Source organism: Astatotilapia calliptera, chromosome 9 (assembly GCF_964374335.1).
Source record: "Astatotilapia calliptera chromosome 9, fAstCal68.1, whole genome shotgun sequence".
Classification (NCBI taxonomy): Eukaryota; Metazoa; Chordata; class Actinopteri; order Cichliformes; family Cichlidae; genus Astatotilapia; species Astatotilapia calliptera.
In genome coordinates this window covers 29,449,051-29,576,437 of record NC_137430.1, presented here as the reverse complement: position 1 = coordinate 29,576,437, position 127,387 = coordinate 29,449,051, and the positions used below count along the sequence as shown (strand labels likewise).

General features: G+C 39.4%; 10 protein-coding genes and 4 long non-coding RNA genes across 15 annotated transcripts; 2 read left to right on the top strand and 12 right to left on the bottom strand.

Annotated features, from left to right (window-relative positions):
* Nucleotides 1-17,785: 17,785 nt before the first annotated feature.
* On the bottom strand, nt 17,786-20,580 carry LOC113029421 (uncharacterized). The gene is made up of 4 exons (XR_013911489.1): nt 20,293-20,580; nt 18,264-18,396; nt 18,135-18,193; nt 17,786-18,043 (listed from the first exon to the last, which is right to left on the bottom strand). It is a non-coding gene; the product is annotated as an uncharacterized LOC113029421 (long non-coding RNA).
* A 1,399-nt stretch (nt 20,581-21,979) lies between these two features.
* On the bottom strand, nt 21,980-24,745 carry LOC145431155 (uncharacterized). Its single transcript, XR_013911490.1, has 4 exons — nt 24,567-24,745; nt 22,538-22,670; nt 22,409-22,467; nt 21,980-22,313 (listed from the first exon to the last, which is right to left on the bottom strand). It is a non-coding gene; the product is annotated as an uncharacterized LOC145431155 (long non-coding RNA).
* A 1,512-nt stretch (nt 24,746-26,257) lies between these two features.
* Nucleotides 26,258-29,026, bottom strand: LOC145430988 (uncharacterized). Its single transcript, XR_013911354.1, has 4 exons — nt 28,843-29,026; nt 26,814-26,946; nt 26,685-26,743; nt 26,258-26,589 (listed from the first exon to the last, which is right to left on the bottom strand). It is a non-coding gene; the product is annotated as an uncharacterized LOC145430988 (long non-coding RNA).
* Nucleotides 29,027-30,531: 1,505 nt separating this feature from the next.
* Nucleotides 30,532-32,922, bottom strand: LOC113029425 (C-C motif chemokine 4 homolog). Its single transcript, XM_026180287.2, has 4 exons — nt 32,673-32,922; nt 31,094-31,220; nt 30,965-31,023; nt 30,532-30,869 (listed from the first exon to the last, which is right to left on the bottom strand). The coding sequence occupies exons 1-4, from the start codon at nt 32,740-32,742 to the stop codon at nt 30,844-30,846; spliced, it is 282 nt and encodes a 93-aa protein (XP_026036072.2). The 5' UTR covers nt 32,743-32,922; the 3' UTR covers nt 30,532-30,843.
* A 3,741-nt stretch (nt 32,923-36,663) lies between these two features.
* Nucleotides 36,664-39,145, bottom strand: LOC113029420 (monocyte chemotactic protein 1B-like). Its single transcript, XM_026180283.2, has 4 exons — nt 38,607-39,145; nt 37,109-37,235; nt 36,974-37,032; nt 36,664-36,880 (listed from the first exon to the last, which is right to left on the bottom strand). The coding sequence occupies exons 1-4, from the start codon at nt 38,674-38,676 to the stop codon at nt 36,810-36,812; spliced, it is 327 nt and encodes a 108-aa protein (XP_026036068.2). The 5' UTR covers nt 38,677-39,145; the 3' UTR covers nt 36,664-36,809.
* A 6,028-nt stretch (nt 39,146-45,173) lies between these two features.
* LOC145431096 (uncharacterized) lies at nt 45,174-50,353 on the top strand. Its single transcript, XM_080306434.1, has 3 exons — nt 45,174-46,900; nt 47,247-47,343; nt 49,485-50,353. The coding sequence occupies exon 1, from the start codon at nt 45,174-45,176 to the stop codon at nt 46,152-46,154; it is 981 nt and encodes a 326-aa protein (XP_080162560.1). The 3' UTR covers nt 46,155-46,900; nt 47,247-47,343; nt 49,485-50,353.
* Nucleotides 50,354-58,925: 8,572 nt separating this feature from the next.
* Nucleotides 58,926-61,500, bottom strand: LOC113029423 (C-C motif chemokine 3-like). Its single transcript, XM_026180285.2, has 4 exons — nt 61,194-61,500; nt 59,473-59,599; nt 59,343-59,401; nt 58,926-59,251 (listed from the first exon to the last, which is right to left on the bottom strand). The coding sequence occupies exons 1-4, from the start codon at nt 61,261-61,263 to the stop codon at nt 59,223-59,225; spliced, it is 285 nt and encodes a 94-aa protein (XP_026036070.1). The 5' UTR covers nt 61,264-61,500; the 3' UTR covers nt 58,926-59,222.
* Nucleotides 61,501-67,171: 5,671 nt separating this feature from the next.
* Nucleotides 67,172-69,099, bottom strand: LOC113029424 (eotaxin-like). The gene is made up of 4 exons (XM_026180286.2): nt 68,430-69,099; nt 67,744-67,870; nt 67,616-67,677; nt 67,172-67,533 (listed from the first exon to the last, which is right to left on the bottom strand). The coding sequence occupies exons 1-4, from the start codon at nt 68,497-68,499 to the stop codon at nt 67,508-67,510; spliced, it is 285 nt and encodes a 94-aa protein (XP_026036071.1). The 5' UTR covers nt 68,500-69,099; the 3' UTR covers nt 67,172-67,507.
* A 6,990-nt stretch (nt 69,100-76,089) lies between these two features.
* LOC113029426 (C-C motif chemokine 3-like) lies at nt 76,090-78,935 on the bottom strand. Its single transcript, XM_026180289.2, has 4 exons — nt 78,726-78,935; nt 76,903-77,026; nt 76,770-76,828; nt 76,090-76,679 (listed from the first exon to the last, which is right to left on the bottom strand). Exons 1-4 carry the CDS (start codon nt 78,793-78,795, stop codon nt 76,654-76,656), a joined length of 279 nt encoding a protein of 92 aa, XP_026036074.1. The 5' UTR covers nt 78,796-78,935; the 3' UTR covers nt 76,090-76,653.
* A 5,176-nt stretch (nt 78,936-84,111) lies between these two features.
* LOC145431154 (uncharacterized) lies at nt 84,112-85,560 on the bottom strand. Of its 2 annotated transcripts, none has more exons than XR_013911487.1 (4): nt 85,385-85,560; nt 85,188-85,299; nt 84,728-84,802; nt 84,112-84,607 (listed from the first exon to the last, which is right to left on the bottom strand). It is a non-coding gene; the product is annotated as an uncharacterized LOC145431154 (long non-coding RNA). The 2 variants fall into 2 exon arrangements; XR_013911488.1 differs by having other exon boundaries at nt 85,188-85,296.
* Nucleotides 85,561-88,696: 3,136 nt separating this feature from the next.
* Nucleotides 88,697-90,280, bottom strand: LOC145431153 (uncharacterized). Its single transcript, XM_080306615.1, has 4 exons — nt 90,103-90,280; nt 89,902-90,007; nt 89,540-89,614; nt 88,697-89,417 (listed from the first exon to the last, which is right to left on the bottom strand). Exons 1-4 carry the CDS (start codon nt 90,173-90,175, stop codon nt 89,243-89,245), a joined length of 429 nt encoding a protein of 142 aa, XP_080162741.1. The 5' UTR covers nt 90,176-90,280; the 3' UTR covers nt 88,697-89,242.
* Nucleotides 90,281-92,278: 1,998 nt separating this feature from the next.
* LOC145431152 (uncharacterized) lies at nt 92,279-93,768 on the bottom strand. The gene is made up of 4 exons (XM_080306614.1): nt 93,594-93,768; nt 93,392-93,497; nt 93,078-93,152; nt 92,279-92,955 (listed from the first exon to the last, which is right to left on the bottom strand). Exons 1-4 carry the CDS (start codon nt 93,664-93,666, stop codon nt 92,781-92,783), a joined length of 429 nt encoding a protein of 142 aa, XP_080162740.1. The 5' UTR covers nt 93,667-93,768; the 3' UTR covers nt 92,279-92,780.
* An 8,543-nt stretch (nt 93,769-102,311) lies between these two features.
* Nucleotides 102,312-103,816, bottom strand: LOC145431151 (uncharacterized). Its single transcript, XM_080306613.1, has 4 exons — nt 103,657-103,816; nt 103,454-103,562; nt 103,102-103,176; nt 102,312-102,979 (listed from the first exon to the last, which is right to left on the bottom strand). Exons 1-4 carry the CDS (start codon nt 103,727-103,729, stop codon nt 102,805-102,807), a joined length of 432 nt encoding a protein of 143 aa, XP_080162739.1. The 5' UTR covers nt 103,730-103,816; the 3' UTR covers nt 102,312-102,804.
* A 20,505-nt stretch (nt 103,817-124,321) lies between these two features.
* LOC145431150 (uncharacterized) lies at nt 124,322-126,171 on the top strand. Its single transcript, XM_080306612.1, has 4 exons — nt 124,322-124,480; nt 124,974-125,106; nt 125,339-125,411; nt 125,901-126,171. Exons 1-4 carry the CDS (start codon nt 124,402-124,404, stop codon nt 125,934-125,936), a joined length of 321 nt encoding a protein of 106 aa, XP_080162738.1. The 5' UTR covers nt 124,322-124,401; the 3' UTR covers nt 125,937-126,171.
* Nucleotides 126,172-127,387: the final 1,216 nt, after the last annotated feature.

The window sequence follows — 127,387 nt, the reverse complement described above, 5'->3', positions numbered from 1 at the left end:
CCAAACACATTACTCTATTCCATTTTTCAGTAATGTAACATGTTTTTGTACTACATTCAGTAATAGTAAAATACAGACTAAGTGCCCATGTATAGATCATTTCCCCCTCATAGCTGTATTAGTTGTCCCATTAGGATGCTGTTATTTATTGGCTGCTTTGACTGACAGATATCCTCTCAGCAGATGTCTGATAGGCCTCATCTGCACTAACTAAACTTGTCCTCTCACCATGGTTGTTCTGTTGGTGCCTTTTTAGAGCATTTTGAATGTAAATCCCTGACAAGAACAGCAAACCCTCATCCCTGAACGATTATCGGCCAGTTGCACTGACCTCGGTAGTAATGAATGTATTTGAGAGGCTGCTGAAGAAAATCATCTCCTCCTCCATCCCAGACACCACAGATCCGCTCCAGTTTGCCTACCGATCCAACAGATCCACTGAGGATGCCATCGCCCACGTCCTACACACCACTCTCAGCCACGTGGACAAGAAACGGGGTAACTATGTGAGAATGCTGTTTGTTGATTACAGTTCAGCGTTTAACACAATAGTGCCCTGCAGACTGTTCACAAAGCTGAGGGATCTGGGACTTAACAGCCGTCTGTGTGCATTGGTGTTGGACTTCCCCACTGGCAGAACTCAGGTGGTGAGGGTGGGTAGATGCGTCTCTAACAGCACCTCAGGGATGTGTCCTCTCGCCACTGCTCTACTCCCTCTACACTTCAGACTGTGTGGCCACCCTTGGTTCCAAGACCATTGTGAAGTTTGCTGACGACACAGTGGTGTTGTGCGTCATCTCCAACAACGATGAGGCGGCCTACATGGATGAAGTGAAGAATCTGGCATCATGGTGCCAGGACAACCATCTCCAGCTGAATGTTGGCAAGACCAAGGAGCTGGTGGTGGACTTCAGAAGGAGTCAGCACAGAGACTACAAGCCCATTATCATCAATGGAGCTCCAGTGGAGAGGGTGTAGTCCTTCAAGTATCTCAGTGTCCACATCTCCTCAGCGCCTGTAACACCTACAACAACTGAGGAAGATCAGAGTCTCTCCAAAGATCCTCAGGATTTTCTATACAGGCGCTGTGGAGAGCATCCTCACACAGAACATCACATCGTGGTTTGGGAACAGCTGTGTGAAGGACCAAAAAGCTCTTCAGAGAGTGATCCGTACAGCAGAACGCTGCTGCAGGATTGCTCTCCCCCCGCTTCAGGACACCTACACCAGGAGATGCCAGACTAGAGCAGCGCAGATACTGAATGACCCGTCCCATCCTGGCAACAAACTGTTCCAACTTCTGCAATCTGGTAGAAGGTTCTGCATCATCCAGGCAAGGACAGAGAGACTCAAGAGGAGCTTCTATCCCCAAGCCATCTGGGACCTACCCCCCACCTGCATTACTAAACAGTGATTTTGTTTGTGAGAGTGTCTCATGACAATGACATAAGTGTGTGTGACATCAGTGGCAGCAACAGACGTGTGCAGATCAACAATGAATAATATGGAGTGCGGAAGAGGGTACGACTATGCAGCATTTAAAGTAGAAGTACTGACATTACTTTGAGCTTGATTCCATAAAAAGTGACAAAAACAATAGCGTCCCCTGTACACTCTTTCTACAGCAAAAAATTAAACTTCAAATCTGAGCAAGCACCTAGCACGCTTCCACAGGAATGTGAAATTCACAGAGAAACCCCCCGATCCTCCCACTGACATGACCACTGCAGCACCAGGCAAACCTCTGCTGGCTCCACTCCTGCTAAACAGGTGACAATAGATTTAAGAACAAAAGGATTTATTGCTGCTTAATCTTAGATTTTATTTATTTTCTGCTGCGTTTTACTTGCATCTATGAAAAACTCAGTGTAAACACAAAAAATTATTTTATATATGTTGGAATATGCAGAAAATAGGTTTAAATGTTAAACAAATTTCTTCAAGTCAGAGACTGCTGCATATAATTTAATTTTTGCTTGATGCAATTTGCATAAAGTTAAAACTAATAAAATCAATTTTAAAAAGAGACTTTTTCATTTGATTCAATTTTACATGATCCATTATGCATAAAAAATAGAAATGGGCTGTATGTATTTATTACATATTCAGGTTGTGTGTCATGTTTTTACAAAGTCAAAGTTATAAAGTAACACTTTACTTTCTTGGAGAAGTAATCAGTAATTAGTAACGAATTACTTTTTTCAAGTTAAAAAAAACCACTAAACCAAACCACACAGTATTTGTTGTAATTCAATTAATTGAAAAGTTTCTGTTTTTCAGTGTGGATTTGTTTTGCCTGGTACTAGTGAGCCTGTGGGCCACTAAAGTGCGTTTTAGTTCTTGCTTGTGTTTTCCCTCTCTTTAGATTTGTGTTGTGTTTTCTTTTTCTTTTGATATTGATCTAGCGATGTTGCTCTCTCTTTGTGTTAAGAATAAAGTTTACAATTTAACAATTTCTGCTTTATTCATTCTTCCTCCTCACACACTCCCCTACATTTCCATCTCATGGATGTAACAGGAATCATATAAGCAGAAAAAAAGGAATAAAAGATAATTCCTAGCTTAAAATAACATAAGAACTCAATGGGTCCATCTAAATTTCAGCGTTAAGCATCACTTTCAAATAAAGTCATACATGACTTAAATCCGACATCAAGAATTTCCTCTTCAGTAAGAAGAGGGTGATGTAACCTTAAAAATTTAAAGTGCAAATATTAAAAAATTCATAAGTATAAGTGACTATGAGCAGATCCTGATGTGGCAGAAGAGCTGCAATGTTTCAGCCTTTGTGGGAAACTCCCTGGTCATGTTGCCAATGACTTGAGAGGAAAGAGACACGAAGAGGAGTTTCAGTTCATCTCCACAAATATTTTTTTTATATGTGTGTGTATCTGTGTTTGAATAACTTACGGTCCTTGACCCACTGAGTGTCTGGATCAGCACAAAGTTGTTCATATTCTGTATTCAAACTGGAAATAAGAGACAGAAAATTATAGAGAGAACTGAAAAGGTCTGATTAGAAGGAAAATCAAAGTTAACTCCAAGTTTAAAATGTGATGAAACTCCTTACATCACAAAACAAAACAAATGTTACTTGAAACTATGTGACAGTGAGCGAGCCTTTTTCATGCTTCACTCTGTAAAATTTTACAGTTTGACAGATAATGAAAAAATGACTTTCAGTGATCAAAGTGCATGAAGCAATCAACAAGTAACAGTATGTTTGTTGTACTGTCTTCTACCCCTCAGCCCAATAGGTATTATTGTATCTTTAATTCACAAGTCAAAACATCTTTAGGTCACTTCTGCTGTGATTTGATGTTATATAAATAAAACTAGATTATATTGAAAGTTAACAATGTTTAATCATACAAGGCAGTGCTCTAGAGTGCGACCAGTTTGGTCCCAAATGCGACCTTATTTCTCAATAAAAAAAATCCTAGGTTGCACCGGTGAGACCAGCCATTCGAGTAAAAAAAAAAGTCGATAACAATAACACATTATGCCCATATTGTGATCTAAACCAATCAGAGATAGTCAAGGGCGGGACCTCTATGATGCCCTTGCCCAAGGTAACATGTTCAGATATTGAGATATTTTAAGTTTAAATTTCAGCTGAGGCACTTTAAGCACAAGAACTTTTTCATATTTTTCGTCGTGCGTCCACACTGAAACAGATGAAAACGCTTACGTTCCAGTCCTGCGCATGCGCAAAAGCGAGTGAGAATTAAAAAATTTGAAGAAAAGCTAGCTGGAGCATGTACAAACTGATATTCATCCTTTTTAGGGCTGTCAAAATTGAGAGCAATCAAAACGACCGCTGTATAATGCACTTTGCTATCTTTGTTTATTTGGTCACATGACTGCATCACATGACTAAAATATGTATTTGTTTTAGAAAGTCTGCGTTTTTGTGTGTCCACACTGCGACTGCACAGCTGCAGTTTGAAATGTATGCGTTTTCAAAAACGCTGCGTTTTCAAACGAACACCCATTAGTGTGGACCTAGCTTTAAATATAGTGTATAAAACAGTTTGTGTATTGTCACAAATGATGGATTTAAATCACACGTCGATTATTGTTTTTCCATTTTAACTAACTGTGACTGTTTATCTCTTGCAGTTGTGCATTAGGCCTCAAGTGCAAAACAATAGTGACTCATGATGTCTCTTAACGATCCTGATGCACATCTATTCACATTTGCATCATTTTTTGATGTTTGGCTGCTTATTTTTCATCCATAAATCCCCACATCTTAAACTTTCGCTTGTAATTTAAGCCATTAAACTCCCACTGAAAACTAAAGCAGTGAGACGCTCCCACCTTTATTTCATTTAGGTGCATTTTTGGCAGATGGTAACTTTCACACTCTGCTCTGGAGGAACTGTTTTATACAAATGTAATTGTGTTGACTGTTTAATCTTCCAATACACACATGCAAAGATCAACATTTCTAATGCAGACTAAAAGTGGTTTGGGTATGCACTTCTAATTTCTCAGTTGAGGTGTTTGTGCTCATATGCTGTAATTGGTTTTCACCAAATGTGGTGTTGTGTATTATCACCAAATATCCCTACTTTGGTATACAGCTTTTTGAGGAATACAGACATTGTGATTATTTTTATTTTTTATCACACAAAGCATATGCGTATGATGGAAAAAAGAGAAAAACTCAATGAAGTTGCTAACATAACTTGGGCTCTTTGCAAGCATCTGCACAGACAGCATGCTAACACAAAGCTAGCTAAGAAGTTGTGAGCATGCTAGCTGCTGATCTTCAACAGGTAAGAAAGGCAGTGATGAACAGTCAGTCGTGCAGCCTTAGGTTCTGCCTGTTCATACTCCTAGAAGTAACTTAACTTTATTTTGTGTTGTCAGCTTTGTGTTCATAAGTTAAAATAAACAAACAATAATATGTGAGTCCTCATCAGGGTAGGGATTGGTGCTGGTGTGTGGAACTGTAGGCTAAGTTAGGTTTATATTGTTAACTGGTTATTAAGTGAAACTTTGTGTTATTACCTCATCTATTACTACTTCATACAAATATTTGTGGCTTTTTATTCACTGGAATAATGAGAGGTTGTTTAAAGTCACATTTCCTGGGGTGCAGTTCCCCTGGTAGTGGTGTTGCTGTCTTTCCCATTTTCTCATTTTTCTTGCAGCAAGAGGAATGTTTAGTGCACATACCTGCCTTAAAAAGTCAATGAAAGTCTCTCAACATAATCAGACTAAATTTTTGTGAAACTTGCTTTTCTTCTTTCTTCGTATTTTACTTGTTCCCACAAAATTTTATTCAGTTTTTGCTAAGGTTGCATTCTTTATCTGATGAGTGACGAGTTTATATTACTTCCTGTTTAAATTACACTTCAAGAAATAGTCAAACCAAAGATAAGACAGCCACAAAAAATTATTTCCTGTTTATTTAGTAGGAAATGGGTTTGAGAGACATGTTTCTTAATTTGATGGTGTGAGTGTCTAACTCCCCAGGATGACTGCTAAATGACAGAATAATTGTAAATATTTCTATAAGTATATTTATGATTGTCATATTAATAAAAACATTTACTTGATTACTCCCAAGAGAAAGTAATCTGATAGACTACTTGTTACATTACTTTTACTCTGTAAAATGTCCTGAAATGCACATCATATAATTAGCATTTAACTATATAAACCTAAAGCTGGTCCCACATACCAACACAAATTTTATTAAAGACACACATATGATGTTTCTCTTAGCATTTAGGTATGAACACAAAGGAAATGGACTACTCACTGGTTCTCTACAAGAACGGGTTCTCGATTCCCATCCCTGTACCTCGGATACTGTACCTGTCTCCGCCCAACTGCACATTTCTTTGTGTTGACCATGAGCCCCCCCTACCTCAGGGACTCCAGCACTGTAGTCTGTTGCACATGCACTGTGGATGATGGGAAAATCCAGATATGTTGTGGTATATGCAGCATGCAAATGCACAACCCTATCCATGAGGTGCAAGAAAGTAGCTGGGGCCGCCAGTCCAAGTCACTCCATCTCAGGACCTGTCTGGAGCACACTTAACCCAAATAAATGTGCATAATACTGGATTATTGAGCTCAACTGAAAGCACCAAGGAAATCAGATTCTGGGAATGCATAAGGAGATTTTGTGTGAGTCTGGTGTATATTCAAGCAACAGCTAGAACAAGTAGCCCCTCCCTTCCTTCCCTCCCCATCCCCAACTGCCTCCCTTTACCCGTTCTACCACAACGACGCACTCGTGTAGGGCCGTGGGATGCAGGTGTGTCACCAGGGTGCAGGAGAGGCATCACCCCTCTGTCCCCTTCTGGCCTCAATTTTATTCCACAACCTAAACATCCACATTACTCACACTTTCATAACACATACATATAGGCAGTATTGGGACTAACGCGTTATTAAGTAATGGGTTACAGTAACTACGTTATTATTGTGGTAACGAGCACGGTAACTTGTTATGCCAAAATGAGGAACGCTGTCATGGTCCCCGTGCCTGCCTGGCTGGCCCTGTGTGGCTGCATGTGTGTTGCTTTTGTCTCTCTCCTCTCTCTCTCTACTTGCTGCCTGGGCGGAGCTCATTATGGGCTCCCGCCCCTGGCCTTCACCACCTGCAAGCAATCACCTGTGGCTCCTCACCTTGTTTGCTCTTGCTACTTAAGGCAGTGACTGAGAACACCTCGCCGCTGGACTATTGAGTAACGCTCGTCAGTGCTACTTTAGCCTAAGCCAGTTTTGAGCTCTCTTCGTGAAAGTTTTCCGTGTTAATTCCTGATCTCTGTATACAGATTCTTCGTGCTCGGTTTGGAAGTTTGGACACCGAAGCCTGTTCGTGAGAGTGGTGTGTGTGAGGAAAGGACCTTTCCAAGTGCATTGTTCTGTTCGTGTGGAGCGGAGCAAGACAGGACACTTCCAGATTCTTCCTTGTACCCCTGGGAACCTTGGCCCCCTTCACCTGTATATAGAGCACCGGGAGTGTGTAAATAAAATTCAGTTTTCTGTGTTTTCAGTCTGCGCCGAGTCCTCCCTGTTCCCTCGTGACAAACGCGTTAATCGTTACTGGTATTTAGATAGGCTCTTTATTCGTTACTTCGTGTGGTGGCTATCATGGAGCTTCCACAGATTCAGTAACATTAGCAAGTGGTGGAGGCCAGCAGGTGGATGAGGGAAAGGGGAGGCAGGAGGAAAAGAGACCCGAGGCGGCCGTTGGTTCGAGTGTGAACTGAACTTCAGGTAAGAAGTTATGACCTGCAGTCTACCTGGGTCAGATATAAACCAAGTTTAGGGGTAGTTTATTTTCGTTATGCTGACTTTTTCGTACTGGCTACTAGCTAGCATGACTGAGTTTGTATACAGCTGGGTGGGTGCTATGATGTTACTGATGTTGAACTTTATTTTGTTCATAACGTTAATTATTATTAATTCTTCTCTTTTGGCTCTCAGCGAAGGCAGTTGCACTTTTCTCCTCTCCTGCCCTTATCTTCCCTGCTTAGCTTCTTATGTCCTTGTCTTGTCTTGTCTTGTGTTTTTACTTAGGGCCACCTGGGTTGGCTGGAAGACTGTTTACTTAGCCTGGCGGGGCGGAGGACACTGTCTCAGCTGAACTCTGGACACACACACACACACACACACACACACACACACACACATACACACATACACTGATATGCACACACTGATACCCCCTCCCTTTCCAAATGCCTTCAATGCTTGTGCCCTAAGATGGCAGTCGACTGGACCAGCGCAGACATGCTGCAGGACCGGATGCGCTGTCTACACCGGCTCTCTCTTACCCTTTACCCGCCCCTGTTGCTTGTCTTGTGTTTCTATGGTGTATTGATAGTCATGTGCTTTTTGTGCTGAGGTGTTTTTTCTGTTATCAAACTGTTCTCCCACTAGGAGCTCAGTCTGAGTGGAGTTTTTTTTCTCCTCCTCTTACCTCATGTTATGTATTTTCGTTGTTTTGTTTTTTTCCCTATCAGCCTACCTTTCTGACATGTCTCCCCAATGTGATGTTTGTGTAAAGTTGGTCAGAAGGTTCCTTTGTAAGTGCACATGCGCCATGCTGCCTGCTGTAACCCTAATTTCCTTCGGGATTAATAAAGTATTCTGATTCTGATTCTGAAGCTGATTAGAATTGCCAGCCATCCCATAAAAAACGCAATCGTTCCGTATTCAGAGAAAATATTACGCGTTTCGTATTGAGGTGAAAAGGAACACAGTTTGTCCCGGACTTCAGCTAGAATGGAAAAAGACACAAAGCTGGATTTAGTCTGCGTCTTTATGCTGTCAGCTGTTTCTTCTTCTCTCATTCTCCCCCCTCCCTCTCCTTTTTCTACTTCAATCATGAAACTGATCAATGATCAGCTGATCGGCTTTTCTCTCTTGTTTGTTTATCGCCCACTTTGCGCCAGAAAGAGGAAACCAGCGGATGTCGCGCTAAACAACAGCAGCACGTTTAAGCTTGATCAGCTGTTGTTTAAATTTATTTTATGTTAATTTCTAGTATCAGCCGATGTTTGCTGGAGCCACAGCTGTAAAAGCTGCTGGTCGGTTTGGATATCTGGTGAGAGGGAAACATGAAGATGAAACCAGGAGATGTCCTTACTGAATCATCAGAGCTGAACAGGTGATGGAGAAACAGGTTTACCTTTGAGGTGACATGAATGAGTTGAGGGGAAGTTATGAACTGTTTCTGAGAGACAAATAACACCAGGATCCTTTTCTAAGTAGCTGACAGCTGGTAACTGTGCAGGGGCGGGTCTAGCAAAGTGTTGCCAGGGGGCCAGGTAGGGCATTAACAGGGAGAGGGGGGCACAAAGAAATACTTTTCTTTCTTATTCTCATTTAAAATATTTAGCTTTTAAAAAATAATTATCTGAATCTTACAACAAGCGACTGATAGATTTATATATGTATACCATCAAAACAGCCCTCTGGGCGACACCGCCGCTGCATTTCCTGCAGGACTGAGAGGAGGAGAGCCATATTTGTCCCCAAAGCCACTCTGCTTTTTAACTCCAGCCAATAAGACCATTTCCCACACCAGAAACATAAACTACTCTACACTCTTTTTATATACCGTAATTGTCGGGCTATAAGCCGCTACTTTTTGCACAAGCTTTGAACCCTGCGGCTTTTAGTCAGGTGCGGCTTTTCTAAGGATTGTCCTTGAGCGGATTTGTTTTGTTTGTTCCGCTGTTGTACGGCACTACGTTGCCTGGCGGAAGGATCGGGGTTCAAGAGTGGTATGTTGGTCACATGTCCATCCGCCAGGCAACGTAGTGCCGTACGAAGTAGCGCGAAAAGCAAACTTCAAAGTAGCGCTACGCGTTCAGCGGGAGGTGTGGATGACGAGCGGTGATAAACTTGCGAAAAGCAAGTTATGCTCAACTCCACCATTGGATTCTGACAGCGTGGAAAAGTGTGAAAACATCCACGATCACCAACGGATTTCGAAGGGCTGGACTGTTGCATGATGGAGAGGAGGACACCGCCACGGCCCTTCTGAGGGTGTTCGACTCTGACACTGACAAAGAGGATTTGTTTGGTTGGTTTTGAAAGTGACAACGAAGGAGAGAAGCGGAGAGTGGATGACGAAGCCATCCTGAGCCTGTTCGTTTCCGACACTGGAGAAGAGGACTTTGGTGGTTTTAGTGCGCAGGAAGATGGTGGTGAATGACTGACTTTTCTTCTTGTTAAAGCCGTGTCACTGCACCTGAGCCTAAAAGGTAGGCCGAATCTATTTTTCTGGTGTGCTGTAGGTTATTATGTACTACATTTGTTACTCATTTATGAAGCACAGTACATGTTTCGTACTTGTAATTACCGCTACTTTTACATATACCTAAAAAGTTATGCAAATATGTACCCATAACTTGTTTTTCAAAATATTAATAAAAGTGATGTCTCCAAACAGCCGTCTCTTTCCTGACAATTCTCTTTGTGCACATTCTCTTACATATGATGAGTCAACATTGAAACACCTGCGGCTTTTAGTCAGGTGCGGCTAAGGTATGTACAAAACAGGATTTTCCCCTGATTTTAGCTTGTGCGGCTAATATTCAGGTGCGCTCTGTAGTCCGGGAAATACGGTATTCACTTTTAGTCACTACAGTTATTTGTTCACTTATTCAGTCACTTTAATTTTAAAACGGTGTATATACTGTATAATTTAAGTATTTTTTATCTCTTATTACCTGTTTATGCCCTGACCTTATTTTTTATGTCATGCTGCTCTGTTGTATCTTAATTGCCCCTTGGGGATAAATAAAGTTTCTTTGATTCTGATTCTGATTAACATAAATAATGAATAAAAAAATACAAAGACTCTCAAGTCCTAACTAATAATTGCAATAACAAGAACTCTTCTTCAATACACTCGGCGCTTCACACACATGCCCGAAAAACTAACTGGCTATGGCTGTGGCTGCTCCATCTGGGGCAAGTGCACAGAAAGTTTTCCACACCCCACAAATGCTGCGGCTCTTCCGTCGTCCTTTATTGGTTACGTCCACATCGGGAGCCAGTTACACCAGGCCGATCCTTCCGTCCACCAAACCAGCTGAGCCCCTGCACAGGTGAATTGGGCTATATGGCGATATGAATAATATACAAATATCTTACTTGAAACCCACTCTCAGCATGATGTTGGTGGTTTGAAAATATTAAAGTCTCACTGATAAGGGGTGGATGCACACTGAACTACACAGACCTATAAAAAATAGCATTAGCCCTGCCTTCGGATGTTCCTGCACTTAGCAATAAATAACCACAAACCCCTCCAAATGCTAAATACTATCCAAGTAATAGCACCTGTTTTTACAGGAATCGGCAATGTCGGGACTGCATGGCTTAAGCTGGTACATCTATGATGTGACACAAGGCAGTAGCCTTCACCACAAGGACTGGTTTGTTAACCATACCACCAGAAGGGCTGACATGTGGTGGTTTTGCAGTGATTGAAAGCAAAGAGCTAAACTCTCCCCTGTATGGAAAAGAATCTGTGCTGTAGTTTACCTGATCATGCCTCTTAAGATGTTCACCCTCCCAAACTTCAAGCAACTAACAACTGCATGTTAGTTCTTTGATGGCCTTGCAGAGTAGAATGACTTCAGATATGTTACTGACAAAAAAGTTTTGTGTCATCTGTTATGACCTAGGTCATGTGTTGTTTGAGTTCCTCACACCTGAGGGTGGTGCTGTTCTTTCTCTGTGTTGTTTGCGCTTGTGTAAGCTGCAGGTGGAGGCTGAACATTGGTGGAAAACTAAATGAGGCTATAAATTGGGACCCGTCCAGACCAGCAGCCCGACCAACTTCCAGCTTCCAAGCAAGTTGGACATTTAGCCCTGTGTCTTATAGTGTGCTGTGTGAGCAAGTTTCTGTGATGAGGAGAGCTTGGTTGCCTGGTATATATCTTGCTGTCTGCTAAAATTCTAAAATTCGACTTCATTTTCTTATATGGAGATATCTCAGGGATAGAATATGCAGTTAAACAAAATGAAACTGATAGAAAGGTGAGTTTATAAGTAGCTCTGCTGTGGTTGGAGCAGTTGGGTTAGGAAGGCAGCCTGAGAAGGTCCAGCCATCTCCAGGAGGGGGCTGCGTAAGCTAATTATAACAAAAACGATTAACCAAAGGAAGGGGCCCAGCAGCTTTGGGCTGTAACACCCCTCAGTTTAAATGTTCGATCCCATGATCTTCAACATGAGTCCCAGAGGAAGAGTCTGCACAACAAAAATTCCAGGTCTTCTGTCACAGACCTGCCCATGGCCGTTCATGCTACATCAAAGTAGTTAAGAAGCAGACAAACGGGGGGGGTCACGTGACGTCAATGGCGGAGTAGCTGTGTTTCTCGCCCGCTCCCGCAGCTTGGCATTTGTTTAGGCCTTTATATGTCTTGTTTGGTTAAAGTCTCTGTTTATTTCGACTTTTAAACTTCGTACGATGCCAAGCACCCAGAAGAAGCTCAACCTTGGGTCGAAACCGGGCAAATCCGGAGAAAATCACCCTCCGCTCAGCGATCATGCTGTAGCGGTTATGGCGGAGGCCCAGTCGCCCCCACTTCTCGACCGAATGGACGTCGACAAATTGGTGGAGAGGATATCGGCGGAGGTGCTGAGGGCGGTGGAGGCCTCCTTTGAGAAGAAGATTGATCCAGTTCTGAAAAGACTGGAAACATGCGCAGCTAACATCTCTGCATTGGATGTTAAAATGAAGGAGGCAGAGGCACGTATATCAACGCAGGAAGATGTTACAGCGGGATATGGCGCCAAGATTTCTGAAGTGGAGCTTAAGCTGGAGGCCGCTTTGGATAAGATTGATGACTTGGAGAACAGGAGCCGACGGTGTAACATACGTGTTATTGGGCTACCCGAAGGCAGTGAAGGTACCAACCCTGTGTCTTTTTTCAAAACGTGGTTACCGGAGTTGGTGGCTGTGAGTTTCAAGGGCGGCGCTGTTAAAATCGATCGCTGCCACCGGGTGCTTGCACGCCTCCCTTCCAGTGCCCAGCGGCCCCGCGCGGTCATCATAAAGCTCCACAACTTCCAGGATAAAGCACGGATCATGCAAGCGGCTAGGAGGAAGCAGTCCTTATTTCATAATGGCATTCCTATTATGATATTCGAGGACTTCTCCGCCGCTGTTCTGAAGAAACGCCAGGGATTCTACCACGTCAAACAACGCCTTAGGGAGATGGGTGTCCCCTTCGCTATGATGTACCCGGCTGTCCTTAGGATCAAGATCGATGGCCAGGAGAAATCTTTTAGATCTCCAGAAGCAGTCTCAGCTTACCTGGATAACGTACCTCAAGGGTCGGGGCCGCGCTCATCCTCGGTGGCTCCAGTGGACTGTTGATCTGTGCTCCTGTCCCATACCTGAGGCATTCGCCAATCCCTCGTCTCCTCCTCCTCCTTTTTTTTTTTTTTTTTTTTTTTTTTTCCTGTTTATTATTATTGTTATTTTTTCTGTTTGGTTCCTTTTTTTTTCTTTTCGGGTCTGTGCGGAGATAATAACCCCATACACATAGACTATTTTATTTAGCCATTTATAATCCGAATTCTTGTTTTAGCTGCGGGCGGGCAACTGTTTCACGTTACTGATTAAGAAAAGACTCGTACTCTGGTCCAGCATCTTTCTATGTCCAAGTTGGAAAGTTTGCTTGCGCCCCCTGCTGGGCGTTGAAGACCTTTGTCTGACCTCCATACTCACTGGTTTCTTGACGGTTCTGTTTCTTATAAATAGTTTTCTGTTAATTGTTAGCAGAGCAGGACGTTTGTTTTTCTATGTGTATTTTACTTGCCACTGGTGTTGTAGAGCAGTGTTTGGGAGCCCTACATATCAGCTATGCTTTGGTCACCTGAGCGTGGTTCCATGCTTATTTAAAATGTTGTATGATAAGTGATAATTCAATGTTGAATGTTTGTTCCTGGAATGTAGGAGGTATACATAACCCTGTTAAACGGAAAAAAATATTGAGCTTTCTTAAGAGGGAGAATGTACATGTTGCCTTGTTGCAAGAAACTCACCTGTCTCCTCAGGAGCATCTAAAACTGAAACGTGATTGGGTCGGTCAAGTTTTTAGTTCCTCCTTTACGAGTAAGAGCCGCGGTGTAGCCGTTTTAATACATAAACACCTACCGCTGACAGTTGACCAAACAATTTGTGATAAGTCTGGTAGATATGTTTCCTTAAAAGGCACCCTAGGTGGTCAGGCGGTGTCGTTTCTGAATATTTACTTTCCGCCAGTACAGTCTAACGACTTTATTGCTCATACTTTCTCTTCCTTTTCTGATTGGGTTTGTGATAATTCTGTGATAGCCGGTGATTTTAACTGTTATTTTTCTACAACTAAGGACAGATCCCCTCCTAAACAAATTCAAATGTCTACAAGGGCCAAAGCACTTTTAGATACTTGTAACGAACTTGATCTGGTTGATACCTGGCGGACTCTTCATCCTAACGATAAAGAATTTACTTTTTTTTCCGGTGTTCATAGAACAAGTAGTAGGATCGATCTCGTTTTCACCCCCAAGCGATCACTGGGAAACATTTTGAGATGTACAATAGGCGATATTATTATTTCAGATCATGCGCCGGTTTTTGTTCAGCTAAGTGATCTAAATCCTGTCCCTCGGTCTCATACCTGGAGATTTAACAATTTTTTGATTCACGACCCAAAATTCGAAATATTTTTAAATGATCAGCTTGAACATTTTTTAAAGGTCAATGCAACCCCTGAAGTTTCTCCAGGCCTGCTTTGGGACACCTTGAAGGCTTACACCCGTGGACTGATTATATCATATTCAGCAGGCCTGAAGCGGAAAAATCAGATGGAACAACGGAAATTGGAACTGGAATTGCACGAACTGCAAGCTAAACATAATGAATCACCTTCAGAGCAATTAAGGAATGAAATTCAGGTGGTTAAAACAGCTTTGGAGGCACTATTGACAAGAAAGGCTGAGAAATCTCTTTTCTTCATGAGGCAGAGGTTATATGAGTTTGCTAATAAACCTAACCGCTATCTGGCCAATCTTCTTCATAATAAGGGTGCTGGTTGTAATATCCCATGTGTTAGAGACTCATCTGGTTTACCTAAATATGACAATTTAATTATTAATGATACTTTTAAAACTTTTTATAAGCAGTTATATACCTCCCAGTTTAAACCAACATTGGAACAAGGTATGCATCACTTCTTCTTAGGACTAAATTTACCTAAAGTTACTGAAATCCAAAGGGATGATTTATGTAAACCTATAACGCAAAGTGAAATTTTGAAAGTTATTCAGATGCTTCCAAATAACAAAGCCCCGGGTCCAGACGGGTTCACGGGGGAATTCTTTAAGAAATTTAGTAAGATTCTGACTTCCCCACTGTATAAGATGCTTCTGTCCTCTTTTGAGGCAGGCACTCTCCCCCCCTCCTTAATGGAGGCTAATATTTCGCTAATTCTGAAGAAGGGGAAACCTCCAGAAGAATGCGCCTCCTATAGGCCTATATCTGTTTTAAATCTTGATTTGAAGATACTTGCTAAGGTCCTGGCTGTACGTCTTGAGCCAATACTACCTTCGATCGTTGAGAATGATCAAACTGGTTTTATACGAGGGCGGTATTCCACACATAGCGTGAGGCGCCTACTTAACATTATTCAGCACTCATCTTTGTTTAACCCTGAGGCTCTAGTCATCTCACTTGACGCTGAAAAGGCCTTTGACCGTCTGGAATGGCCGTTTCTTCTTTTCACACTTCAAGAATTTGGTTTAGGTGACAACTTCGTTAAATGGATCCAGATCCTTTATACTTCCCCTCTTTCGGCAGTGATTACCAATGGTTATAGGTCAGACAATTTCAGTATTGAACGTGGCAGTCGACAGGGCTGTCCGCTGAGCCCTTTGTTATTCGCCCTGGCTATGGAACCCCTTGCCACAGCCATTAGGAAGGATGCTGCTATTGAAGGACTCGGTTTGAACAATTCTCAACATAAGATTTCACTTTATGCAGATGACGTCTTAATTTTTCTAAATTCTCCTGCTCACTCAATTCCTAGATTAGTTGCGTTAATTTCCCAATACGGCTCCTTCTCAGGCTACAAGATCAATTTTTCTAAAAGTGAGGCTATGCCCCTCTCTGTTCTAAATGAGGTTGATCCAAACATTTCTCAGCCTTTTCGTTGGTCTCCCTCCGGTTTCACTTATTTAGGGGTAAAGATTTCACCGAATCTAAAAGAAATGTATAGTCTGAACTACACCCCTTTAATTCAGACCATCAATCGCGATTTGGGTAGGTGGTGCAGCCTCCCTCTGTCTCTCTTAGGTCGTATTCATCTGGTCAAGATGAATATCCTCCCTCGCCTCTTGTATTTATTCCAGATGTTACCGCTTGCTCTGTCCAAAAAGGTTTTGTCAAAATTAAATGGTTCAATTATTTCTTTTATATGGCGTAAGAAAAGACCTAGGCTGAGATACAGTTTTCTGTGTTTGCCTGTTCAGAAAGGCGGTCTTGCCGCTCCCTCCTTCCCACAATACCTCTTGGCTGCACAGTTTAAATTTCTTACAGAATGGTTTATGGACGATCCGGATTCCATTTACCTCAGCGCTGAGTCCGCTTCTTTAAAGGGCATTCCATTGCGGAACCTGCTATATATTTCCTCAGGTAAAGCCACAGTTCTAACACAAGATAATATGGTGCTAAAGAATATGCTCGTTATTTGGCGCAAAGTCAGGCGCCTGGAAGGATATTATAATTGTTTCTCCCTTCTTACTCCTATTCATGAAAACCCTGACTTCTTACCTGGTCTTCAGGCTGGTTTTGCGGACTGGTCTCAAAAAGGGATTAATACAGTGGGTGATCTTGTTCATGAGAACTCTCTTCTTACTTTTAATCAACTGAAAAGCAAGTTTGGTCTGACCAATAAGGATTTTTTGAAGTACTTTCAGGTAAAGCACTATATTACTTCTAAATTGAAGGATTTGAATGGAGGGTTTGGTCTTTCTCCTATAGAATCACTCATGGTAAAAACTACCCAACTAAAATGTATCACTAAAAAGATTTATAACATTCTCTCTGATCTTAGAATGGATAACTCTAACAAAATCAAGGGCCAATGGGAATCAGACGTAGGCGCTATAGATGCTGAAGCTTGGGATGAGTTGTGTTGTCGTCCTTTTAAAGCCTTGGCATCTAATTCTATTTGGGAAAGGCAGTTTAAACTTATAAATAGGCTTTATATTACACCCGAGAAGAGACACATAATGTATCCAGCTTTGCCTAATCTCTGTAACAAATGTCAGTCTGCTGTTGGTTCCTTTTTTCATTGTCTGTGGAGCTGCCCTGTTATTCTACAGTTTTGGAGATCACTTATAGACAAGCTATGTACTATATTTAATTGCCGACTGCATCTGGGTCCAAGGACTTGCCTGTTAGGACTGAACGATGAGCTACCTGCCGGCTTTCGCAGCAAAGATCTCCTTCACATACTGCTGCACTACGCTCGAAAGTGCATTATGGTACTGTGGATTTCTGATAAGGCCCCATCTGTCAACCAGTGGCTACAGTCTGTGATATGTATCATGCCAATGGAAGCCTTCTCTACAGCACTTAAGGACAAACCTTTCCTTTTCTATCGCATATGGGACCCTTTTTTGGCCCACCTGAACACTCCTTCTGCTCAGAGGTTGAAATCGGGCTTACGGGATTTAGCCTGGCAACAAAGGGACGATTGTTAACCTTTTTCATTGTTTATTAATATTGCTGTTGGCTTTCTCTTTCTGCCTCCCACGTCCTGCTATACATGTAGATGCATCTTTGTCCTGTGTATGTATATGCTGGTGACTGCTGTTTTCCTGCTCTGCAATTAAAAGTTCAAAAAAAAAAAAAAAAAAAAAAAGAAGCAGACAAACATTTAAAGAAAAGACTACTATAGAAATTTCTTTTTCACAATGGGTCCAGAGGAACAAAAAAAGAGAAAAAAATAAGATATTTTCTGTGAAATAACAAAACTTTTCTGTCTGGAGAATTGTGCTGATACATTTTATTGATAAAGGAGTATTTCTTTAACATACTGGCAAACTGAGATGAAGTTTTTCATTGTGCTTTTTTCATATAATAAGATTTTTCACTGGGCCGACCCACTTATGTTCATCGTGGGCCGCATGAACTTGGGTAAAAGTTTTATAAAAAACCTGGACAGTGTTGCTCAGCGAGCATCCTCAGTTGAAACACAAGTGGAATGCAATAGGCGATTCAAACAACAGCAGGAAAATATTTGCTCAATAATACAAAAGTTTATTTTTGTATTGTTTTTCACAGCCACATTGTGCTTCACATAAACACATAATGCACAGAAAGAGATTCACAAATAAGAAAAAAAACCCACAAAAAACAAAAGACAAATAAAACCTGATCAATTAATGTTTTAAAACAGTCAGGCTGAGAAAGCGCTCTGGTTTGAATAAGCCTTCAAAGGTGATGAAAATACTGATGCAGCAGACAGACTTCACACCTTCCTCATTTTGGCAGTGACTAGAGAGGAAAAACAGACAAGCAGCAGCTTCAGTTTTTCTCTGTAAATACTTTGCATTTATTTCTGTGTGTTTCTTTTAGCACGACTTACGATCTTTGACCCACTGAGCTTTTGGATCAGCACAAAGTTGTCCCTTTTTTGTGTTAAAACTGGAAATAAAAGACAGAAAATTATAGAGATTGTATATGTTTGTATGTAGGACAACAAGTGCTGACTTACATTATAGCCTTCACACAGTGTCCTCTTGCAGCCTGCTCACGATATGTTTCTCCCACCACCTCAGCAGTCATATTGTCTTTGTCGACGCCAACGCAGCACGGGCGGATTCTTCCAGGTCCACGGACTCGAGTATCTGAGAGATAAAAGGTTAAAAACTGATTTGTCTTATATCACTAAACAGAAGATGACTTTTAATATGTGACCTGAAATTATGTTACAGTGCACAGGCATTTTTTTGTCCAAATCAATCAACAAGTAAGTGGAACAAATCAATGTTCTCATCACTTGGGGACCCTCAAGCACTTTTTAGGCAGTTTTGGCATTATGTTAATTAACTTTGATTTTTATAGTCGTTGGGATTCAAAGAAAAAATGAATGAAAACCAATCCAACTTTGGCCCAGAATTAAGTTTAGCTGTTGCAGGGCTCTTGCACAGATTTTAAAGAATGTTTCTGTCTTGAAATGTCTCTGATTAAAAAAGCATATTACATACTCCTATTTGTGCAGCATGTGGATATTTCTTAAAGAAACTCCGGCTAGCCTGCCCATGCTCCACAGCATACCTATGAAATAGCTGCATAGACATGAAATCAGTGATGGTTTGATCAGAACGCGTCTCCAAGCAGCCTGAAGCTGGACAGATAGTCTCGATATGATAGAGAAAGGTGGATTACGTTGAAATATCCACACGCCGTGACCAAAGGGGAGTCATACGTCTTACATATCGAATATGTAACTGAGTGGAGACAGTCTTGGTATGATAGAGAACATATTCTCAATGTTCTTATGTTAATAACAGACGGTACGTCACTGTTTGCTTTGTGCTGTTATCAGGATCACTCAGAAAGTTTCCATAAATATATTTTAACAGAGGCGAGACTTGATCCAACATTTGGAGATATCATCTGGAATCTGGTTCCTGGAATTTTGCAAGGATGAATTTTTACTTATATTTATTTTCTTAACCAAATTGAATCAAATAGAAATATGAACGGTTGGGAAACATTGTCTTTATGTTCTGAAGATGAAATCTGCTGTACCAAACAAATCCAAACTGATTCTGCCTTAAATTGCTTTTTTTGTTATTATTTGCAAACAAAGCATGTTGATTTCTTTTACAGGGGATGAGAATAGGAACCAACATTAAGCTCCATTTATTAACAATGATTAATATATCAAATGTTTAATCATAGATTTCAAAGTTCAGATGTGCTGATAACTGAATGGTGAAAAATACTGTCCCGTAGCTGCAAGATATTATCTTATACTCTCTCTGTGTCTCTCTCATTTTCTGCTTTCATGCCTTATGCAATGAGTCACAATGTATGCACCCCTCCAAAAACCCACTGAAATGATGACTTTGCTAAAAACTAAAATGAAGCAGTGAGATGTAGTTACAGAGTGAATTTGTTTGAAGGAAACCACTGCACCAACTGTGCTACACTAATAAGTTGGCAGTTATGATAGTTTAAGTGTCAACATATGCCTGGTATGCAACGCAGCGTGAGACATAACCCCATAAGTGACAGAAAACAAAAGTAGAAAACATAAATAGTACAAACATTGTTAATGGTAAGCAGTATAGCGGGAATGGATATGGTGTGGCTGTCAGTCAGTCCAGCAATCGAACACAAAAGTCAGGTGAATGTTGTACTTAAAAAAAAAGGAAATCTCCAAGACTTCTTCTAAATGTCGATGTAAAGGACGCCTTTTAAAATGCCATGACTGACTAATGAAACTTAGCCCAGAAAACAGCTTCCAGGAATGCTTGGTGGGTAGAAGTCGAGTGTGAATGCTGGATAAAAAATGTCACAATTATAGACTGAGCAGATACCAGAATATGACTGATGTAAAGGTTTGTGGTCTTTACACAGTGGTCCTGCCCAATAAAACACCAAAATGTCAGAAGTGAACCTTATTCACAAACAGGCAGCAGCCATTGTTGGAGATAGTCATTGCTGCGATCAAATGATCTATTTTATCTCTTTTTTCCCCTCATTTTTCTGTAGAAAAGTAAGAGCACAGTTACCTTCAGAGGAGTGGCAGCACACACACACCGAGAGCAGGAGGAGAGTGATGGAGAGGATCTTCACAGTCATTTTCACCAGTGGTCTGGCTCACTGATCAGAGTCAAAATCTACGAGTTGATTTGTGTTTGGTTATTTATTGGTAAGTGCAGGAACACATGCAGGCACAACTGATGAGGTGTGATTATAGGTCTGTGTATTTGTGTGCTGGGTGTGGCATATCACACCTCCCCCTCTTATCAGGAAGAATTCAGTATTTCAACCTATCAACACCTCACTGAGATCTTTCTGAGAAACAGCCTCATATACACGAAGTTCAAAGACACTCAAATATGGTGATGATTATGATAGAGCCTGATGATTGAGAACAACGGTTTGTGCATTGTAATGAGAGATGAATCTAAATCACCCACTGACTTCTGTTCTTCAGTGATTCATGGTTTCCCTAAACAGCCTATATGTACATCTATTAACATTTGCATGACTGGCTGACTTTTATGCTGCTTATTTTTTCTTATAAATTCCCACGACTTTTGCTCGTAATTTAAATTTAATTGTTTCTTGTTTGCATCAAGCTGTTTTACCCCTGAAAACACAAAAGAACTCACTTTTACTGTTTATTTTATTTATGTTAACTTTTGGCAGATGATCAGATAAGTTTCACACTCTGCTCTGCAGGAAATGTGTGACAGAAATGTGATCATGTCGACTGTCTTTATCTTCCAACACACACACACAGATCAACAGTTTCTAACACAGACTAAATACATCACATGTTAAATGGTTTGTGTATGCATTGCTAATTTCCCCCCTCATAGCTGCATTAGACGTTCTATTTCTTTTATTTAGGCTTAAATATGAGGGCATGGCTGTTTGGGGTACTTGGGTTCATTTCCCCGTTTATGACCCAACAGGCCAAGCATAAACTTTCTGACAGATGGCCTCACATTTGACCCTGAAATACTGTTCCTGTGGTTGCTGTGCTCTATTTGTGCTCACCTGCTGTGTTTAGTTTCAATAGATGTGATGCTGTGCATTATAGCTAAAAACTGTCTTCTCTGGTCTCATTGGTTCAAAGTTCCAGAAGTGTTTATTGCAGAAAGTCAAGGTACCTTTTCCTGCACCTCATGGATAGGGTTGTGCGTTCGCATGCTGCATATACCTCCACATATCTGGATTTTCAGTATGACTTAAAGCAGTTATGACATGGTCTGATTTTCTCACCCAATAAAGGGATATTTAATATATCAGTCTACTCTTCATTCTATCAGACACAGTTATCACAGCTCGTACATTTGCTTTTTACACATATATGTAAGCATTGAGCCAAATTTAGTAATGCCAACAAATTAAAGGAACAATATTTGTCTCTTATATATGATACATCTATATATACACTGTCAAAGATACTTGTCTTTGAGTGAAGATTTAAGGTGATAGGACATATAAATAACTGCAACTTGAATCTTTGACACAGAGTTCAAGCTCACTGCTGTAATATATCATCTGCTAAAATTCTGCTTCTTTCTTTCGTCAGCTGCATGAACTTTGGTAAAAGATAAAGGTTTATTAAAAACCTGGACAGTCTACTCAGTGAGCATCCTCAATTAAAGCACTAGTGGAATACATTCAGCGATGTGTGTGACATTTTGTGAGGGTCTGGTGGGCACTGAAACAACAGCAGGAAAATATTTGCTTAAAAGTTTATTTTTATATTATTTTTCACAGCCACATTGTTCTTCACATAAACACACAATGCAAAGAAAGAGATCCACAAATAAGCAAAAACAAAAAAAAAGACAAAGCAACCTGAACCCCAATTATCAATTAAAAAACAATGAAGTCAACAGCGTGAATAAAATACAGGTTTACTCCACAGTAAAAATTAATCTACAAAAAAAAATGTTTTGAAACAGTCAGGCTGAGAAAGCGCTCTGGTTTGAATAAGCCTTTAAAGGTGATGGAAATGCTGAAAATACTGATGTAGCAGACAGACTTCACTCCTTCCTCATTTTGGCAGTGACTAGAGAGGAAAAACAGACAAGCAGTAGTTTTAGTTTTTCTCTGTAAATACTTTATTATTTATTTCTGTGTGTGTTTATTTTTAGCACGACTTACGATCTTTGACCCACTGAGCTTTCGGATCAGCACAAAGTTGTCCATATTCTGTGTTGAAACTGGAAATAAAAGACAGAAAATTATAGAGATTGTATATGTTTGTATGTAGGACAACGTGTGCTGACTTACATTATAGCCTTCACACAGTGTCCTCTTGCAGCCTGCTCACGATATGTTTCTCCCACCACCTCAGCAGTCATATTGTCTTTGTCGACGCCAACGCAGCACGGGCGGATTCTTCCAGGTCCACGGACTTGAGTATCTGAGAGATAAAAGGTTAAAAACTGATTTGTCTTACATCACTAAACAGAAGATGACTTTTAATATGTGACCTGAAATTATGTTACAGTGCACAGGCATTTTTTGTCCAAATCAATCAACAAGTAAGTGGAACAAATCAATGTTCTCATCACTTGGGGACCCTCAAGCACTTTTTAGGCAGTTTTGGCATTATGTTAATTAACTTTGATTTTTATAGTCGTTGGGATTCAAAGAAAAAATGAATGAAAACCAATCCAACTTTGGCCCAGAATTAAGTTTAGCTGTTGCAGGGCTCTTGCACAGATTTTAAAGAATGTTTCTGTCTTGAAATGTCTCTGATTAAAAAAGCATATTACATACTCCTATTTGTGCAGCATGTGGATATTTCTTAAAGAAACTCCGGCTAGCCTGCCCATGCTCCACAGCATACCTATGAAATAGCTGCATAGACATGAAATCAGTGATGGTTTGATCAGAACGCGTCTCCAAGCAGCCTGAAGCTGGACAGATAGTCTCGATATGATAGAGAAAGGTGGATTACGTTGAAATATCCACACGCCGTGACCAAAGGGGAGTCATACGTCTTACATATCGAATATGTAACTGAGTGGAGACAGTCTTGGTATGATAGAGAACATATTCTCAATGTTCTTATGTTAATAACAGACGGTACGTCACTGTTTGCTTTGTGCTGTTATCAGGATCACTCAGAAAGTTTCCATAAATATATTTTAACAGAGGCGAGACTTGATCCAACATTTGGAGATATCATCTGGAATCTGGTTCCTGGAATTTTGCAAGGATGAATTTTTACTTATATTTATTTTCTTAACCAAATTGAATCAAATAGAAATATGAACGGTTGGGAAACATTGTCTTTATGTTCTGAAGATGAAATCTGCTGTACCAAACAAATCCAAACTGATTCTGCCTTAAATTGCTTTTTTTGTTATTATTTGCAAACAAAGCATGTTGATTTCTTTTACAGGGGATGAGAATAGGAACCAACATTAAGCTCCATTTATTAACAATGATTAATATATCAAATGTTTAATCATAGATTTCAAAGTTCAGATGTGCTGATAACTGAATGGTGAAAAATACTGTCCCGTAGCTGCAAGATATTATCTTATACTCTCTCTGTGTCTCTCTCATTTTCTGCTTTCATGCCTTATGCAATGAGTCACAATGTATGCACCCCTCCAAAAACCCACTGAAATGATGACTTTGCTAAAAACTAAAATGAAGCAGTGAGATGTAGTTACAGAGTGAATTTGTTTGAAGGAAACCACTGCACCAACTGTGCTACACTAATAAGTTGGCAGTTATGATAGTTTAAGTGTCAACATATGCCTGGCATGCAACGCAGCGTGAGACATAACCCCATAAGTGACAGAAAACAAAAGTAGAAAACATAAATAGTACAAACATTGTTAATGGTAAGCAGTATAGCGGGAATGGATATGGTGTGGCTGTCAGTCAGTCCAGCAATCGAACACAAAAGTCAGGTGAATGTTGTACTTAAAAAAAAAAGGAAATCTCCAAGACTTCTTCTAAATGTAGACGTAAAGGACGCCTTTTAAAATGCCATGACTGACTAACAAAACTTAGCCCAGAAAACAGCTTCCAGGAATGCTTGGTGGGTAGAAGTCGAGTGTGAATGCTGGATAAAAAATGTCACAATTATAGACTGAGCAGATACCAGAATATGACTGATGTAAAGGTTTGTGGTCTTTACACAGTGGTCCTGCCCAATAAACCACCAAAATGTCAGAAGTGAACCTTATTCACAAACAGGCAGCAGCCATTGTTGGAGATAGTCATTGCTGCGATCAAATGATCTATTTTATCTCTTTTTTCCCCTCATTTTTCTGTAGAAAAGTAAGAGCACAGTTACCTTCAGAGGAGTGGCAGCACACACACACCGAGAGCAGGAGGAGAGTGATGGAGAGGATCTTCACAGTCATTTTCACCGGTGGTCTGGCTCACTGATCAGAGTCAAAATCTACGAGTTGATTTGTGTTTGGCTATTTATTGGTAAGTGCAGGAACACATGCAGGCACAACTGATGAGGTGTGATTATAGGTCTGTGTATTTGTGTGCTGGGTGTGGCATATCACACCTCCCCCTCTTATCAGGAAGAATTCAGTATTTCAACCTATCAACACCTCACTGAGATCTTTCTGAGAAACAGCCTCATATACACGAAGTTCAAAGACACTCAAATATGGTGATGATTATGATAGAGCCTGATGATTGAGAACAACGGTTTGTGCATTGTAATGAGTGACGAATCTAAATCACCCACTGACTTCTGTTCTTCAGTGATTCATGGTTTCCCTAAACAGCCTATATGTACATCTATTAACATTTGCATGACTGGCTGACTTTTATGCTGCTTATTTTTTCTTATAAATTCCCACGACTTTTGCTCGTAATTTAAATTTAATTGTTTCTTGTTTGCATCAAGCTGTTTTACCCCTGAAAACACAAAAGAACTCACTTTTACTGTTTATTTTATTTAGGTTGACTTTTGGCAGATGATCAGATAAGTTTCACACTCTGCTCTGCAGGAAATGTGTGGCAGAAATGTGATCATGTCGACTGTCTTTATCTTCCAACACACACACACACAGATCAACAGTTTCTAACACAGACTAAATACATCACATGTTAAATGGTTTGTGTATGCATTGCTAATTTCCCCCCTCATAGCTGCATTAGACGTTCTATTTCTTTTATTTAGGCTTAAATATGAGGGCATGGCTGTTTGGGGTACTTGGGTTCATTTCCCCGTTTATGACCCAACAGGCCAAGCATAAACTTTCTGACAGATGGCCTCACATTTGACCCTGAAATACTGTTCCTGTGGTTGCTGTGCTCTATTTGTGCTCACCTGCTGTGTTTAGTTTCAATAGATGTGATGCTGTGCATTATAGCTAAAAACTGTCTTCTCTGGTCTCATTGGTTCAAAGTTCCAGAAGTGTTTATTGCAGAAAGTCAAGGTACCTTTTCCTGCACCTCATGGATAGGGTTGTGCGTTCGCATGCTGCATATACCTCCACATATCTGGATTTTCAGTATGACTTAAAGCAGTTATGACATGGTCTGATTTTCTCACCCAATAAAGGAATATTTAATATATCAGTCTACTCTTCATTCTATCAGACACAGTTATCACAGCTCGTACATTTGCTTTTTACACATATATGTAAGCATTGAGCCAAATTTAGTAATGCCAACAAATTAAAGGAACAATATTTGTCTCTTATATATGATACATCTATATATACACTGTCAAAGATACTTGTCTTTGAGTGAAGATTTAAGGTGATAGGACATATAAATAACTGCAACTTGAATCTTTGACACAGAGTTCAAGCTCACTGCTGTAATATATCATCTGCTAAAATTCTGCTTCTTTCTTTCGTCAGCTGCATGAACTTTGGTAAAAGATAAAGGTTTATTAAAAACCTGGACAGTCTACTCAGTGAGCATCCTCAATTAAAGCACTAGTGGAATACATTCAGCGATGTGTGTGACATTTTGTGAGGGTCTGGTGGGCACTGAAACAACAGCAGGAAAATATTTGCTTAAAAGTTTATTTTTATATTATTTTTCACAGCCACATTGTTCTTCACATAAACACACAATGCAAAGAAAGAGATCCACAAATAAGGAAAAACAAAAAAAAAGACAAAGCAACCTGAACCCCAATTATCAATTAAAAAACAATGAAGTCAACAGCGTGAATAAAATACAGGTTTACTCCACAGTAAAAATTAATCTACAAAAAAAAATGTTTTGAAACAGTCAGGCTGAGAAAGCGCTCTGGTTTGAATAAGCCTTTAAAGGTGATGGAAATGCTGAAAATACTGATGTAGCAGACAGACTTCACTCCTTCCTCATTTTGGCAGTGACTAGAGAGGAAAAACAGACAAGCAGTAGTTTTAGTTTTTCTCTGTAAATACTTTATTATTTATTTCTGTGTGTGTTTATTTTTAGCACGACTTACGATCTTTGACCCACTGAGCTTTCGGATCAGCACAAAGTTGTCCATATTCTGTGTTGAAACTGGAAATAAAAGACAGAAAATTATAGAGATTGTATATGTTTGTATGTAGGACAACGTGTGCTGACTTACATTATAGCCTTCACACAGTGTCCTCTTGCAGCCTGCTCACGATATGTTTCTCCCACCACCTCAGCAGTCATATTGTCTTTGTCGACGCCAACGCAGCACGGGCGGATTCTTCCAGGTCCACGGACTTGAGTATCTGAGAGATAAAAGGTTAAAAACTGATTTGTCTTACATCACTAAACAGAAGATGACTTTTAATATGTGACCTGAAATTATGTTACAGTGCACAGGCATTTTTTGTCCAAATCAATCAACAAGTAAGTGGAACAAATCAATGTTCTCATCACTTGGGGACCCTCAAGCACTTTTTAGGCAGTTTTGGCATTATGTTAATTAACTTTGATTTTTATAGTCGTTGGGATTCAAAGAAAAAATGAATGAAAACCAATCCAACTTTGGCCCAGAATTAAGTTTAGCTGTTGCAGGGCTCTTGCACAGATTTTAAAGAATGTTTCTGTCTTGAAATGTCTCTGATTAAAAAAGCATATTACATACTCCTATTTGTGCAGCATGTGGATATTTCTTAAAGAAACTCCGGCTAGCCTGCCCATGCTCCACAGCATACCTATGAAATAGCTGCATAGACATGAAATCAGTGATGGTTTGATCAGAACGCGTCTCCAAGCAGCCTGAAGCTGGACAGATAGTCTCGATATGATAGAGAAAGGTGGATTACGTTGAAATATCCACACGCCGTGACCAAAGGGGAGTCATACGTCTTACATATCGAATATGTAACTGAGTGGAGACAGTCTTGGTATGATAGAGAACATATTCTCAATGTTCTTATGTTAATAACAGACGGTACGTCACTGTTTGCTTTGTGCTGTTATCAGGATCACTCAGAAAGTTTCCATAAATATATTTTAACAGAGGCGAGACTTGATCCAACATTTGGAGATATCATCTGGAATCTGGTTCCTGGAATTTTGCAAGGATGAATTTTTACTTATATTTATTTTCTTAACCAAATTGAATCAAATAGAAATATGAACGGTTGGGAAACATTGTCTTTATGTTCTGAAGATGAAATCTGCTGTACCAAACAAATCCAAACTGATTCTGCCTTAAATTGCTTTTTTTGTTATTATTTACAAACAAAGCATGTTGATTTCTTTTACAGGGGATGAGAATAGGAACCAACATTAAGCTCCATTTATTAACAATGATTAATATATCAAATGTTTAATCATAGATTTCAAAGTTCAGATGTGCTGATAACTGAATGGTGAAAAATACTGTCCCGTAGCTGCAAGATATTATCTTATACTCTCTCTGTGTCTCTCTCATTTTCTGCTTTCATGCCTTATGCAATGAGTCACAATGTATGCACCCCTCCAAAAACCCACTGAAATGATGACTTTGCTAAAAACTAAAATGAAGCAGTGAGATGTAGTTACAGAGTGAATTTGTTTGAAGGAAACCACTGCACCAACTGTGCTACACTAATAAGTTGGCAGTTATGATAGTTTAAGTGTCAACATATGCCTGGCATGCAACGCAGCGTGAGACATAACCCCATAAGTGACAGAAAACAAAAGTAGAAAACATAAATAGTACAAACATTGTTAATGGTAAGCAGTATAGCGGGAATGGATATGGTGTGGCTGTCAGTCAGTCCAGCAATCGAACACAAAAGTCAGGTGAATGTTGTACTTAAAAAAAAAAGGAAATCTCCAAGACTTCTTCTAAATGTAGACGTAAAGGACGCCTTTTAAAATGCCATGACTGACTAACAAAACTTAGCCCAGAAAACAGCTTCCAGGAATGCTTGGTGGGTAGAAGTCGAGTGTGAATGCTGGATAAAAAATGTCACAATTATAGACTGAGCAGATACCAGAATATGACTGATGTAAAGGTTTGTGGTCTTTACACAGTGGTCCTGCCCAATAAACCACCAAAATGTCAGAAGTGAACCTTATTCACAAACAGGCAGCAGCCATTGTTGGAGATAGTCATTGCTGCGATCAAATGATCTATTTTATCTCTTTTTTTCCCTCATTTTTCTGTAGAAAAGTAAGAGCACAGTTACCTTCAGAGGAGTGGCAGCACACACACACCGAGAGCAGGAGGAGAGTGATGGAGAGGATCTTCACAGTCATTTTCACCGGTGGTCTGGCTCACTGATCAGAGTCAAAATCTACGAGTTGATTTGTGTTTGGTTATTTATTGGTAAGTGCAGGAACACATGCAGGCACAACTGATGAGGTGTGATTATAGGTCTGTGTATTTGTGTGCTGGGTGTGGCATATCACACCTCCCCCTCTTATCAGGAAGAATTCAGTATTTCAACCTATCAACACCTCACTGAGATCTTTCTGAGAAACAGCCTCATATACACGAAGTTCAAAGACACTCAAATATGGTGATGATTATGATAGAGCCTGATGATTGAGAACAACGGTTTGTGCATTGTAATGAGTGATGAATCTAAATCACCCACTGACTTCTGTTCTTCAGTGATTCATGGTTTCCCTAAACAGCCTATATGTACATCTATTAACATTTGCATGACTGGCTGACTTTTATGCTGCTTATTTTTTCTTATAAATTCCCACGACTTTTGCTCGTAATTTAAATTTAATTGTTTCTTGTTTGCATCAAGCTGTTTTACCCCTGAAAACACAAAAGAACTCACTTTTACTGTTTATTTTATTTAGGTTAACTTTTGGCAGATGATCAGATAAGTTTCACACTCTGCTCTGCAGGAAATGTGTGACAGAAATGTGATCATGTCGACTGTCTTTATCTTCCAACACACACACACAGATCAACAGTTTCTAACACAGACTAAATACATCACATGTTAAATGGTTTGTGTATGCATTGCTAATTTCCCCCCTCATAGCTGCATTAGACGTTCTATTTCTTTTATTTAGGCTTAAATATGAGGGCATGGCTGTTTGGGGTACTTGGGTTCATTTCCCCGTTTATGACCCAACAGGCCAAGCATAAACTTTCTGACAGATGGCCTCACATTTGACCCTGAAATACTGTTCCTGTGGTTGCTGTGCTCTATTTGTGCTCACCCGCTGTGTTTAGTTTCAATAGATGTGATGCTGTGCATTATAGCTAAAAACTGTCTTCTCTGGTCTCATTGGTTCAAAGTTCCAGAAGTGTTTATTGCAGAAAGTCAAGGTACCTTTTCCTGCACCTCATGGATAGGGTTGTGCGTTCGCATGCTGCATATACCTCCACATATCTGGATTTTCAGTATGACTTAAAGCAGTTATGACATGGTCTGATTTTCTCACCCAATAAAGGAATATTTAATATATCAGTCTACTCTTCATTCTATCAGACACAGTTATCACAGCTCGTACATTTGCTTTTTACACATATATGTAAGCATTGAGCCAAATTTAGTAATGCCAACAAATTAAAGGAACAATATTTGTCTCTTATATATGATACATCTATATATACACTGTCAAAGATACTTGTCTTTGAGTGAAGATTTAAGGTGATAGGACATATAAATAACTGCAACTTGAATCTTTGACACAGAGTTCAAGCTCACTGCTGTAATATATCATCTGCTAAAATTCTGCTTCTTTCTTTCGTCAGCTGCATGAACTTTGGTAAAAGATAAAGGTTTATTAAAAACCTGGACAGTCTACTCAGTGAGCATCCTCAATTAAAGCACTAGTGGAATACATTCGCCAATGTGTGTGACATTTTGTGAGGGTCTGGTGGGCACTGAAACAACAGCAGGAAAATATTTGCTTAAACGTTTATTTTTATATTATTTTTCACAGCCACATTGTTCTTCACATAAACACACAATGCAAAGAAAGAGATCCACAAATAAGCAAAAAAAAAAAAAAAAAAAAAGACAAAGCAACCTGAACCCCAATTATCAATTAAAAAACAATGAAGTCAACAGCGTGAATAAAATACAGGTTTACTCCACAGTAAAAATTAATCTACAAAAAAAAATGTTTTGAAACAGTCAGGCTGAGAAAGCGCTCTGGTTTGAATAAGCCTTTAAAGGTGATGGAAATGCTGAAAATACTGATGTAGCAGACAGACTTCACTCCTTCCTCATTTTGGCAGTGACTAGAGAGGAAAAACAGACAAGCAGTAGTTTTAGTTTTTCTCTGTAAATACTTTATTATTTATTTCTGTGTGTGTTTATTTTTAGCACGACTTACGATCTTTGACCCACTGAGCTTTCGGATCAGCACAAAGTTGTCCATATTCTGTGTTGAAACTGGAAATAAAAGACAGAAAATTATAGAGATTGTATATGTTTGTATGTAGGACAACGTGTGCTGACTTACATTATAGCCTTCACACAGTGTCCTCTTGCAGCCTGCTCACGATATGTTTCCCCCACCACCTCAGGGCTCATATTGATGTCGGTGACATCAACGCAGCACGGGCGTTTACTTCCAGGACCAGGTGGACCTGAGAGGTAGGAGGTTAAAAACTAATTTATCTGACCTGAGAAAGTCTGATTAGAAACTCAAAAGTTAACTCCAGGTTTAAAACGTGATGAAACTCCTTACATCGCAAAACAAGACAAATGTTACCTGAAATTATGTGAATGTAAGCATTTTTTTTTACACTTCGACAGAAAATGAAGGTCACAGAGAGGCAAAAAAGGATATGAAAACTAATAAACCATGTTTCTGTCTTCTAATGTCTCTGATAAAAACAGTGCATGAACATTGTTCTGAGGTTGTGAATCACATATTGTCAATACTCTCTCTTTATATACATTTCTATTATTTCTATAATGGAGGGTGTGTGATCGTTTCCTTTGTGTTTGTTTCCTGGATCACTGAGAAAGTTTCCATAAACACTTTTTAACAGAAGTCTCAGATTGCTCTGGCTTTTATTCTCCAGTACAGCACACCAAATTCCTTTCCAGAGGATCAAAATGAGAAAACACATTAAGCTTAATTTGCTAGCAACGGTTATTATATGAAAAACATGACTTTCCAGAGTCTAGGCTGTTAGTGGCTTCCCATGATGCACTCAGTGTTTCTTCAGAGTCTCACTTATTATGTGTTTAAACATCAATTTCTGTTTAATGACGCATTTTTAAATCTCTGGATCTCTTTCACAGTATGTTTGTAGTACTGTCTTCTACCCCTCAACCCTATAGGTCCCTACAGATGGTTGCCCCTCCCTGACCCTGGTTCTGCAGGAGGTTACTTCCTTACTGTTACTTCCTCATGGGGAGTCATATAATTTTATCTGTATTATTGTATCTTTACTTCACAATTTAAAGCACCTTGAGGTGACTGCTGCTGTGATGTCATATTATATGAATAAAACTGGATTATACTGAAAATTAATAATGTTTAATCATACAAGACAGAATTAAGAGGTGCAGGTAGCTGAACGCTGAACAGAATTATCCCATAGCTGCAACATATCATGTTATACTCTGTGTCTCTGTGTCACTATTTCCTGCTTGTAGATCACACCATCACACTTAACCAATGGGTCACAATGTATACACCCCTCACAGAAAAACCCCCATGAAAACAGCATCAAGATCTGGCTACAGATTTAGCTTGAAAGAAACCACTGCACACTGTGCCACCATAGTAAGGTTTGAGTTATGACAGTCAAAAGGGCGATGCAAATGATGCCGAGCATGCAACACCCCATAAAACATAATTCTCTAATGTCACTGGAAATAAAATATATATAGTTTAATTATTGTTAATTTTAACCAATCAACCAAGTCCTTACAGAGCGGTCATACCCAATAAAACCGCCAAAAAGTTAGACGTGTACCCCAGCATCACAAATAGCTTGAAGCCATTGTTGGAAAAAGTCATGCTGTGATCAGTTTTATGTATTTTATTCTTTTTGTTTTCCATTAGAAAGTGAGAGCATAGTTACCTGCAGAGTAGCTGAAGCACACACACATTGAGAGCAGGAGGAGAGTGATGGAGAGGATCTTCACAGACATTTTCACCGGTGGTCTGGCTCACTGATCAGGTTGAAACTATATCAGTTGATTCGTGTTTGGTTATTTATTGGTAAGTGCAGGAACACATGCAGGCACAACTGATGACGTGTTTTAACAAGTCCTTGTGGTGCATGGTGTGGCATCTCAGACCTCCGCCTCTTATCAGGGAGATCTGAGTGTTTCAAACCACCAACAGACTCGCAGCTTCCAAAGAAGCACACACAAAGTTTGCAGACACTTAAATATAGTGTACAAAATAATTGATACAAACAGTTTGTGTATTGTCACAAATGATGGATCTAAATCACACGTTGATTATTGTTTTTCCATTTTAACTAACTGTGAGTGTTTATCTCTTGCAGGCCTCAAGTGAAAAATAATCGTGCGTCATGATGCCTCTTAACGATCCTGATGCACATCTATTTACATTTGCATGATTTGTTAATGTTTGGCTGCTTATTTTTCATCTATAAATCCCCACAACTTAAACTTTTGTTTAAGCCATTAAAGTCTCACTGAAAACTAAAGGACCTCTGTCAGTGCACCCCAGGGCAGCTGTGGCTACAATGTAGCTGCCATCACCAGTGTGTGAATGTGTGTGTGAATGTGTGGAGGACTGAATGTAGTGTAAAGCGCTTTGGGGACCTTAGGGACTAAGTAAAGCGCTATACAAATACAGGCCATTTACCATTTACAAAGTAGTGAAACGCTCTCATTGCTTATTTCATTTAGGTGTACTTTTGGCAGATGATCAGGTAACTTTCACACTCTGCTCTGGAGGAAGTGTGTGACAGAAAAGTATTTGTGTCGACTGTGTTAATCTTCCAACACACACACATGCAAAGTCAAAATTTTTTGACACAGGATGTGCACTACTAATGTCCCACCTCGTGCATCAGCGCTCTTTTATTTCGGCCTAAATTTGTGGACATGGCTGTTTTTGGGTGTATGGGTTCATTTCCCTGTTGCATGATCAAATTTCAGGCAAACATTAACTGTCAAACAGATGGCCTCACATTTGACCGTATACAGAGGAGGTCATGGTTGATTCAATAAGTGCAAGGGATCCTGGTCCTGTGGCTACAAAGCGAGCTCAAGTCGCTCCTCCACTGTGATTGACAGTTGAGGAGTTTGTGCTTATATGCTGTATTTGTATCACTTTGTGGAGCATTGGACTGCCATTACCTCATAAGACTTTGTTGTTATACTATCTCTTACCGTATATTACTAAATCTCCATTTGCACTATTTGCCTATTTGCACTACTCTGCCTGGTTTACACTCAATGTCATTTACCCTTACCTGAATATTGTATATTGTATATTGCATAGCTTTCTTGTTAAATTGTATTGTATTTATTTAAATTTTTACTTTTTAATTTATTTTATTTGCATTTTTTAATCACTCTCTTATATTTAAATGTTCATTTGCTATTTCATCTAGGGTTTGAGAGTAACGAAATTTCTATTCTCTGTATGTCCTGTACATGTGGCAGAATTGACAAATAAAGTTGACTTTGACTTTGACTTTGATTTGGTTTTCACCAAATGTGGTGTTGAGTATTATCACCAATAATCCCCACTTTGGTCTCATCTGTCCAAATGACATTCTTTCTGGAATCTTTTAGTTGCTTATAAAATAACATGTTACACCGCATTACTGAATTGCATTTTTTCAATAATGCTGCAATGTAACCCGTTAATGGACTACATTCAGTAATTATTTTGCGGTTACAATTATATTGATTTATATGCAGCTATCGGCAAACAAAATGCTTTTTTCTTTCGGTTTACTTGTGCTGCAATCATCTGATTTCAGTTTGTGTTTGGGAGGAGGAACTTGGTGGTGCAGTACAGTGATACAGCTTTTGAGGAATACAGATATGGAGATTACTTTTATTTTTATTGCACAAAAGCACAAAAGTATGGAAAAGTGCAAACTGCATCCAGGACAGAAGAACTGCATTAAATTGCCAACGTAACTTGGGCTCTTTGCAAACATCTGCACAGACCACATGCTAACACAAAGCTAGCCAAGAAGTTGAGAGCATGCTAGCCGCTGATCTTCAGTAGGTAACAAAGGCAGTGATGAACAGGCAGTTGTGCAGCCTTAGGTTTTACCTGTTCATACTCCTAGAAGTAACTTAACTTTTTGTGTTCAGCTTTGTGTTCATAAGTTAAAATCCAAACAATACTATGTGAGTCCTCATCAGGGTAGGGATTGGTGCTGGTGTTCGGAACTGTAGGCTAAGTTAGGTTTATATTGTTAACTGGTAATTAAGTGAAACTTTGTGTTATTACCTCATCTATTACTACTTCATAACTGGAATAATTAGAGGTTGTTTAAAGTCGTGTTGCTGTCTTTCCCATTTTCTCATTTTTCTTGTAGCAAGAGGAAGGTTTAGTGTACATACCTGCCTTAAAAAGCCCGTCATGAAAGTCTTTCAACATAATCAGTTTAATGATTGTGAAACTTGCTTTGTGCCATTCCTCTTTCTTTTTATTTTGCTTGTTCCCACAAACGTTTATGCACTTTTTTCTTAGGTTGCGTTCTTTATCTGATATGGTAATACATATTTGAGTTTATGTTACTTCCTGTTTAAACTACACTTGTAGAAATAGTCAAACCAAAGATAAGACAACCACAAAAGCATATTTCCTGTTTATTTAGTAGGAAATAGGTTTGTAAGAGACATGTTCCTTAATTTGATGGTGTGAGTGTCTAACTCTCCAGTACGACTTCTAAATGAAGATTAAACTTAATAATTCAATAAGTATATTTATAAGTATCATATTAATAAAAACATTTACTTAAGTACTCGAAAGCTAAAGTAATTTGTTGCACTGCTTCTTACATTACTTTTACTCGCATATCATATAATTAGCATTTAACTTTATAAATATAAGTCTACAGTCCCACATACCAACCCAAATCGCTATCTTAATATCGATTTAACATATGATGTTTCTGAGGTTTCCTGACAAACAGGAGTTCAAATGGAGAAAATCCCATGAAAGCCAGGGTCACCTCCTGCACTGCAAATAACAGAGGTTCTAGCCAGCAACCCCAGTGGCATCGACCCTCTTGAATTAATGTATGAATCATGGACTTCAAGGTCTTTTTGAGCTCCACTAGCTCATCAATGTCAGCATAGTATATACTAGTCCAATTAGATTTAATGTGCCTCCTTTATTGGTCAGATGAATGGTCACTGAGTATCTCTACATTCTAATTGGTTCAGAGTATTGTGTATGATCTACTAAAACAAAACAATAGCCCTGTGCATGCCAGTAAATAGGCCCAATGAGGTCCATACCAATACACTCAAACAGGACACAAAGGCCCTTTGGAATGGTCATTTGGTTTACTAACTGCTATCCAGGCTGGATGCACACCTCTGACACCCATCTCCTGGAATGCCTGGCCAATACAATTGACCTTTAACTCGATCCAGAGTTTTCTCATATCCTCTGTGACCAAATATCAGGTTATAATGAGCTGCCTGGAAGATTAATTCCCAGTGGGCTTTAGGCTCCAAAAACTGGGTGTGTTTCTCTGCAGTGGGAGTGTAACGCCTCACTCTGTACAATCTATCCTTCATTACAAAATGGGAGTTGGCTATGCTACATTAGGGCTGGTGCTACTTCCCCAGTAGAAGTGTCGGATAGCCTGGCATTGCTGCTGAACACAGCACAGATACCATCCTAGCTATCGTAAGCATATCCCCAAGGATTGTCCCACCAGTTTGTTAAACCCGTGCCAATCCGTCTCAGGACCCCTAAGGGGCAAACGTAACTCAAATAAAAGTGCATAATACTAGATTATTGAGCTCAACTGAAAACACCAAGGGAATCTAATTCTGGGAATGTATCAGGATATTTTTATGAATTTGGTGTGCATTCAAAAAACAAGAACAAACTGGTGCTATAAAACAAAAGTTTATTTTCATGTAGTTTTTTAAAGCCAAAATGTACTTTGTGTAAACACATAAAAACACAACAAGAAATTCATATATGAGGAAGAAAAAAGACACAAAGCCAGAACTCCAATGAGTTCACCATCTTGCCTTTAAAGATGGTGAAAATACTGATGTAGCAGACAGGTGCTTCCCTGGTTCACCTTTATCATTTTGGCAATGACTGTAGAGAAAAGAAAGAGAAAGGAGAGCTTCAGATTTTCTCTGCAAATATTTTTTTTGTGTATTTCTGTGTGTCTGTATTTCTATGACTTACGATCCTTGACCCACTGAGCGTTTGGATCAGCACAAAGCTGTCCTTCCTTTGTGTTGAAACTGGAAATAAAAGAGAGAAGGTCATACAGATTGTATGTGTTTATGTTTTTCTGGAGGACAACATGTTTTGACTTACATTATAGCCTTCACACAGCGACCTGATGCAGCCTGCTCACGATACGTTTGTCCCATCACCATAGTGCTCAAATCGCGTTGGGTGACGCTAGTGCAGCATGGTCGCGGTACTGTAGGAAGACGATGAGCTGAGAGGAAGAAGGTTAAAAATTAATTTCTGGATTGAGAAAAGTCTTTATGAAAATCAAAGTGAATGCCAATGTGACCATTAAACAAATATTAGTCATGCAAGTTAATGGCCTTTTTTGTTCCCAACATTAGGTACTTTTTGCAGTGATCTCGCATAGAAAACTATGCCGCACGTATATAAAACAGGTCCGCAGCTCCGAACCGTAGTAAAGGGACCTCTGGCCAATACATCGGGTTCCGTGTCGGGCTCGTAGCCAAAAACTAGCTTTACTTTGTTGTCTGGGTCAACTTTGCTAGCGAGAGACAGAGAGAGGCGTTGAAAGGCTGCTCCAACGTAACTTATTGTTTCGGAGGAAAACACGAACACAGTGTACAGACGAGCCTTAACAGCTTACTGACAACTTGGCTCGTCAGGCACTCTTTTTGGCTGCAGTGGTTATCATTATACAGTGGGATACAAAAGTTTGGGTAACGTTGTTAATAGTCATTATTTTCCTGTATAAATCGTTGGTTGTTACAATAAAAAATGTCAGTTAAATATATCATATAGGAGACACACACAGTGATATCTGAGAAGTGAAATGAAGTTTATTGGATTTACAGAAAGTGTGCAATAATTGTTTGAGTTTGATGAAAAACAGCTTCATGAGTCCGATTTTCTGAAGTTGTGAATCACATATTCTCACTATTCTGGTAGTTACTTTTATAACTGAGGCTATGTCCCTGTTCACTCAGAAACAGCATCAACATCTGCCTACAGAGTGAATTAGCTTGAAAGAAACCACTGCACACTGTGCCAGCATAGTAAGTTATGGAAACATAATATCCATCCATCCATCTTCATCCGCTTTATCCGAGGCCGGGTCGCGGGGGCAGCAGCCTAAGCAAAGAGGCCCAGACCTCCCTCTCCCCAGCCACCTCCTCCAGCTTATCCGGGGGAATACCAAGGCGTTCCCAGGCCAGCCGAGAGATATAATCTCTCCAGCGTGTCCTGCCCCGGGGCCCACCTCCCGGTGGGACGTGCCTGGAACACCTCACCCAGGAGGCACCCAGGGGGCATCCTTGTCAGATGCCCGAACCACCTCAGCTGGCTCCTTTCGATGTGGAGCAGCAGCTGCTCTACTCTGAGCCCCTCCCGGATGGCCGAAATTCTCACCCTCATACATAATATGTATACTTTAAATATCATGATGATTAACCAACAAGAATGTGACTGATATAAAGATTAATGGTAAAAGAAACTATGAGAGTCCTTACAGAGTAGTCATTTCCAATAAAACCAAAGAAAGCTAGGCGCCTTAGTCAATGGTGTAATCAGTTTTACGTACTTTCTCTCTTTTTGTCCTTTAGGAAAGTAAGAGCACAGTTACCTTCAGAGGAGTGGCAGCACACACACATTGAGAGCAGGAGGAGAGTGATGGAGAGGATCTTCACAGACATTTTGACCGGTGGTCCGATTTGCTGATCAGGCTATAACAAAAAGTTCATCAGTGCTTGGATATTTATTGGTAAGGGTAGGAAGATTTGCAGGAAAAAGAAGTGACGGCGGGTTATTTTAATACGTGTTTATTTGTGTGTGTGGTTGTATCATAATCACACCTCCGCCTCTAAATAGAGAAACTTTAATATTTCAAACCGCCAACTGCTTGCTGAAAGCTTTCCGAGAAATAGCCTCACATTAGGAAATGCACAGACATGTCTTATGGTCTACAGCTTGATTGATGCCAACAGTGTGTGCATTGTGATTATTGACGAATCTAAACCACCCACTCATCTGAGTAGAGTCCTTTTTTTCTCCTCCTGTACCCGATGTTGTGTATTTTATTTTATTTTTTTAAATGTTACCTATTCCGACCTGTCTTCCCTATGTGATGTTTGATGTTTTGATGTTGGCTCAAAAAATCTCTAGACCCAGCAGTCTTAGCTAATTATAGGCCAATCTCCAACCTTCCTTTCATATCAAAAATCCTTGAAAGAGTAGTTGTCAAACAGCTAACTGCTCATCTGCAGAGGAATGGTTTATTTGAAGAGTTTCAGTCAGGTTTCAGAGCTCATCACAGCACAGAAACAGCTTTAGTGAAGGTTACAATAATCTTCTTATGGCCTCTGACAGTGGACTCATCTCTGTACTTGTCCAGCTAGATCAGGGGTCGGCAACCCTAGGCACGCGAAGGGTTAACTGATGGCACGACCATAGCTGGACTGATCATACTGGGCATTAACTCGGTGGGCCGATGGTGATTTTTCGTTTTTATGAGCCGATGTTTGTTTTTGGTTTTTTTTGTAACGTTATAAACAATGAAAGGTGGTGGATTGGCCAGATGCTGGCTGGTGTGTAAAACTAACTCAGTTGTTTGGTGGTGGCTATGGCGGTGCTTCCACAGACTCAGTAACATTAGCAAGTGGTGGAGGCCAGCAGGTGAGGGAAAGGTGAAGCAAGAGGAGGAGAGACCCGAGGCGGCCGCTGGTCCGAGTGTCAGGTGAACTGAACTTCAGGTAAGAAGTTATGACCTGCAGTCTATCTGAGTCAGATATAAACCAAGTTTAGGTGGAGTTTACTTTCGTTGTGCTGAGTTTTTACAGTCAGTTACAATAACTCTTACTGCGTACTAGCTAGCTGATCAGCTGATCGGCTTTTCTCTCATGTTTGTTTATCGCTCACTTTGCGCCAGAAAGCGTAAACCGGCGGATGTCACGCTAAACAACAGCAGCACTTTTAAGCTTGATCAGCTGTTGTTAGAATTTATTTAATATTAATTTCTAGTATCAGCTGATGTTTGCTGGAGCCACAGCTGTAAAAGCTGTTGGTAATTATGTTGGTTTGTATATCTGGTGAGAGGGAAACATGAAGATGAAACCAGGAGATGTCCTTACTGAATCATCAGAGCTGAACAGGTGATGGAGAAACAGGTTGTAGTGGGGCGGGGCCTACGGTGCTGTGCAGGGAAGGCGGACGCACCTGCACGGCATCTGCAATCACGCCCCGCCGACTTAAATTTTGTAATGGGTCTTGTGTTTGTTGTTGTTGTGATAATGTTAAGCGGGCAGCGGGAGAGCTCTGTGTGCATTGTGAACAGCAAGGAGACCAGAGATCAGATTAACATGTGTATCCCTGTATTAACAAACATGCCATATTGGCTTAGTTTATTTTTCTTATCATTGTTGTGAGGAGACCATAAATAGCATTTGCATTTTCTGTTGTACAGTTTGTTTGCTCTCATGGAGTTCTTGTTATGGATAAAAAGTGTCTCTTTTTGTTTTAAAATAGCTGATAACTATTCGCTGATAGCTGCCAACATCTGCAAACAAATATAATTCTATGAAGTTGTTCTATATAGTGTGAACTGTTAACCCTTTACAGCCGATCGGAGCGGGCACGCTCTGTTTTGCGTAACTATTTTTAAATCCCGGTAGCTCTGCAACCACTTAAGCTAGCACAATAATTTTTTTTGCATATGAAACTGGAGGAGTTGTACTTACATCTTATGCCATCAGCTTGTCCTAGGTCACAGTTTCCTTCCACATATAGCTTTGCAAAAACTGCATAAAAAGCACTTGCAGGAACAAAAACATGATATTCCAGAAACACGCTTCGCCGATCCATCAGCTGTTTGTAACACTTCCTACGTCCATCAGCGCGAACTATCACATGACCGCATGACCTGCCCGAAACCGGAAGTGACGTCATTTTGCGGAAATGTAGTTTTTTACGATCGGGTCCTTATGAGCTTGTGTTTTACTTGTTATGTGTTTTAAAAAGTTATGTTTGAGTTTATGACTTTCTGTGTCGTTTCTGGGATGCTTAGGACTCATATTGCACTGCTGGAAATAGTTTATTTTGATGCATATGCTGTTATTTTGCAAATTTGCACTATAATATTTATTTTCGTTTTTCCTGCAGTATATAAAAATTGGTGTATTTCAAAAATAAAACTATGAAGACACTCAAAATAAATTTCCTGTGGTGGGAAACTAGTTTGTGTAACTTTTTTGTATTTACAGTTTTGAGGGATAAGCCTCTTAAATTTCTCTAACTAGAAATATATGTTAAAAAAACAAAAACGATTTTCAATTTTTTTGTAGTTTATTGCACTTTTTTGCAATTTATGTAATTACTATGCACCTAATGCAGACATATTATTAAAGTTTGGGCTATAATGGTTGTATTGATGTATAGCAACTTGAAATGCTCCCAAAAATGGCTCCACAGCATGTAAAAATATAATATAAGCTCTGGCGAACTTGGTTCTATGGTAGGTCTTAAAGGGTTAATATAGAACATTATTACATTTATTGCTAATGCAATCATATCGTTAGCTTCATAGCATAAGTGCCTAAGTCATTGACTTAGGCAATTATGCTATGAAGCTAACGATATGGAACACTGACTTCTGAGGAAATTTTAAATGGCACTCGTCATCAAAAAGGTTGCCTACCCCTGTGCTAGACCTTAGTGCAGCGTTTGATACTGTTGACCATAATATCCTATTAGAGCGATTAGAACATGCTGTAGGTATTACAGGTACTGCACTGCAGTGGTTTGTATCATATCTATTTAATAGACTCCAATTTGTGCATGTAAATGGAGAGTCCTCTTCACACACTGAGGTTAATTATGGAGTTCCACAGGGTTCAGTGCTAGGGCCAATTCTGTTTACATTATACATGCTTCCCTTAGGCAGCGTCATTAGAAGACATAGCATAAATTTTCACTGCTATGCAGATGACACACAGCTCTATCTGACCATGAAGCCAGATAACACACACCAATTAGTTAAACTGCAGGAATGTCTTAAAGACATAAAGACCTGGATGGCCGCTAACTTTCTGCTTCTTAATTCAGATAAAACTGAGGTTATTGTACTCGGCCCTGAAAATCTTAGAAATATGGTATCTAACCAGATTCCTACTCTGGATGGCATTACCTTGGCCTCCAGTAACGCTGTGAGGAACCTTGGAGTCATTTTTGACCAGGATATGTCCTTCAACGCACATATTAAACAAATATGTAAGACTGCTTTCTTCCATTTGTGCAACATCTCTAAAGTTAGAAATATCCTGTCTCTTAGTGACGCTGAAAAACTAGTTCATGCATTTATTACTTCCAGGCTGGACGACTGTAATTCATTATTATCAGGATGTCCAAAAAACTCACTGAAAAGCCTTCAGCTAATCCAAAATGCTGCAGAAAGAGTAAAAGAGTAAAAGAAAGAGTAAAACATTGCTCTCACTATGACCTCAACACTAGAAACAAGCATAGAGGACACAACGTTGGTCTGCAGTGGAGTAATGTGTTGTTTGCGAACAAACTACTTCCTTGTGCCATCAGGGAGACGGAATCTTCAGCCAGTTCTGCTGAGAATCCATGCAGGCAGAGAATGTAGTTTGATGGGCGCACCATGTTGTCAGTCACATGCAGACAGACGTAAAAGAAGGAAGGGGGGAATGATGCTCCGAGGAAAGCGAATGTTGTGGTACAGGCGTGTTGATAAAAAGTGAATAAATGAGGAAAAAAAGAAAACGGTGCAGCATCTGATTTAAATGGTAAATGGTCTGTATTTGTATAGCGCTGTACTAGTCCCTAAGGACCCCAAAGCGCTTATACATATTCACACACACATTCACACACTGGTGATGGCAAGCTACATTGTAGCCACAGCCACCCTGGGGCCCACTGACAGAGGCGAGGCTGCCGGCAGCTGTGATGTATGAGACTGCAAAGCTGAGTCCAGAACTGTAAAATGAGGAGCTAGCTAAAAAAGTCCACACTTTCATTTTAACTGTTTTCCCGATGCAAAGGATAAAAGACTTTTATCCAGGCCTTAAATCCTCCCTAGTAGCACATGCATAAAAGGCTATAACTCTTCACTGTAGATAATCTCCCCACGTGGCCCACAGCTCAGCGAGAGGAAGGCTCAGTGTACCTGTCTACATAATATTAATAAATGTAAAACGTGTTTTGTCTCATTCCTCTTCCGTGAATACTTTATTTGGTTACTTTGTTTACTCCAGTTTAATATTTCTGCACCTTTTGTTAACTTTGCTTCCTTCATTTGACGTGGTAGTACGGAGGTACATTTATCTTACTTTCTGTCTTAACGAAACCTTGAGAGCTTCTAGGTAAAGCAAAGATAAGATAACAGGAATAGTTTCTTTTCAGTTTTTTTATTATTTGAGTGTAAGAAGTGGTTTTTTGTGAAGTATCTTTCTGAATTTGATGGTGTGATGGGGTGACTGCTTAATGAATGAGTGGTTGAAAAGTTCACATTTTGTATGCTTACAAATTTCCCCACCGTGGGATCAATGAACTCTAATCTTACATCTCATAATATATGAACGAAACCATTAATAATGGTTGAAAAAATATCAAGCAGGTTTCATAATAAATAATATGAGTGTGCAGAATCAAATTTCTTTCTCTGTATCATAAACCATGTGGTTCCTCAGCTCCTCTCAAAATACACTCTAAAAAGTAATTAATGGGATCTTTAGTCATTACTTACATATATATGTTGTTGTGAAATGAAAAATCAAGTTCATAAATACTGTTAGACTTCCTAATTAAAATTTTTATTTTATTGAGTTCGGGTGACACATAAATTATGCCTCTTTACTCAATATATAATCGTGATTTGTCTGAATTTAAAATCTTCTTTTAATCAAAAAACAATATAATTTTAAGTTCTGTCGATGTAAAATACAACTTGATGACGTGTAAACAGCTCACAGTTCCCTTCTTCTACACAAGCGGACATATTCAACAGCACGTGTTCAAGGTTTATCAAGAGCTGTGTTCATCGCGAACGGTGAGTAATTTTATGCGAAATTACACATATCTGCAGTCGCTCTGGATTTTGTTAGTTTACTTTAAAACAACGACGTAACATACATAACATACATCTTAGCTTGCCCCCGCGTTTGTGTGTTTTAATATACACACAGCAGCTAATTCCGCGATAGCATAAATTGTTGGGCTCTTTTTGGAAAATTTAACACTGACGTTACTCTAATGCAGACCACTGTAATTGTCTTATAATTTTTAAAAGATAGCGGACGTTGTTCGCCCCGGCGCAAACTACTATGCTAACGTAGCTAGCCAAGCTAAGTTGTGTTCACTGTGATTTTATTTTTGAAATGTGAAATTTATTTTTTGAAGGGAAGCATTTTATGTTAGTAATTGTTAAGAAACGCTTCTAAATTTTCGTAACGTTACGGGGTGAAGTTCAACCCCATTGGCTTCTGCGCAGGAAGTGCGGTCGCCATTAGTTCGGTGTGTCTGTTGACCGCTAAGAGCGGTTCTTCACCGGCTGCTCGGCCTATTTTCACAGGTAAAAGACCAGACTTAAGTGCACTGTGCCGCATATGGTAGGCTAGTTAGCTGTCCCTAATTTTTGGGTACTTTCCGTGTTTTGTAGAGACGTAGAGGCGACGTGCATTGGCACTGGCTGTAACATTGATATGCCTCAATAAAGGTTGAAAGTAAGAAAAAAATCAATAGCGGGCCGCCATCTTGGTTGGGTCCCCATTCGCCACCAGTGCATTTTTTCTACTGAGGAATGTATTCACCCATGGTAAATAAGGAAAATGTTTAAATATTTTTCCAAACAGATAAGGCAAGAAAGGTCAATAATCCCACATATGGTTTCAGTAGTATGCCAGTTTTTGCAACACTAGAGTGCACAAAAATGACCATAGCTGCTGACTCAGCATTGATTCCAATTTGGTTTTGGAGAATGAAATGAAAACAGATCAAGTGGGATTATTGACATTGTAGCTTGTGTATAAAAAAGTTTGGTTTTTTTTTCGTATTTACTGTCAGAAATGATTCTGTCCTGTCATGCCACACCTTATGTTTGCTTTTGTTGATAAAAAAAAACTATATATATATATATATATATATATATATATATATATATATATATATATAGCTCCTTACCATGCATGGAGGGTTTCACCCCAAGTCCAGCACCCTGAGGCTGTACGCTAAGCGGAAGGAAGGGGGCCAGGGACTGGTGAGTGTCAGCACCACAGTCCAGGATGAGACAACGAACATCCAAGAATACATTGGGAAGATGGCCCCAACTGACCGAGTGCTCAGTGAATACCTCAGGCAGCAGAAACCCAAGAAAGAGGAGGGAGACGAAGAACCATCATGGAAGGACAGGCCCCTGCACGGTATGTACCACCGGCAGATAGAGGAGGTGGCTGATATCCAGAAATCCTACCAGTGGCTGGACAAAGCTGGACTGAAAGACAGCACAGAGGCACTAATCATGGCAGCACAAGAACAAGCTCTGAGTACAAGATCCATAGAGGCTGGGGTCTATCACACCAGGCAAGACCCCAGGTGCAGGCTGTGTAAAGATGCCCCAGAGACAATCCAGCACATAACAGCAGGGTGCAAGATGCTAGCAGGCAAGGCATACATGGAACGCCATAACCAAGTGGCCGGCATAGTGTACAGGAACATCTGTGCCGAGTATAACCTGGAAGTCCCGAGGTCAAAATGGGAGATGCCCCCAAGGGTGGTGGAGAATGACCGAGCTAAGATCCTGTGGGACTTCCAGATACAGACGGACAAAATGGTGGTGGCGAACCAACCGGACATAGTGGTGGTAGACAAACAGAAGAAGACGGCCGTAGTGATCGATGTAGCGGTTCCGAATGACAGCAATATCAGGAAGAAGGAACACGAGAAGCTGGAGAAATACCAAGGGCTCAGAGAAGAGCTCGAGAGGATGTGGAGGGTGAAGGTAACGGTGGTCCCCGTGGTAATCGGAGCACTAGGTGCGGTGACTCCCAAGCTAGGCGAGTGGCTCCAGCAGATCCCGGGAACAACATCGGAGATCTCTGTCCAGAAGAGCGCAGTCCTGGGAACAGCTAAGATACTGCGCAGGACCCTCAAGCTCCTCTGGTAGAGGACCTGAGCTTGAAGGATAAACCGCCCGCAGGGGCGTGCTGGGTGTTTTTTATATATATATATATATACAGTGGGGCAAAAAAGTATTTAGTCAGCCACCGATTGTGCAAGTTCCCCCACTTAAAATGATGACAGAGGTCAGTAATTTGCACCAGAGGTACACTTCAACTGTGAGAGACAGAATGTGAAAAAAAAATCCATGAATCCACATGGTAGGATTTGTAAAGAATTTATTCGTATTTTTTTTAATTTATTTTTTTTTTGAGTTAACACATTCCTCAGTAGAAATACATGCACTGGGGGCGAGTGGAGACCCCTCCAAGATCGCGGTCGTTGGGGATACACGCTCCAACAGACTGGCCCAGTCCATGTCACCTCTATGTATATTTGATCTATGGAAAGCCACGTTAGGCCTTCCAGCACCCAGTGTATTCAGGTCTATGTAGTTTTGAATGTTTGGTTCTAGCTCACACAGCTTTGACAGGTGAAACTTATTCACTGTATTGAAGACTCACAGGTGAAGTTGAAAATACCATCTTTTGTATTTTTGTGCAGGCACAACTTTCTGGTGTTATACACTGTCCTGGCGTTGCAGATCTAGGGGTTCCAGTTAAGACGTGGTCAGCCTTCTAAAGAAAGTGGGAATCTCACCAAAATATTCAGTTACTTTGCTGTGTTTCTTGCCAGGACAAAGGCTCAAACCATCATCTTCTCCTGGTATCGAATACCAAGGGACCTTCTGAAGTAAGCTTTAACAAGTAAGCTTGAATTGAGTAATTCAGAATCATGAAGTATGGATTGGCCTTGCAAAATCTGTAAATTTGCAACCTCCACTAAGGAAGAGCTGATGAAACATTATAGGTTACGCCATATCCCCAGTGTACAGCCTCTGCCATGTCCTTACCTAGATTGTTTTTGTTCATTTAAGTCATGGGGTAGCCTAAAATCACACATATCAAGGAAACACTCAACTCACTCAACAATGAGAACCTCTGAAATACTCAGTTTCTGTTGTCAGTTCTGTAATGTGGGCACATTTTCCACTGAAAAAGAGTATTTTGAACACCTTCTATTTTTTTCTATCAATCAGGACAACACAGTTGAAAAGCGCAGAGAAATTGCTATTCGCTGCCTCATAGTCTATCTTGGAGAGAAGGAGGAGGATCTTTTCAAACAATACAGCGCAAGTACTTGAGTTGGTTTTTAATTTTTTGTTTAGTTTTGAATGCATGTCTCTGTTGGGTCTTTGTGTTTTGTTCATTGGATTTTCTGTTCAGGGTTGAGTATTTAAGTCATTCAGTGCCATAGACGTCTTTAGACGTCAAAATGAATCCGAACGCTCTACTGAGAACGAGTATTGTGGCGCGATTTTTGATCCAGCTCGTCATTTCGAGCTTGAGGTGTCTGCAGCCTGACGTCATGGTTTTTCTAGCGATTCCAGTGAACATGAACCGGATTTATCTGACCAGTATCTCCTGTTAGAAACTTCTGAAGGCAGCAGGGACCAGAATAATGAACGATTTGCTGCATAAAACGCACAGAAATTGTTGATAGACGAACCGATGGCCGGGTGGGGGGTGAACAGACTAAGTCGCGCACTCACTTGTGCACATGCGGGAGTAACACACACACACAGACTCTCTGAATCATAAATCAGTCGCTTTTTTCTTATATATTTTTCAAATGTTGAAATTGTCTATAAACAACTATTTTTATACAAAAAATAATCTGCCAAAAGTACATTTTTACAGGTGATTTTTTTACTTCATAGTAGTAAAACATAGTTGAGATGTTGCATGAATCATTGAAACACGAAATATTTACATCAAAGTCACTGATCTGCTAGAAAAACCTATTTACACAAAGCGCTTTTGATCCAGAAACAGGTGTTTTGTCATGAAAGTTTCTCTTTTCTACTGCAGATTTCTAAATAACAGAGGTAGAAACATTTTTTTTTGCTGCTGAAAGAAGAGAGACTCATTTTTGTCATGGTGGTTTCAGAATTCACATAGTCATAGAACAAAATATTCTGTGAGCCTTCAAAATCAGTGAAAAAGCTAAATATCTCTGGCACTGAGGGGAGTATGAAATCTGAGAGTGGCTGGCACTGAATGAGTTAAGGGACATTCCAACCCTAAGTGAAGATATGTCTATTGCCATGTATAAGTGAGAAAAAAGCATTTCAGAATTACAATCCGAAGATGTTTATTGCCATTGTCATTGAACATAATTTGCTGAATAGAAACCTGTTTACGTGATAAGGTGCAACATAAACACACAGGATAAAAAATTTTGTAGCCAGCGCAGTCATTTTCCTGATCTGGCAGCAGCTTTAGCAGAGCATAAACAATGGAAGTGAATGGCAGGTACTAGCATTTTGTGTGCAAAAGTGATTAAAATCACTCAATAATGATACCAAGTATTCCTGGGGAGCTCAACAATCATGCTGACTGCAAATGAAAAGTATGAATTGACATGAAGGATTTTCAGGAGCCGATTTAGACTCCACATGGTTATAACACAGCAGTTGAAGCCACTGCCGACCAGTGTCTATAAACCAACATGCTATTTGTGCAATATTTCTTCAACAAATCAAAGACCCATCCATTGTTACTGCAGCTTACCATGCTTGTATAGTAGTGGCTGTGTGTGTTTGTTTATGGAAGCTGGAGGCTTTTCCAACTGTTGCGTTATATCCATGCACCATGCAGTGGATGTTTACAGCGGTGTTTGTTGTAACTGCAATGTAGTCTCAAGTCTAAATCAGCTTCTGCAAATCTTCCGTGTTACTTTTGCACTTTTCATTTGCCGTGAACATGATTACTGAGCTCCCAAGAAATATTTGTTTTCATTACTGTTTTCATTTTTGTTAGTCATTTTAATCACTTTTGCACACAACATGCTAGCACCTGCTATTCACTTCCATTGTTTGTGCTCTGCTAAAGCAAATGGATTGCTTCCGGATCAGGAGAATTAGTGTGCTGTTTACAAAAGGCTTGTTTCTCACTTTCTAACTGTGGCAATATGGCAATAGATAAAATTTCACTTAGAAGTGGAATAACCCTTAAAAATGATTTATTAGATTTTCTTTTCAAAGTGGAAAAACAAAACTGTGAAAAACAAGACATTTTTTATTTTAAACGTTGGATTATGGTTTAATTTAGCTTTTAAAAATTACAGAATGACAAAGTAAAATCACTGAAAAACACAAAAGACAACCTGTTTTGGCTTATTTTCCTACCTGTAGTAGTTCATTCCCTTATGCACGTCATCCTGAAGTGCTTGAGCTATGTATTTTATACATCCTAACATTAATTTCTCCTACAAGGATGAGGAGGAGCTCAATGCAGACCTTGCAATGCAAATCATGAAGATTGCTATCATTGGTGATGGGCCTCCAACCATCATCGTTGAGGGATCCAAGATCCTGGAGAGGATTGATGTTGCCAGATCCTGTGCTTTGATGATGGGAGTAATCTACGCTCTGAACCTTACCTATCCCAAGCAGCTGAAATTTACCTTTGAGGTATTTCAAAAGCTATGCCTTGAGCTTGATGGACAAAAAGCCAGCTCTAAAGTAATGAATCTTAAGTTTGGTATTTTCTAGAGCAGACTTGATAGACCATTCGTGAGTGAGTTTCACAAAAACCTTATTCCTGCATTTCTGGCACTACTTCATTGTGTTTTACTAAATTTTAAAGCGCTGTTCTTAAGTCTTCTGAGTTAATGGTTTGCTGTGTCTTAAATGCTGTTATTTGCACATTTTTAAGGAATGCGTTTAATTTCTCCCATGACCTGTGTTCTGAGGGTATTGGTGTGTTTTAAAGTTTGTGTAATGCCCTCTTTAGCTGGCCTTAATCTTGAGGGTGAAAAGTCAAATATGGAAGAGAATCAAGAATACTTTGTAAGAGTGCTGACAAAGTTGAATGAAAGAAGCTTTGCTCATTTTATGTTTAAATTAGTGCATTTAATGTATAGCAGCCTGTCATCTTTTGTTTTGATTCACTGTCACATGTTAAAGTAAAAAAAAGAGGATTCAAGTAGTAGGTTTTATTACAATTTTAATACACAGTTCCTTAAGTTTCAGCGGGCAATTTGTGTTCTAGGAAACTGAAGCCCACAAATCTTGCACTTCGCACGCACGTTAAAGAATTGTGATGTTTGTTATTGTAATTAAATGGGTCTAACTCATTTGAATACATCTGTCTGAATTTCTATTCTTTCTGAGCACCAGGTACGAGTCCCTTAGCTGATGTCCAGGTATTTGGCATCACATCTGCCGCATTCAAACAAATACACACAACATCCATTTCTTTTTTCTGAAGGTCATGACACAAGCGCACACACAGCCCATGTTAAGGCTGACGTTCGTTTGGGGAAAAAAGTGATCGACAAGTTTCTAAGGTCTTAGAACCTTGACTTCTTTGTGGGCAGGCACCACCAAGCATGAGCCTGCCTACGCGGTAGTCATGGTTATAAGACACAGCCAAATGATCAAGGTTGTATTTTGGAGCGAATTAGCCTGCTGGGAAACAGGTAAATGGCCTTATAGAATCTCCTGTGGGACCAAAAAATGACTACACTGTAACCAAAATATCATATTTGACCAACATAAATACTATTTATGCCGACAGTTAAGTTCATTTTAATTATAAATGTGTTTTATTTTGATCAAAAAGTTACTTCACCATACATAAATATAATCTTGGATCAACTTAAATTCCTGTGTATTTGTTGACAATTATTAAGTTCATGTTACTCAGAATGTGGTTTTTTTTGTGGCCAAAAAGTAACTTCACTATACATAAAATTCACGTTGGATCAACTTAAATTTTTGTGTTCTAGTCGAAAATTATTAAGTTAATTTTACTTAAGAATGTTTTTAATTGTGGCCAAAAAAGCTACTTCACCATACTCAAAAATATTGCTTTGAATTAATGTTATTCTGCCAGAAGTTGGCTTAACTCAAAAATTCTAGTGGAAAACGTTAACATGTTTTTTTTATTTGAACCAATGTTTTACTTATTAGAGTGTAGGAAGGTGTAACTCTTTTCATCTATGTGCCAGGAAGTTTTCAGATATGACACCATTGGTAGATGTTTGTCAGTCTTTATGATCACACTTCCTTTCCAAATATGTTGTATGAGTCGGTTAGTGGTTTGTGGTTATCAAAACGGGTACATGCACAAAACGAGAATAAAAATCCAACTTAAATTACTAAAGATTCCACAAACAATAAAAATAAAGAAATTCAAAACCTACAAATATGTAGAAAGACAGAAAAGAGATACAAAATGACTTCACAGACAACCCTGCTAAGAGGTGCAAAGCTACGACAGACAGAAAACAACCATGGACATAGTCAAAAAAGACAAAGAACACGCACAATGTTGTGATGTGGTTTTTAATGTGTAAATAAAAATGGCCCAAAGCTTTTTAATACACCCTAAAATTGTTCTCCGAGAGCCAGAGCAGAGCTGTGCAGAGATGATTTTCAAAGTTAAAATTGGGCACATGGAACCAGACTGGATAACAGCAAACTGCATTCATCACGAATGTTATACTGAATCACATCGTGCTATATCTCCATCATCAGGCGGCGATGATTGGAAAGCAAACGTAGCCTATATTTTGCCTGATGGTTACAATGTTGCTGCTGGGGGGTTGCTGCTGCTGCTGAGAGTGCTGAAGGATCATTTTAGTGAAATATAAGTCCTCCAGAAAGGCAGGAAAAATCCCTGGAACTTACTTTAAAATGAAATATGTTCCCTAAAAAGTTGGACAGAACTACAGACCCATGACAGCCTTACCCAGTTAGCTAGCAGCTAATGACCGGCACTACTGTGTAGTTTATAAAAGGACAGACATTTTTTGTCGCACTTTTGCACACACAGCACGCTCATTTGTTTCAATTTGTTGTGAGGTTAGATACCATTGAGCGATCTTGGCATTGGCATCTTTGATTCGATGGTTGAACTGCAACAGAACGTGGTTCAGGAAGATGGTAAATGAGCATCTCGGGAAGTAAAGGATTTTTTTAACATAATCTTAATAAATGTAAATCCTCTTCCGTGAATACTTTATTTGGTTATTCCAGTTTAATTTTTCTCCAGTTTTTGTTAACTTTGCTTTCTTCATTTTACATTTGACATGGTAGTACAAAGGTACATTTATCTTACTTTCTGTCTTAATGAAACTTAGAAAGCTTCTAGGTAAAGCAAAGATAAGATAGAAGCAATAGTTTATTTCCTGTTCTTTTCACTATTTGAGTGTAAGAAGTGTTTTTTTTGTGAAGTATCTTTCTGAATTTGATGGTGTGATAGGGTGACTGCATAATGAATGAGTCGTTGGAAAAATTCTTTAAGCACATTTTGTATGATTATGAGACTTATATAATACAAGAAACAATACAAACACAGTGCTAGAGAGAGTGCTGGAGCTATACCAGTAATGTAAGAAGCCAGAGTGACAGTGTAATGGTGCAGCTACTGTGGAAGCACAACACATATAGTCTGACACACGCAGGCTTCTATTGTATCCCCCCCCCTGTACAGTGTCGGATAATCTTGGCTCACCATTGAGGACAGCACAGACACCACCTGTCATGATACTTCCCAAAACACTGTCCACACAATTTATTAAACCCAGATCAATCCATCCCAAGGGTTAAGGGATGCGTATTTCTCCACCCATTCTGCTTCATTCTGCTGCATACGCTGTGGGTCTGACATCCAAAGTGTAGGGGACACAGCTCATGCACCATGGACACAGCGTTTCTCATTTAATGCACGTTTCTTTATTAACACTGTTTACTGCTTTGTACAGTATTGCCCGGTCAGCTCTTGTAATTACACAGCTTGGTCCCAGCATGCGTCTGTCTGAAATAGGAGAGGCACAATATAATGATGACTCACAGCTGTGCCAGACACCTTTTTTATTTTTATTTTTTTAAATCACATAAACACAGAGTAAGCAGGGGAAAAAGCTGGAACTCCATTTAAAAATAAAGATCCCTTAAAAACAATTTGTTTCATGAAAGTCGACGCTAAGAATAAAATACAGGGTTACTCTACAGGTAAGAGTAAAAATCCTAATCTACTAATGTGAAAAAGGTTATAATAAAGTTACAATAAGAAAGTTCTCTGGTATGAATAAGACTTTAAAGGTGAGGCTAAAGAAAACACTGATGTAGCAGACAGGCAGCGATGCTTCACCACAGACTTTATGCTTCACACCTTCATCATTCTGGCAGTGACTGAAGAGGAGAGAGAGACAAAGGGGAGCTCTAGATTTTCTCTGCAAAAACTTTTCATGTATTTCTGTGTGTATTATTTGAGTGTGGGAAGTTGGTTTGCGAGAAATATCTTTCTGAATTTGATGGTCTGTGACTGCTTAATGAACGAGTGGTTGGAAAATTCCTTTAAGAACATTGTATACAATTATGATGCTTAAAAATCATAAAAATAAAAAGTGACAACGTTGGTTAGATCTTTGTCTGTCTTTAATGATCACGCTTCCTTTCCAAACATTTTGCACAAGTCTAAAAACGTTCCGAGCAATCAGATCTTGTGGTTTGTTCAGACGCAACTTTGCCAACCTGAGATGTACCAACATGTTTCTCTCTCTTTCTTTTTGTTTTTGTGTGACTTTAATATTGATATGTTAGCAAAATGGGAACATGTACAAAAAAAGAATAAAAACATACTACATACGAGACTACACGAAATAAACACAGACAGCACAATGACATAAAAAACAACTCCGACTGCATTTCAAAATGTACAAACATGTGGAAAGACAGCAAAGACACTGAATTTACAACACAATCAAACTGGTTACGAGGTGCAAAGCAACCATAGACAGAAACAACCATATACAAAATCGAGAACGGCAAAAAACACGCAAAATATTGTGTTTTGTTTTTGAAATGTTGAAATAAAAATATCATAAAAACCATTTTACACACCTTAAAATTGTTCTGCATCATTCTCTGACTGAACTCCAGGCTCTAACTAGGTGTTTATTTCCCTGCAGAAATATCAGCCAGCTATAACTGTAAGCATACTGGACATCGTTCAGATGCTAAATCATGTCTGGACTTTCTTAAGTTCATTTCAGTTTTCTGCAAACTTCAGGTGGGTTACATTTACACCTGACATAAACTATTTGTATGTTCTGTATCTCTGTGCTTTGCCTGTGTCATTTTTCTGTTGTGAAGATGGCAGACACTTGTTCAAGTGTACTTTTTCATTAATAAATGCTTCATAAGGCAAAAATAGGTCTCACCTTAGATGAGGTCAAAATAATTAACTAGGATCTAGTAACTCTCTGAATTAACCATGAATTACAATATGAAATAAATATTAATAAAACCTCTATCAACAGACACACACATTTACTAATACTTTACTAATGCTTGATGGTGTGACATTAATATAAAGTCTTGTGTTGACAGTTTTAATTTTCCAGTGTGCACATTATAAGATCAATGACTTCTCATTTCAGAAATACATTTCAGGTTTCTGACAGAAACTAAATATCCTCAGGAAAAATTGATTTGGATGTTCACAGCTAATTTCCTCCTTCATAGCAAAATTGGTATGGCCTGGATCTGACCCACACAATGTGCTTACACATGGCTCACGTACCACAAAGAATGATGGCCCTTTGGTGGCTCAGATCAACATGCTATATTCACCCAATCAGTTCCACTAAACTGAGTGCTTCCTAACTACATTCATACACAGTCACACTCTGCTGGATGCATCAAAGAGCGACTTTGGGTAGTATCTTGCCCGAGGATACTTGACATGCAGACTGGAGGAACCAGGGATCGAACCACTAACCTCCCAATCAATAGGGGACCTGCTCTACCTCCTGAGCTACAGCCACCCGGTGGTAAACATGAGTAAACCCTCACTAGTAGTGATGGGTCCAGCAACACTGACGCACCGACGCATGTATCAAGCTCACAGAGCGAAACCTGTATCGTGCGTGCGTCGCTTTAAGAAAAAGTCAGGTGATCGACACAGCTGCTGTATCGCTCATTGCCAACGCACCAAACTGTCTTTAAAGGGTACCGCATCTGCATCTGCCAACGGAATGAGTCGCCACCAAAAAACCCACAAAATTACTCTCACAAAGGTAAAATAAAATAAAAAATACACATCTCTCCATAACAAAATGGAGCCCGAAAGAAAAAGAAATGTTTCTGCTGTGTGGGATCATTTTGATCTTTTAACTGCAAATGTGGTAACTGTTTGTCTGTCTTTGTTTCAGTGTAACCTATCATAATAGGAAAAACAGCAATGAGACTTGAAGTGTAAATTATTTATTTCATTTTATGCAGGTTAAATGTCGCATCTGTTCTGCGGAGCTTTCTTACACAAACAAAAGCACCTCCTCAGTGTTTAAGCATTACAGAGCCAAACATGAAAATGAGGAGACAAACACACCGAGAATGAACACTGGTGGGCCTATATTGACACTGAACAGCTTTATCATCATTTTTTTTTTTATTAATATGTGTTTTATTATTTTGAAATCAGGCATCTAGGAATTCTGTTCTGGACCAGGCAGGCTGAATTTTATTATAAAGGACTGCCAACCCCTTAGTATTGTGAAGAGTGTCGGAGAGAAACATTCCAAGATCAGAGGATCGCTCTGTGAGCTTGATGCATGTGTTGGCGCATCAGTGTTGCTGGACCCATCACTACCAGCAGGTGTCAGTATGGAGCAACACAGCAACACTGTGTCGACACAGTATCGATACAGTTTGGGGAATGTGCTGAAACGCTTCACGAGGCCTCATCTACCCATCACTACTCACTATGTTTTGTGTACACTCACAAACCTGTCAAACCTGCATTTGAAACGTTGGCTACCAAGCAGTGTAGTATTGCAACACGGTATTTAGGTTTCTAACAAAAATAACAAAATAGGAACATAAATAGTGTCATCATTGCCAGACCTGGCCCACATCTAGTTGACATACACCCTGCCATAACACCAGTCAGTCAGAAGTGACAGCTTGATCCCGGATCTGGGCCAGACCTGGGCCACATAAACCAAACCACAATCAGGCCAGATATGGCATGCCATCAGACACACAGTGCCATCTATGCCAGGCCTGGCCCATATCTGGATAAAATACCACTTACCATGCCAGAAGTCAGCCAGCAGTGCCGACTTGACACCAGATACGGGCCAGACCTGTCTGCTATGTGGGATAGCTGTATTGGCTGTCCCATTATGACACTTTTATTTAGGCTTATATTTAAGGATATTTTGGTTGCTTATAGTTAAAAAGCAGCTTGATACTGACCTCATTACAGCTGATATGTATAGAATTTTTACAAACCATCCAAAAAGTTTCAATCAATGCAAAAAGCAGTGGAGTATCACATACCCCACACATACATGTCCGATTGAAAGCATTTATTTGTTTGTTTGATTGACTGTCATTGTTATCATGTTTTTGATAGAAGGGTTTAACACAATAAATAAAGGTTTTTTTCACATGCTGAAGAAACACATTTTTATTTTACTTCACTGGTTTCATACCATTGTGGAGGAAATTTCAGTTTAGAGTTCAGGTTGCAGTTGCAATAAAGAATTTTTTTTTAAACATTTTTTATTAAGTCTTAATAATTTGTCATAAATTTCATCAACAACCCTTTTTATGACAAGCACAAGGACAAAAATTATAATGAAATGCATGTCGGTGAAAACGTTTAGGTGAGACAAGATCCAATCAGAATTCAATAAGTTCTGTAGAGTGAGCCAATCCTTGTCCAGCAAGACGTGCACAATTTGATCCAATGAGCAAATTTTCTTGATCTGAAAATTCTTGGATGTTTAAGAAAAATTAAGGCAAATTAAAGAGTGTTGACATTTGTTTGTCGAGTTTGGAGGACATCATTCCCACAGCTCTTCCATCTAAGGAAAGTTTAAATATTTATATATTTGCCCTGAGAAAAATTCCATAGGAAGGAAACTTTCAGATGTCATAAAACTGCTTAATACTTACAAATAAACACTGACTTCTGAGCTGTTACCAGACTCCTAATTGCCCTCCTGTGTATACATTGTCCCTGCCTCCACTTGTCCTTTGTCACAGTGTGCTGCTCAGTTCACTGGTCTTAGTTCAGCTAAGTAAAGGGCTTGCCTTTTGTTACTTCCAGCTGCCTTCCTGTGTCCACATTTTAGTTGCTTTAGTGGAAAAATCATTTTGCACAATTGATGTAGAATTATCAAACTGATAATTAATCTCATAAATCATAACACACTGCTCTCCCCTATGCCTTTATAAGTTAAAAGCCTTGGCATCAGCAATGCTGGCGCTGCATTTGCTTGGTATTGGATCACTTTGAAATAATGTAAATAACTAACTATTACCAGTTTTTATCCACTTTTTAAAAAATGTAATTAATATAAATTTGTAACTGTACACACTTCTGTTATTACTGTTGCACACCTACAGTACCTTTACAGTCCACCAGAGGGCCCTTGTCAATACTTTGGATATCTCTGGTCCAAGTTATAACAAATCTGAATCCTTTCGTGGTAGCTGGTATACTTTTGAACCCAGGGTGAAATTCCCAGGGAGATGTTGTTGGGAATTCCGGTGTAATCTTAAACCTTTCAAGCTCTCAATCACCCTCTCACCATATTGTGTGTGTGTGTGTGTGTGTGTGTGTGTGTGTGTGTGTGTGTGTGTGTGTGTGTGTGTGTGTGTGTGTGTGTGTGTGTGCGCGCAGCATAACTGACACCTTAGAGAAGCATTGACTGGCATCAGTGTCGAGTGACAGAATATAGAAAACCTATTCCAGCCTCCTGATGTTTTATCACAGTTTATCACAGAGCACAAACGTCCTGCAGGGATTTAAAAATATCAGACATTGACTGGCCTTGCACTAGCTACGATCAAAAAAAGAGTTATGAAATCAGAGTTGCTTTAAATCAAAATCCATTTAAAACACCTTCTATGCGTAGCACTGCTGTGGGTGGAGCAGGGAACCAGGAGGAGCAGTCAGAATAGGAAGGTAGGTTTATGAACACGTGCAGGCACCTATCTGCAGCAGGGGCTACACACACGAATTGGCACAAACAGTAAAAAAAAAGGGAAGGGGGCCCAAAAACCCTGAGCTGTAACACCCCTCGCCTTAAAATACAACCTACAAGGGGTTTGCTTTTCTTTCACATGGAGCCATCAGGTATATCTCAGACACTTACTGTAATTATCTATGCTGAACAGCATATGAGGAAGTTATGTCTTTAGGAAGTGTGGGTTTCTTTTTAAGTGGTGGAATATTTGATGTTTATTGAACTCGGATGTGCTACTTCTTGAGCATCCTCCTGCATGAAAGCAGCGTCTGATTCTGTTGTGTTGACATCCACTTCTAGTTTAAATGTGCCAGATGTGGAGTGCAACAGAAGGATGATTTTGCACTCTGAGACACGCTCACACTACAGACTTTACTTAAAGTTCATCATTGGGCTAAGACATGGCTTAAATAGGTTGGACAAAAACATTCTAGTGTCCTACCATTCCTAAGACCCCGAGAAAAGAGCTCCTAGTGATCAAAGTGGGCTTCAGAAACTACTGCAGAACCTGCAGTAACTCTGATAACTTAAACAGTGTATCATATGGGGTTATACAGTTTGAGCTCAGTTGAAAACACCAGGGGATACCTGTTCTGGGAAATTATTGGGATATGTGTATGACATATTGTGAGAGTCTAATGGGTATTTAAATAGCAGGAAAATATTTGGACAATAATAAAGTTTATTTTTTTGGGTTTTTTTTCACATAAATACATAATAAACTGAAGTGCACATATAAGCAAGAAAAAGGTCAAAGAAAGACAGCGCTTAAATGCTAACTTTTAAAAAAATGGTTGGCACCATGAAAGACTGATGTCAAAACCAAGAATTAAATACAGGGTAACAGTAATATAATTAATCTGAAAGGTTTTTAGGAAGCATTCTCATTTGAATATATCTTTGAAAGTGAGGCCAAAGATGATACAGACAGGCAGCAATGCTTCACCAGAGAACTTGTGCTTCACTGCACCTTCTTCATTGTGGAAGTGACTGAGGAGGAAAGAGAGACAAAGGAGAGCTTTAGATTTTCTCTGTAAATACATTCAATGTGTTTGTGTGTCTGTGTGTTAGCACAACTTACGATTCTGGACCCACTGAGCGTCAGGATTGGCGCAAAGCTGACCATATTCTGTGTTGAAACTGTAAAAAAAGAATGTTTTAGAGATTGCATGTGTTTATGTTTGCGTGTAGGACAACATGTGCTGACTTACATTATAGCATTCACACAGGGATATGATGAAGCCTGCTCGCGATATGTCTCCCCCACCACCTCAGGGCTCATATCGAGGTTGGTAACATCAACGCAGCAAGGGCGTTTCTTCGTAGGACCACGGATACCTTAGAGGAAGGAGGTTAAAACGGATTTATCTTACCTGACAAAAGTCTGATTAGAAGGAAAACCAAAGTTAACTCCAGGTTTAAAATGTGATGAAACTCCTTACATCACTAAACACAACATAGCTGTTGAAATGTTACCTAAAATTACGTGACAGTAAGCAGGCTTTTTTGTGCATCACACATTTTACACTTTGATTATTCAAAGTAATTTTAACATTTTCATTCAAAGTGCATTGAAAATAGTAACTCATATGGACCTATGTTTTCGCAAAGTATGTTCTTCAACATCTTCATAAAACAGAAACAGTGGGCCAACAGAGTATTTGCAGTAGAAGGTCTCACCGCTTGGGGCTCATCTTAAGAATCTAGTAATTACGTTCATCATTGACAGTGTGTAACTGTTTTTGTTACCAGGACCATATTCCATAAATATAATTAAACAGAGGTGAGATTTGACTCCCGTTTTATATCTGAGACACTTACTGTAATTTTACATGTGGAACAGGAATGTGAGGATTTTATATCCCTACGAAGTGCGAAAGCTTCTTTTAAAGTGGTGGAATATTTGATGTTTATTGAACTTAGACGTTCCACTTCTTGAGCGGCGTCTGATTCTGTCGTGTTGACATCCACTTCCAGTTTAAATGGATGTGCCAGATGTGGATTTGATGAACAAAAGCTGGATGTTGTTCCAGAAATTACTTTTGCTTTCATTTTTTTTACTTTACCCAACTCCTACCCATCAAATTGAAATGTAAACAATTGGTAGACATGATCTTGCAAATGAATTTTCAGTCTTGAATTGTTCTTATTGTTATTAATTGTCAATAAAGAACATTGGCGAGAATATGAGGCAATAAGCTTCATTTATTAACATCATTCTTTTATCAAAGACAAAATTCAGATATGCAGCTAGCTGAATGGTGAACATCATTATCGCACATTTGCAACTTATCATGCTGTTCTGTCTCTGTGTCTTTCATTTCCTGTTTGTATTAAGACATTATCATAGTTATGCAATGAGTCACAATGTGCACCTCTCACAGCAGAAAGCTTGAAAACTAAACAGCATTAAGATTTGTTTACATAGTGCTCATATAGCTGAAATGGAACCCCTGCATCCACTGTGGTATTTTGTATGATAGTTGAATGGGTGGTGCGAGAGATGCTTAGCATCATGAGACAGAACCCATAAATCAAAGGAAGTACACATTTGCATGTAGATATGCATAAATGTATAATCACTATACATCAAATGAAAATATTTCCCAATCAAAAGAAAAGTCAGGAGAATGATGTAAAATCTCCTTCTCCTAAATTTCAATGTAAAGGACGCCTTTTAAAATGTCATGCCTGACTGCACGTTCAGGGATGTCTGGAGTTTGGTGGATAGAACGCAAGAGTGTAAATGCTGAAAAGACTGTTTAAAAGTACTGAATGAGCAGATACCAGAAGTAAAGGTTTGTGGTGAGAGAAACTAGCGGAGTCGTTGCCTAGTGAAACCCATGAGAGTCCACCCCCTTTCACCAAAAAGTAAGTAATTGCTGTAAAAGTAGCTACTTAATCAATTTTATATATCTTTAGATATAGTTACCTGCAGAGGAGCTGAAGCACACACACATTGAGAGCAGGAGGAGAGTGACGGAGAGAATCTTCACAGACATTTTCACCGGTGGTCTGGCTCACTGATCAGGTTGTAATTATGCGAGTTGATTCCTTAGCTATTTATTTATAAGCGCAGGAACATCTACAGGCGCGACTGATGACGTCTTTCTATAGGTTTGTATATTTGTGTGTGTGTCGTTGTGACATATCACACCTCCGCCTCCTGTCAGGAAGATTTTTCTATTTCAAACCACCAACATCTCACTCTGAGCTTTCCGAGAAACAGCCTCACATACACAAAGTTCACAGAAACTTGTGTACAGCCCAGTGACTGACTCACCTGCATTGTCATGAATGATGTCTATCTAGACCCCTGAAGATTTCAGTTTTTCGATTTTCACTGACAGTGACTGTTTATCTGTTGGAGTTCATAAGAAAAATAAACATGAATTGTTGTGATTGTTATGAATCAGGACTCAAATGGAAATAAAAGTAATGCATGATGACTCTGATGCACATTTCTCCACATTTGCATAACTGACTGACTTTTTGGGTCCTTATCGAGATACATTTAATCTTAAATCCTCACAACTTAAACCTTTTCTTGCAATCTAAACCATTAAATTAAATTCTTTTGATTTTCTTGTTTACATTAAGCTGTTAAGCTGACCCATTTGGATTCTTTTATTTAGGGTTGAATTTAGTGCTACAGGGGCTTGGGATCAATGTCCCTTTGAGTGAGACAAGCTTTAGTATTCAGACTGATGGCCTCTAATTTGACTGTAGAATACGTTGATGTACAGAGAACTTCATGGTCAATTCAATGACTGCACAGTGTCCACACTAGCGTTTTCAGTCGTTTTCACAGAGTTGTGCGTCCACATTGAAACAGATGAAAACGTTTATGTTCCAGTACTACGCATGCGGGATACGCAAGAAGATTTGACCTGCCTCATTTCTGTCTGCCTTTTTATTTACTTTCTGGCTCTTTGCAAAATGTCGAGCAAAAGCCCCGAGTTGGTGGAGACAATGAGGTGCAGTTGTTGGTGTGAGTAACACAAAACTACAAAGTTGCAAAAGCGAGTGAGAATTATAGAATTTAAGGAAAAGCTATCTGGAGCATGTACAGACTGATATTAATCTTTGATAGGGCTGTCAAAATTAAGAGCAAACAAAACAACTGCTGCATAATGCCCTCCGCTATCTTAGTTTAATTGGTCACATGACTGCATCATATGACCAACATGTGTCATCATTTTAGAAAGTCTGCGTTTTCACTGTCCACACTGTGACGCGAAAGCACCGTCTTCAAATGTATTCGTTTTCGAGTGCGTTTTCAGAACGCTGTGTTTTCGTCTCAGTGTGGACGGGAGGCCAAAACGGAGAGAAAACGATGCGTGTTCAAATGAAAATGCATTAGTGTGGACGTAGCCTTAGTGTAGACTGACTCCCCGTGTGGCCCACAGCTAGCACTAAATGTTGTAAGTTAAGTTGAGCTTTTTAATATAGTTTCTTTAGACCTTTGCAGAACTGTGTTCTAATAAAATCGATTAAAATCATTTATCTATCTAAGTTTCAGTTGTTTTTATCAGGTTTTCCCATTTTCAGCATCTCCAGCACTGTCTTTAAATATTAGATTTTTTACAATTTGTTTTTGTGAAATTGACTACTATAATCAGTCTATTACACTTCTACCTTCTAGTCCCTAAGGACACCAAAGCGCTTTATACATTCAGTCATCCACACACTGGTGATGGCAGCTACATTGTAGCCACAGCTGCCCTGGGGCGCACTGACAGAGGCGAGGCTACCGGACCCTGGGGCTACTAAGCCCTCTCTGACCACCAGTAGGCAACAGGTGAACTGTCTTGCCCAAGGACACAAAGACCAAGACTAAACCTTCCGTTTACAAGGCAAACTCCCAACTCTTGAGCCACGAGCGTGGATATGTATTTGGTGTTTCTGCAGAATACCAAATGTAACAAAAAATGTTCTGAGATGTTTCCAGCAAGTTCAGTAACCTTTAAAATTGAAGACTTGCTGAAGTTGATAACAGAGAATCTGAAATATTCATTTTCAATTCCACTTCTCTGCCTCTGGCCCATCATTACAATATACTACTACGTCTTTAATCATCAGCATATTACTATTCTTAAACTGTCGTTATGAGTTCCAGTGTAGTGCTCTGTCACTTAGTCACTTCTGTTTTATAATAAATGCTGACGAGTTTCCAGAATGAACATCTTTCCTCTGTATCATAAGTCATGTGGTTCCTTAGGCCCCCTCAAATCAGGAAGTGGTAAATCTTTTCACCTATGCACAAGTTTTCAAATATGATATTCGTGGCATTTTTGACAGTCTTTCTTTATATTGCTTCCTTTCCAAACATGTTGCATGAGTATAAAAACTTTGCAAACTTGTGCTTTGTTTCCACGTTCTTTCTTTTTTAAATACTAAAAAAATACAGGCATAAAGCAGAGGTACAAAATGACTACATTAAAACTGCTAAGGAGTGCAAAGTGACCACAGACAAAAAACATGCAGATGCAAAATCAAGAAATGCAGAAAACATGCAAAATATAAAGTTTGGGTTTGGAAATACAACAATAAAAATAGGTGCCATGTATCTTTAAATTAAACCACATCATTGTCTGACTGAAGTTTGATCTCTAACCACCTCAGCCATCTTTCACTCTCTATATATAGCATTCCTTCATTGACACAATGCTTCATATTATACACAAAAAGGACAGATATGGAGTCAAAAACTCTTGTGTGTAGTCCATGTCTGACTGTATGGTGGTGATGTCTCAGGCTAGGTTCACTACACCCCACAGCCACAGGATCTGTAGTTCTGAACCTGGAGGACAGAAAGCCTTGTTGGCAGTGGGATACAAGTTGATGAAATCACTGGTCATTGGACAGGATGAGTGCCATAAAATACTAGAAAGAAGCCTAAAACATGTAGTCTAACAAAGTTTACTGCAGTTCACAAAGAGGATTTTCTTCTTTTCCTTTGCTGCTTTACACACTCACCAAACATCGCTCTGACTGTTGCTTGTCACTATTATGCTCTAGCTTCGTGGCTGTCATCCAAGCACAACACACTATGGTCCCCGTGTGATACTGTGTGATAATGACATCATCCAAGTAGGCAGTGGCATATGCAGTGTGCGGACACAGCACCCTAGAAAGTACTGGGGCTCTGAAAAAGCCAAAAGTAAGGTTGACAAATTGGTATTAACTGTACAGAGTGCAGTTTATAAATAGTCTCTGTAGTCTCCGGAGATAAGGCAATCTACCAGCAGCCCTTGGTTAAAACCACTATCTTGAAAAAGCCAGCGGTTATTCACCAGTCCAGGTGATAGCTGACCAACTGAACTGTGAGACCTCATTATTCTTGCTGTAGATTGAACACACAGAACTGTATAGGCCTGTGTTTCTTTACTATAAGAACTGTGCTTTTGTGCATGACCCTCATGACTCTTGGTTGCAACTGGAATCTGTTGTGGAGTAAATTGTCTCGTAATCCCTGGATTAATGGGTCAATCACTGGTGCCGCCACATGATCCCAAACAGACCTTTATAGGTGCTTTTAAACTGAGAATGTTAAAACATGCAGGGTAATAAACATCTGAGTGATTTTCCTATGGTGCTCATATGTGTGCATTGCTTAGTCTTTCACATGCTCACAGCTAGGCATATTGTAGTATTTCTTAATATTCACCAGCTTTCATGCAAAATAAAGTTCGTTTTGTTTGTTTTCCTGAGACTGAATTGGTGACTTAAATGTCAGTAAAACTGAAACTCTGCACGGAAACTAGAAAGATTAAGATTAGCACTGTAGTACGCCAACACCATCCACCATCAGTCTGTGGTAACAACAAAGATGATGATGAAAGCAGGTCACTGCTTTCATAGCTGAGAAAAGAGAAATTCGAATCAAACGGCTGTTTTAACTGTCTCTGCACACCAGCCAAAATAGGAAACTGCACTCAGGCCACTGATTCACATCGAGTGCTGACTGAACATTTTATTTTGTGTTTATTTCTGTTCATTTAGAAATGGTAGCAATGGTGGTATGGTGTTATTCTTGTGTGCACAGAGCAGTTGTATTGTTACAATATTGGCAGAAATGTTTTTAGGTAAGGTTTGAAAAATGTACATGACCCACTTTCTAGTGGAAGTTGAGTAACAATCAACCAAGTGGAAATAAGCTTAGTGAGAGTTAAATCACTTCTATGAACTTAATCTTTAATTATTTTTTTAATGTATTTATTAGTTTGCTTTTTTTTATTTAATTGGAAAACTGACTATGGATGAAGTTTAGCTGCTTCCTCAACTGTTCTCATTAAGAAGAACAATAAATAAGTCCTGTGTTACTGGCCATCCTACATTAAACAAAGAAGACACAGAGAATAGCATCCCAAAGACTAGTGTCAGTGAAATACAGCTGCAATAAGTACCTCTGCTGTGGTTGGAGCAGACAGGTTATGGGCACGCTGACGAGCAGGAGCAGGCATATATTTGCTACAGCAGGGCTGTACCCACATAGCAAAATTGGTATGGCCCAGATCTGGCCCACACAATATGCTTACACATGGCCTACATACTGCAAAGAATGACGGCCCTTTGGTGGGCCAGATCAGGTTTGCCAGAGGTGGCCCACACATGGGCCAGCACAAGGCCAGACACACTGGTGGTCCTTTGCTGGCCCATGTGTGGATTACCTCTGGCAAACCTGGTCTGGGCCACCAAAGGGCCGTCGTTCTTTGTTGTATGTGGGCCATGTGTAATTTGTGTGCAGCCACGGGCCAGTTCCAGACACACTGCTGGTCCAGAACAGTTTCAGCTCTGGCCCCAGATGTCAGCCTAATATGTACCTTATTCAAGCCATGTAAAAACAACATGTGCCGGAACATAATAGTGCAAAAGTAACACGAAAAAACTGTTCATACAGTGAACAGACTGATTCTTAAATGGCACTTTTCTACTCTACATAGCAGGGTGTATGTCAACCAGATGTGAGCCAGGTCTGGCAATGATGGTACTATTTATGTTCCTGTTTTCCTATTTTAGATAGAAGACCGAAATGCCATGTTGCAAAACTATACTGCTATGGTAGCCAACGTTTCAAATGCAGGTTTGTGAGTGTACACTTTATCTAAAACCTAGTGAGGGTTTACTCATGTTTATCACTGGGTGGCTGTAGCTCAGGAGGCAGAACATCCTTCAAGGTTTTTGTTTGTTTGTTTGTATCCCTGTGTGTGCAGCCGTATCAAACAGATGGAGCGATTGAATGTTCTTTTCAGTGGTGGAATGTTTTGGCCTGATTTTTTTTAACTTGACTGACAAAAAATTATTGGAGATTATCTATCAGAATTTCAGGAGCAGGACCACGCCTCCAAACACACTCCTTCCGGTTGTCATCTATATAGGTTCCCCCAGTTCTGCAAGCTGTTCATTCTCATCTACGTGCCCCACCCTCCCTCACTCCTTGTTTTCCATTCGTTAACTTCTTCATTTCTATTTAGTGCATTGGGATCTGCCAGGCCCGGGAGCCATCACCAGTCCCCTTCAAGGCCTTCCCCAAACCACAGCTCAACTCATGTCAAAGCATTCACTTTTACCTACTAAAACAATATCAAACCTAAATAAGACTTGGGCCCAGCTAGTGAATAATAAATTAAAAAAACATGGATGTTCGACTCTTTGAGTGTCAGGAGCAGCTGATCCTTTTGCGCCCACTTCTCTGAGTAAGGAGCTCCTAGTGGCTGAAGTCAAGCTCTCCAACCACTACAGTAACTGCTTTGACCTCTATTAGAAACTCTTGATGATGACTCAAATAAAAGTGTATCATATTGGCTCATGCACTGGTGGAATCATGCACAATTCTGGGAAATTACTGGGAGATATGTTTGTTGTCTTCTGTGAGTAGACAAGAGTAAACAAGACTAGAAAAAAATATTTGCTCAATAATACAAAAGTTTATTTTTTTATATTATTTTTTGCTGCCAGAATGTGCTTCACATCAACACATAATACAAAGAAAGAAATTCATGAATAGGCAAGAAAGACAAAAACAAAGGAAGTCAAAACGTATCCATTTGAAAACAGCTGGTCCAAAAAAAGACTAAAGCCGTCACCTAGAATAAACAATAGGATTACTCAACAGGTTAGAGTAAATGTAAATGAAAGCAGAAAGAAACAGTTACATTAAGAAAGCGCTCGAGTTAAAATACGTTTTTAAAGGTGATCTCAAAGGAGACAGGCAGTGATGCTTCACCAGAGAACTTCACTTCACTACACCTTCGTCATGTTGGCAGTGACTGAGGAGGAAGGAGAGACAAAGGGAGCTTCAGATTTTCTCTGCAAATACTTTTCATGTGTTTGTGTGTTAGCATAACTTACGATGCTTGACCCACTGAGCGTTAGGATCAGCACAAAGTTGTCCTCCGTTTCCTGTGTTAAAACTGTAAATAAAAGACAGAAGGTTATACAGATTGTGTGTTTGTATGTAGGACAACGTGCTGACTTACATTATAGCCTTCACACAGGGTGGTCTTGCAGCCTGCTGACGATATGTTTCCCCCACCACCTCGGCGCTCTTATTCATGTAGGTGACGTCAACGCAGCACGGTCGTCTCTTTCCAGGATGAGCTGGAACTGAGAGGTAGGAGGTTAAAAATTTATTTATACAACCTGAGAAAGTCTGATTAGAAGGAAAATCAAAGTTTTACAGATTTTCATTAAACTGTCTCACACTTGGGAGCCATCTTGAAACTCTTTTTTTAGGACAGTTTGGTGATAAACAAACAAAACAAACATAAATTCAAATTTGCAACCCACAGATTTGAAAGCAGATGGGCTGAGTGCCATGTTTCTCACATGTGTCTCTGACAAAAAATGGACTCTGTTTAAAATTGTCTGAGGTGTTTCTTATGAGAATCACAAACAATCAGAAACTTTCAATAAATATAGATGAGAGAGTTCACCAAATTTTCGAAACTTTTAAAAGGATTCATTTTCACTTTGTCTTTAACTAAATAAATAACTCATTTTGCACATCAAACTGAAACATAAACAGTTGGGAGCCGTCGTCTCCATAGAGTACGGTGAGGCTCTTCACAAACAGCTAGGACCCAACATCAGAAATTGTAACTGCTGTTATCAATTTGATATATTTTATCTCTTTTTTCCTTTAGAAAAGTAAGATCATAGTTACCTTCAGAGGAGTGGCAGCACACACATATTGAGAGCAGGAGGAGCGTGATGGAGAGAATCTTGACTGACATTTTTACCGGTGGTCCGGCTCACTGATCAGGGTGAAAGTGAGTTGATTCGTGTTTGGTTATTTATTGGTAAGTGCAGGAACATCTGCAGAGTGTTTCTGTGCATTTGTGTGGTGTGTGGTACATAACATGTCTGCCTGTTATCAGATTTTAATATTTCAAACCACCAACGTCTCTGAGAACTTTCTGAGAAACAGCCTCACTCAACATTCACAGGCACTTAAATATGGTGTTCAGCCTGACGAATGATGACTGACTAATTTTTGTTTTTCCATTTTAACTGACAGTGGCTGCTGACCTCTTGCAGTTAAATGGAAATTAAACAAACCCATCCAGTGATTGTTGTAATGCACAAGTCAGGTCTGAAGTGAAATTAAAAGTAGCTGTTAATGCCTCTTAACATCATCTGTTAACTGACTGACCTCTGGCTGCTTATTTTTCCAGTTTGTTTGCAGGAGGAGGAAAAGGATGGAGCAGTTAAGAACATTTCCTTTATATTTATCATACAAAAAAGACAAGAACACTGCATCCAGGATAGAAGCATGTGCATTCATCTTTGCTTTGTCTTGTTGGCTTTGTGTTCAAACATAAAAACTAAAAGAAAGACCATATGTGTGCCCTTATTAGTATATGGATTTGTGTTGGTGTGTGGAACTATAGCCTGAGGTTTATATTGTTAACTGGTAATTAGGAGACGGTCGAGTGTCAAACAGGTTATATAAATAAAATACTCAAATACTCAAAAAATGTTGCCAACTGTTGTGTTTAAACATCTGCAGAATATGAAATATAACATACCGAGATGTTTCCAGCAAGTCAAAAGTAAAGACTTCCTGAACCTGATGACACAGAATCTGGGATATTCATTTCTACTTCCACGTCTCTGCCTCTGGCTCATCGTTACAATATTACCTCGTCATTCATCAACATATTACTACTGTCAGACTGCCTGGATGAGTTCCAGTGTAGTGTTGAGTTACTCAATCCCTTGGCTTTTTCTAATAAATGCTGACATGACTTTGCAAAGTCAGCATTTTTCCTCTGTGTAATAAATCATGTGGTTCATCAGGCCCTGTCAAACTAGGAAGTGGTAAACCTTCTCCCCTATGTGCCAGCCAGTTTTCAAATATCGCACTGACGTCGTCTTTCTCGATTACGCTTCCTTTCCTATCATGTTGCACGAGTGTTAAAAAGAGCAATCGAATCTTGTGGTTTGTTAGGTGCAACTTTGCAAACCTAAGCTGTGCTGCCATGTGTTTCCTCTATCTCAGGTTCTCATCTCCTTTTTAGTATCCCTTCACTTATTTGTAGTTCATGTCTGGCCATGTGGAGACAACCCAGGCCGGGCCGACAGTGCCGACATCAGGTTCACAATCGACAGCCACAGAATGTGTTGTTCTCAATGTGTCTCATTGGATACAGGTGGATTCAATCACTGGTTATTTACTGACTGTGGATCAGAACTATAAAATACAGGAAAGAAGCAAGAGCTACAGGGTCCAGGGTGAAGAAGCCTCTCAGAGCCGTGGAGGGCTTGACCAGGTTCACTAGCAGGTGGTACTGCTGCTGTAGACTGGGGAGCATGATCATCTGCTCACCATCTAATACATACACAGGAATGAGGTTGCACACTATGGGTGGAGAATACATCACAGGACCATGTTAAACTGGTTTCCTGCCAGTTGGAGAATCTTTCAGAGATGCTATGTTTCTAATGTTATGTTTCTGATGACTGATGTTTCTTGTAATAATAGTGGATTCATTCTGCCCTGTTCTCTTTGGAAAGAAGAGCCTTTCTCCTGTTGGCCATTACAAACAAGCCATACATTATCAGTCTTTTTCTACTTGCTATGATGTATGGTTTAAAGCGATGATGGCATTAACAAAAAGCATGAGGGTAAGCTGAAGATGCAAAGATTTAATTCAGAGTGGCCAGCTGGTCAGAGTTAAAAATGAGTATATCAGAGGAGAAGTTCGATTTGAGCAGTCCGGAGATAAAGGCAAGGTTGAGATGATCTGATCGTGTGTAGAGCAGAGATAGTGGACAAAGGATTTTAAAGCTGCAAGGCAAAAGAAAAAAGGAAGGTTTGATGGGTGAGGCCTAACCGGTTATTTTTGTGCATTAGTTTGTGATTAAACAAAATTTGATTGAAGAATGTTTTAAACGATAGCAGAACAACAACATAAGTCTTCTAAAAGAGACGATCTCACAGTGGCACACACTTTATTCCAGCTACTAATAGTAATTATCTTGCAGTGAACCAAGAACCTTTTGTGTTGAACCTTGGGCTGGAGTGCACATTTTAACACTTTTGTCACAGCGCGGTCCGCCAGTGTGTTAGTTAGAGCAAGGCCCAAGAGCAGACATAGGCAAGGAGACGTGACATGACTTAACAAAATGCAAGCCTTTATTATGCCTGATGACAGAAGGCAAAAACAAAAGCTACGATGAGTGCAGGGAAGACAACTAAACTGGAAAACAGACTAAGAAAAACCTATGAAACTGTGATAAAGCTATGAAACTTCGAGAACTCATGCTATGACTGTGGCTTTGAGAAACGTGACAACTATGACGAGACATAACTGGGACGCTTACACAGACGACACGACATACACTGAATGAAACACAGAGACTAAATACACATAAGGGGTAATCAAGGGAAGTGGCCACACATGGGAGCACAGCTGGCACACATGAACCTAATGACAGGACAGGGGAAGTGAAACTAAATACAATGAACAAAGAACACTGGACTCTTTCAAAATAAAACAGGAAACATGGAGATGTTGACATGACACAAGGGAACCTGATAAACCATGAACTAAACTGCAAACTAGGCCTCACAAAATAACTAGATAACTAAAAAGAATACAAATGAAATAACAAAATAACATAAAACTCAGAAACACCGGGCGGCATGGCCTTTCCTGTGCTGCATGCAGGGACATTAAAGATAGCTGGCTGTTTTCTTTCCCCCACGTGATGGCAGCAAAGGTGTAATAAACACTGACCAGTTGTCACCATGATGGCTGAATTGTTACAAAAGGTTTATGTTGTATACTCTGTGGATGATGTTGTGTGCAGCTGAACTTTAGGGATTTTTAGTTTTATTGTTAATATTATTTCTATTTATTTCCTTTATTACTCCAAAAGTTGATTCTGTTCATCTGGACGTAGCGTTTTGTGGCATCATAGATGGTCTTTCCCTGTTCACATAAATGGCCTCCTTGACTCCGCCCTCAAACCAGCGTTCCTCCCTGTCCAGGATGTGTACATCCTCATCATTGAAAGAGTGTCCACTGGCCTGTAGGTGAAAATAGACTGCAGAGTCCTGGCCTGACGAGGTAGCTCTTCTGTGTTGTGCCATCTGCTTCGCCAGAGGTTGTTTGGTTTCCCCGATGTATAAATCCTGGCAATCCTCCTGCCACTTAACAGCGTACACTATGTTACTCTGTTTGTGTCGGGGGACCCGATCCTTAGGGTGGACCAGTTTTAGGCACAGCGTCTTTTGAGGTTTAAAAGCCACAGAGACCCGGTGTTTAGATAAATGCGTCTCAACTGCTCCGATACTCCTGACACATATGGGATCACTACAGGTTTTCGCTTGGGCAGCGGTTGTCCTTCTCTCCTGGATTGGCCGGAGCTTTCTTTAGGTGCCTTTCCCGCTTTGAAAAAAGTCCAGCTGGGATAACCACATTTACTCAGGGCCTTCTTGATGTGCTGTTCTTCTGCCTCCCTGGCCGCTGTGTCAGTGGGGATGGTGTTCGCTCTGTGTTGTAGCGTCCTGATGACACCCAGTTTGTGCTCCAGTGGATGATGAGAGTCAAACCTTGGATACTGATCCGTATGTGTAGGTTCACGGTACACGTCAGCTTTTAGATGTACCGCCATTACTGATGGAAATCTCACAGTCTAAGAAGGCTAACCTGCCATTTTTCATATCCTCCCTGGTGAATTTGATGTGTCGGTCCACCAAGTTAATGAGAATTTGCATAATTAAGATTAAGGAACTGACCTCCCAGCCCATTGTTCCTTCAGTGGGCTGGTTTCAGTCATTATGCAAATGTACTGTTTATAAGATCGGGGAAACCTGCAGTCAGCTGAGACTGAAGGAGTCACTTGGATGAGTGACAAAATGTTTCTCCCACAAAAACGCTACATCCAGATGAACAGAATCAATGTTTGGGAGATTTACTTACCTGGATGATTGAGCATGCATCAAGACATTTCCTTTATTAATTAAAAAATCTCATCAAACACACAGAGGTAATCAGGTTGATGGAGCAGGCATCCAACCACCAGTCCAGGGATTATTAGAGAACCTGCTCCACCACTTGAGTGCCTACTGTTTTTAATTTCTAATGTCTCGCACGTTTTTCTTTATTGTTTTTACTGCAACACAGCCTCAAAAGGCAGCAGGTCTTAATTTTCACCTGCAGGGTGAGACCAAGAGTCATGAGATTCTAACTTCACAGGTCAATAATAAAAAAGTTTAATTAACATTATTTCATTATTATTTAACTTTATTGTTTATTTTTAAGGGATGTAAAAGTAACACCAGGTATCAAAGTGATTCAGTGGCTGTACTTCTCACAGTATTATGTTTACATGCTTACAACTTCAGTCACCTTTCTCAATCACTATGTGTTAATAGACCTCTCTGCATTGACTTATTGCTTGTTATTAATCCCTGGCTCTCTTCCACAGCACGTCTTTATCCTGTCTTTCACCACAACTGGTCGCAGCAGATGGCTCCGCCCCTCCCTTACATCAACACCAGCAAATGGGAACTAGTGCAATATGAAAACAATTGTGTCTGTTGTTTATACAGTAGACATATTTGTATATATATTGTACACATATATTTTAGATATATGTTCTGTGTTTGTTCCTTTTCGTTATTGAGTGACTGTGTCTTTCTTTGCACAGAGAGAATTGCACCTCAGTTTCGTTTTGTTTCTTCTAAGATTCTGATTCTGAATGTTAACCTCGTGAACGGTTGCTGCTGATGTTTGCTGCTGTTGCTCTGCTATTCCCTGCTACACGTTACGCAATAATGTAAATTTATTGAGATCTGTCATTTAAATCGTAGCAATTTAAATGACAGATCTTGTTTTAGAACTTAGTTTTTGTATTTATTTTAATGTTTATTTATACTTTTGAACCTGTTGTTTAGCAGAATGCTGCAAATACCAAGACTTAAGAATTCGTGTTATTTTTTCACATCATGTCAAATGTTTGAATGACATTAAAGTCCAATTCTAATGCCAGACATGGATATGGATCTATCCAGGTAAGAAGAAGAAACCATCAAAAATCAATTTCACCTCCTTTAGTGCAAATTGTTCTGCTAAGGCAACAACAAGAAACCCACAAAACAAAATGGTTTGGCAGGTGTGGGCCACAGACCATTACTTTCTTCTCCTCCTGATTATTTGCTAGGGTCCTTATTACATTTGACAGCTTGTGATGGCATCTGCACCCTGTACACGTTGCACAGGTAGTCCAATTCCCCCAAGTCTGCAAACCCTTTGTGCCCTTTGTGATTCACCTTCAGATCCACTAGGCCCCAAAAAGCACACTGATGCCACACCACTACTAGAGGTTTAAAAACTTAGACCAAATACAAACACCCACAACCTGTGCTGAGAAATGTGATATAGACTGTTGTGCAAAATCTTTTTACTGGGTTGCAGCTGGAATTTTCACACCCATTTCCCACAGTTACTGTGTGGAATTAGGTTTGTTAGATTCAGAAAGTCACAGAAAGGCCAATACAGAGCTTCAAGCTGACACTGGAAAAGTGTGTGTGTGTGTGTGTGTGTGGGGGGGGGGGGGGGGGGGGGGGGTTAAATCAGAGTAAGGTCAATGTCGTTGGGAAGCAAAAAGAACAAGCAGGAATGCAAAGCTGAAGTTCCACAGTGTGGATGCTATGTACCCCTTCTACACATTAAAATAGCTTCAGTTACAGTAAGCAGAGTTACTCCTGCACAATAAGACTCATACGTGACATTAAGAAACTAAACATTTCACAAGATGCGGGCCTCAGGCAGACATTCAGTCTGATTTCACTTTCTGTTTCCCTGAATTTGTGCAATTTCATCCTTCATCATCCAGTCCACTTAAAGATATTCGTGTTTTTCTCCTTTTACATACAAAGTCATTATTTCAGAGTATTATAGCAAGAATGTATCAAAAGCACTAAACTCTTCTGTCAGCCATTTATACAGAATTTCTTGCATCAACTCTGTGCGTGTGGTTAACCACAAGTTATATAGACGTGGCAAAAGTTTGAGCGTACGTGACAGAAAAGGAAATCATATGTGTTCAGCTGCAACAGATGCATTGAAATTGTGCATTTCATCCCTGCACAGACTATTTTTTTTGTCTTTCACAGGAAGGGCTGGCAGAAGCATCTCCACCAACTACTAAGCTTCTGAACTGAGGATGCATGCAGCACAACGGGGCAATGAACACGCACATCAACAGCAGGATTTCTGGTTGTTCTGGGGGAGACAGGAAACACTCATTTCTAGCTAAATCGTTACCACGACTCAGATCAGTGCCAGCAACAGGCAGCTGATCTGGCACACCCACTCACTCTGTGCCAGACATCAAGGTTAGAAGAGCATAAATGTGTGACACACATCAAAAAAGCTTGTTGTTATTCCCCACACCAACAAATCTGTGTCACAGTATGACTGTGACAGTATCCCAGCAACATCTTCAGTCCAAAAAAATTTGTGTATTTATTCTTATCTTTTAGACCCTTCACTGTAACTCTTAGAGATGCTAGATGAGTAGTTTCTGAACTCCCAAAGCATTTTCAGGGGGAGAAATATTAATAATGACAGCAACATTATCATCCTTCTGGCAGTCAAGGGAGGGTGCACAGTTTTGCTAAAACAGAAAGACTATCGTGAGAAAATTTTGTCATTGCTCAGTGAGAAAAATTGTATGAGCCCCTGAAATGAGACCCAGGAAGTGGTTACAGGCAGGGGGTGATAGATTGTGTGAAGCAGTTAGAACAAGACAATGCCACTGATGGGACCTCATACCACAGACTATACCCAAGTCTGTATGGTTTAATGAAGATACATAAAGACGGTGTACCTTGAAGACAAACTGTCTGTATGATCCACTCAGTCACCTATAACATTGCAAAGTTTCTGGCTTCGATCCTCAACCCGTTGACAGGCAGCCCTAAACACCACATCCACAACACTTTGCTGTTTCTTGGGAAGGTGAGAGATGTTGTTATGGAGGCAGATGAGTCAATGATCTTGTACAATGTTACATCTCTCTTTACTTGTGTAACAGTCACTGAAGCAGTGGAGGTAGTTTGTAAGAGATTACAAGATGACCCCAACATCAGCAACAGAAACAACATTACAAACAAAAACAGGCGCAGACTCTTAAATGTGCTGTACAGTCTAATTACGGATTTTTTGTGTATTGTCATGATTTTTGTTTTTCCATTCTAGCTGACAGTGACTGTTTTTTTTTTTCTTGTAGTTGAATAAAAAACAAACCACACAGTGATTGTTGGCATCTGTCACAGAGGCTGGCACGTTTGAATGACAAAGAAAAAGGACTATTATGCTTTTAATTTCATTTAATTTGCTGGTAATTTACATTTGACATTAATTTGACATTAAGTTATTTTGTCCTTTGAAACAAATTAAAACTCACTTCAAAATGTAATATTGAAATCTATAGATTGTAATTTCAACACATATATGCAAAGATTAGAAAAAAAAACTTCAGGGTGGCTCGTTTTTATTTAGGCATTAAACTGGACGTCTACCACATACTTGTGTTGTTGCTGCCATCCGGAGCATTTTAATGGCGTGGAATTAACATTTACGTGACACAGCACCTAGCTGTACCAGCTTTACAGAAGCACATAAGCGCAAACATAAAATAAAATAAAATAAAATAAAATAAAATAAAACTAGAATGTTGGCATCATGACAGACTGAAGTCAACAGCAAGAATAAATTACAAGGCTACACCAAAGGTAAGAGTAAAAAAATAAAGAACAGTTATAAGACAGTTATATTAAAAGAAGGCGCTCTGGTTTAAATTAAAGGTCATTTCAAAGGAGATATAGATGATGCAGAAAGGCAGCGATGCTTCACCAGAGGCTTCGTACTTCACACCTTCGTCATGTTCGCAGCGACTAGTGAAGAAAGAGGAAGTGGAGCTTCAGTTTTTTGTGCAAACACTTTTACTGAGTTTGTGCCTGAGTCTGTGTGTTAGCATAACTTACGATCCTTGACCCACTGAGCTTTCGGATCAGCACAAAGCGGTCCGTCATTTGTGTGGAAACTAGAAATAAAATGAAAAAGTTATGGAAATGTGTGTGTTTATGTTCGTGCGTAGGGCAACATGTTCAGACTTACATTATAGCCTTCACACAGGGTGATCCTGCAGGCTGCTCACGGTATGTTTGCCCCACCACGTCAGCGCTCATATTGCGGCTGGTGACCAGAACGCAGCACGGCCTTCTCCTTGGAGCATGGCGAGCTGAGAGAGAAAGTCGATCAGACATTTATGTATTTGGCCTGAGAAGTGTAATTGAACAGAAAATCCAAGGGAACTCCACGTTTAAAATAAATAATAAAACTCCTCTAAATAATAATAATGATAAAAAAAATGGTTGTTGAAATGTTACTTGAAATTTTGTAAATGTTTCTGTGCTTAACGCTGTAACCATTCTGACACTATGGAAACAAATAAGAAAATGAGTTGATGAAACATCAAAGTGCATTACACATAGTAATTCAAACCAATCTGTTTCCACTAACAGATGTGAAGAATTTGTTATTGTTCATTAACCCTGTTTATAAACAGGAAAAGTGGGCCAGCTGAGCAGAAGAAAAACTCACCACTTGGGGGACTTCTTGAGGCATTTCTACATATTTATTTGGTGTAAGAGGGACAATGTGTTACAATGTAGCCACTGAACAATACTGCAGACATAACTATGCCAGATTTCTAAATAGCAAATGTCTATAAAGACGGTGTTTTGAATCTTTGTGTCACCCTTAAAATGTTGGCAGTATTAATTAGCCAGAGGCTTGTACAAGTCAGCTGACAGCATAAACTGCATAAATATGGTTTATCAATCCAAAAGATATATAATCTGAAAACTTCTACTAAACCTTCACTTTAAAAAAAACAAAACAACAAATTTAGACATAAAGGAGCATCTTTTAAAAGGCCATGACTAACTGAACAAATTTATCCTGGGAAACACCGTCTACTACAGACATCTGGTGCTTGGTGGGTAGAAGGTGAGAGTGTAAAAAATGGACAGAATACAACTGGTGTCAAAGTTTATATAAACCATTTTTTGATAGTGAGTTACAGCTACATATGAAATAAATAAAAGGACTGGGTAGTTAGGATGTGCAGTAATAGCAAGCTAGTGAAGCTATATCCACTCCCTGTCACTCCTACTGTAAGATACACAAACTGTAAGATATGTGTTTGATGTTACAGTAGGTAAGCTCTATTACTTCTGTTTTACCCCCAAAATAAGCAAAGCATATCACACACATGCTCAAAAGCAGAGCTGTATAGTGTATGTGTCAAACATGTCTCGCTAAAGCATAAAAATGCAGTGAAGCCTTAAAAGTCTTCAGTTTGCTACACAGGCATGACAGTTTGCAGAAAGTTGCAAGTTTTTCTAAATCTTGCCAACTTATTTTTAACCATTAAGAGTAAAAAAAAAAACCCCAATGCAAATGAATGTTCTGTGCTTTTCTAAGTCCACTGTGATCTGTAATAATCATGTAGTGAGACCCACTGTTGGAACTCCACTATCTCAGGGTGTAAATGTTTACTTCTTTATATTAAAATGAGAGTTGGTTACTATGCAATTGTATTACTGTTTGCGCAAACTTGAGATCGACTTGGCCTAATTGTGGGCCATGGACACCCTTCATGTAGACAAAAATAAATGTATGTGTACATGAAAGCAGGCCTAAGCAGCAGTAACGTTGTTACGAAACTAGCCTGAGATGAAAAGCTAAGCTCTGCAGTGAGGTAATGACAAATTCAGTTTAACTCCTTTTTATTTATATAGCGGCAAACCACAACAACAGTCTCTTTAAAGTGTTTCATATTGTAAGACAAGGACCCTACAATAATATAGACAATATTCAATCAGTTTAATACATCTTATCTCTCTTTTTTTCTTTAGAGAAGAAAACACAGTTACCTGCAGAGAGCTGCCAGCACAGATAGAGCGAGAGCAGAAGGAGAGCGATGGTGTGGATCTTCACGGACATTTTCACTGGTGGTCTGGCTCACCGGTCAAGTTGCAACTAACACAAGTTGATTAATGTTTGGATATATATTAGAGAGTGAAGGAAAATATGCAGAGAGAACTGCTGACGTGCTTCTGTCTGCCTGTGCGCTTGTGTGTGTGGTTGTGGTACATCACACCTCCACCCCTTTACAAGTTTGAACTTCTAATGTGCCAGCTTTCCGAGAAAAAGCTTCTCACATAGACAGAGATGTGCAAAGACACTTAAATGTGGTCTACAGTCACATGATTGATGCTGCCAGTTTGTGCATTGTTATTAGGGACCCCTGATTATATTTGGTTTTCCATTTTGACTGACAGTAAATTCCTAGCCCTTCCTTCTAGTTAAAATAAAAAAACAAACAAACCACAACATTTCCACGTTGACAGAATTTTTTTGCCTGCTTATCTAGGTATCAACAAATCCTCAAACTCTAAACCTTCTGCTTGGAATTTAAGCCATTTAATTGAACTAGGGAGTGCAGAATTATTAGGCAAGTTGTATTTTTGAGGAATAATTTTATTATTGAACAACAACCATGTTCTCAATGAACCCAAAAAACTCATTAATATCAAAGCTGAATGTTGTTGGAAGTAGTTTTTAGTTTTAGCTATTTTAGGGGGATATCTGTGTGTGCAGGTGACTATTACTGTGCATAATTATTAGGCAACTTAACAAAAAACAAATATATACCCATTTCAATTATTTATTTTTACCAGTGAAACCAATATAACATCTCCACATTCACAAATATACATTTCTGACATTCAAAAACAAAACAAAAACAAATCAGCGACCAATATAGCCACCTTTCTTTGCAAGGACACTCAAAAGCCTGCCATCCATGGATTCTGTCAGTGTTTTGATCTGTTCACCGTCAACATTGCGTTGCTGCACGCTTGACTTTTCTCAGTTCATGGGCAGTTATTTTGCGCCTTGGTTTTTCCACACGCTTCTTGCGACCCTGTTGACTATTTTGAATGAAACGCTTGATTGTTCGATGATCACGCTTCAGAAGCTTTGCAATTTTGAGACTGCTGCATCCCTCTGCAAGATATCTCACTATTTTTGACTTTTCTGAGCCTGTCAAGTCCTTCTTTTGACCCATTTTGCCAAAGGAAAGGACGTTGCCTAATAATTATGCACACCTGATATAGGGTGTTGATGTCATTAGACCACACCCCTTCTCATTACAGAGATGCACATCACCTAATATGCTTAATTGGTAGTAGGCTTTCGAGCCTATACAGCTTGGAGTAAGACAACATGCATGAAGAGGATGATGTGGGCAAAATACTCATTGCCTAATAATTCTGCACTCCCTGTATATAAGGTTTCCTCTTTAAGTTAAACTGTTTTGCCCCTGAAACAGGTATAATAAAAGAAATCTAGAGACACTACAACTGCTTCTTTGATCCTTCTAATATACTTTTTAGCAGAAGATCAGAAAAGTTTCACACTCTGCTCTGGAGGAAATGTAAATTGTGACAGAAATATGAAGTTGTTGATCGTGTTAGTTTGATGAACCACACACGCAAAGATCAAAATTTTCAGACACTTTTCTGACTGAGTAAATCCCCCAGTTAAAATATTCCTCTTCAGCCATATTCATCATCATCATCATTTATTTATATAGCACTTTAAAAACACACCTGGTAGACCAAAGTGCTGTACAATACTAATATGCACATAGTAATAAAACCAGACATAGCAAAAAAATTATAAAAATAAATAAATAAAAAATAAAAATAAAAAAAGTCAGTTACCCACAGAGTTAAAAGCCAGGGAATAAAAATAGGTTTTTAATAATGACTTAAAAACTGGCACTGATGTAGCCTGTCTAATATGGAGAGGAAGGTTATTCCAAAGCATCGGCGCGGCAACAGAGAACGCTCGGTCTCCTCTAAGTTTCAGCCGTGACTTTGGCAGTTTATCAGGGGAAAATGGTGTTGGCGTGTTATTTAATTTGCCCTCCTCGTAGCTATTGCTACAGCTGTATTCACTTTTATCTGGGCTTAACTTTAGGCCCATGGCCCTAAATCAATGAACTGGACCTGTCTAGGTTTGTGTTGTGTGTGCATTTTTTTGAGTATTTCTATTGGAATTATTGGATGTGATTATAATATTGTCAAGACTTGAGTGAGAGTCTGGTGTTTCTCCACCGGCTTCCTGTGTTAACCCGTGTCTGCTTCCTGATTCCACACTTTGCCCTACTAACCTGGCATCTGGTTAGTCAGTGAGGCTATATTTAAGACCAACACTGTCATCATTTCTCCACCAGTTCGTCAGCTACCTCATGGTGGTAACCAGGCCTCATTGCTTCTTCTGTTCATGCTCATGGTTTTAACTTACCTGGTTTTCTTGTGCCTACAGTTTTCTCATCAAGTCACCGCTTTGCTCACCTGCAGCTCAATGACCTGGATGCTGGTCTGCTTGGTAAGATTCTCCACACCTCTCTGCAATCTGTTCCTTGGGATCAAAACTACTCACTGTTTCACCCACCTGTCCTCCTGCCCATCATCTCCTCTGGATCATAAGAATAAAATAGGGTTGGAAGCTCATTTACTCACCTCACGGATCCTCACTCGGTTTCCCTCCCCAGAGTCTTACTACCTCCATCCACAGAATCAGTATTCCTCTCACCTCCTTATATTCACTCCTCACTTCCAGGTCCATTTCCATGCACTGGCCTCCAGGGCCCTATGACAAATATGGCTTCCATATTGGACTCCTCTGCACTGAGGAGTTTCTGCTTCAGTCCTCGTGTGAAATTAAAATTCTATTTGTCTCTTACTAATGATAGCATCTTGTTAACACACACTTGCTGTTAGAAAACATACCACCCCATTATCCACATAATGTGAGCACTTTTTTGACTGAATGGGTCAAGGAAATAGATATAGGTTATAAGTTCTGTAAGAATTACAGAAATAATTATACCATTAAAAAAACATACATTTACATTTTGATTTGAGCTGAGCATAAACAGAGAATTTGTAGCAGTGGCCTCCTGATAGCACCTTCAGCCAACACATCCAGCTGTTTCTTGTACACAAACAGATGTTTCTTTTGTCGTTTAAAGGCATTCTTATGCATCACATCCTCAGAAGCAGGAAATTAGAGGTCATCCAGGTCTTCATGTTGTTAAGTTGTTGGTTGGTTTATAAAACTGGTATGTGTATTCTGGCTTTGTGGATAGATAAAACTAGGTATCGTCTCTGTCATAAGACTATAAGGGAAGCAGGTATAATATACATACATACATCTGTGAGCGCACTGAGCAGCTCCTTTAGTCAGACACTGAAACAATCTTGCTGCAGGAAGGACCGCTTTGACAGACCATTCATCCTGACAGCAGTTACGCTCTATAACTCCTCAGTCACAATGTCATGAGTCACTTGGACACTGTGGTCATCCACAATTACCACCTCATGCATAAAATGCATCTTTCACATATATGGACCTGTGCATGTATATGTGTATGTATATTTATATTTATTGTGTATGTATGTATGTGTATTTGTGCTTGTGTGTGTGCATATACATGTCTATACTTATAGATACTTAGATACTTATAGATATCTATTACTTACATAGTAATAGTAATAGTAGCATAGTTTAACTTTATTACTTGCATATCTCCACAACCCTCCATCCATAACACATACTGTGTAAGCGTGTACACAGAACCCCAGCTACTGTTGTATATATTGTATATTGTATTATCTTATTTATTTTCTATTCCGTGACTTTATATTCTTGGTATACTCTTTGTATTCTTCTGCTACCTGTCCGTGAGCTGTGGTAATGCACAAATTTCCCCACTGTGGAATAAAGTCTTATCTTATTTTAAACTTAAATACATGCAGTACTGATCAAATGACCTGATAAAAAGGACCACGTGGCTCTGGTGACTGAGCTGCACTTCTGACACAGAAGTGCAAAAGATATTAAATGATAAATATTATGTGCTACAAGTGCAGCCTGATGGAGGCTCAGTACTGAAATCGAGACTTGAGGTCTGTTATTTGACAAAAGGCTCTAAGAATACAATCATTTTTAGCTAGACGACAGCAAACCTTGTGATTGCTCAGGCTTCTTTAGAGTCATGCACTAGGTCTGGAAAAGAAACGTGACCAAAAAGGACTGACAAAAACCAAAAATGACAGCGGTACTGTACCATATTTAAAGACTGGTCGGCACATGAGTGAAAAGGCTTACCACTTCCTAGTTTGACAGGGCTTCAGGACCCACATGACTTATGATACAGAGAAAAGAAATGACTGGGCTCTGAATCAGCAAGCTGATGTCAGCATTTAGTAGAAAGAAAAAACTGTTAGGCAGCCCACAACTAAACAGCAACTCCTCCAGACAGTTCAGAGGACAGAAATACACTAATAAATGAAGAGGTGGTGTCATATTGTAATGGAGGTGGAGAGGTGGAAATAGAAAGGAATATTCCGTACTCTGACATCAAGTTCAGGAAGTCTTTACTTTCAAAAGATTAAACTAAACTTTGTCGAAACATCTCAGTATGGTTGAGCTGTATTTGGTATTCTTTTGCATTTCAGAAAGAAAAGGGTTCCTCCTTTTCAGTCGTTTTCTAACTTTACTGTCATGAACATCTTTAACATCTTGTGAACTTCTTTTGGCAGCTATCTGGACTGTTTCCACTTCTCACTGTAGAGTGGGCGGCCTTCAAAATGTTTGGAAAGTACCCCATAACCCAATATTAAGCACCAATTGCTTCCCTGAGATCACAGCTGGTGTCTTTCATACACAGCGTTGTGTTAACACCCATTGAATAGACACTGCTAAAACCTCTGGTTTCACAATGGTGCACACACTTGCTGGTGATTAAGTGCGTTTGGTTAGCAGGACCTTGAATCGCTAGTTTTTTACAGACTGCTTCTGCATTTTGGCTACGTGGGTGTTAAAAAATGATGGTGCTGTGTAATATGTCATGTTTTGTTGTTCATCTTGCATTTAAATAATTTAGAAACTGTTAGAAACCAGATTGCCTTTTTAAATAGCATTCTGACATGTAAAACCTCAGACTGAATGGGGGAGTAGTAGTTTCTTTTTCACATGATTGTAGGAGCGTAGTGACGCACAGTCACAGGCTCCCACAGTCTGCAGGTGGTTTTCAAAGTGGCATCACTGTTTTTAAAAACTGTTTTTATGTCTTTGATCAGGTATTCTGATACTTTTTTGACCTTTTGCAGAAGAAAATGTCAGAAACATACATGATGAGACGCAGATTGAAGAAGAAGAGAAACACTGAATGCAAGATGGCATTTACATCTTTTATTTCTGATCACTGGTGCTGCTCCACATCTCCCATTTAGATTCAAAGTTGTGACAGGGTTGCCAATAAATACATTTCTTCTAAAGACAATTAAATAAACTAGTGGACTGTATTAGCAAACAAAATGTTGTACACTCAATACTGAGGGAATGAATATGCTCAGTAATAAATATTTATTCCGGTGGATCAAGTCAATTCAACTAATGGTCCCACCAATAAATGAATTGAAAGACATTAGATATTCAACATAGTAAATTAACATAACTATGTCCATCAAGTGTATATTATTATACACCAATATATTAGTTTGTATCAGATTAAGATTTGAACAAACATTGTTCAGAGGTATTTTCATCATCAGATGTCTCACAAGTGCTCATCTCAGAGGTAGATGAAGAGGACGGTAAACCAGTGGAGGCTGATGGAGGAAAGGTGGTGCATGTGATTGTCGAGAAGAGCTAGACTCGAGATTTAGATTTTGCTCTTCTGAAAAAAAAAAGCAAAAACATTTATAAGACAACAGATTAGTAACTGAAGGATTGAATACATGAGTGAAGAAAAGTCCAAGTGAGCATGTGAGTGAATTAATGGTGATGTTAAACTCACTCAAGTTCTACAATCTTGGCCTGAACCCAGTGAGCTCTCCCATTAATGCAGTAAAGGCCAGACTGTGTCTGAAAGCTGCAGAAATGACAAACACATTAAATATTTGTACTTAATACATTTTATTAAATTCACTCGGCTCATTGTTCATTCGAGTGTGTTGCTTTAAATGTATTGAAAAGTGACTTGAGGGAACTACTGTTGCGATTTAGCAATATATAATAATGTGCTCAATTAAAAACTACACATCTTTTAATTAATCAAGAAATAACATTAACATGGGTCTTTCAATCTATAACTTTGTACTAGCTCTATGTACCCAGTTCTTTAAATTGAAAAACTAAGGCCTCGATTGATTCATTTAAATTAGGAGGGATTCTTTAACAAAAAAAAGATCCAGCCATTTGTTAATTAGTCTTTCAGGACGCTAGCCATTGCTTGAAGTTGTTGAAATATTACTTACATAACTGCATTGACACATGGAGGGTTTTTTCTCTGGACTCTGTATTCCAAGATTGGTTCTATTATCTTCTTACTGGTGACTGTTTTACAGCATTCAAACACCTTTGAAACTGCTGAAAGTTTTTATAAAGGCATTTTTATGTAAAATAAATTCATTTGAAAGATATTAAACAGAGTCTATCTGAAATTCAAACTTACCATCTGATCCAGACACAGCCACCAGGACAACAGCGACCAGCGCAAACAGACTTACAGATTTTACCATTTTCAAACAGCTTGAAAGTTATTAGATTAAATAGTCAAGAAAGGATTATCTGTTGGTCTTTCCTTTCCCTTTTGTCTCTGAAGATCCTGGTGAACTGACAAACATCTTGAGATGCTGGATACTTAAAGGCCTTAAAGCAGAGGCAATCTTTTAATTAGTCATCTTACTCATTCTTCATGTGATTGACTTTCTTTGACTCTAAAAAAGAATTCCAAGACATTTCAAGCCAGAAACACTCATTGCACAGTTTTAATCAGAAATTTGGCAATAGTTTGAGTATCTGATGGGGGGTGTTAGGAGTTCCACAGACGCTGCGAGTCACACTAATGACACGACTTATTTTATTAATAGACTACATAAAGTAAATGAATTTAATGAAGAATATATAAAGAAATAAGACTGTAGATCAGTTATTTATTGTAAACTAAAACACAAAAATTCTCTCAGTTACTATAAGTTAATAACTTATGATGCTTTTTTTAAAGACTTTTCACTTAACCATTGTCATTTGATGAAGGTCACCTCTGTGGCATTCATGACACAAAATCTTTTGCAATATTTCTGGGCAGGGCACGTTAAGTATGCAGTCATAAGTATGTTCCAGTGCTGTGACGTACGGACATGTCTCACCAGCTCCACCCATGTGCAAGAAAGCTCCAGGGTTCAGGGGAAACAGAAGAAAGTTTTTTTTTTATTAATTAGAGGAAGTAAGTGAAAGCAATGGTGAAACTAAAGTGTGTCCTATTCACTGAGTTAAAGCAGGAGCACACTCCACAATCCCTGTAGATTTATGTAAAATACTGTGCCCTGAAAGTAAAAAAAATAATGACATCGGTAAATCTGTAGAAAACAATGAACTTACTGTAAAGTACAATAAAGATCAAAAACTCAGCTGAATATCTGGTTTGACACTGTTTTAAAGTGGCACTTTTTTTCAAGTAGACTCAGACGCAGGTGGCTGGAAAATTTAGGTGGCAGTAGTTCACAGGAAAAATATCAAGTCTGGAGTTCTGTTGTTGTTTCATTTTTGCCAAAAAAGCCAAATGAACAGAACACCATGACATACGGAAAGCAAAAGGTAATCCACACATCTTCACGTGTTAGCACTTTTCTATTCCTATCATTAATCCATGATTTCCTCCACTTTCTCTGCTGTATATGGAGCCTCCCAAGATCCATCTGTCTGACTATCCCACTTTTTCTTTGGTAGCCTCTTCCTTTGAATTCAACTACCAAGTCCCCTTGTCTTCTTTCCTCTGTAAGGAGGATATATTTAAAACAATATCAATAATAATCCCTCAACTTCAATACACTTCTCCAAATAAAACCAAACAGTCATTCCAAAAACAGCATTGCTATGTTCGTTTAGTTAAAAATCAGGCACACAAACCAATAGCCAAAATTTTTCTCTATACACATTTAGAGTCTCCAGAAATTAGCTGCAACCCTGAATTTCTCAACACATAAATCAGTCAGAAGATACACTGAGCCGTCTTTGCCCTGCCAGCTCCCTGGTACAAAGCCTAGTTAATATCCAGCTGAGTCCACCAGAGAACAGAGCAGGTAGCGGTCAGCAGAATTCACAGTAAGAAAGTGGGCATCATTCAGACTTCCTGCTGCATGATGCAGCCAAATCCAGATTGAGGTTTTCTTTCAAACATGGACTGTTTCTATTAGATAGATATGACAATATCTATCTAACAGACCCAAATTTATTCATGTAAATGGGGAGTATTCTGCACATATTAAGGTTAATTATGGCGTTGCACAGTGTTCCATGGACTACATCTATTTACATTGTATATGCCTTCCCTAGGCAATAGTCTGCTATGCAGATCATGCCCAATTTTTTCCATCCGTGAAGCCACATGACACACAGCAATTAGTTAAACTGCAGGAATGTGTTAAAGGCATAAAAATGTGGATGACCTGCAATTTCCTACTTTTTAATTCAGATAAAACTGAGCTTGCTGTACTTGACTCTAAAAATCTTAGAAATATGGTATCTAACCAGATTCTGACTCTGGATGGCATTACCTCGGCCTCCAGTAACATTGTGAGGACCCTTGGAGTCATTTTTGACCAAGACATGTCCTTCAATGCAAAAATTAAACAAATATGTAAGACTGCTTTCTTCCATTTGTGCAATATCTCCAAAATTAGAAAAATCCTGTCTCAGAGTGACGCTGAAAAACTAGTTCATGCATTTATTACTTCTTGACTTGACTACTGTAATTCATTATTATCAGGAAGTCCTAAAAACTCCCTGAAAAGCCTTTAATTAATCCAAAATGCTGCACCATTAGTACTCACTAATTTAATTTAATATCCTGTTCATCACATACTAGTTGTTGAATAATCAGGCAGGCCCCCATCATATTTTAAAGACCTCATAGCAACTTAGCAACCTATTAGAGCACTTCGCTCTCACACTGCAGGCCTACTTGTTGTTCCTAGAGTATTTAAAAGTAGAATGGGAGGCAGAGCCTTCAGTTTTCAGGCCCCTCTTCTGTGGAACCAGCTTCCAGTTTGGATTCAGGAGACGGACACTATCTCTACTTTTAAGATTAGGCTTCAAACTTTCCTTTTTGAGAAAACATATAGTTAGGTTCGCTCAGCTGACCTTGAACCCTCTCTTTGTTATGCTGCAATAACGCCATTCTACTGGGGAATTCCCCTAATTCACTCACCTCTTTTTGCTCTCTTTGTGTTTAAAATATTTCTCCACAGAGTGTCTTTAGTCTTGTCTTCCTCCCCTCACCTCCAAACGGCCATGGTGGATGGCTGCCCTTCCCTGAGCCTGGTTCTGTAGAAGGTTTCTTCCGGTTAAAAGGAGTTTTCCCTTCCCACTGTTGCCAAGTGTTTTGTTAAAGGGAATCATGTGATTGTTAGTAATTTCTCTGTATAACTGCAGGGTCTTTAACTTACGATATAAATCAGGTGACTGATGTTGTTGTTTACTGGCTTTATATAAGTAAAATCTAATTATATTTAAGTAATTGTGTTTTCTGGTGCCACACTCTCATGATTAGTAGTGGCTTTTGCCCAGTCTGTGTACATGCACCTGCAGGAACTCTCTGTTTGTCCTGATTCCCCTTTTAAGGTTAATGCAAAACTGCATGAGCCAGTGAAGGTGGCCTGAAGGGAAAAAGACAGGCGTGCAGGTCTAGTCTGTACCTTTTTGCTTATTTTACATAAAATAATGTCAGAAGCTCACACATGGAAATAAAAAGGTGGATGCAAGATCACCATTAATTTAGTGTTTATTTCAGTCGATCACAATTTAATGAAGATTTCAAATAAATAAATATCTCATGACACTTTCTCAGAATACTGGAAAAAGGAATATATGGATTATATCAGAATGCAATACTGAATGCAAACTCAAACTTGTAACCATCATGGTTGCTCAATTTAACCTTTAAGTCATGACAGTATTTCAAATAAATAAATATCTTTATTTATCATCAAGACACGCCTGCATATAGTAATAATAAAAGCATAAAACTCTTCTAGATGTTGAATAAAGTAACATATAAATACTTATAAATACACTTTCTGATATTTTTTTCCTCTTCTGCATCAGCACAGATTAATTCAGTTGTTCTGTGAAATAATTTCACTTCTAACAAACTGAAAAAAACTACATATACAGCCAAATAATTTAACAATACATTATTAACAATGTACCAGTGATTTTAACATTTATTTAAAAGGCCTTTTCTGTGTTTATTTTTGTTTGTTTCACTAATATCCCGGGGTTTGCAGAGGTGTTTACATCAGATGGCGTCCTACTCGTTCTTGCTTTCTGAAAAGGTCTCGCCAGCTGACATCTCAGAGGTCGCTGAGGAGGAAGGGAGAGCCATGGAAGATGATGAAGGAGAGGCGGTTGATGTTATGATGGAGAGAAGGGAGACTGGAGATGTAGTGGCCACAGACGGTGTAGTGGACTGGGCTTTAGCTTTCCTGAGGGAAAAACAAAAAAAGAAAAACATGAGACTTCAGGTTTGTAACTGAAGGACTGATTCCATTAGTGGCGAGAAGTCCAAGTGAGCATGTGAGTGAATGAATGGTGATGTTAAACTTACTCGAATGCAACAATCGTGGCAAGAACCCAAGGAGCTCTCCCATTGATGCAGAAAAGACCAGACTGTGTCTGAAAGCTGCAGAAATGACAAGCAAATTAAGTATTTGTACTTCAAAAACATAAAATTTTCATATACAACTAACTCATTATTAACAAGCGAGTATGTTGGTTTTTGCTTTAATTCTTTTAAAGTTTTGAACAACAAGCTTAATTTAAAACCACACATTTTAGAAAATTAAATGAAATACCATTAAATTTTGGACTAAGTCAAAGTATGTTAAACTGGAATAGCAAAGGTCTATTAAATGTTAACTGTCTTTTTGTACTGTAGTCATTGCTTTAAGGAGTCAAAATATTACTTACATGACTGCGTTGACACAAGGAGCGTTTGCTTTCTGGACCAAGTATCCCAAGATCGGCTCTGCGATCTTCTTATTGGCTACAGATGTGCAGCAGGAGGCCAGCTTTACTGTTGAAGCAGGAATTTCATTTTACTTAAATGCATTTTTATATAAAATAAAATTCAAGGAACTTTATCAGAGTTTATCTGAAATTTAAACTTACCACCTGACCCGGACACAGCCACAGCCAGCAGGACAACAGCGACCAGCGCAAACAGACTTCCAGACTTCACCATTTTGAAAAGCTTAATAAATATGAAGTTAAATAGTCAGTAAATGATTATCTGTTGGTTCTTCTTCTCCCTTTGTCTCCGGAGGGATCGATGTACTGACAAACGTCTTAAGAAGTTGGATACTTAAAGGCACCGAAAGCAGAAGTGATCCTTCCGGGTTAGTCATCATCCTTCTTTTTTTCTGATTTTCTTCTCTTTTCTTTTCATTCACGTGAATGAGTTTAATGCTGATTTAAGAGGAATTCTGACGAACTTACATCCGAAAGCACTTTCATCACACCTTCAGACGGAAATTTGGTCAATGGGGTTTTCTAAGTATCAGACTGTGGCTGTTAGGAGTCCTGCAGGAGCTACAATTTAAATGAACAGACATCCAGAAAACATGAGATACAGACAGCAGAAGACATTTCATTTTAATTAAAGGAACAGTCCGTATGCTTTGCTTCTTCATCCACTTTAGACTTGCTCTCACTTGTTTCATACTAATCCTGTGCACTCCACTCTCTTTACTCCAGCTGTCCTCCACTTTCTCATTTTCTTCATTGATCAGTTCCTCAAACTTCCACTTTCCAATTCCACTCCTTCCTTTCCACTGCTCTCTTTTCTGTACACCTAGCCTTCCAATAGTCCATCTTACTATCTATCCCATCTTTTTCTTTGGCAGCCTCTTTCTTTGAATCCTGTTCTGTACTTCCTCATTCTACCACCACCTTTTCCTATTTACTTTCCTCTGTCAGCAGGACATTCTTTAAAAAAATAAAAATAAGGATCTAAATATCCAAATGGCCATTAAGATATCATTGGCTGCTGCAAAGATATAATGAAGTAAATACTACTAGATTCACAGAGAATTAGTTTCACTGAACAGTATGTAGTTCTTCATCAAAGAGATTGGTCGTTCTTACCAGCTGTGTTAGGATATCAGCATGTTACACAACAAAACGTGAAATGATATTTAACTCGTAATAAATCCAAAGAAAACGAATAAAGCAGTAAAACAACTGAAGAATCCAATAAAGCTGGTACAGTGGGCAACTAAGAGGTGACAGGACTATAAACACACATCCTCACACACACACAAATATTCATTAGGTACAGATGGGAAAGAACCACAGATATTGGGAAAGTAAGCAGCAGAACAGATCTTCACAAAGAGAACCAAGAAAAAAAAAGACAAAAATAACTTTTAAGATGAAAAAGGAAGTAACTTAAAGATAAATATGAAAAAGACAACAAACCCACACCAAGGTGGGCAAAGACAGGGGAACACAAATAAATTGTTATTTAAACTCGATAATTTCCTACAAATTTGTATTTTATCAACAATATCCTCAGATTTACCCTAAAATAATAAGCATGTAACTCAAGCAGGATCTTCTGGGATTGTCAGTTTCTTGAATAGCCAAAAAGCGAGTCGTGTGTTAAAATGCTGATTTCTGCTGTAGCAGATTCAGGCTTTAAACAGGTTTACAAAATATAAACACATCTGATTAATGGAATGGTTTGTGGCTTTACAACTAATTTCTTCCTTCAGACCAGCTGTAAACCAGACTCTCGTTTTTTCGTCGGTAGCTGTCTGTTACACTTCCCTTCCACTGATCTGAGTAACTAGGCTGGGCGTGTTGACTTTGCTTATACACATTTTTATTTAGTGCTAATTAGCATGTGTTTGCAGCTGTTTAATGCATCTGTATGTGTCATAGGTTCAGGGGGACTGCTGAGATCCAGGCGTTATTAATTACACCACCATACAATTAGACAGGATACTACCCGAAAACAAAAGACATGAAGGAGGACTGATGACAGACAACACTGTTACCTCACTACACTCTGAGCTGAGCCATCTTTACAGAGGACGATAGGGGAATAAAAAGTGAATGCATGTGTGCTGAGATAAAAAAAAAAAAGTGATTATTTGTCTCCCGTTGTGTTCAAATTACCCAGAATAGTTTCAGACAGTTCTGATACTCTCACAGTGTTTGAAATATGTGAAAACAGCTACAGTCATATGAAGCTGCAGCTGCACAACTGCATGAGCCACTGAATGTGGTCTGAACAGATAAAGAACGGTTCTGCTAAAAAGGAAATAAAAAGATGGATGCAGGATCATCATTAATTCAGTGTTTATTTCTGTCCGTCGCAATCTTCACAACAAAATTATTCCATTAAATAAATATCTCATGACACTTTCTCTGAAATATTACACAAATTAATTTCACCAAAATGCATTTGTTTGGTCTACGTATAGATCATAAAAATGGATGAATACTTAATGCAACATCAAAATTCTAACCATAGTGGTTGCACAACTCAGTTTTAAGTTACAATATTTCAAGTAAATAAATATCTCTATTTTTCAACAAGACATGCCGGCATGTGGCAATAAAAATTTAAAACCTTTCCACACAGTAACATGTAAACACTGACGAATTCACTTTCCTATAAAATGTTTCTCCTGTACTGTAGAAGCACAGATAAATTAAATTAGACTAAAAAAATTACTTTTAATGAATGGATTAAAATACATATTCAGCCAAATAATTTAACAATAAATTATCAGTAATTATTACTAATTTTTGACTTTGTTCTTTCTTCATCAGATGGCGTCCTAATCATTCCTGCTTTCTGAAAAGGTCTCACCGGCTGACATCTCAGAGGTTGCTGAGGAGGAAGGTAAAGCCGTGGAAGATGATGAAGGAGAGGCGGTTGATGTTATGATGGAGAGAAGGGAGACTGGAGATGTAGTGGCCACAGACGGTGTAGTGGACTGGGCTTTAGCTTTCCTGAGGGAAAAACAAAAAAAGAAAAACATGAGACTTCAGGTTTGTAACTGAAGGACTGATTCCATTAGTGGCGAGAAGTCCAAGTGAGCATGTGAGTGAATGAATGGTGATGTTAAACTTACTCGAATGCAACAATCGTGGCACGAACCCAAGGAGCTCTCCCATTGATGCAGAAAAGACCAGACTGTGTCTGAAAGCTGCAGAAATGACAAGCAAATTAAGTATTTATACTTCAACAAATACATTATCTTTAAGTTTGTTTAATAGTATTGAATTTGATTGATTAAAAGCAATTAAGAAAATTATTGGAAAAACTACTAAAATGGGTCTTCAGACTATATAAAGTGCATCAAGCTGAAAAGGTTGCTATTTATTTATCTTTAACAATCTTTAAGGAGTCTAATTGTTGCTTTAAGGTGTTTAAAGTGCTGCTTACATGACTGCGTTGACACACGGACGCCTTGCTCTCTGGACCAAATATCCCAAGATCGGCTCTGTAATCTCCTTATTGGTGACAGTTTTGCAGCAAGTGGCCAGTTTTTCTGTTGAAGCAAGGATTAAGTTTTAATTGAAATGTATTTTTATACAAAACAAAGCCTGAAAGATTATAAACAGAGTTTTTCTAAAGGTTAGCTTACCATCTGATCCAGACACAGCCACAGCCAGCAGGACAACGGCGACCAGCGCAAACAGACTTCCAGACTTCACCATTTTTAAAAAGCTTGATAAATACGAGATTAAACAGTAAATGATTATCTGTTGGTCTTTCTTCTCCCTTCGTCTCCGGAGAGCTGGATGTACTGACAAATGTCTTGAGATGTTGGATACTTAAAGGCGCTAAAAGCAGAAGTGATCCCTCTGGGTTTTTTTCTTCCTTCTCTTTTCCTATCCATGCTCCTTTTTTCATGAATGAATAAGTTTAATGCTGATTTCAGGGGAATTCCAAGACACTTACATCCGAAACCACTTTCATTGCACAATGTCAATCCTAAATTTGGTCATGGCTTTTCCCCAACGATCATATTGTGGGTGTCGGGAGTCCTCAAATCATGCTTATAGCAAGTTTTTTTTTTTGATGACTTGATTTATTCGAAGAACTAATAAAGAGACTAATAAAGAGGAAAGACTGAATCTGTTGTCTAACGTAATTCAAACAAATCATTCTTTAAGTGCAAAAATTCTCAGTTATATAAATTCATGATTAAAAGCTTTTTTTTTAAAAACATTAAGTGATTCTTATTTTTTGAAAGTCACCTCTGTGGCATTCATGATACAAAACCTTTGGTCATCATTGTAGGCAGGGCACATTAAAGTGTGCAGTCACAAGTGTGCTCGGGTACTTTGACGCATGGGCATGTCACAACATCGACCTCTGACCTCCCACCCATGTGCAAGAAACTGTGCAACGCCAGCGTCTGGGGGAAACAGAAGAACGTCTTCCTAGGTTTGAAAAGTTTGCAAATAACAGGAAGTGAAATTGAAGAATGTCCAACTCATCCAGTTAAATGGAAAGACACGTTTTTCTAGATCTATGTAAAATACTGAGCACTGAAAGTAAAGTGAGGATGTTTTTAAAACTAATGAGATTAATACATTTGTAGAAAATAGTAGAGATGGCACGATACCACTTTTTTATGTCCGATACCGATACCGATATCATAAATTTGGATATCTGCCGATACCGATATGAATCCGATATAGTGTTTTTTTAATCAACAAAACTGTTTTTTAAAATATCTTGCTGCATTTTGCAAGTCTGCAAGTTCATACTCAAGTTTAAAACAACAACTACACTAAAGCTATTCTGTTATACCTGTATACAAAAAAAATATTTCATAGTTCAGCAATACTGATCAATCTAATAAACTTAGACCTACACCATCCTCCCTATTCTGGTATTTTAAAGAGTACTTAGCGTAAATATTAAGCAACCTAACTAATAGGGTTCCAACTCCCAGCAACAACAAAAATAAATAAATAAAAAATAAGGAACCACCCCTCACCCTCCACCTCATGATGCTTAATCGACGTAATCAACCTTAATTTGATGCAGTGTGAAAAAAAATGCACAGAAATCAATTATTTTTCAAGAAATATTAAATAGATTCAACATCTTTCTTCAACAAAATTGCAGACTGCACAGATGGTACCTTCCCAAAGTAAAAAGTACTATAGCTTACTAGGGTATATATTAGACTTAATAGTCACTATATACAGTAATTGACTTCTATTCATTTTACATCAAATTAAAACTTTGGGTGTCAGATAATTATTTATTAAAAGCTCGACATTTTAAATGAGAATAAGAAAGAAAAGTATGTCTTTGTGCCCCCTTTTCCCTGTTCATGCCCTATCGGCCCCCCTGGCTAAACTTTGCTAGATCCGCCCCTGCACAGTTACCAGCGTCAGCTACGTAGAAAAAGATCCTGGTGTAGAAAGAAATATTAAATAAATTCTAACAACAGCTTATCAAGCTTAAACGTTCTGCTGTTGTTCAGCCGCTGGTTTCCTCTTTCTGGTGCAAAGTGGGCCAAAAACAAACAAGAGAGATGGACTCGCGACAGAAAAGCCGATCAGCTGATCATTTAAGCAGTTTCATGATTGAAGTAGCAGCCGGAGAGCGAGAGGCAGTCGCTTGTTAAGCTTAACGTGGGAATGCTTTACAAACATTCAGAGATGGACTTACACACTTGCTTTACTTCTCTCGGGGATAACTTTGTCGGAGATGAAATGCCAGGTTGCTAGCGAAGCTCCACATGCTATCCAGACCACTGCTCTATCACGTGATGCATACTGCTCCGACTGCTAACGTTCTGAGGTGAGTTACAGCGTGTTGCAAGTTTTGCGAGGTGCTTTCGTGATATTTAATGGATCGGATTACATTTTTTATTTTTCTCCGATATCCGATCCAGTAATTTAGGTCAGTATCGGACCGATACCGATACGTAATATCGGATCGGTCCATCTCTAGAAAATAGCAAACTACATGTAAAGTACAATAAATATCAAGAACTCACATCAGTATTTGGTGTAATACCACTAAGGGTCATTTTTTTCCAACAGTTTTTTTTATAAAAAGGCAAATGAACATTCACTAGCTGGGCCCACGTCCTCAGTTTAGGTTTTCACGGCGTTTTGGTAGGTAAGAGTGAATGCTTTGACATGCTGCAGTTTGGGGAAGGCCTCAAAGGGGACTGGCGACAGCTCCTGGGCTGCCTGATCCCCAAGTAAAACAAGTAGGGAGGGAGGGTGGGGCACGTAAACAAGAATGAACAGGTTGCAGAACTGGGGGAACCTATATAGATGACAACAGGAAAGAGCATGTTTGGAGGCGTGGTCATGCTCCTGAAATTCCGATACATAATCTCCAAAACATCCAGAAAAGATGAGACACAAGAAGCAACAGACAAGCCATTTATCTTAATCACACCAAAGGAAGTCCAACTTCAGACAAAAGTAGGAAAAAGAGAAGACAAGAGACAAAAATAACCACTAATCCATCCGGATTCATGATGGACAGGGACAGGACGTTAGCCTGAAGCTGGGCTAACGCAGATAGACATGCAACTCACATTTGCACCCTGTGGTTACACCAAACTCTAATTTGCCATAAATGTGTATTTCATCAACCACAACAACCTAAATAAGCAGGTTTACCAAACAGCAGCTTCTGGGACTGTCAGTTACTTGAAAAGCCAAAAAGTGAATCTGTGCTCAGACGTACTTCTGCTGTAGTAAAGTCAAGCTTTAAGCATGTTTACCAAAGATAAACACATTTCATCAGGAAATACTTTTGGCCTTTATAGCTAATTTCCTCCTTCAGAACAACTGTAAACCAGAGTTTTTTCTTTCTTTTTATCTGTAGCTGTCTGCTGCACTTCACTTCCGCTAATCTGAGGAACTCAACTGGACGCGCTGACTCTGTGTCGTTAGTGCAGCACACATTCATATTGCATCCGGAAGTATTCACAGCGCTTCTCTTGCTTCAGAGTTTGTCATGTTACAGCCTGATTGCAACATGGATTAAATTCATTTTTTACCGTAAAAATTCGACACAATACAGCGTATTACTTACATGACTGCATTGACACATGGATACGTTGCCCTTGGCTACTTAACGGTGACGTTTGTACTGCAAGTAGTCAGCTTTCCTGTTTAAGCTTAAATTATATTTTAATTAAATGCATTTTTTAAATAAAACACAACTATCTGAACCATCAAACAGAGTTTATATGAAATTTAAATTTACCGTCTGACCCATACACATTCACAGCTACCAGGACAACAGCGACAAGCGCAAACAGACTTCCAGACTTTACCGTATTCTTAAAGCTTGACAAATATGAGATTAAATTGTCACTGTTGGTCTTCCTTTTCCAGTTGTTTCTGGAGAGCTCAGTGAACTGACAACATTTCAATAAGGGGAGATCATTAGAAGGAATTGAACATGATTTATTACATTTGAAAAAACTGAATTCAGTTTGAAATATTTGGCGGTTAGACTTCAATGATCCATCGCAGCAGAATGGATTCCCAGCTGTGATAGGGATTGGGGCGGATGCCCCTGAATCTAAACACTGATGGTGGAGATGAAGATGGAGGCTTGAATGATGAGTGATGAGGGAGAGACGGTGATCAGGAGGAGGTGGGTTGCATGAAAGTATCTGCAAGGGAGAATGACAGATGCTCAGCAAAGGAAGCAGAGTGGAGGCCTTAAGAAGGCTGAGAGAAAGCTGATTGGACTAGAACAATGATTTGAGTGATGTAAAGTTGAGATTAGCTACCAACACCTTAGAAGCAGACAGCTGGCTGTAGCTCAGGAGGTAGAGCAGGTCATCCCTGTCTGCTCCAGTCTGCATGCCAAATGTCCATGGGCAAGATCCTAACCACAAGTTGCATCCATCGGAGTTATAATGTGAGTGAATGTTAGTTAGAAAACACTTAAAAGCATAGAAATAGTACTTGTGTGAATGTGGCATGTTGTATAAAGTGCTTTGAGTGCTCCGGGAGAGTAGAAATGCGCTATATAAGAATCAGTCCATTTAACATTTGTGTGGTTACAGATCTTCCTCTTACGTTCTCTTTCTCTTATGTTGAATATTAAAGTATATTAAAGGCCTGAAAGGAGAAGCGATCACTCTCTTCCTTCTTCCTGCTTTTTCCTTATTCTTTCTCTTATTTTTAAATTCTGATCTCAGGGGAATTTAGAGACGGTTAAATTAGAAAAACTTTCATTGCACAGTTTCAGTCCTCGATGTGGTCATGGGTTTTCCAGACTCCTCAAATATATTCTTATGGCAAGATTCATTTTACTGACTGAGGATTTATTGAGGATTTGATAAAGAACAAATAATTAAATTTCATCTAAACTGGACTGTAAAAGTAAAAAGGAATCTCTGTTTAAAAAAAAACAACTTATGGATCAAAACTTTAAAAAATTTTTTTTAGCTAATCTCATTTTGTGAAATTACCTCTGAGGCATTCGTGACACATAATCTTTGGCAATCATTCTGGGCAGGGCATGCTAAAGTATGCAGTCACAAGTGTGCTGTGGTCTCATGATGCACCGTCACAATGTCAAAAGAGCCTTCAGTTACAGCATAAACATGATCTGCAGTCTCTGTAGATCTATATCTTGTACATATCTTTCTTGTGTAAATGTAAATTTGTCTGTTATTGTGCAAATACTTACGTTATTGTGTACTTCACACACATGGAGAAATGGCAAACTGCCTTTCATTGTTCTTGTAACATGACAATAAAAAGCTATTCTATTCTTAACTACTGACCACTGAAAATAAATTAAGGGCACTTTTCAGTACAATGACATTGATAAATTTGTAGAAAACAACCCCCGTCATTCTACAAAGATATGATTGGACTGCAAATGCAGACACACACATCATATATTTGGCACAGATGGGAAGGAAACAGGTGGGAACAAACAAGACACTGAGACAGCAAAACCACAATAAAACCTCAGGATTCCCCAGGATCCAGCTTAAATACACGAGTCAAGGCTTAGTTACTCATTTGTTAAAATGCTTATTTCTGTTGTTGTATTGGTTTTTATTTTATATACAGTGAAATTACAGGGGCGATCGTGGCTCAAGAGTTGGGAGTTAGCCCCGGCTTGGACAGTCTCGGTCGTTGTGTCCTTGGGCAAGACACTTCACCCGTTGCTTACTGGTGGTGGTCAGAGGGCCCGGTGGCGCCAGTGTCCGGCAGCCTCGCCTCTGTCAGTGCGCCCCAGGGTTGCTGTGGCTACAATGTAGCTGCCATCACCAGTTTGTGAATGGGTGGATGACTGGATGTGTAAAGCGCTTTGGGGTCCTTAGGGACTAGTAAAGCACTAAACAAATACAGACCATTTACCAAAATACTATGGCCATGTTACATACACTAAAAATAATATAGTAACTGTCTGACTTATATACTCAAGCTTTAGTGTCTTGTAATTTATTTACATTTCATATGATACTTTACAATGATGATAAAGGGCTATTTTATTCTATCTATTCTCTATTTCACACTATATATTTTGCATATGTACCAATTCTATTTTTGACCTCAGAATTTGTATTAATGGTTGAGCCTCACAGCTTATGCATCATGATTTGTATTGATGGCTGGCTGTGACAAGTTTACACCTCTTACACATCTCAAGATCTCAAGAAAGACAGCTGATTTCGACTATACATACTGGCCCAGATGTAAAAAGGTTCGCAATAATAACTGCCCCTAACTATACACTTGTCATAGCAAGCCGTTGTTTCTGACCATATACAGTGGCTTGCAAAAGTATTTGCCCCCTTGAACTTTCCCACATTTTGTCACATTACAGCCGCAAACATGAATCAATTTTATTGGAATTCCACAAAGACCAACACAAAGTGGTGTACACGTGAGAAGTGGAACGAAAATCATACATGATTCCAAACATTTTTTAGAAATGAATAACTGCAAAGTGGGGTGTGTGTAATTATTCAGCCCCCTTTGGTCTGAGTGCAGTCAGTTGCCCATAGACATTGCCTGATGAGTGCTAATGACTCAACAGAGTGCACCTGTGTGTAATCTAATATCAGTACAAATACAGCTGCTCTGTGACGGCCTCAGAGGCTGTCTAAGAGAATATTGGGAACAACAACACCATGAAGTCCAAAGAACACACCAGACAGGTCAGGGATAAAGTTACTGAGAAATTTAAAGCAGGCTTAGACTACAAAAAGATTTACCAAGCCTTGAACATCCCACCGAGCACTGCTCAAGCCATCATTCAGAAATGGAAGGAGTATGGCACAACTGTAAACCTACCAAGACAAGGCCGTCCACCTAAACTCACAGGCCGAACAAGGAGAGCGCTGATCAGAAATGCAGCCAAGAGGCTCATGGTGACTCTGGACATGCTGCAGAGATCTACAGCTCAGGTGGGGGAATCTGTCCATAGGACAACTATTAGTTGTGCACTGCACAAAGTTGGCCTTTATGGAAGAGTGGCAAGAAGAAAGCCTGTTAACAGAAAACCCGAAGAAGTCCCGTTTGCAGTTTGCCACAAGCCATGTGGGGGACACAGCAAACATGTGGAAGAAGGTGCTCTGGTCAGATGAGACCAAAATGGAACTTTTTGGCCAAAATGCAAAATGCTATGTGTGGCGGAAAACTAACACTGCACATCACTCTGAACACACCATCCCCACTGTCAAATATGGTGGTGGCAGCATCATGGTCTGGGGGTGCTTCTCTTCAGCAGGGACAGGGAAGCTGGTCAGAGTTGATGGGAAGATGGATGGAGCCAAATACAGGACAATCTTGGAAGAAAACCTCTTGGAGTCTGCAAAAGACTTGAGACTGGGGCGGAGGTTCACCTTCCAGCAGGACAACGACCCTAAACATAAAGCCAGGGCAACAATGGAGTGGTTTAAAACCAAACATATCCATGTGTTAGAATGGCCCAGTCAAAGTCCAGATCTAAATCCAATCGAGAATCTGTGGCAAGATCTGAAAACTGCTGTTCACAAACGCTGTCCATCTAATCTGACTGAGCTGGAGCTGCTTTGCAAAGAAGAATGGGCAAAGATTTCAGACTCTAGATGTGCAAAGCTGGTAGAGACAGACCCTAAAAGACTGGCAGCTGTAACTGCAGCAAAAGGTGGTTCTACAAAGTATTGACTCAGGGGGCTGAATAATTACACACACCCCACTTTGCAGTTATTTATTTGTGAAAAATGTTTGGAATCATGTATGATTTTCGTTCCACTCACGTGTGCACCACTTTGTGTTGGTCTTTCACCTGGAATTCCAATAACATTGACTCATGTTTGTGGCTGTAATGCGACAAAATGTGGGAAAGTTCAACTGGGCCAAATACTTTTGCAAGCCACTGTATATTGACCTTGTCCATAAACACATCAAAATGACTCTGCTTTGTAGCTGATGATGATGATGGTTCATGGAAAGACACTTCTGCTAATCTGAGTAACTGATCTGAAAATATTGTCTGTGTTTGCGCTGTTGGTGCTAAAAACATTTATCGGTCTGTAATGTATGATTGTTATATTTTATTAGCTTTTAAGTGCTGATTGGCTTGTGTCTGTATCTATGTAATGCATGGAAACAGTGTTTGTAGGCCTGCACCACAGGTTCCATTAAAATGCATTTAGACATGCAAACTGTTAATTCACTAAACTGAGATTTTTACTGGACCTGAGCAATCTCAGCAAAGGCCATTTTTGAGTGAATTGTGTCTACGTGAAATTTAAAAATTTAAAAATAACAGAGTGGCTGGGGAATGTCATTATAGTCAACACTGACCAGCTACCTTTAAAGTAAAAACATTTACACCAGCCCGGTACAGAGAGGGTGAAAAGTGGGGCATAAAAAATCTCCAGAATGTAGAAAATGAATTTTAAAATCTGCCTGATTTAACATGACTCTCCAGTGTGGAACACTGTAATCCAAACTTACTTCATTTAATTAGGTTTGTCCAAATATGGCCAGTTCTTGCTCCAAAAAACACCATTGCTATAGTCAACCCTGGAACAGAGCGGGCTGTTATCAGGAGAGCTCATAGTGAGGAAGTGGGCCTCCTGCATACTGCACGATGCTGCCAAACAGAGGTTTTCTGTCACACATGGACTATCTCTTATTGTGTGCTAGTTACCTGGACTTGTTTCAGACACTGTCCACTCCTGATTCTCCCACACTGTTTCAAGTAATTGTGGAATAAAACTACAGCTGCACAACTGCATGAGCCACTAAAGGTGGTCTAAACACACAAAGAAAGGTGCTGCCAGTGTGAGGCAGACGTGTGTTTTGCACATACACACAGTTAGATTGAAATGAAAAAGGATGCAATCTCACCATAAATGTAATATTTATTTTTCCCGTCACAATCCTCACAATAAAAGCTTTTAATAAATAAATATCTCATGACACTTTCTCAGAATAATTAAACAAATGAATTTCTGGATTTGGTCAAAATGCATTTGTTTGATCTCCAAATAGATCATAAAAAACTAACGAATACTAAATGCAATTCACAACTTCACTTTTAAGTTATGACAATATTTAAAGTAAATAAATATCTCTATTTTTCATAAATACATGCCTGCATGTAATAAAAACGTAAAACTCCAAATATTGTGCACATTAACACATCAATGCTGATAAATACATTTTACAATGAATATTTGCCTTCACTGTATCAGCACAGATCAATTAGACTTAACAAATAAATATCTTTGCTTTAAATTAATTGAAAGACACTTAATATTCATCCTAATAATTTAACATCAGTTAGTTCCCCCAACATCTTGGGGGAGGTTACAGCTTTCTTCATCAGATGGCGTCCTACTCATTCCTGCTTACTGAAAAGGTCGCACCAGTCGACATCTCAGAGGTCGCTGATGAGGAAGGCAGAGCGGTGGAAGATGAAGAAGGAGAGGCGGTGGATGTTATGATGGAGAGAAGGGAGACCGGAGATTTAGGTACCACAGATGGTGTAGTGGACCTGGTTTTAGCTTTCCTGATGAAAAAAAGAACAAAAAAGGAAAAATATATGAGACAACAGGTTTGTAACTGAAGAACTGATTACAAGAATGAGTCCAAATGAGCATGTCAGTAAATAAATGATGATATAAAACTCACTTGAATGCAACAATCTTGGCACGAACCCAGGAAGCTTTCAAATAAGCGCAGAAAAGACCGGACTGTGTCTGAAAGCTGCAGGAATTAAAAATAAGGTTAAAATTAAAAAACGTCTTGCCATTAAATCCATTTCATCTAATATCAACAGGTCATTAAGTTAATTTTCAATATAATAGAGTAACTTTCATTTACATTTGTACACAGCTTATGAAATTAAAATGTTATGCAAATAAAGTCAGTATTAGATGGTTAGAAGCATATTCAGAAAGTTCTTAATTACTGAAAATTAACAGTGATTTGTCCATTTTTGTGGAGTCTATTCGTTGCTTTAAATTGTCAGAATATGACTTACATGACTGCCTGGACACATGGAGGGTTTGCTGTCTGGACCAGGTATCCTGTGATCGGTTCCTTAATCTCCGTTGTGGTGACTTTTGTGCAGCAGGTAGCTAGTTTCTCAGCTAAAGACAAACACAGAGCGGCGTGAGATTTAAATGAAGCTGTCTGAAACTGAAGAAAAGCAATGTGGAAAACTTCCACAGAGTTTGAACTTACCTGATGAGCCACACTCGACCACAGCCAACAGGACAACGGCGACCAGCGCAAACAGACTTCCAGAGTTTGCCATTTTATAAAAAATCTGATATAGTATCTGTTATTATCTGTTGTTCTCTTCTCTTCTCCAGAGTGCTCGATGAACTGACTGATGTGTGGGGATACCGGCTATTTATGCAGTGAGGTCTAGAAAAGCAGAAGTCACTCAGTCAACTTCCTGTTTTATTTTTCCCTCCTCTCTCTCCATGCTAATGAATTTAGGGAGATTCCACCAGCCTGCCTTAAGGAGTCACTTTTATCAACCAATTTCCTGCTGATAATTTGGTAATGGTTCCTCTTGTGAGACTGTGGGAGTGCTAGGATTCCTGCAGTCGGAGGTCATTCTCCTAGCTTGGTTTATTATATCAGCAACTTCGTTAAGGAATTAATAAAGAACAAAGGTTAAAAGTGAGTTATTTTACTTAATGCAAGCTGATCACAGCCTAAATGCAATGACTAAAAGTAAATTGTTTAGTCATTTTTTAGTCATTACTAATTTTTCAATTTTTCTCCTTTAAAGTAAATTCTGAATGTTTTCTAAAGTCAGTTTAGTTACAAAAGATTTCTTTAGCAATCACTTCTGGGCAGGACATATGAAAACACAGAGTCCTAATGACCGTCCCAGTGACACATGTCACATCATTAACGTCTGTGCTCCCCCTCCTATGTGCAGCGTTTGAGCTATATAAGGAAATAATGTACACATGATAAAAAAAAATGTGTCTACAGAGAATAGTCTGTTTTTATTTGAAGGAGACATAGATAGAGACAAGATGAAGTCATAGAGTTCAAACAGGTCGGATAGAAAAGGGAACAAAGAACATGAGTGATGCTCAGAAGTGACATTTAATAAACGGATCTACTAGTTAAGCTGCTGATGAAAAGAAAGCAAGTTTTATTTACAGAGGTGTAAAAAAAACAAAGTTAAAAAATGAACACATACAAGTGTTATGGCGGACAGGCCCGAGCGAGAGGGTGGACCCAAACTGCAGACTCAGATGGAGGCAGTTAATGTGGCTTGGACGTGAAAACTTTACTTCACAAAACTCAATCCTTAGGTGAGCAGAGTCCCTGAAACAGAAGGAAAGAGGAGTCAGATGGCTCACTGGTGGGAGGTCCAATATATGAGTGAAAGTATCCTTTTGCTCTACTTGGAAAAAGAACGGCTTGGGTGGAGAAGCTGATGGCAAGGTCCAGGTGAGTGCTGGTTAGTCCCGAGAGTCGAGTGGATGGAGGCAGGCAAACGAAACAGTGAACCAGAATAGCAAGGATAGTGGCTGGGTTAGATTGTGAGTGCAGTGTCCAGGTGAGTGTTACCAATGGTTAGACGTGGAAGGATGATCCGAGGAAAGGAGTGTTAGCAGATAATCTGGAGATGATTCATTGATGATGCTGGACTTAAATACAATCATGTAATTAGCACCAGGTGCTTCGAGGGGCTGCCGAGGCTCCATCTGTAGGCGGAGAAACCCATCATTCACCGCGACCATAACAAATAAGAACCAAGTGAACAAAAAAGAACACAAAAACATCTGACTATGAATCTGTTTTTTAAATGAAGCCACAGACTCAATGATCTGATCTTCTCAATCTGTAAACCCCTTGTCGTGCATTAAGATCATCAGGTCACTTACTCCTGGCCCAACCTAAGTTTAGACTGAAGACCAGAGGCGATCGTGCCTTTGCTTCAGCTGCACCCAACCTTTGGAATAGCCTCCCTGCTTCTAATCGTGCTTTGGACTCTATCCAATCCTTTAAATCAAGATTGAAAGCATATCTGTTTGACTTGGCTTTCCTGTCCAGTTAATACCCTTTTAAACTTTTATTAAATGAATTATTTTTCTACTAATTTTACTGTGGTTTTTGTCTTCTTAATGGATTTTTTATTCAAGATCTGACCTTCCCTCTTTATTGAGGTTGATGCCTATTTTATTTAACTCTGGTCTGTTAGTGCCTCTATTCTGTTTGTGCTCGTGCCTGATCTGTAGCCTGTCATTGACTTATGTTGATTCTCCATATTACTGTGAAGCAGTTTGGTGTGCCTTTGGGTTTTTAAATGTGCTATATAAATAAAACTGTGTTGTATTGTATAGTATTGTAATATTTACCATTTAATAAATATATTGACATGTACTGCATGTTGTTATCTATAAGTTAATGCCAATCTATGCGTGGCATTACATGTGGTACCTGGACGTGCCACATGTGGTCCAGGCTGATGCCCTTGTCCGTCTGTGCGTTGGTGGTTCTCTGTGTGCAGGACTAGGCGCTCAGTTACGTGCTGGCTCACTCCCGGCGGCTGCTTGGCGGGGACTGGCACTCATGGCTCAGTCAGGCCCCTTCTGAGAGGTGGAGAGGCCCTTGGGTCTCCAAGCCTAGGGCTCGGTCCGCTCTGGTGCAGCTGGCTGCCGGCAGAGCCTGTGGGCATGTCACTGTCCCCTGTAGCTTCTGGAACATGGCTGCTTGGACCCCTTGTCTGGGGATCTCCTCAGCTCTTTTCAGGAGGGTGGCATGACTGCCCCTCCGGTGATCCTCTGGTGGATGTCATGAGCCTGGATCTCCTGCATGCCTGCTTCATGTACTGAGGGACGGGTTATGGCTCCCCACACCCACTATCAGATTGTTACATGGAAAAACCTTTTGAATACAAGTGCTCTCACGCACACAGGTGTGCACACAGATGTTCACGGACACATACTATCTTCCTTGGCTGCTGCCTCAAAGCAAACCGTGCATTGGTGTTGTGTGCTGCTCAATAACCTCAGTATTTATGATTTACTGTTACTTATACTTATCTAGGTTGTTTCTGTGGTTTCCTTAATGTGTTTTCTTTATGCTTGTTTTCTTCTTTTTCTTCCCAGCAAGTGATTTTGCAGATTTTGTCTTGTCTCTGCGCGCCTCTTCCCCTCAGTTTTTTGTTTATCTCTCCTTTCCTTAAACTTCTGTTGTTTATGTCTCTCTCTTTCCTATCCGTCAGTCATGTCTGTTCTGTTTGTAATAAATTAAAAATAAATAAATAAATAAATAAATAAATATCAAGTTGACCATTATGGCAAAGCCATAATGACCCACTTGAAAAAATAAATTTGTTGGGCACTTTTCTTGGCCTTCAGACAATAAATCTAATTGCTACAGTGCAGAACGTGACAGGAAAAAAAAAAGAAAAATAAATAAATATGTTAATAACGTCTGATACAGTATCTCGGCGGCAGCACGGTGGCACGGTGGTTAGCACTGTTGCCGCACAGCAAGAAGGTCCTGAGTTCAATTCCAACATCAGGCCGGGGTCTTTCTGTGTGGAGTTTGCATGTTCTCCCCATGTTTGCGTGGGTTCCCTCTGAGTACTCCGGCTTCCTCCCACCGTCCAAAGACATGCACTTAGTGGGGATAGGTTAATTGGATAATCCAAATTGTCACTAGGTGTAAATGTGCGAATGAAAGTGAGTGCGAATGGTTGTCTGTCCCTGTATGTTAGCCCTGCGACAGACTGGCGACCTGTCCAGGGTGTACCCCGCCTCTCGCCCTATGACAGCTGGGATAGGCTCCAGCGCCCCCCGCGACCCTGAAAAAAAGGATAAGCGAATGGATGGATGGACAGTATCTTGGCTTCAAATAAACTGCAACATCTGCATGCGTGTCTGTTTTATGCTTTGGAGAGGCAAAGCATGAAAAGGACACGGTGTCACGACGTGTCTGTTACACACTTTTCTGTGCTGTCAGGATGGAGCAGCGACATTCAGTACGCTACATGTTACTGGTCACAATACAGAATTTACTGAAATTAAAACTGTATTTTTACACACAATCAGCCAAGAATTTGAGGTTAGATGGGAAATGAGTGGGAAATCACTGATACAGTATATACAGAGATTTTTGTCCATAGTTACATGAGGTAATCACACAGATACTGTTGTGTGGTCAGCAGCATTCACAAGTGGGTGCTCGGGCCTAATGCATGCAGAGACAATACCCCAGCCCCATTACACCACCAGCAGCAGCAGCCTGAACCAATCTTCTGATTTTGGTGAGTCTGTGTGAAGGTTTCCTGATCTAAGCTGACAGGAGTGGCAAGTGGTGTGGTCTTCTGCTGCTGCAGCCCATCTGCTTCAAGAACTGATGTGTCATGAGATGCTCTTCTGCATACTTTTATTGAGTGGTTATGTGAGTAACTGTTGCTGCCAGTTTCTGAAATACTCAGAAACGCCTAGAACCATGCAATGTTCAAAGTCACTTTAATCACCTTTTGCCTGAAGCTCAGTTTGAACTTCAGGGGGTCGTCTTTACTATGTTTAAGTGCATTGAGTTGTTAGTGGGCAGCTGAACAAGAGCACCTAATAAAGTTTCATGGTTAAGAACGTTTTCTCAGGGTAATGCACTAGTGACTAATTTTAAATGATGTCGTTTTTATCTTGTTTGTTAGTAAGAATATTACAATTATGACTACTTCCAGTCACAGTTTCCTAAAACATTCTCAAAAAGGGATACGGGACAGTGAGACGCTGACAATTCTGAGAACAATTTTCATCATCATTTTGTTGGATGCTTTCTATGCTCAGTCATAGTATGAATAGGCAGTTGTGACTGAAACATAGCGGCAAGAGAAGCTTTACTCGTTCATATAACACGAATCAGTGATGCGATGATGCTATTTCAAAATAATGCCATGACTACAATTCACATGACCTCTTGCTCCTTATGTTCATCACATGAAACATCCACTTCAGAGGCAAACACGAAAATATTTTTTAAGAAATACAGCAAAACAAAAATTGCACACACACACTCACATACGTTTGGAAATAAGGAAAATAAAGAGAGAGAGTTACTACTTTTAACAGCAATGGCTACATTGCTAGCTTCCTTCTTACAGACTATTAGCGGTGGAATGACAGACCAATGAATATCTAAAAACAGATGTTATCTAAAGTGTACAGTGTTAGAAAAAGACTGAAAACAAGCTCAGACTTTACTGCAGTCAAAGGAATATGAATATACAGTTCCCTGCAGTTCCCAGAAGGTGCTCTTTGCTGCCACTATTTTAAACAAGATTAGACTACAGTATTTAAGACTTGTTTACACTTGCAAAGCTGTATAATTTTCATGGTAAACAAAAAAAATTGTAAACAAAACTGCAGAAACATGCGCGCCCTCCAAACTATGACATAAAGGAACAACTGAAATAAGGCAGAATGAGGAAATGCTGGTCATTCTGACAAAATGGAAAGAGCAAAGAAGATGGGGGGAGACAGGATGTGACTAACATCACGGTAGAAAGCAGAACTACGGACACTTAGACTTTCAGTTTAAAGTGTTCTCGTAAGCCTTTAAAACCAAAAGCATCCTTGGCCGCAACCGTTTGTCTAGAAAACAAAACTGCTGACAAAAGGATTTTTTTTTTTTTTAACCACAGTGTGGAGGGATTTGGTTAGTGGATCGGCTGCAAGGGGAGGAGTGGAGCAGCAGGTTCAGGGTGTAGTGTCAGGGAAGCCTCGTCTTCATAGCCGGCAAACATCACCTGATCATGCCTTGCCTATTTCAGTAGTGCCGGGCCAGAGAAGAAAACGGAACAGCGAGCACTGCAAAGTGTCAACGAAAAGTGTCAAATGAAAAAGTGACAACACAGTCATTGTGATTAAAAGATAACAGTGAGCATTCTGAGCCGTGTAGGGTCCTTCAGGGTTACACACAGTTACAGCCAACTGATCTGAACCTGATGTGGTTTACTCTTTTAAATTAAAACTGTTATTTTTGTTCAGGAACTTGATTGTCTTGATGAGCAGCTGTTATGTCACCACAGCCTGTTTGGTCATCCTGAAGTCACTTCATGATTCACTAGGGCTGCATTTCTTGTTAGTTTAAGTGTTTGAGTGAAATGGTTATTAGCTTCTCTGTAGCAGGTGTGAGAAGCACAGGCAGGTTTGCAGAGTTTTCTGAGAAGTAAGTGTTGGTGGGCTGCCACAGAAAGTGTTGCAATGAGAGAAGACAATTGCACTGCGGTTCTCTAATGTCTACACAAACTTACACACACGATAAATAGCGAACTTGATTGTATTTCAGTTGCTACTTCAGGAGGGAAGTTTGCATATTTATGTAAAGCTGATTCTCTGAAGCCCTTATTAAATTGCATTTGAAATTTTTCTTTGAGTCTTTGAGTGGTACGCAGCACTTTTAGAATTCAAAGGAGCTTGCAAAGAAAAGCATCTGTACTTCTTTAAGTTGCTTCACACCTTGGCTCAGGTGATTAGAGGATCATCAGGGGGTCCTTTTGTCCCTCTGTGGGGGGTTACTCCCACTAGGTTTATATCTGGGACTCTCCACCATTTGACCTTAGAACTGAAGAAGCTTCTCGGATGAGAGGTGAAACATCTTCAAGCAACTTAAAGAAGTCCAGACGCTTTTCTTTGCAAGCTCCTTTGACTACGATGACCTGGATGACTGAGAACCTTCACAGACATAGCACTTTTAAAACTTAACTCACATAAAGAGCACTCCCCTATATTCCACAAAAAAAAATCTAAATTAGGTTTAAAAGTTGACACAAAGGCCAAGATAAGCAATATTTAACAGCAACTGCATTTTATTTTATCCACTTACAATCAATATGTTCTGATGTTTTGCACTGAACCACCTCTAGAGGCCTAGAATAGGAATGAATGAGGCCAGGAAAAGATGTTACTTTACAAAATGGGGGTCAGTAATTCCTCACTAGGGGATTTAGTTGCTACAATAAAACGGTTGCTTGAAAGCTGAAATGGTCACTGTTTCAGCAAGCTGGCTCTCCTGAGGTTGGCTGTTCAGTACTGTGACCCCAAAGAGGTCAAATACACTGCAGCTTAAGAAAACACCAGCAAACAGAAAAACACTGAAAGGCGCACAAATCACAATGGAATTTGAATTAAAATGAGGAAATGGGAAAAATGTTGCCCCCCCAAAAGAAACAACAACAACAAAAACAAACGAACAAACATTAAACCACTCACAAAACACAACAGAGGTGTTTGTGGGGAGGCAATAAGGTGACAGACCTGTTGGAGACGTGACAGTCATCAAAACATGTGAAGATTTGCACTGAGTGTGCTTAAAAAAGCAGATGGGTCATCAGTGCTGTGAGAGAGATGCATAAAGAGATGCTGGTATTGTGCGTTTTAATTGCATGATTCATAAAATACTGTAGATACATTTTTGCTATTAGCTCTTTATTGTTAGCTTGTTACTTTCACAGCTTTTGCAGCAGTTTTTTTTTTTATTTGTTGGTGTTTTCTTAAATTGCAACCCAGATTTGAGCCTCATAATAATAATAATGGATTGCTTTAATTCTGTTTATTTAACTTTTGGAGCGTTTCAAAATGTAACTTTGAAATCAGGTTTCTGTAGTTCAAAAAGGCTTTATTTTTCACTAGAACAGATCAGAGCGTTAGTCATGCTCATCAGGAACCCTGCTGGTGTTTTTCAGCATGTGATGCACTGTATTTTGGACTTTGACCCAATTAACTTTCAAGTGAGAGCACAGAAACTGTTTGAGGAAATAAGGAGGTGAGACAAGACTCTTAAGCCTGAGTTCCCCAGAATTTACCATATCAAGATAAAAATAAACTTCCTTCCTAAGTTTCATATGACCTGCTTCTCATTTTCTGTTTCATCATGCTGGATGTTTTTCACAGGCCTCCAAATGCAAAATGGACTGTCTCTTTTTGCGTTTTGAGAATTTCCCATTCAAAAACTCTGCTCTGAAAGAAAAAAGTAGCCCAGACTGAAGAAAAATAGTCTAAAAAACCTTTTTGTTATATAAACATCGAGCTTGTACCATAATAGGAGCCAAATACTGTGTGACTGTGGCTATTTTAATAACTCAGATTCAGCACATGACATTTTTGACATTAGCAACATGGAAAAAATGTGAAGCTTCCATCTGACGCAATTTCAAAAATTCAGGGAGTGCAAATGTGGTTGATTAAAAGTTTGACCTGTTATAAATTAATGTATTTTATTAACGTAGACTGTAAGTGCAACCAGCTAGGGCTGCAGCCCCACACAGTGGCTCTCTGCAATTATAAATTCTAAGTTACCAAGCTGGAAAGTTTTCCCGTTCAAAGCCATAAAACCAGCAAAGTTTGGCAGTAATATTTATTATTTATAAAATAAACCACTGTACGTAGGGGGTGTCAGAGAAAACTGACATATAATAATCTAATCAGACCAATGTGCAACCAAATATAGCACATGCAGGTGTTGCACCAAGCCCATTAGTTGGTGGCAGTGGCTCAGAAGGTTATCTGCTCCAAATGTTGGTGGTTCCATTTCTGCATGCCGGTGTCCTTGAGCAAGATACTGAAGCCTGAATTTCTCCAGGTGTTTTCATTAGAGTGTGAATGTTAGCTATAAACCACTTAGACATAGAAAAATACTTGAATGAATGTGTGGGTGAATAAGACATGTCAGATAAAGAAATTTTAGAGTAGTTGAGTAGGTCCAGTCCAATTCTCATTATAAGTCTTCTTCTGGAGTATTTTAATTTAGTGCCATGTCACAAACCTAGCATTAATATGATGTATAGCATTCATCTGTGCTTTTCCAACTGAATATTTCTATTCTTGAACAATAATCCTCTTTAATCTTTATCTTATACTGGGCCTTTGTATACCCACTGTCTGAAACAAGCTTAAAATATAGAAAATGGAAAATAAAGCAGAAAATGAAAGGAAAGAATAATCGGTCTTCTTCACACTCCCGGACTCATTCATTGATAGGACCCTCCCTTCCATCTGTATGACAAAATATCCTGCTATGGTCCATAAAATTCAAGGTATGAACTGATGGAGTGATCTGAGACTGTGGTGCATGAACAGAGAGAGATACATTTACAGAGCTTGAGTCCTCCATCAGAGGCCTGAGAGTTTGAGGGTTGTGTACAATATCTTAGCTTCCTAGAACTGCAATCTTTTGGTCAGAGACCTCTGATGTTGTTTCTGGAATCTGCTGGAGCTGCAGTTTGGGAGTTACAGCTGCTAATCCTCCTATCCTCCACTTTTTACTTTCCACATCTAATACGTTCAATTTCGGGGCGCAAAAGTCATATTTCACAACATCTTGGCTGGTTTGCCAGCAGCTGTCTATCTGGAACTCAAAGGACAATGCGATATGTGCATGTATGCATTTTCTTGAGTAAACTAAAGTTTCCCACACGTAGTTTCACTTTTCAGTTTAATAACTTGAGATTAAAGAACATTTTAATTTTCCCACCTTCACATAAACAGGACACATCTGCTTCACTTGTATCCTTTTTGCTGTACACTAACATACATCATCTCTTTGAACTTTTGCCACGTCTACATAACTTGCGGTTTACCACTTGTGTAAAGTTGATGCACGAAGGCCTGTGCAAACAGCTGAGAGGTGAGGACAGTGTTGTTGACACACACCGACTAAATCTTTGAAAAAGGGGGAAATCAATAGATTCTAAATGCACTGTGGAATAACTTAAAGTGGATCAGGTCATAAAGGAGGGGACTGCTCAAACTTAGTAAAGTAGAAAATTAAATCAGGCTGAATGTCTGCAAGACGTCCTGATCTTGTGAAATCTTCAGTTTTTTCATGTGAAAATGTGTCTCATTGTACATCAGTAATCCTGCTTACTGAAACCAAAGCTTTTTTAGGTTTAGAGGGGATGTGCTTTGGCCGGTTAGTGTGGCTTCTTTGTTTTTCCTATTTCTGCTTATTGCTGATGTTCTTTTGGCTTTCTCGTGGCATTCACCTTTCGCTTATTTAACACCTCCCCACACCCTTCCAGTGTAAGACTGGTGAGGAATTGTTTTGGCCCTGCTTTGACGTTGAAACCAACAAACTGACATTCATACAGATACTGTGGGAAATGGGTGTGAAAATGCTGGTCGTGCTCCAGTAAAGAAGGGGCAACACTCTTTGGTACATTTCTCAGCACAGGCCGTGGGTGTTTGAAACACTCATTTGGTCTCGGTTTTTAAACCTCTAGTACTGATGTGGCAGCAGTGTGCACTTTTTTGGGCAACTGTGGTGTCTTGAAGTCAGCCTGAAACTAATCTCTCCCACTTCTCCCTTTCAGTGTGCTCATGAACTCGAGTAGTGACAGAAAGAAACAGGTGAAACATATTTAGGATTCTCTTTTATACCCATGAAAAGTTTCTTAATTTAGAGTTCCTGATGAATCCCATTTAAGTCTAAAGTGAAAAATATAATTTTATTTTCATGTCAAGCACAGTTCCCTTACTTTAATTGGAAAAGACCTGCAAACAGATTTGTCACAACATGCAGTAATGTGATTACACATTTGCATTCAGTTATTATATACTGAGAGGAAACCAGAACATTCAATAGTAGTGCTGCTCAAGAATATATTTATAATTTTTTTTAATGCGATTATTAATCTTAGTTATTTAACACATTTACAGCTGTTAAACTTAAAACATTTTTTAGGGGATTTCTCTGAACTTGACACTTCACTTATATTGAGTTAGCACCCTAAAAATGTGTGTTTATAGCCATAAATTCCACCTAGCAAGGGCAGTGCCTATTCCTGGTGTTGTTGGTTATCTTTGGGTACATACGTGGGCAACAAGAGTCCCAAGCTGCACTCCCTGGCAGCCAGGGGGTGGGGGATGATGGGGGAATAAAGCCAACGATCAACCAACACTGGTTGTGTGCAAACACGAAAAAAGCACCTGCAGCCAACACGTCCAATATTTTTAACTGAGATCCTCTGTAATAAGATGTTCATTTTGGTACCCCAAGTAGGTTAACATTTAATAGAAAAGGGGGAAACAGAAAACAGAAAGTTGTTAAACTGGACGATGTTAAGGGGATAAATAACAAGTGATACATTTTTGGATTCTTGGTTTTCAAAGAATTTCCACTGACAGTGGAAACTGTGACTTCATAGTTTCCACGTACCATGAAGGAAAGGATTTCATTTAAAGCTCTTGGTAACTTCCTGCCTTCTCTCTAATGTCTGCTATATAAAATGCAGGAAGGGGGAAGTAATTATGCCCAATAAGACAGATAACCAGAAGAACTGCTGGGTCATGAGCCACATGCTCAGACAAAGTCAGCTTTTTGTAATTCAAAGGGCTTTATTATTCACCAAGAAAGATCACACCTTTAGTCATGCTCACAAAGAGCTACACAGGATATGATGAAATGATGGTCACTTTGTTGCAAACATGTTAAGGCAATCGCCATGACAACCACCTGTTAGGAAACAGTCTGTGGCAGGCTGAGCTGTGAAAATAGCCACCGGATGAATCTATTAGAAGCGTTTGACACAGAGCAGGTGCACGCGCTCAATATGTTTCACACTATTGCTGGTTAATCTAATTATATATAACAGGCCACTTCATTAGTGGTGATGAAAATGTTCCACCGATTTTGGTCTAAGTTGACACGTCAATCTCGTCTCCCATCACATCCCAAAAGTGTAGTAGTCCTTTGACTAAAGTGAACTCATTGTCATGTTTAAGATACCAGTTAAGGAGAATTTGAGGTTTGTGACATGGCATATTATTCTGCAGGGAGCAGCCATCAGAAGATGGGTACACTGTGGTCATAAACGGAGGTATATGTGGTCACCAAAAATCAGACAGGTTGTGGCATTTTACTGATGTCACAAATGAGCCCAAAGTATGTCAAAAAAATATCCCCCATACACTTACACCACCAGCAGCAATCTGAACTGTTAATATAAGGCAGGCTGGAGCCATTCTTTCATTAAATTTACACCAAATTCTATGGTAAATGGACTGGTTCTTATATAGCACTTTTCTACTCTTCTGAGCACTTAAAGCGCTTTATACAACTTGTGCATTCACCCATTCACACCAGCACATTGTTCTAAGTAACATTCACACACATTCATAGTCCGATGGATGCATCGGAGAGCAATTTGGGGTTAATATCTTGCCCAAGGATATTCGGCACGCAGACTAGGGGAAGCCAGGAATCGAACCAACAACCTTCCGATCAGTAGATGACGTGCTCTACCGCCTGAGCTACAGCCACCCCAACCCAAACGTTGCAGCAGAAATCAAGACTCATCAGACCAGGCTTTTTTTTTTTAATGTCACATTTTCCAATTTTGGTGAGTGAATTATACTCTCAGTTTCATGTCCTCATCTGACAGGAAAGGCAACCACGAGTGGTCTTTTGTTGCCATCTAATCAGTTTCAAACAGTCTCCCTATTCTCTTCTGGTCCCTGGCATCAACAAGACATTTTTGCTAACTGTCGCTAACTGTATAGTTCCTCTTTTTCAGACCATCCTTTGTAAACCTCAAAGACAGTAGTGTTGGAAAACCCAGTAGATTTTTGAAATTCTAAAACCAGCATGTCTGACAACAAGTCTATTACATCACTTTTCTTCCTCTTTCTGATGCTAACTTTAAGCTTCAGCTGGTCAGCTTGAACATATCTACATGCCTAATTACATTATTTAATGACATGTGTTTGGCTGATTAGATATTTGTATGAACAATCAGTTGATCAGGTGTAGCTAATAAAATTCCTGGCGATTGTGTGGTTCTCCAAGGACGTACAAAATAATTGTAATAAAACAAAAAAACAATGTCAGGGACCATATACAGCTTTTCATATGACCTCTGAGATGTGGTTTCTATCTAGTTTATCACATTCATTATTTGTCATTGATTTGATTTGTGATCCAGCCCTGAGCTGTTTTTCAGATCAAATTTTAAATAACACAGGGGGATGGCATGAAGTTTTGATGTTCACATTTAGTGCTGCCATGTCTTTTTTACTCTAATGACACATTAATGTTATCAATATTTGACATGAATTAAACCACTGAATCCACAGCAGGTGCCACCTAAAAAGTGATGCTGTTTTTATGATGTTACCTGCTGTTGACGCAGCCTTGGAATCTGTGTACTGCTAGATTGCTATATTTGGTCAAAGTGCTACGACCCATTAGAAACCAGAAAATGTCATGCAAGCCACCCAGTCTTAAATATCCACGCTAATTAAAATACAAGCATCATGGGCACCAGTTTAGCTCAGTGGGTGTGCAGGGAACCATATGCTGCCAGCATGGAGAGCAGGAGGCCTGGGTTTGAGTCTGACCTGCAGCCCTTTGTTGCATGTCTCCCCTGCTTTCCTGTCTCTGGCCAAAAAATATATATGGGAATAAAGTGTTTCCTTCAAGAAACGTAAACAACACAATCTGTTGTCCCTAAATTGCTAATGCTATGCAGTCATAAGCAAGGTAGTATTGCATGTGACCTACCTGCAATGGGATGCAAACTTCAATACAAGAGCAGTAATGAGTAAAATCACAAACTAATCACCTGCTATCAGCAGTATTTACTCACTTTTCATATAAATGTATCTAAATATTTAACTCTACATACTTCTGAGTAATTTCATGCATCTGTGCTTATGGTGGATGTATTAACTGATTTGCCTTGTGAAGTGTTTTTAAGATCAAATTTTAAAGAACACAGTGGGATAACACGAAGCTTTGATGTTCACATTTAGTGCTACTGTGTCTTTTTTTTTTTACTGTAAATACACATTGTTATTAATATTTGATAGGAATCAGAATGAAACCACCAAAAGCACACCAGGTGCCACCTCCATAGTGATGCTGTTCACATGTTGTTATCTGTTGTTTAGAGAGTTTGAAATGACTCATCATTGGAAGTCATGTACTGCAGGCTAGGTTGTCTCATCAGGGCCGAAGTATGACAGTTTTTCTATTTTTGTAGGAGTTGGGTGTTAGTGTGAAAAACTTTTTTGTCAGTTTGCTGAAAACTTAATAAGTTGATGCCTGGTTTATATATATATATATATATATATATATATATATATATATATATATATATATATATATATATATATGTATATATATATATATAAAGGAATTGCTTTATAACCAGGCATGTTGTTAGACAGGCTGCAAACTAAAATTTTTCGCATCCTTCTGCATGCACACAGAACGGTGGGGAAGTCCCAGAGCAGATGCCATACTTTTGACTACAGAGATCCTGCCACCTGACAGAAACACGGTCTTATCTTTTCATTCATAAAGTCACTTAAAAAGGTGTCTGATATGGTTTAAATAAAAGTACTGTGGCATCAAAGAAACTCATCTCCACACCTTGTAAAAATCTACAATTCTACAAAAGTGAAACAAAAGTATTGTACAGTGAAAATAAGGCTGATATGTTCAATAAAGATCAAACAAAAAACCCTCACATTTTAGCATTGTATATTCCTAATACTCCATGATAGCTTAAACTTTTCATTTAGTCAACATTACATAATATTATTGCTTTGGAGCCTATATTTAAAGTGCCCATATATAAAAACATTAGTTGAGATGAGGGAATTTCCAAACATCAAGTTATTAAAAAAAACCTGCTTGCTGCTCTTGGTGCTCTCGGTAGCTTTGTACAGAAAATAACGTAAAATCTCTGTGTTTTTAAAAACGAGGAAGGAAGTGGTCAGTTTATTTCCTGTGAAAGTTTCTAAGTGTTGTAAGGACAGCAAAGTGGACCTGTTATTAAATCCATTTGTACTTTTTGGGAAAGTCTCAAAGCTTTTTTTTTTTTTTTTTTTGGCCTGTCCTGTTTGGCTCTTTTGCCCTCAGAATTGTTGTCTAAAGGCAAAGAAAGATGCCCAACGGATTTACTTTACCAAACTGACCATCCCAGCCTTGCCGTAATGGTCCATTTGATTCACCTTTTATTGTTTATTTTATTTTCACTTACTGAATATGGGACAGACTTGACTGGGGGAAAGAAGGGGAGAAAGAAAGAGGGAAAGAGAAACAGCTGAGAAGAGGGACGGGGGAGAAGGGCAAAAGACAAAAACCAACCGAACGGGCAGAGAAAAAAAAATGCATATATCAATCACCTGGATCACCTGCTGAGAAAGAAAAAAGGAAACAAGCAGAAGAGAACAAGAGTAATAGAATAAACAACATCACAATGATATATGGGAATATGACAGTAAATACTAAATGTTAAACATTATTGTGCAGCACATAAGATCAACAGAACACAGTGTGCTTTGAGGTAGGAGCCAAAAAGGGTGTAGTTTGTGGGTGTGATCACCGGTGTGTACACCTCTGAGCATGGACGCGGTTGTTTTTTGTTTTTTTAAAAGGTTCCTTCATGTAATAATCTGCTAGAGGGTGTGGGGGGGGGGGGGCCACAGCCCCGTCCTCCAGGGCATGAAGCAGGTATGGAGGAGATCAAAACTCCAGACATCCAGAGGCCCCCAGAACACAAGAGACCAAGGAAGACCAACAGAGGGGCAGCTGCGCCACTGTCCCGGAAAGAGCTGAGGAGAGTCCCAGATGAGGGCTCACTCAGCAGCCGCGGAGCAGAAGCCAGGGGGAGTTGCAGTGACGCGCCCGTGAGCTCCGCCGGCAGCCAGCCGTGCCTGAGTGCCTCAGGCCGAGAGGCCGGGGGCACCCCACCTCCGAAGTGGCCCGAGCGAGCCCCAGGCTCCAGGCCCCGATAAGCGGCCGCCAAGGAGTGAGCCGGCGTGTACCTGGACGCCCATCCCCAGACACAAAGAACCACCAACGCACCGACACCTGAGGGAGTCCGCCACTGGCAGGGGAAGTGGTGGTGGGTGGAGATAGGCCTCCAAACCTTGGAGGGCCTGAGATGTCCCCAGAGAGGTGGCGTCTGACACCCAACCTGACATATAGACACAGACATACAGGCACACACAGCCACATCATTTAGTATTTCAATATATTTAGCTTAAAGCTACATGAAAAAATAAAAAAATAAAAAATGGATATGTGCTTTGTGAACACTCATTTTCATTAAAACCCTGAATCCTCTATAACTTTTGACTGACTCTACAGATGGCAGAAATTATTTATACATGAAAGGTCCAAAGTTACAGCTAAGAGGTTAAACGAAAGAAAGAACGTTGTGTCATTTGTGGCAAAAGCACAAAATGATATAAAAAAAAGTCTCCACTTTAAAATCTGCCCCATGCAAGACATACGCGGTCAATTCAGAAATGATTAAAACATAACAATCAATTAACATCATTACCAGAAACTCAATAAATTAAGAGGACCAATCTTAAATGAAGTCAGTTATTTATAAAATGCAGTGTTTCTACTGATGTACACCGTCCTCCAGGAGTGGATTTAAATGTAACATGGAAAACATGGAACCTGCTACCTTTACAGATTATACAGATTCATCTGTCTGGCAGCTAAAAATAACAAAGACATTCTGAGTTGTTAAAAAAAATAGATATTCATATGGTGGAGCAGGTTGTCTAAAAATCTCACTATTAGTGGTTAGAACCCCAAACCCTCCACATGATCTCTATTAGACCATTTTAGATTTCTTCAACTGAGATTATGAAAATAAACACGTGCTTCTCAACATGGTTTAAATTTTCAAGGGCTTAAGGGGCTGTTTTAAATATCTTCCAGCAGAAACGTACGGTGGCCCTGAGAGGCCAAACGGGCTGCGACTTAATAAAAAAACAGCAATAAGAAAAATGCTACAAAAGCACACAAAACACAACGGAAATAGGGAAAAACAACAACAGAAACAGGAAAAAAGAAAACAGAAATAGGAAAAAACAGATTTCCTAAAGCACAAGGGAAGTGTTTCTGGGGAGACAATAACCCGACGGACCAGTTGCAGGAACCCAAAACATGGTAGGTGTGTTTTATCATGATTCATATAATACTGATGACAGATTTTTATGCTATTATGCTAACACACTTACCTCTCATCTTTTCTTTCCTCACCAAACCGAGAGATCCTCCACTTCTTTTAAGTGCCTCCCAGTGCAGTTCTGAGCATATTTTGGTTCCTGCAACTGGTCCGTCGGGTTATTGTCTCCCCAGAAACACTTCCCTTGTGCTTTTGGAAATCTGTTTTTTTCCTATTTCCGTTGTCGTTTTTCCTATTTACATTGTGTTTTGTGCACTTTTGCAGCATTTTTCTTATTGCTGGTGTTTTCTTAAGTTACAATCCATTTAGCCTCTCAGAGCTACCGTAGAACAATCTTAAGCAGTGATTGAAGTGGCAGTAAATCTGAAACTCTGCACTGAAACCATGAAGATGAAAATCTTTGAAAGTAAGACCACACAAAGGCCGTCCACACAGTATACGGCATCAGTCTGAGGTAACAACACACTGCAGCAGTCATGGTAAGGTTAGTGTTCAGTGGTCAGTGTTTCTCATAGTTTTTCCACCATCTAGTGGAGAAAAGAAAACCTTGAATCAACCAGTCGTCTTTACTGACTTTGCATACAGCACAACAATGTGGACAAAGTGGGAAACTGCACTTCTTTAATTATGAAGGATATTCTTAAACACAGGTTTAATAAATCAATAAATCAAGATCAGGTAATCTAAATTCAGAACAATGTTTGGTAAAATAATCTGCTTTGTGTTGTCTGCTGTGGACGCAGGATTTAATTTGGAGGATGGCTATAAATTGCACAAACTGGTTAGATCCTGCCATGCATGTATCTTCTGCTTCCCTGCACAACTACATGTGCTATGGCAGTTTAATCCATGTCTTTTTTGTTTGTTTGTTTCTAAGATAGACGGACACAAAATATCGGACTATAGACTAATATAGATAATATATATAATCAAGGCCCTGGGACTAAATCCACCTCTTTTTAAATTTGTTCAATCTATCAGTTTTGGCTCTGAAAAACTGCAAAGTTAGGGATTTGAAGACGGATGACACAAATCAATATACCCACTTAGGGTGGCTGACATGATAAATGCCACTTTAATTAATCAGCATGGCCCTCTGAACATGGAAAATTGAGTTCAGGCAATCATTAGACTAACAATAGTAACTTTGTAACAGAGCATTCCAAAATCTCCAAAAAATTGATTCTGTTCATCTGGACGTAGCATTTTGTGGGAGAAATGTTTTGTCACTCCTCCAGGTGACTTCTTCAGTCTCAGCTGACTGCAGGTTTCCCAAATCTTATAAACAGTACATTTGCATAATGACTGAAACCAGCCCAGTGAAGGAACAAAGAGCCGAGAGGTCAGTTCCTTAATTTTAATTATGCGACATCGAGGTTGTGGACAAGTGGGTGAAGAATTTGTCTGACAGACAGCTCACCCAAACAGAGAAAAACATCCTTGCTAAAGGGTTGAATTTTGCTGTCACACCGAGACAAATCCCGCTAGTGGAACTAATCACAGCCACAGACACAGCAATTCGAAACAACAATATTGCAGAAGTGGAAGCAGAGCAACTACGGAGGAAAGTTTCGGCCTGTCTCAGCAATGCAAAGCCCCCAGCATCCAACATCACCATAGAGGAGAGGAAGGCACTCACATCACTTAGTAATGACAACAACATATGATCCTTCTGGCAGACAAGGGTTGGTGCACAGTTTTGCTAAACCAGAAAGACTATCATGAGAAAATTTTGTCACTGCTCAGTGATGAAAATACTTACGAGCCCCTGAAACGAGACCCAGGAAGAGGTTACAGGAAGAGGGTGATAGACTGAAGCAGTTGGAACAAGACAAGGCTATTGACCGGAACTGATACCACAGGCTATATCCAGGGGGATCTACACCAAGTCTGTATGGCTTACCGAAGATACATAAACAGGGTGCACCTGTAAGACCAATTGTCTGTATGATTAACTCTGTGACCTATAAAATTTCCAAGTTTCTGGCTTCGATCCTCAACCCGCTGGTAGGCAGCTCTGAACACCACATCCACACTTTGGATTTTGTTGAGAAGGTGAGAGATGTCATTATGGAGGCAGATGAAACCATGGTCTCGTACGACATTACATCTCTTTTCACTTGCATCCCAGTCACAGAAGCGTTGGAGGTAGTCCGTAAGAGATTACAGGATGACCCCAACCTCAGCAACAGGACCACTCTAAGCATCGACCAAGTGTGTTTGCTTTTGGAACTGTGTCTTCATTCCACCTAGTTCACATACAAGGGTCAGTTCTACAGGCAGAAACATGGGTGTGCCATGGGCTCCCCAGTTTCACCCATCGTAGCCAATTTATACATGGAAGAAGTGGAAAAGAGGGCTTTGCTATCCTACTCTGGAACACCACCAGATATGTGGATGACACCTGGGTGAAAATAAAATCTGAGGACGTACCACAATTCACAGATCACATTAACTCGGTGGACCGACACATCAAATTCACCAGGGAGGATATGAAAAGTGTCAGGTTAGCCTTCTTAGACTGTGAGTGGGACACCATCCCCACTGACACAGCGGCCAGGGAGGCAGATGAACAGCACATCAAGAAGGCCCTGAGTGAATGTGGTTATCCCAGCTGGACTTTTGTCAAAGCTGGAAAGGCACCTAAAGAAAGCTCCAGCCGATCCAGGAAAGAAGGACAACTGCTGCCTAAGCGAAAACCTGTAGTGATCCCATATGTGTCAGGAGTATCGGAGCAGTTGAGACGCATTTTTTTCTAAACACCGGGTCTCTGTGGCGTTTAAACCCCAAAACATGCTGCACCAAAAATTGGTCCACCCCAAGGATCGGGTCCCTCGACACAAACAGAGTAACATAGTGTACGCTGTTAAGTGCCAGGAGGATTGCCAGGATTTATACATCGGGGAAACCAAACAACCTCTGGCAAAGCGGATGGCACAACACAGAAGAGCTACCTCGTCAGGCCAGGACTCTGCAGTCTATTTACACCTACAGGCCAGTGGACACTCTTTCAATGATGAGGATGTACACATCTTGGACAGGGAGGAACGCTGGTTTGAGGGCGGAGTCAAGGAGGCCATTTATGTGAAAAGGGAAAGACCATCTATAAATCGAGGAGGGGGGCTAAGGGTACATCTTTTGCCATCTTACAGTGCTGTGATTACAGCCATTCCCTAACTCTCTGTGAATGGTACTCATGGCCATTGATCAGTGGTCTTTGATCAGTGGGTTTTGGTCAGTGGGTTTTGGTCAGTGGTTGTTGATCAATGTTCATGAGAATTTGCATAATTAAGATTAAGGAACTGACCTCCCAGCCCTTTATTCCTTCACTGGGCTGGTTTCAGTCATTATGCAAATGTACTGTTTATAAGATTTGGGAAACCTGCAGTCAGCTGAGACTGAAGGAGTCACTTGGATGAGTGACAAAATGTTTCTCCCACAAAAACGCTACGTCCAGATGAACAGAATCAACTTTTGGAGATTTACTTACCTGGATGATTGAGCACGCATCAAGGAGCATTCCAAAAGTTCTCTAAAAGCATCCAGTACCCCATTGTGACAAATTGAAGAAAAAAAAAGTGTACTTAAAATTATTGGAAATTTCAAGTAAACAAGATGACAAAACAAGTGAAGAGCTTTGAATACCCTCTATGAAACCCTCTGAATGACCTCCAAGGCTGAGCCCACATTCTTCAGAGGAAGCTCCCTCCTGCTCCTTGTTCCTCTCACAATCCACAATCTTACTCTTTGAGTAACTACACACAACTACTAAACCACTACTTTCCCAAAATAAATTCCATATAAGACATGAAAGACACCATGTGGGAGTGTTTGTCTGTGGTTGTGTTTCTTAGTACATCATTTCCTCAGAATAGCCTGTTTAGTTTCCACATTTCCTCTTTTTGTGACAAACTACAGTATATAAGATCACACAAGCGTCAGCCTAACAAACTTGCTTAGAGCACTGATCCAGAGTCAGATTTGACGCCTTTCAGCTCGTGAAGATGAGTCCCACTCTCTCCATCAGCCGCTGGATTTTTCTGTTCTGTCTGCCTGTTGTGATGCTCGTCCCTGTGGAGAAAGGTACAGCTCTTCTTTTAATGGTGTTTGCAGTGTTTAAAGTATCGAGAATGAAAAACTATCATTATTGTAGTACAGATGGTAATCCAACCAGAAAAATATTTAATATTTTATTTTATAGTGACTAAAAACATCCTCAACACAGCATTTCAATAAATAGCAATTAAATAAATCTTTTGAGATAAATAAGGAGCTGAAGGTTTTGAAACTTTGAAAAGGTTGAACTTCTCTGAGGAGAAGCTTTGCTCTTGTTTGCTCAGTTGTCTGTTTGTTTTTTTCTTTTTGAAGGTGGCTGATAGAAATTAGCGGACATATAAAGGATCTAGAGTTGATAGAGATTATTTTAGTTACAATATATTTTAGTTACAATATATATTTTTACAGACAAATTTACATTAAATTACCGCATAGGTCTAATTAGTTTGCTGTAAATTTATTCCAAGTTTTATCGTGCTGTTTAATCTCATACGTGTCCTTTTTTTTCTCTTTGTCCCAGACTATAAAGCCCATTTCTCACTTCGAAGTTTGGGTTTGCCATGCTGCCGTACGGTGATCACCCAGGAAATAACGATAATCACAAGTTGTTTGGAACAACAACCACGTTATGGCTGCAGTCAACACGCATTCCTGTGAGCAAGATGTGATTCAAACAAAGTCAAATATTTTCCATATGTAATCATGATTAGCTCTCTTTAAAGGCTTTGTAGTGAATAGATGTACTCATAGATGATGTATTACCAGATAATCTGTAAAATAACAGATGATGCATGATTTTGATAAGAATGAGAGAGGAAAACTAAGACTTAGTGTCTCAAGGCATATATGTAAAAATGTTTAACTCTTTCACATTTCTGTTTTTAGGATAAAAGACAATAAAGATAAAACATGGTGCATTGATCCAAATTCTGAGTGGCTCAAAGACAAAATAGAGAAGGTGAGTAAGGCATGGCGTTACACAAAGTTACTCTTCTTCAAACAAATGAAATGTATATTACTGGATCATGTTGTACTAATCCGACTAATCAGAAGTGCCATACTTTTTTACTTGCATTTGTTATTTAACATTTATTAATGAACAATACTTTCCCTCATAGTTGAGCTACTTGCTGTAGTGCCGAGTCTTCAGCTGCCTCAAATCTCAATGCAGTCATTAAAATTTCCAAAGACCCCCTCATTCTTCACTTTTAAATCATTTTTAAACACGTTATAGATTGTTGAATTCTTACTGCCATCTTTACTCCTAGCTACCACTGGAACGATTAGTATTAAAAACCTTTTCAACCAAAATTCCTTCAGATAACAGACAGTCTGTTTCAGTGGAAAGACTGCCTATAATCGATCTATCTGAAAGAAACTGTACCAATAAAACATTACAAGCCCTCAAAACTTCTGTTTTGACTCTATCTTTTTTCTTCTCTTGCAGGAAGAATTGAACTGTCCTCCGGTGATTAGTGAATAAAGTAACAATGAGACCAAAAAACATCAGCGTAAAGAAGCTGCAGATAACAATTATGTTTTTTTTAAATAATTAATAAATTTTATATATATTTATACATATTTATTCATAATGTTTTTTCCACATTGGGCAATTGATGTTATTTTAATTTATTGTGAATACAGTAATAAAAAGTTCTTTGTGACTATAAATAAAATCAATAGTATTGGACAATAAATAAATATGGAGCATATTAAAATCTTCTGGTTGTTGTAATTTCTTTGACATGAATGATGGGTGGCAGTGCAGCGGGGATTTTTGTTCTGATTCAGTGTCACATTTCTTTCAAATTGTAAGGATTTCAAAGCATTACAGGTAGAAATAAATAAATAAAGGAGTTAAAGTAAAAGCATTATTTATCAAAACACAGAATGCTGATAATGAAGGGAAACTTGCATGTAAGAAGAAACTAGGGATAGTTTTTTATATAGTTCATGTAACATGAGGCATAATTACATCTAATTCAGCCAATTATAATTAAAATTGCAGCACATTATGTATGAACAGTTTAGGAGCTTGTTGACCCGGGGTGTAGGTTAAAGATCAACTCGTGACACTTCATTCATCTTGCACCAATCCATACAGAACTGATGGACCCATCTTTCTTCACAACAAGAACTACACCATGTGCTGTGAAATTCTTCTCTCACCCTCCAGCACACCCGCCAATTCCTTTTGAGATATTTGGGTTTGTTTTTTCTTTTATGTAACGATAGAGGCAGGAACAAACCATCATGACAGGTAGTCAGGGACAAAATAATTGAGCAGCTGGTGTTATTTGTCTCACAGCAATGCAGCAGATTTATTATTTTATTATTTAACAACACAGGAGACACAGACAACTATTTACACTGATATCAATACTTATTGGCAATTTAGAATCACCAGAAACATGCACCATATATATGTCTTTGGGAGGAAGCAGGAGTACCAGGATCATGCAAACTCCACACAGAAAGACAGTCCTGGATTTGAGGCCAGGACCTTCTTGCTATAAAGCAACAGTACTAACCACCACGCCACTGCAAGACCCTTACTGGCATCAAGCACTGTAGAGAAGTAGTTATTAAAAGCTGTGCACATGTCTGAAATGTTACCTCGCTTTCCAACATAGTGAAGTTCTTCTTTTACTGTTAAAAACAAGTTGTGATAGAATTAAAAATATGAAATTTCTTGGTCTGTAAGAAAAACCAACCAAGAAGTAGTGCAGGCAGATAGATAACAGTGTTTGCTTGGAATAAATGAACCAAGTGCTTCAGTTTATCTAACTACAACTTCTCCTCTCTCTCCACTTTTGCTTTCCTCTCTCACTCTCTACACCACAGGGAGAACTACAGTGTCCTAAAGGCATCTCCTACAAACACAGATATGAATTCCTGGATGAAGATGAAACTGTGACCACAGAGAAGCATCAA

What these genes read in the sequence shown, in the direction of transcription:
- LOC113029425 (XM_026180287.2), bottom strand. Translation starts at nt 32,742, where the DNA reads ATGTCTGTGAAGATCCTCTCCATCACTCTCCTCCTGCTCTCAATGTGT. An exon ending in GTGCTTCAGCTACTCTGCAG is followed by an intron (nt 31,221 to 32,672) that starts GTAACTATGCTC and finishes CCTACCTCTCAG; the next exon opens with GTCCACCTGGTCCTGGAAGT. An exon ending in CACTGTGTGAAGGCTATAAT is followed by an intron (nt 31,024 to 31,093) that starts GTAAGTCAGCAC and finishes TTTTATTTCCAG; the next exon opens with TTTCAACACAGAATATGGAC.
- LOC113029420 (XM_026180283.2), bottom strand. Translation starts at nt 38,676, where the DNA reads ATGTCTGTGAAGATCCTCTCCATCACTCTCCTCCTGCTCTCAATGTGT. An exon ending in GTGCTGCCACTCCTCTGAAG is followed by an intron (nt 37,236 to 38,606) that starts GTAACTGTGCTC and finishes TCTTCCTCTCAG; the next exon opens with CTCATCGTCTTCCTACAGTA. An exon ending in CGCTCAGTGGGTCAAGGATC is followed by an intron (nt 36,881 to 36,973) that starts GTAAGTCATAGA and finishes TTTTCTCTACAG; the next exon opens with TCATTGCCAAAATGATAAAG.
- LOC145431096 (XM_080306434.1), top strand. Translation starts at nt 45,174, where the DNA reads ATGCATGGAGGGTTTCACCCCAAGTCCAGCACCCTGAGGCTGTACGCT.
- LOC113029423 (XM_026180285.2), bottom strand. Translation starts at nt 61,263, where the DNA reads ATGTCTGTGAAGATTCTCTCCGTCACTCTCCTCCTGCTCTCAATGTGT. An exon ending in GTGCTTCAGCTCCTCTGCAG is followed by an intron (nt 59,600 to 61,193) that starts GTAACTATATCT and finishes CCTTCCTCTAAG; the next exon opens with GTATCCGTGGTCCTACGAAG. An exon ending in CCCTGTGTGAATGCTATAAT is followed by an intron (nt 59,402 to 59,472) that starts GTAAGTCAGCAC and finishes CTTTTTTTACAG; the next exon opens with TTTCAACACAGAATATGGTC.
- LOC113029424 (XM_026180286.2), bottom strand. Translation starts at nt 68,499, where the DNA reads ATGTCAGTCAAGATTCTCTCCATCACGCTCCTCCTGCTCTCAATATGT. An exon ending in CCCTGTGTGAAGGCTATAAT is followed by an intron (nt 67,678 to 67,743) that starts GTAAGTCAGCAC and finishes TTTTATTTACAG; the next exon opens with TTTTAACACAGGAAACGGAG. An exon ending in CGCTCAGTGGGTCAAGCATC is followed by an intron (nt 67,534 to 67,615) that starts GTAAGTTATGCT and finishes CTTCCTCCTCAG; the next exon opens with TCACTGCCAACATGACGAAG.
- LOC113029426 (XM_026180289.2), bottom strand. Translation starts at nt 78,795, where the DNA reads ATGTCCGTGAAGATCCACACCATCGCTCTCCTTCTGCTCTCGCTCTAT. An exon ending in CCCTGTGTGAAGGCTATAAT is followed by an intron (nt 76,829 to 76,902) that starts GTAAGTCTGAAC and finishes TTTTATTTCTAG; the next exon opens with TTTCCACACAAATGACGGAC. An exon ending in AGCTCAGTGGGTCAAGGATC is followed by an intron (nt 76,680 to 76,769) that starts GTAAGTTATGCT and finishes TTTCTTCACTAG; the next exon opens with TCGCTGCGAACATGACGAAG.
- LOC145431153 (XM_080306615.1), bottom strand. Translation starts at nt 90,175, where the DNA reads ATGGTGAAGTCTGGAAGTCTGTTTGCGCTGGTCGCTGTTGTCCTGCTG. An exon ending in CCTTGTGTCAACGCAGTCAT is followed by an intron (nt 89,615 to 89,901) that starts GTAAGTAATATT and finishes TCATTTCTGCAG; the next exon opens with CTTTCAGACACAGTCTGGTC. An exon ending in GCCACGATTGTTGCATTCGA is followed by an intron (nt 89,418 to 89,539) that starts GTAAGTTTAACA and finishes TTTTTCCCTCAG; the next exon opens with GAAAGCTAAAGCCCAGTCCA.
- LOC145431152 (XM_080306614.1), bottom strand. Translation starts at nt 93,666, where the DNA reads ATGGTGAAGTCTGGAAGTCTGTTTGCGCTGGTCGCCGTTGTCCTGCTG. An exon ending in GGCTGTGTCTGGATCAGATG is followed by an intron (nt 93,498 to 93,593) that starts GTAAGCTAACCT and finishes TTGCTTCAACAG; the next exon opens with AAAAACTGGCCACTTGCTGC. An exon ending in GCCACGATTGTTGCATTCGA is followed by an intron (nt 92,956 to 93,077) that starts GTAAGTTTAACA and finishes TTTTTCCCTCAG; the next exon opens with GAAAGCTAAAGCCCAGTCCA.
- LOC145431151 (XM_080306613.1), bottom strand. Translation starts at nt 103,729, where the DNA reads ATGGCAAACTCTGGAAGTCTGTTTGCGCTGGTCGCCGTTGTCCTGTTG. An exon ending in CCATGTGTCCAGGCAGTCAT is followed by an intron (nt 103,177 to 103,453) that starts GTAAGTCATATT and finishes TAATTCCTGCAG; the next exon opens with CTTTCAGACACAGTCCGGTC. An exon ending in GCCAAGATTGTTGCATTCAA is followed by an intron (nt 102,980 to 103,101) that starts GTGAGTTTTATA and finishes TTTTTTCATCAG; the next exon opens with GAAAGCTAAAACCAGGTCCA.
- LOC145431150 (XM_080306612.1), top strand. Translation starts at nt 124,402, where the DNA reads ATGAGTCCCACTCTCTCCATCAGCCGCTGGATTTTTCTGTTCTGTCTG. An exon ending in GCTCGTCCCTGTGGAGAAAG is followed by an intron (nt 124,481 to 124,973) that starts GTACAGCTCTTC and finishes TCTTTGTCCCAG; the next exon opens with ACTATAAAGCCCATTTCTCA. An exon ending in TCAAAGACAAAATAGAGAAG is followed by an intron (nt 125,412 to 125,900) that starts GTGAGTAAGGCA and finishes CTTCTCTTGCAG; the next exon opens with GAAGAATTGAACTGTCCTCC.